This window comes from Parasteatoda tepidariorum, chromosome 5 (assembly GCF_982258835.1).
Source record: "Parasteatoda tepidariorum strain Cologne lab strain chromosome 5, Ptep-v5.0, whole genome shotgun sequence".
Lineage (NCBI taxonomy): Eukaryota > Metazoa > Arthropoda > Arachnida > Araneae > Theridiidae > Parasteatoda > Parasteatoda tepidariorum.
This window is the reverse complement of record NC_141759.1, coordinates 74397408-74541586: the sequence shown is the minus strand read 5'-3', so window position 1 is coordinate 74541586 and position 144179 is coordinate 74397408. Positions and strand designations below refer to the sequence as shown.

General features: G+C 30.9%; 9 protein-coding genes and 1 long non-coding RNA gene across 15 annotated transcripts; 3 read left to right on the top strand and 7 right to left on the bottom strand.

Annotated features, from left to right (window-relative positions):
* Positions 1–326: 326 nt before the first annotated feature.
* On the bottom strand, positions 327–1372 carry LOC107437555 (CD63 antigen). Its single transcript, XM_016049612.4, has one exon. The coding sequence runs from the start codon at positions 1245–1247 to the stop codon at positions 576–578; it is 672 nt and encodes a 223-aa protein (XP_015905098.3). The 5' UTR covers positions 1248–1372; the 3' UTR covers positions 327–575.
* Positions 1373–11284: 9912 nt separating this feature from the next.
* On the bottom strand, positions 11285–12340 carry LOC107437556 (CD63 antigen). Its single transcript, XM_016049613.3, has one exon. The coding sequence runs from the start codon at positions 12188–12190 to the stop codon at positions 11528–11530; it is 663 nt and encodes a 220-aa protein (XP_015905099.1). The 5' UTR covers positions 12191–12340; the 3' UTR covers positions 11285–11527.
* Positions 12341–18087: 5747 nt separating this feature from the next.
* On the bottom strand, positions 18088–18639 carry LOC139426557 (uncharacterized). The gene has a single exon (XM_071185830.2). The coding sequence runs from the start codon at positions 18637–18639 to the stop codon at positions 18088–18090; it is 552 nt and encodes a 183-aa protein (XP_071041931.2).
* A 3582-nt stretch (positions 18640–22221) lies between these two features.
* LOC107437554 (23 kDa integral membrane protein-like) lies at positions 22222–23417 on the top strand. The gene has a single exon (XM_016049611.4). The coding sequence runs from the start codon at positions 22372–22374 to the stop codon at positions 23041–23043; it is 672 nt and encodes a 223-aa protein (XP_015905097.1). The 5' UTR covers positions 22222–22371; the 3' UTR covers positions 23044–23417.
* A 10698-nt stretch (positions 23418–34115) lies between these two features.
* LOC107437550 (3 beta-hydroxysteroid dehydrogenase/Delta 5-->4-isomerase type 3) lies at positions 34116–52129 on the bottom strand. 3 transcript variants are annotated; one of them, XM_016049605.5, is made up of 6 exons: positions 51920–52060; positions 49541–49596; positions 46813–46951; positions 44888–45052; positions 42334–42549; positions 34116–38200 (listed from the first exon to the last, which is right to left on the bottom strand). In XM_016049605.5, the coding sequence occupies exons 3-6, from the start codon at positions 46943–46945 to the stop codon at positions 37641–37643; spliced, it is 1074 nt and encodes a 357-aa protein (XP_015905091.1). In that variant the 5' UTR covers positions 46946–46951; positions 49541–49596; positions 51920–52060; the 3' UTR covers positions 34116–37640. The 3 variants fall into 3 exon arrangements, with proteins under 3 accessions (XP_015905091.1, XP_015905092.1, XP_015905090.3); XM_016049606.5 differs by lacking the exon at positions 49541–49596 and having other exon boundaries at positions 51920–52129; XM_016049604.5 differs by lacking the exons at positions 49541–49596; positions 51920–52060 and adding an exon at positions 47081–47198.
* An 8462-nt stretch (positions 52130–60591) lies between these two features.
* LOC107437545 (CD63 antigen-like) lies at positions 60592–61275 on the top strand. Its single transcript, XM_071185829.1, has one exon. It carries the CDS (start codon positions 60592–60594, stop codon positions 61273–61275), a length of 684 nt encoding a protein of 227 aa, XP_071041930.1.
* Positions 61276–63424: 2149 nt separating this feature from the next.
* LOC107437544 (NPC intracellular cholesterol transporter 2 homolog a) lies at positions 63425–84441 on the bottom strand. 2 transcript variants are annotated; one of them, XM_071185182.2, is made up of 2 exons: positions 84305–84441; positions 63425–63960 (listed from the first exon to the last, which is right to left on the bottom strand). In XM_071185182.2, the coding sequence occupies exons 1-2, from the start codon at positions 84320–84322 to the stop codon at positions 63484–63486; spliced, it is 495 nt and encodes a 164-aa protein (XP_071041283.1). In that variant the 5' UTR covers positions 84323–84441; the 3' UTR covers positions 63425–63483. The 2 variants fall into 2 exon arrangements, with proteins under 2 accessions (XP_071041283.1, XP_087020356.1); XM_087164230.1 differs by lacking the exon at positions 84305–84441 and adding an exon at positions 67409–67544.
* Positions 81869–94159, top strand: LOC107437549 (uncharacterized). 3 transcript variants are annotated; one of them, XM_016049603.4, is made up of 2 exons: positions 81869–82161; positions 92976–94159. In XM_016049603.4, exon 2 carries the CDS (start codon positions 92995–92997, stop codon positions 94024–94026), a length of 1032 nt encoding a protein of 343 aa, XP_015905089.1. In that variant the 5' UTR covers positions 81869–82161; positions 92976–92994; the 3' UTR covers positions 94027–94159. The 3 variants fall into 3 exon arrangements, with proteins under 3 accessions (XP_015905089.1, XP_087020354.1, XP_087020355.1); XM_087164228.1 differs by lacking the exon at positions 81869–82161 and adding an exon at positions 85423–85630; XM_087164229.1 differs by lacking the exon at positions 81869–82161 and adding an exon at positions 90823–90873.
* Positions 94160–112054: 17895 nt separating this feature from the next.
* On the bottom strand, positions 112055–118816 carry LOC147809508 (uncharacterized). Its single transcript, XR_015433787.1, has 2 exons — positions 118627–118816; positions 112055–112447 (listed from the first exon to the last, which is right to left on the bottom strand). It is a non-coding gene; the product is annotated as an uncharacterized LOC147809508 (long non-coding RNA).
* Positions 118817–135391: 16575 nt separating this feature from the next.
* On the bottom strand, positions 135392–142014 carry LOC147809507 (uncharacterized). Its single transcript, XM_087164227.1, has 2 exons — positions 141855–142014; positions 135392–135808 (listed from the first exon to the last, which is right to left on the bottom strand). The coding sequence occupies exon 2, from the start codon at positions 135803–135805 to the stop codon at positions 135485–135487; it is 321 nt and encodes a 106-aa protein (XP_087020353.1). The 5' UTR covers positions 135806–135808; positions 141855–142014; the 3' UTR covers positions 135392–135484.
* Between the last annotated feature and the right edge of the window lie 2165 nt (positions 142015–144179).

The window sequence follows — 144179 nt, the reverse complement described above, 5'->3', positions numbered from 1 at the left end:
GGTGTTAAAATTTAAATAAATTTTATGTAAGAAGGTGAGTTTTTTTCTTCTTATATCAATTCCAAATCCAATTACATTTTTGCTAGAAATAAATTTCCCATTGAAAATTAAAAATAATAATAAAATAAATTCAAATTACATTTTGCACAGTACTGATTTATTATTTTATTTTATTTCACCCAGTACGATAAACGAGTATTCAGCTGGTGAGAAATAAAGCAACATGAAAAATAGAGGCATTTATTGTATTATAAAATTAATAATCACGATAAGTGAAAAATCGCGATGATAATTATCAAAAAAAAAAAAAAAAAAAAAAAAAAAAAAAAAAAAAAAAACAGAATTACTTGATATTGATTATTTATTAACTTATAAGAATGTCTCTGACCAAATATGCAACTATATACAAAAGCACCCACCATTTCAAGTATATTAAGAATTATAGAAAACAAAATTTTGAAAAACAAACATAGCAATATATATGTACTAATAAATTTATGTGTGTATAATAAAATATCGTCCAATTTGGAAAATTTTAAGAACACGTCATGGATTTAAGGCAGCTAAAGCGTAACTTATCGATCTTCGTTATCTTTTTTGATTCTATGTGCTAAGCACAACGCCAGTAGGAATCCCAGAAGCTGAATTGCAGCAATACCAATAGCAACACCAATAATGATTGTTATATTCTTCTTGATTTTATCATGCAATTGTACGAAGCACCCTTTTGAATATGCGTTAGATTCAGAACACTCGGCATTGTCCTTGCAGCAACTGTTCGGAACTTTAAAGTTCATTTTAGTGTAATCATCCGGACCTTCAACACCGCAGCATTCAAATTCATATTGCAATTCATCCCAAATTTCCACAGATCCTTCCTTCTGTTGGATCAGACTTACATACATATTCTTTTTAAGAAAATCTTGAACCTCGTCCTTGTAGTAGTACGCAGCAACTCCTCCAGCAACTTCAAGAATCATAAGGATGAATACGAGCACTGCAAAGGCTATCACCATAAAATGATTATGTCTTATAGCACCGCAACATCCAAGGAATGCTACCACAAACATAACACATCCCACAACAATACAAATGACAGGCGCTGTCAGAAATTTGCTATCCAAGAATTCTGTCATGTGCTTTTTGGTCCCAAGAACTCCAACAGCGATTAACGCAATTCCACATACCACAAATATAAAATTAATTAAGACCAGTATGAATTTGACTTTTCTCATAGTGTTAAACATTTTAGAAGATTTGAATGGAGCAAAAATACAAACGAAATTAAATTAGAGAATCCAAAATCTGAGTTCTCAAGATAACACCGAGAAAAATGCTCAGGTAAAAGAAAATCGTTTAAATTTTTAGAATGTCACGCAAACTTTTTATTTTTATACTAAGCGTTTGCTTTTCTTGTCTGCTTTTGCGTGCCTTTATATTTCATTCCAAGAAACAAAGAAAAAGATTAAGTAAAAAAAAGGGACACTTTTATAAGGGTGCAGTAAGTATAGTAAAACAACAAGAAGAAACTAGACCAAATAACTCTATGTCACTATCATAGCTGGCCACAAAGATTAGGTTGGGGATTCTGATTTAGATTGACTGTAAATGAGCACATGTGTAAAGTCTCCATTTTCGAAAATAGTTTGGATGGTTAGAGTGTTATTTCTATTTTTTTTTAAAATTTTTATTTGTGTTTTTAAAAGTGTTTGCTTTGGTTCTTGCATTGCTCAAAAGGGCTCATTTTCTATTTAAAAAAAATCGATGCTTTAGTTTACGAAGGAAATTTTATTCATTAAATTCCTTGCCAGTGACGTTTACTGAATTTTTTCTCATAAAATCTTATTTTTTAAATTTAAAAAAAAATCATACCGTACTTATGCTTGGTGTCTTATAGGTTTCGCCAAAATGTTTCTCTCCCACCTGAATGATTGATGGAGTAGGCGGAGGATCTCGATTGAAAAAGGATACCTGCTCACGTATACTCGTCAAATCTTTATGACGCCAAAGACGATAAAGGGTCTCAAATGGAAAACTGATTTACCTCGCTTTTGAGCGACATAGTTAATTCTTCCTTTAGTGGGAGACGGAATTTTTCGGAGCCGCAAGGGATTTTTAGGGAGGTAAGCTTTCTTATTCACCTCTTATTCTCTTATGAAAAGGGATAAATCAGTAAAAATTAAAGAAATTTAACTGGACAAAAGTTTAACTGAACTGGAACCCTTATGCTCTATTTATAATTCATTTATAAGACGTTAATTTTGATTAAATATGGTTTGTTCATGTATATGAGAATTTTTCTTTTATTTACTTAATATTATATATTGCATTTTTAAAGAAATATCTATTGTTTTTATAATTAGTTTTCTCTCCATTAAATTGCTCCTTATTTTGTTTGCTTTTGGGGAGATCCGCTATTTTAATTTTGAAAAAAATGTTCCAATTGAAAATTAATTTGATTCGCTTTGTCTTATTTCATAAAAGAATAAGTTTATTTCAAGAAACTTACGATTATGACGAGCATTTTCCTCTTTAAATATATGTAATTAACATTATTACTCTTTAATAAAAACAAAACTTTATTGGAAATGTCTTTTATTTTATTTGAATTTATAATCATTAGAGAATCAAATTGAATACAATTTAAATACTTTTGAAATAATTCTATAAAATATATATTTATTTCTTCCTATTATGTGCCCCTTGTTTGTTTTATTTTATTCACTTTTTTCAATTCCTACCATTAATTCACACTCTCCCTATACCTTGTTCAAAATTTCAATCGTTAATAAAATACTTTTTATTCATCGACTCAAGTTCAAATACATTTTTTTGAACTTGTAGTGGATGACACTTGATGTTAATACAGTTTTTTCAAATATTAATTCACTAATTAAATTTAATTAATTAATTTTAGTATTATATTGGAGAAAATTTTTTAATTATTTATTAAACAAAAATAAAATGTTTCTTTGTTGACCTAAGTAGGAATTGACTTTAAAATTTTTTTTATATTACTAGTTTTAAATTAGTGCAGATTTGAAATCTTCCAGTATTATAACTGAAAAAGAGTGGACAAAATTGAAGTGTTTTTTTTTTGGAATATAAAGGATTATTTAGTAAAATAAAATCTTTACTACATAATGCTATAAATATCCAACTATTACCTTTTAATCATAGTGAATTTATAAAATTTAATAGCTGTAACTCTTATTTTTGTAATACAGATAAGATGAATATATCATGCAATTAAAGACAAGATAATGGTGTTTTGATAAAATGTAAAAATCTTCCAAAACATGAATTCTGTTTAAGAGGGTGCTGAGTTTATTGGTTTAATATTTATAACATATTTTTATTCCAACTGACAAACAAATTTTTTTAAATTTAATTTAGCATTTTAAAAATTCAACAATAGTTTTAATTCGCTAATTGCACCTAAAATTTTAATTTAGGTATCATTTTGAATTCAGCTAATTGTACTTTAAGTTTTAGCCACTAATTATTATAAAAGAACAAATTACAGTTAAAATTGATTAAGAAGAAAAATATTTGAACTATTGTGGAAAAAAAAACTTTTTCTTTAAACATTGTTGGCAATATCCATAATGATTTAAATTACAAAATCATATCACCCTGGAAACCTCATAAAAAAAAACAGACTGCAAAAAAATTTCAAGGGATTTGCTGAAATATAAAAAGAAGTTGTAGCAGATTATAAAAGACGAAATGTTAACTTTTGAAATTTTAAATGTAACTTTTAGGTAAAGTATTCTATTCATAGAACAGAATAAAAATAAAATTTACAACAAAATTCAGAATAAAAAAAGAATTAAAATAATAAAAAGTAAATATTTAAGTTATCTTCAGAAATAGGAAACTATTAATCAATAAAAAGTGGCGTTTAAGAATGGAAACTCCATATTTATCTGTATTGCAACGTAGGAAGAGAGTTGCCTTTCCCCCCGAAATGGCGTGTCGCTACTTAAATTACGTATATAGGGCTTTATGTGGATTATGAGAGAAGCCAGCAGAACGGGCGGCGATTTTCCAATTCAGCGGCCTTTAACAATCCGCTCCACTATTTAGTTTTTCTTTTTCTCTTTTTTTTAAATTAAAAAAAAAATTAAAAAACACTTCATGCTTGACTTTTTTTTTTAGTTCAAGTAACAAATTTTAAAAGAAATAAAAGCTTGCGTAATAATTGAGGCCAACTACAGCCAAGAGAAAATTCTACAAAAAAGAGAGCGAGTCGTTAAAAAACGCTGGATTGTAAATTAGCGAACGGCAGAGGTAGTTAGTATTAATAACTGCTGCCACTAATAAGCTAAAATAGTAAAATAAGCAGAGGGCCTTATGTGCCTCTCAGGCCCCACTAAGCGAAAAAATGAATAAAATTCTACTTGTAAAGAAATCACTATCAACATGAAGTATAATGGCAATTTTTAAACCATAAAACGCTGGAATATTTAAAAATAAAACTCCACCGCTATGGAAAGATTTGAGTGAAGAATTGCACAGAAACAAGACGTGCAAATAAAACAAGCATATTATTTAAAGGACACTAATTTTAAAATAATTATTGTGTAAATAACTCCGCATTCCAATAATTGTATTTATAGCTAGTATATTTCTGTAACTAACACTTTTATTTTATTTACACTTATTAATTTGATAATTATATTGTTCTTATAATTTCCAGCATTTTGAAATAACTAACTTGTACTTAGAATTAATTCTATAATAAATTTGAGCTTATGTCCCTTCTTTCTATTATCAGCTTCTATTAATATTCTTTTCACAATAACGAGAAAAATACGCACGAAATTTTTTACTCAAATTGTCTACGTGTTCAGATAATTTGAAGTATAATCACCATAGGATAGAGGGTATTATCAGTATTCTAAATAAGTAAATTACTTTGATGTAACTTCCAGATATTTTGATAAAATATCTAAAAATTTAAGCAAATATTGATGCATATATACATAAATGAATTAAAAATAAAATTTTTGCACCTATAATTTAAAAAAAAAAAGAGAGAGAGAAAAGGAAAAAAATTCCAGGAACTTTTTACTTTTGTTTTATTAGTAGATATCATTATTGTTCTTTTTTTCTTAATTTTTTTCACGAAAAGCTGACGAAAAATCAAAATTCGAAAAGAATCTTGATTTTTAGATATGCAATAATAACAAATAAGAAGCTGACAGATATGAGAATGGGCGTTTCCACGGCTTTGTCCTACACGCCATGGAAAAAAATAATAATAATAATTTTCCGAAAAAGGTTTTGTAACTATTCCTGAAATATCTTAATACCAAATCTGAATGCATAAAAATGATTTAATAAGAAACTGTTATTAATTAAAAAAATTTTTTTTGCACTCCACCATAGAATAACCCAATGTAATTTTAAAAAAATTCTATGAATTTGTATCCTTCCAAATTGCCATTTTTATTTTATTTTATTATATTTCCTTATAACAATTTATGGATAAAGAAAATTATTTTGAAAATATACATTACAACTCATTCCAGAATGTAGTATAAAACGGATATGATGATGTATTTTTAAATATCAGATTTGTACTTTCTATCTTTACAAATTGCTCTTTCTTTTTTTTAAAAAAAAATCCTATTAAAGTTTACAGATTAAAAAAAAATTTTTGGGAACATATATTTTATAATTAGTGACTGAGTGTATTGTGAAGTAGATATCATTTATAGACATTTTTAGAAATTCAATGTACTTTCTATGTTTATAAATTATCCTTTTAATTTATTTATTTTCCTTATTAACAAGTTTACAGATTAAAAAAGAGTGACTTTGAAAATATATTTTTTTTTATCTCATGCCAGAATCTATCTATAAATATAATTAAATAAAGAGTGTATGTGTGTCTATACCGGATTGCGATAAACGGTAGGCTCTCATCATCATCATCATAGTTGGCCAGACAGCCCAATGTGAGCCAATGCCTTCCTTTGAAGATCTTCCTCGATGATTCTTCCTCGATGACGACTTCCGATTTGTAAACGGTAGGCTCTAAGAATGCGAAATTCAACGTGAAGCTGAATGAGTGCAATTGCAAACTTTTTACGAAGCCCGATTTTTGATTTTTAAATTCAGAGGCATTTAAGAAATGGAATTTTCTTATTTGCTTAGCGGAAGCCCTTTGTTTCAAAATAAGCCATAGACCATTCAGTTTTGTCAAATATTTTAATAACAACACCAGTGGTGTTTGTTAGCTTATAACTCTAGTCAAAAACGCACTAGTATTGCGCGTTATGCAACAATTAATTACTTTTTATTCGTTATGCCAGGTTATCAGAAAGGTCAACGTGATCGTGCTAGCATAAGCAAACAACGTCATCAGGTTAATATTTCTAAGGTTATCTGAAACCGCGTGTTAAATTTGTTTATAGTTATGCTTTGAAAACATTTTACTATAACACTAAATAATTTAAATTCAACTGTAATCAAAGTTTAAAAAAAAGTTTCAAACTGAAAAGCTAAACTAAGGGAAAATGGTACTAATTCGTCAATGATAAATTTTGGTAATAGTTACAAATTGAAGTAAAAAAATTAGATGTGTACTGAAAAGCAAAGTAAATGGAGAAATAATACTTATTCGCTTAAAATAGAGTAAAAAGTCACCTTCATTTATGCTTAATTTTGGTAATATTACTGACATCATGGTATTTGGTGCAGTTTTAATGGGTACCAAATGTACCCTTGTACAGGTACAAAATATTTTCTGAGTTAATTTGATGCCGATTACAGATGCACCGAAAACTGTAAATTTTTACGATTGATTTTTTACACCCCATCCAAGATGTAAGTCCCGGAGAAAATAGCTTGATTGTTTAAAATTTTAAATATCGTGAGTTTCCTAGAGCTACAACATTATGCCAGATAATATCGAATACTGTTAGTCTATATTTTGAGGGTATGAAACACTAGAAAGTGTTTTGGTGTAACGTAAAGCTACCAGAAGGTGCAGCAAATTATCTGTAAATATAATAAAATTAAGAATTTAAGTGCATGTGTCTGTATACTGGATTGGGGTATACTGTAAGTTCTAAAAATACGAGATTCAAAATGAATCTAAATGAATAAAATTGTAAAAAAATTATGAAGCCTATTTTTGTTTTTTAATTATACTTTAAATTCAGAAGCATAGAAAAAATTCTAAAATGGAATTCAATATTTTAATATTTTAAATTCAAAAATGGACGTTTTTCATTGGCTTAGCGGAAGCCAGTGATTTAAAATGAACTATACACGATTTTCAACAAAGACGATTATAGATTTTAAAGATAACATCAGTATAATTTGCTAGCTTATATCTTTAATAAAAAATTATTGCTTATAGTGTGTTTTCTTCTACTTAATTATATTTTGTTTGTTATGCCAGTTTATCTGTTTGATTAATATGGTCGCCTTAGCATAAGCAAACTACATCGCGAAATTATTATCCCTAAGGTTATCTGAAACTACGTGTTTAATTTGTTTATAGCCTTGCTTTTAAAAAGTTTTTTACGTAACTAAATAATTTGAAATGAACTATAATTGAAATTAAAAAAATGAGAAATGCTAATTTGTTAATAAATAATAAAATAATTTGCTATAGTAATAATTAATAAATTTTTATGCTAATTCTTTGAAGAATAAACATAGAACACCAGTATTATTATTGACGCCAATGATATTTAATTTTAGTAAATAACTAATTCAAGTAACATAATAAGCTATGTACTAAAATGCAAAATTAATGGAGTAATGTTACTCAGTTAGTTTAAGAGAGCGCAAAAAATCGGCAAGCACCAATGATGCTTAATTAATTTTGGTAATAAATATTGATTGAAATTAAAAAAAATTTAGTTATGAACTAATAAGAAAAATTATTGAAAAATGTGTACTTATTCATTAAGGGGCGCGATTAAAAATCGCCATATTATTATTGACTCTAATAAATCATAATTTTAGTAATGAGCACTACCGGCATCATGGTACTTGGCGCAGTTTTAATTGGTACCAAATATAACCTTGTATAGGTACAAAATATTTTAGATGCTTATATCAGCTTCTTCAATGCTGTACATTTTCATGATAGATTTATTATATAGAAAGATGAGTACAGGAGAAAGTAGCTTGAATGTGATGAATTTTAAGTATCATGAGTTGCCTTGAGCAACAGCATTATGCAAGATGATACTGAATACAGTTAGTCTTTATTTTGATAGGATGGATTACTAAAAATGCATTTTGCTTAATCTAATAAGGTAAAGCAACCGAGAAGGGTAACAAATAATAATGAATAAATAAAAACATTGTAATTATTGAAACTTTATTATTTGTGTCGGTAATTGTGTGAAAATTTTGTGCACGATTTTGCAATGTTGTTCAGTACAGATTAATTGATGCTTTTTTTCACTCTGTACGAAGAACGGGCATTCAGCTAGTGTAACATAAAACGGGCATTATGATTTTATTAAAAATCAATGTACTTTTCATCTTCACAATCGTTATTTTTTATTATTATTTAAGTTTGTAGAATGAAAAAGATTGACTGCGAAAATATATTTTTTAACTCAAGCTAGAACGTAATATAAAAATAACATAGTGATGTGTTTTTAAAAACTCAAAATAAAATATTGATACCTAATAGTTTTCTTATTGTTCTTTAAATTCTAATGAAGTAAATAGTTGTATTTTTATTTTTCACTCATCATGTTTTGTCATAAATAATTAATAGAAATTATCATTTGTAATTTTTCTTTATATTTTACGTACTTATAAGCATATCTTCGATTTTAAAAAAAATTATGTCATTGTTAGGTAAAATCATATTTGACAAAGATTATTGGCTTTCTTATGATTAAGAAAATAAAAGTTGAGAGTTTATTATAATGTATTTTGATTTCAAAACTTATTTTTTACAATTACTTATGAAATTGGGAAAATATTCAAAATAAAGGAGAAATCAGCAATCTTCAGTCTTAAACATTTTCTAGCACGATTCGATCGCCAGTTATAAAATTTTTGCCAAAAAGATAACTCTTCTATCAGTTCATCTTTGAATAAGTTTTCAGATTCTGAACAATATACTAGCTATCTCTGTCTAAATTTCTTCTCTAGGATTTGGTACTGGCATCTAACAAAACAACCGACGAGTATGCGTACAAGGTGCTCGTTAAATCTCTCGTGGCCCAAAGTCCTCTGGTTGGTTGTGATGTGGAAGTTTGGAGAAAGGCGTACCAGCTCAGCCGCTGTCCACGTCGTTTGACCAAGTTAAAATTATGTGTCACCATAGTCGTTAAAAGATAGAGCCCTAAAAACAAGCCAATGTGCTTGGCCATAGTTGAGTGATGTTTACTCTTGGCGATAACTCATCTTCACTGCACTATAGAGAAATTGTGCCAAATTTGTGGCGTGATACTAAATTGTAACATAAATTGTTATTGATAAAATATATTTACTCATTTTTTTCGATTGAAAATTTTGTCGATACTCAGACATTATTTTTTTCAGTACTAAGTTCAATTTTTATTTATACAGAAACAAAGTAAACTGGGTGAAATGAAATTTGTGAGATAAAAATAGGATTAATATTAAGAGAGCCTATTCCTTAATGTAGCATCAATTAATTCAAAATAATTCGAATGTTTATTAAAAAGTTGCTACTTTGTCTCCAGAAACCGTTAGAAATCGCCAAACTATTATTAACGCCAGTGATGCTTTAGTGATTGTAGTGATATGTGTTACTGGTATTGTGATGATCGACAATAAGTACTGTCATAATAGGCATCTAATCCTCTAATATAGGTACTGTGTTGAGAAGTTTTACACGGCCTCAGAAAAAAGAGTTGCATCATTAAAAGAAAACAAAGGCTTTTAATTTAGACTAGCGTTTAATAAGAAATACGCTGTCCAAAAAATTTAAAAAACTTAAAACTGCTTAAAAACTGAAAAAAAATTATTGTCTACGAATCATGTCTAAGAATTAGTGTTTATTCATTATTTATAATTAAGTATTAATTATTAAAGCAACAAAAAGTTTAAAAGACGTTATGGTGAAATTCTTGTATACTCTACTGCCTTGGCGCAACTTTGAAAACTTGCTGATTCTAAAATAACACGTTATTATTTTAGTTATAACTTCCTATTAAAATGTAGGATTAGACTTTAGTTATGCATGTACAATTCTTAATACAGTACCATAAGACTACTTTTAAATTGGCAGTGTTTGTGATTGTAGTGATATGTGCTACTGATATTGTGGTGATCGACAATAAGTACTGTCGTAATAGGCATCTAATACTCTAATATAGGTATAGTGTTGAGAAGTTTTATACGGCCTCAGAAAAAGGAGTTGCATCATTAAAACAAAACGAAAGATTTTAATTTAGACTAGCGTTTAATAAAAAATACGCAATCTTAAAAAAACTTAAAACTGCTTAAAAAATGAAATAAAAAATGATTGTCTAAGAATCATGTCTAAGAATTAGTGTTTATTCATTATTTATAACTAAATCTTGATTATTCAAGCAATAAAAAATTTAAAAGACGTTATGGTAACATTTTTGTATACTCTACTGCCTTGGCGCAACTTTGAAAACTGCTGCTGACTCTAAAATAACACGTTATTATTTCAGTTATAACTTCTTATTAAAATGTAGGATTAGACCTAAGTTATGCATGTACAATTCTTAATACAGTACCATAAGACTACTTTTAAATTGTTTCGTTACAAAAAACTGTATTTTGCAAAATCCCGTTTACGAAAAAAGTTGGTGCAAAATTCGCCAAATTGGCACTCACTCTTTTTACATCGTAGCCAGTGCATATTTATTGGAACAAAAAGTTAATTAAAAAAAATTGAAATAATGTCTTATATCATGAATATTTGTGGCAGTGTTTATTTTCTAAATTTTTATTTATGAGGATTCCATTTTTTTTCGGTAAAAATCCTCAGATTTTATTTACTATGAAAGTTATTTGGTGTAAGAAAAAATTTAGTATTCTATACAAAACGGAACAGAAATATACAAAATATTCTGAGGTAAATTTTATTAACTTTAAAAAATATTGTAAGTGATGGTAAGGAGTACCTCAAGAACATATATTTTGTTATTGATTAAGAATTCAAGTTAGAATAATATTACAACAAAGCAATTTTTATTATTTATTAGCAAACATGTTATCGACATTTTTACGCAAAAGGAATTTTGGAATAATTAATAAAAAATCAATGTTATAAATAATAAAGTAGAACCATAACTCGTTTTTCCAAGTGAACTATTTATTAATTTTTAATAAGAAAAATGAGCTCAAAAGTCTTTGATCCAAAATATAGCTGAATGCAAAAACATACACTATATTCAGCATTTTAAACATATAAAAGTTTCAGGGTGATTCAACCACATTTGAAAAAATATAATAAGTTTAAGTACACAGTGAAAAATTATATCGATAGACTAATTTAAGTAAACATTGTTCTTAAGGAACTTTTTGAATGCACAATTTATCTATCTTCATTATATTTTTTGATTGATCTTGCTAAGCACAAAGCAAAGAGGCATCCTATAAGCTCAATTGCTGCTATACCAATAGCAACACCACCAATGATTGTAATATTACCCTTTGTTAGTTCAAGCATTTGTGAGAAGCAACCTTTCCAAGACTCTGCTTCGGAGCAATCTTTGTTTGACTTGCAGCAACTGTCTGGGATTTTAAGATTTAGCTTAACATAATCCTCAGGGCCATCTATACCACAGCATTTGAATCGATATTGTACCATATCCCAAATTTTTACAGATTGTGATCTTTGTTGGGCAAGACTTGTATTCATGTTCTTTCTAAGAAAATCTTCCACCTGTCCCTTATAATAATATGCAGCAGCTGCTCCACCAACCTCAATAATCATTATAATGAATACGAGCACAGCAAAGGCCATCACCATAAAATGATTGTATCTCAAAGCACCACAGCATCCTAAGAATGCTACTACAAACATAACACCTCCTATAGCACAAAGAAGGATAGGTGCCGTTAAATATTTGCTATCCATGAAATGTGTCATGTCCTGTTTGGTCCCAAGAGCTCCAACTACGATCAGCGCAATTCCACACAACACAAATATAAAATTGATTGCGATCAGTACATGTCTGACGAATTTTATACCCATTTTGTCAGATTTAACAGCAGCAAAAATCCAAAGTTGAATGAGAGTATTCAAAATCTGATATCGAACGCAATTGATAAGGCGAGAGAAACACACTGACGAAAGCAGGTCGGTTATAATCTTTAGAACGTCACGTGCGTGTTAAACTTTTACGTTGAATTACTTGACTAACTAATTTTTTTTTAACAGTACTGCTTTTGCGCGCCTTGGTAAAAAAAGTTTCATAGATAATAAATTATCTGCCTCAAGTTAAATACAAGCATAGATATATCACATAATTCCTTTTCAATTTAAACAATATTTATATTTATATGATGTTGTTGAAAAATTTATAGTTGATTTAAATTCCTTGAAAGTGATTTGTCTAGTAGGTCTGTGGAGGAATAATTTTTTTATGATCTTTTTAGACATAGAAAATAAGTATGCGCAAATGCAACTCATTTAACTATAACTACAATAAATCCTCCAAATTGATTAACCGAAAAGATAGATTTCACCATGCCAATCTTAGACCACGTGTCACTTTCTCTATTGCTAACGCTTAAGGGAGTTAAAATGGAAAAATCTTCAAGCATCTGTCGTATTCATCTGATATTGTTCTTTTCTGTCTTCTGTCAGCTAAGAAGACAGTTATAGAAATGAAGAGATCATTAATGAACAGAAAAATATGTCTTATTTGATTCATTTGCTTTTAAAACTGGCTCACATTAATGTAATTAATTCAATTTTAAGATGGTTGTAAATTTTCCGGCCACAATCAAGACTGTGTGTAGGGCCATGTATAATCTCTCAAAATCTGTGAGTCAACAGTTTACACTTATATTTTAAAGCTTTCAAATTTTGAAAAATGAGAATTTTTTAAAACACCTGAAATTGAAAATTGATTTACGTTGCAAACGAGATAAATATATCGATAATTTTGAAATTTTAAATGTTTTCTGTTGTAATTGTTTCAGGTTTTATATATTCCATTTTCTTCAAACGTTATTTTAGTTTTAAGTTCTTTTTTTACGAACACTTTTCCTTTTAAAGATGTATTGTATCCGCTTTTTCATATTATTGACTGTAGTAAAATCTAAATCAAATCAAGTTATGGACATTTTTTGACTAGTTAAAGTATTCAAAATTCAACTGGAGCTCTATGCATGATTCCAGTTTGATAGGTTTTTTTCCTTTTTTTTAAAATAGTGCAAGCAAAATTTATTGCCAACTGAAATTTTGTCCGTCCTTTTTCGGCATAAAATCAAACAAGAAAATAGGAAAATAAATATTTAAAAGCAAGCAAAATAAAAAAGATAAAATAATTCTTTATTTTTTTAACGTTTTTATTAACTTGCTTTTATGTCTGTGATAATGGAACTTTGCGAGTAAATTTTTGACAACTTTCTGTGGAGCTCGAGAAATCAAATCTTAACCGAAAGCTCCATTCTCGATGAGAATGTAAGTTTCAATCGTTTCCTCACCTGTCTAAGCAGAATTTAACACAATAATATTGCCAGTCGGCATTTACTGTCAATCGAAATTCTAATTATTTACTGCCTGCAAAAAGCAAATAATTACAATATTATAACCAAAAAGAATATTTCGAAAATCATAATTCTGAAGCCGTGATGGCTCAGGGGATAGAGCGCTCGCAGGACTCGAAAAACGGCCCGTCCGCCTGTCCTCGGCGGTCAAAAATTCCCCGCGGACAACGAATTTCTCGAATCCGACGTCCGCGCGGACGGCCATTCTCCCGTTAATGTTCGTGATACATTCTCAATTTTTGTTATCCTACAAAAGTCTATCTCCTCACTTCTAAAATGACCCTCTAATCTAGATATACAGGAACATACTGCATATGGAGGAATTGATGTTTTCTCTGGCTGGGAGTACTGCAGTGGTTGAAATGGGCTTTTCAGCAATGAACTTACAAAAAAACACATTACGTACCTTAAACAAGTAGAGTTATAAACGCAATTATAAATCTCTACCTAAATGGAAAACCCCTTTCACATTTCTGTGCGGAAACCTCAGTAAATCATAGGCTTGATTGTGGAACTGGCATATGTCATATTTGATTCATTTAATAAACGCAGTACCCTCGGATAAATCGACATTCCAGATAACTTGACCTTTGTCATTTAAACTATTTCATAAAAGAAATAAATTATTTCATAAACGAAATACTAGGTTACTATTAGTAGTATATAATGTAATGCGTATTACTGTATAATGTAATCCTAGTATTTGTAATCCTAGTAACTACTAATTCATTGTGCAATTTATATAAATGTTTTTATTTTTATTTTTATAACCGTCGTTGAACAGCCGACCCAACTTCATGGGTTTACGACTACTAACGTTCAACTCCGTAGCCTTGTAATTTTGAACTAATCCAGAAGACAAGGAAACTCCTGGATCAGTACCCCCAGAGGTTTTGATTTGTTGTGGGAACATGGAGGACTTTGAGACTCAACAGATTTAACGTGCATCAGTCACCATTTACTACACGAGGAGTCTTCGGCCGGCGAGGATCGAACCCACGATCTCTTGGATATGGGCCCAGCGCCCTACCGACCAGGCTATCCCGGCCCATATATATAAATGTTTGTAATAAATAAGAGAAAATTATATTTTTATTTATTTAGAAGCGACGGGTTATTTTCAAAGGACGACGGGTACATTGTTGGACAAGCCGTCCTCGGGAACGGGTAAAATTTCGGAGTTTTTTCGAGCCCTGAGCGTTCGCCTTCCAATGAGGTGAACCGGGTTCGAATCCCAGCGACGGCTGATCGATACAAATTCTACATTCGGCTAGCACAGATAACAGTGCTGACTTAAAATATCCACAGTGGTCAACAGATCATGAGTTAAAGTCTTCTTGTCGTAAGACTAACCGTGAGAAGTTTTCATGGTTTTCCTCTCTATGTAACGCAAGTGCGAGTTAGTTCCATCGATAAATCCTGCACAAAGGCAAATTTCTCCCAATACTTGATACAGGAGTTCCCTTGTCTTCTGGATTGGGGGCTCAAAATTGCAAGGCTATAGAGTTGAGCATTAATAGTAGTAAACCTAAAAAATTGGGTCGGCTGTTCAAGGACAGTTATAAAATATAAAATGAAATAAAATCATAATACCGAGTCATTTCCGAATAGTTGGAACACTCAAATTTTAACTGAAGCTTTGTCCTAGATGATAATAAACGTTGCAATTGTGTTCTGAAGCAGAATGTATTGTGATATCGCAAAAAAGAAAGAAAAGAAAAAATTATAACTACCTGTTAATCAATTAGATTAATTTTGATAAATAATTTATGCATCGCCTATCTGAGCCGACCACTTACCAAACATCTAAAAAACTCTGAACAGCCATATTTTTGGAGCTCCGTATTATTCTGAAGTACAAAAAAGTGTAATTGTTTCTTGACCACTAAAAGCTGAATTTTTGTCTCGAAAACTAATTTAACGTCAATCAAAACTTCGACAATTTTCTGAGTAACTAAAACACTGAAATATCTGCTTAAGCGTTTCCTGATTGTTCTACTTTTTTTTACATATCCGCCGTTAAACAGCCGACCCAATTTTGAGTTTACGATTACTAACGTTCAACTCCGTAGCCTTGTAATTTTGAACCAATCCAGAAGACGAGGAAACTCCTGGATCAGTACCCCCAGAGGTATTTAATTTGTTATAGGAACATGGAGGACTTTGCAACTTGACAGATTTAACGTGCATCAGTCACCATTTACTACACGGGGAGTATTCGACTGGCGGGGATAGAACCCACGAACTCTTGGACATGGGCCCAGTGCCATACCAACCAGGCTATCCCAGCCTTGATAGTTCTATTTTATTTTATTTTATAACCGTCGTTGAACAGCCGACCCAAGTTCATGGGCTTACGACTACTAACGTTCAACTCCGTAGCCTTGTAATTTTGAACCAATCCAGAAGACAAGGAAACTCCTGGATCAGTACCCCCAGAGGTATTGATTTGTTGTGGGAACATGGAGGACTTTGAGACTCGACAGATTTAACGTGCATCAGTCACCATTTACTACACGACTTCGGCCGGCGAGGATCGAACCCACGACCTCTTGGATATGGGCCCAGCGCCCTACCGACCAGGCTATCCCGGCCCTTGATAGTTCTATTGCAATTTTCATGCCAATTTTTTTTTCCATCAACCAAAATTCCAACCCCTTTCCGAATAGCTAAAGCAGTAAAATTTTAAATGTCGCTCTGTTCTGGAAACTCGAAGTTTAAATCGTTTCCATTACAAATGAAATTTATCTCCAAATCCAATGTATCTTAAATTAAAATTTCAACACCTAGAATGCTAAAACTTCCAATACAGCTCTGCTTCGGATGAACATACAAGTTAGTTTCGTGCCCTTGTCAAGAGAGCTGTGAACTTATGTTTATGGGAGGGGGGAGTAATCATTTTGCCGAATAAAATTCCGAATTTGACATAATTCACTGACTTCTATTAAAAAAAAATATTTTTTGCTAATATTTTCCGTATATGCTATGTTCCACCAATATATTACTGATTTAATGATTTTATACTTAATTATTCTAGTAAATGAGCCACGATCGGTCAGTGAGTAAGGCACTAAACTGTTGTGAAGAGCAGGGGTTCGATCTCCAATAACGGCTTGAAGAACTTCAGATTGATAGATATCAGCCTGTTTAGAAAGTAAAGGCGGCTTGTGCTTATGCACAATGATGACCACATTGCCACAGTAAGGCCGTTGGTCGCGAAACTGAGAAGTCTTAGCCTCCATGAACCCTTTCCTTTCATTCTTGTCAATAAATAATGAACTATTTGATAAGTAACCATTAAATAAAGAGAAATAAATGAACTCGCAAAGATAAAGATTTAATTTTTCACTATTCCTCGAATCGAATAAAAATAATTAGGCAATCGGTAAATCTCGTTGAGTACCGAAAAGAAAGATAGTCTGACGTCCAACTCAAAATAAGGCATTTTCCTAACAAGTTAAAAAAAAAAAAAAGGATGAAGTACAGAAAATATTTTACGTGAGACCATAGTTGAGAACGAAAAAATTATAGAATTCTCGATATTAGTATACATAAATATCAACATCAAGCCTACAAATTAAAACGTTCCCAATTATTTTTTCTTTTAAATAAAGTTTTTGTTTCGTATAAAAGTCGGAAAATATACAGCTTTTTTGTTAACTTTTCGGGTTATACAAAAAATAATCAGATGCATATAAAATATCATGGACATCTCACTCATTTACAGACATAAAAGTACTTAGCTGCTAACAAAAAATAAATAAATAAATAAATAAAATATAAAAAAAATAATTCCCCCTGCTTCAGAAAGATTTCAAACTCATGGCGACGTAATTGTTTTTGCTAAAATGAATGACGGGACACAAAAAAGATGTGTTCAATTTTGGCGTAAAATAATTAAATAAATACTAATCGCAACAGTAATCTTTTTATACTTGATTTTCTTTTAATCGATTCTCCAGAAGTCTGTAAAAAATTTCACGATATTTTATTTAATAATTATAGATTTATGACAGTGAGAAACAAGCTCGGTAATAATTTTCTGAAACAGCGGTGATGATGGTATATTAAAATAAATTGTCTTTTATCTTAATATAAATTGATAAGAAAAAGTGTACTTCCTCATGTTAAACATTAAACTTTACTAGGAGGCTCCGCCCCCTGATCGCTAACGCTCGCCAACCCCCGAGAATTGCTACGCAATCCTATGAGGTTCACGCCGTGAACCAGGGCTCGCTGCGCTCGCTCGCCAATGAACACAATGTTCTAGCACAAAGACATAGTATATTATCATCAAAGACATAGTATTTTATCATCAAAGACATAGTATTGTACTTATGTAGAAGAATTCTATCAATGTTCTTATTGGCTTTTTCAAGAGTCTGCAACAGGATAGATGCACAAATCTCGATTAGATGGAGGTTCCCCATTGTCTCCAACGAATATGGCAGCAACTTCTGTCTTTAATGTGGGAGCATTATACCGTCTCATTTCTGAAGAGGGATCTTCCATAAAAACTAATTTTACATCTGTTGCAGGGTTTAATTGAATAAACTGATGCATCTGAATATATGATGCAGAAAAAGGGTTAATTTGCCTCAATGGACCATCTAATTGTTCCATTACAGAGCGTAAACATCCAGTATTGTTTTCAATGCGTCTGTTGGTAGCTTCAGTTGAATCAAAAATATACAGCTGCCCGTATCCAGCATTATTTTGATCATTGCTATACAAAGGTGACACCATATGATGAATTTGACCATGAATCCGAAAACAATATTGTCCATTTCCAGGAGGTGACTTTATGTGTGCTCCAAATGATGCAAAAGCAAGAGTAGAATTATATTCCCGGATATGATTTCGATAATTTTGTGCCTCAATTGAATTATCACTTAATAATTTTTGCAGCAAATCGGGAATGTCCATTAGTGTAGGCAAATTAATTTTTCCATCGTGGCAGCATTTCGTATATTTGCCAGAAGAATTTCTTTTAATTAATTAATTCCTAAATGAGTTTAAATTAAATATTATCACGTTTTTAGGGCATGAATCTGAATTGAACAACCTGATAATGATCACTCAGGTTATTGTTTCCGTTTTTAAAAGCACTATATGTTGAGCCACGGTATGAGATTTGGCATGTGACATTGTTATCAGCAATCATTGGTCGATTTTCTAACGTTGCCATTCGGGTAGTTGTAATGAGGCTTTTTTTTGGGGCCGTGTAAGAGAAATACATATATAGACTAGGAGGCTCCGCCCCCTGCTCGCTAACGCTCGCCAACCCCCGAGAATTGCTACGCAATCCTATGTGGTTCATGCCGTGAACCATGGCTCGCTGCGCTCGCTCGCCAATGAACACAATATTCTAGCACAAAGACATAGTATATTATCATCAAAGACATAGTATTTTATCATCAAAGACATAGTATTGTACTTATGTAGAAGAATTCTATCAATGTTCTAAGTGGCTTTTAAAAAAGTATATTAGCTATTTAGATTGTACATGGTGAAAAAATCAAAACATTAGCTAAATGAGAAACATATTAGCAAAATAAATTATCAAATATTGCAGTTACTTCCCTAAATTAAACTAAATGTGTATAATAAATTAGTTAATGCTAGAAATTCTGAAAGTTTTAGAAAAAAAATTTATTACTTAAAAATATAAACTTCAAACCCTAACTTTTCCTTGTGAGATAATAACCCTCAAAAAGTCTTTCATATTCAAGAACACAAAATTTTTTTTTATCGCCAAATGAAATATTTTTTGGTGATCAGCATTATTGAAATCAATTTCTATATTAATTAACATTTGTGATAAAGTACATAACATTTTAGAACAAAATAAGGATGTTTTACGTACAATAAATTAAAATGCATGGCTGTTAGTATTACCCGAGAAATACCACGTGGAGGTCGCCATGCTGCATTTCTAATCGGGGAGTTTTGATTTTGGCAGTTCCCCTTGCCTACTGCCAATAGAAGTTTCAATTAAATTTTTTTCCAAAAAAACATTTTTTTCTGCAAAGCTCTAAGAAATTAATACTAAGCATTTAGAATTTCTTTGAAAACACAATTATAGATTTGGCATCTTGGAGCAATTACTGAAAAGCTGTCAAATGACTTAACTCTTGACAGGCCAACATAAAGTTATCCATGACTAAAACTTGTTTAGTCAGTACTAAACTGATTTTCTCAAAAGTCTGACCTTGTGACTTATTTATAGTCATGGAGAAAGCCAGCCTAATTAATTCCTAATTGAGTTTAAATTAAATATTATCATGTTTTTAGGGCATGAATCTAAATTGAACAACCTGATAATGCTCACTCTGGTTATTGTTTCCGTTTTTAAAAGCACTATATGTTGAGCCACCTCATGTGACATTTGCCATGTGACATTTTTAGCAGCAATCATTGGTCGATTTTCCAACTTTGCCATTCGGGGAGTTGTAATGAGGCTTTTTTTTGGTGCCGTGTAAGAGAAATATATATATATATATATAGATTGTTTACTCAGTCTTTCAGTCGCAGAAAATTTTCATGCATTCAAAAATTTCTCAAGTATATAACTAATTTACTAACCATTTTTTTAAACTTCGTGCAACATTCGTCTATAAAACTAACCAAACGGTATTTACTTATTTACTGCTGCACCATTTAAATTTTCCCTCTTCATGAAAGAAGGACGTGGGGGTCTTTGAGGATAAGCAAATTGGTCCAACAAAAGATAGGATGTACTTGTGCTATGTAGACTAAAGCAAAAAATAATGAGAATAAAGCACAAATGATTTTTGTTGTTATTGTTAATTTACGTCGCACTAGAGCTGCACAATGGGCTATTGGCGACGGTCTGGGAAACATCCCGGAGGATGATCCGAAGACATGCCATCGCAATTTTGATCCTCTGCGGAGGGGATGGCATCCCCGCTTCGGTAGCCCGACGACCTGCGCGCGAAGTCGAGCACTTTACGGTAGCACAGTTTAACGAGGACTAATACCGCACACCCTCGGTCCCTACGCAGACTGATCCAAGTGGTCACCCACCCGCACACTGACCGTAGCCAGTGATGCTTGACTTCGGTGATCTGCTGGGAACCGTGTCTTAACGATCAGTCCACTGCGGGACTAAAGCACAAATGAAAATGCATAAATGGACATACCATAGTTTCAGTTCTTTCTCGAAGTCTAAACGTCAAATGAAGTTAAAGAAGTATAGAGACAAACACGTGTGAAGTGGTTTAACCAATACGAACAGAGAAATCACTTGATTTCTGATGAAACTGGCACATTTGTATTGGGAAAAAGAAGTTCCATGCTTGGGCTTCAAATGGGCTTTTCATTGGCAAGGAGGAGATTATATTTTCTGAAGAACATATGAGAAATGAATACCTAAAACGATACTTACGTATCCTTTTCTCAGCAAAAAAGTTAAATAAAGGTGTCATAAGATTTCCTTTGGGTTTCCGAAATAAAATGAGAGAAAATTAATTTTCGTAAATATGCCGAATGGTCAAGAAAAGTTTGACAAATAGTGAAAATCTTTAGCTGTAACAACGACCTCTCAGAATCCCAGGGCACCAGGCCCTTGATGTTGCAAGCAAAATTTATCTCCCTTTTACTACCAATCTAAATTTCGACCATTTTTTGACAAAACAAACTAATCAACACAAAATCAAAAAGAAGAAAATAATAAAAAAATAACACAATGTTTTTCAAATGGAAAAAGAAAGAGAAAATAATTCTACTTTAGTCTTCGTCTAAACAAACTTTCATCAATATTGAATATTTCTTTTACTTTCAAAAGCAAAACGTTTTCAGTTTAGATAAGAATATTATCGTTTTCTCCCTTTATAAAAAGTGGTTTATAAAATTTATTTTATAATTTTCTTCCTTTTAGTTGTTTGTCTTTTAGTTTATTTCAGAAATAAGTGGTCGAAATTTGTTTAGAGATAAAAAAGGGAATTAATTTTGCTTGTAATATAATAGAAACAAATATAATTTGAACAAACTGAAAAATATAGTTTTTAAATTTTATAGAGATGTCTAAGCTGAAGTCACTTCACTTATCCCTGTCAACGCAATCCATCACTGATCATTCAGTTAGATAGTAACCAATAGAAATATGTTTCTATTGGGATGGGAATACGTATTATCCAATTGGAATAGTGTAAACAGCTAATTACCATTCCCAACCAAAAAATCACGATAATTGATTGATATATTCCACTCCACTAAAGGATCTTGTTCAGCCTCTAGCTTGGACATCTCAATATTTTATTTTAGGTACCACCTAAAACAAAAAATTTGCAAGTGTTGAAATTCGCACTGATATAAAAGTACACGATACTTTTACCGGAAGTTTAAAATTGGGAAAAGTATTAACTCAAATCTTATTTTTTATTATTATAGGGTATTTTATTTGTTATGACAGTTTACCAGTATATTTTGGCACGCAAAAGCAGAAATTAAGACAAAGGGTTAATATTGCAATATATAAAATAAACTTGCTCGAGTGTTCTAAAGATTATAACCGATCTGTATTTTCTAGTGTTTTTTGCATTTTTCTCAACGTAAGAGAACTGTGTTCTATCTCAGATTTAGAATACTTTAATTTAATTTTGTTTGCATATTTTTGCCTCAGTTAAATCTGCCAAAATGGTGCATGGTTCTATGAAAATCATCAGGAATTTGCTATTCGTAATTAATTTCATATTTGTGATATGTGGCATTGCTCTGATTATTGTTGGAGCTCTAGGGACCAAAAAGGATATGACGCATTTCTTGGATAACAAATATATAACGGTGCCGTACATTTTAATCGTCCTAGGATCTGTTATATTTGTGATATCATTTTTTGGATGCTGGGGTGCTATGCAAGAAAATCATTTTATGGTGATGGTCTTTGCTCTTCTCGTATTTGTTCTGATGATGATTGAGCTTGCTGGTGGAATAGCTGCATACTTTTACAAGGGAGAAGTTGAAGATTTTTTGAGAATGAACATGAATGAAAGTTTGGCCCAACAAAGAGAAGAATCAGTGAAAATTTGGAATTTCATTCAATATCAATTTGAATGCTGTGGTATTGATGGCGCTCGGGATTACATGAAATTAAATCTTAAAATTCCAAACAGTTGCTGCAAAGATAACGCTCCCTGCACTGAAACAGATGCATTTCAAGGCTGCTTTAGTCAAGTACTTGAACTAGTCAAAGGTTCTATTACAATCATTGGCGGTGTTGCTATTGGTATCGCTGTAGTTGAACTTTTAGGGTGTATGTTTGCTTTATGCTTAGCTCATGCAATCAAGAAGGATCAAGAAAGAAGATAGACATAAGGAAAAGGTTGTGTATTTAAAAGTTCTACTAGCTCAATGAATTCTAAAATTTTGATTACAATTGAGATAATTTTTCATCCCATGTACATAATTTCAATTTCAAAATTCTTTTTCTGAAACGTTTATGTTTCTAAGAAGTTATGAAAGAGTAGAAACTTTTATATTAAACTATATTGTAATTTCATGACTTGGACTCTTAGTCTATTTTTATTATTGATTATAAAGTTGTAAATAATCGATCTGAAAATCGAAGTATGCTTAGGTTTATTATTTTTAACATTGTATTTTTATTATTAATTTCAAAATTCTTTTCATTTTTAAAAGATTGTTGACTTAAATACTAAAATAATAAAAGCTAGTTCTGCTGTGATATTTTCTTAGCGTTACCAATGACTCACTAACAATACACGTCAGTATGATATTTCCAAAGTAAGCAAAATTTATGTCATATTTTTCTTTGAAATATTTTAAATAGTAAACTTATGTTTAATTTAGGAAAACCTTTATTAAATAATTAAAAATTTTAACTTTATCTATGTATATCAATCTAATAGTTCATACATACATAACTATACATCTTTCATTATTTTAGTTATATTACGTCAAACGGCCTTATATATAAATAACACTGATTAATACATAACAATTACAAAAATAGATAATTCTGCTGTAATGGTACTAAGGTTTCAAATATTTTTAAAATTTTATTTCCTGATTCATAAACCGTTAACTTACTTAAATAGTTTTTTTTTTTTTTTTTTTTTTTTTTTTTTTTTTTTTTGCATCTGGAAATTACTTTCGCAAGATTTTTACGAATAATAAAGTATTCGTAAAGTTTTTGGCTTTAATAAATTTTCTTGAACTTAAGCGTTTTCTAAATATTTTTGCTTCCTTGTAATAAATATTTAACTTATTTTTTAACTACTGATAATGAGTGTGTGAACTTAAACATAATTTCAATAAATAGGTTTTTTTCTTCTTTTCCTCTTATTCAAGATTATTTGGTTTAATTCGAGGCAGTTTAAAAGGAATATCAACTTGCATTTACAAAATTACCACGGGTGATTAACAGTGCAAAAAGTGGTGTGTACTAAAATTTAAAATTTTAGTTATAGAGATTAAAATTAAAAGCTTTTGATAGCATATTTGTTTTTAGTTTAACATTGAAAACGAATGTAAAGAATGCTTTTGCTTTAAATATGAATAATTTGAAATGTAAATCCTGGTAGTAGTTTAGATTGATTAGTTAAAGAGTAATAATAAATAAATAAATATGAATTGAGTTTCTGCCACTTTTTACATTTTTAGTCGAAGATGGAATCCATTAATTGTAGAAGTTATTCTAAAATTCATCCCCTTTAAGTACGAAACGAAGAAGTTTGTTTTATATTTGGCGACCGAATCACTGAGAGCAAAAAAAACTTTCCCATAATAATTATACTCTAATTAAAACTACTTGACAGAAAGTTAAATAAAAGGAGAAATAAACTGTCACTAATGGTGATTGAAAATTTGCAAACTATATTTCTTCGAGGAATATTACATTTTAGTATGACCTAATGATGCAAGCAACTTAAAACTTACTATAAAACTGGCTTACAGTTCGATGGAATAGTTTTCTGCCCTACGAAAAGTTTTGGCAAAGTATTTAAACTCTGGACTAAACATTCACTCCTTTTAAAGGAGAGAAAAAGTTAGTTTACATAAATATTTTATTTTAACTAAACAATTATAAAAAACAAAATAATTTCGTGTTATCAAAAATAGTTCAGCTGGAACAAATTATTTATTTTCAAAAACAAACAAACTTAAGTAGTCTTATAGCCATTTTTTCCCGTGATTCCCTTGATCCGTTTTATTCTTCATTTTTGATTTCCTTTGATGCTCATATTAAAAACTCAATGTTTTTAAATTCATCATACAATCGAATAATTCATTCAATCAAAATCGCTAAAAATCGATAGAATTTGTTTTTTTAGCATATTATTTATATACTGTAACTTCTATAATGTTAATAATTCTTCTAGACTTACTTAATGCGAAGTAAAAATGTACTCTGTTTCTATACAAGTAAACAAACATATATAAATCTGCGTACTCACAAACTTAAAAGGTGACGAAATCTGTGTTGTAATAAAACTTTCAATATTTAAAGAAATAAAGACTAAAATAACTAATTTTGATGTATAAATAATTAGGAACCTATTTCGGCACCTTTGCGTAATATTTAGTGCAGGTTTTCGAAGGCACTGTGACCATAAAAATATCGTCATTTCTTTGGGTCTGCACTGTATTACTTCCTTAAATCTTAATGATGAATATAAATTTTTTTAATGTAGCATTTTTTTAAGTAATAAGTAAAAACTTTCAATTGATCTGAATAGGGAAATAAGAATGTGTAACAATTAAGAGCATCAAATTTGAATAAACTTATGCTGTAATAGAAAAATATTCTTTTTTCTTTTCTTTTTGGAAAAGGAAATGTTACTTGTATCCATCGACAGTTATTAATTATGAACATAGCCTGAACAACAATCCATGCAATTTTTCTATGTTACGTTGTTACGTAGCTATTTTTCTATGTTACGTAGCTTGATAGCTGAAGCTATCAAGGAAGCTTAGTATCACTCGCCAATCGAATTAAAATTTAGCAAACACAAAGATTTCATAGGAAGGAAATAATAACTGAAATTCTTCTTGTCTAGTTTGAAATAGTCCTACGTTACGAAATAACCATCTTTAATATTATATATTTAAAATACTTGTGAATGGGAAAAAAAGTATGGATATTAGAGGTTGCAAATTAACTTTCAAACGAAGAAAAAAACAAAATAGTCATTGAAATCTAAGAAATCACTAGTAGGATAAGCGGGTTAAAACACATGAAATCCAGTTTAATTACGTAAACAACATAAGCGGAGAGATACACCGGAAGCGGAAGTTTTCAAGATTCCGTTCTGGTTTTAGAATTCATTTGAGAAAATCAGTTTAAAAACAGGAGAAATTTTGCTAAACTCCTTTTTTTTTTGTTGAAATTCGCATTATTCAAACTCTTTAGGTATAACTAAGGCTCCTATACTATGAGAGCTGTCCTATCAAGCAATATTGGAGCAAACAAGTTCGCAAGTTAACGTTATGTTAGTATTAGTTATGTTATGTGCTTATGTTAGCTCTTGCTCCAAAAATGAATGATAAGTCGGCCTGTCTAATTCAGGGGCTCATTTACGGAAAACTGTTTTTTCTTCTTTAAATAAAATTTCCTAATAAATTTTTCTGTTAATAAGGTTAGAACGCAGTTTTTGTGTTCGACGGAATTTTCGCTTTACATTAAAAAGTGTCCCTCCTCATACTTAATTATCTGCAACTGTTCTTTTCAAAAGCATTTCCTTCTTCCTTATAAAATTTTAAATGCCTGAACAACCAAACAAAAACTCAATACAACATTTTAAACAAATAGAAAAATAAGAAAAAAAAAACCACAGAAGAATTCTAGAATAAATCAACCAAAAATTCATTCGTAATGTCCACATTGCAATGATTGTTATATGTATTCTTATTTAAAATTTAATACAATTAGGTTATTGTTTATTCATAACTCGACCTGCCCTATTTAAGGGCATACGAATACAATTAGGTTATGTACTGCATAAAATATAGATTAAAATAGTATTTTTTTTAAAAAAAAGTTGCAGAAAAGAAAGTTTTTAACGTTCGTTCAGTTAATGCAATTAAGAGAATAAAATAACTGACGTATTCTTACCTCAGGTACATCAGCTATTGTTTCGATAGATCGGAACAAAATTTTAATAAATATTGCTTGCAAGTAAAGAATTTTAACAAAATACATTAAACAATACACCCAGACCTTTTATTCAGAAAGAATATAGTAATTCAATAGAAAAGAAATGGCAGACGGTAGGAAAAAAATTAAAAGAATAACTGTAATAATATTAAATTTAAATAATCGTTTAATCACGGCAGTGCAAACGATTTTTATTCTTTGTTATTATAACCAAACTAATATAAAATTTAAACAATGAATTGGGTATAATATAGCCTACGTCACAGGTTGTGTTGTTCCTACTAAATTTAACCCATGAACGGCATTTTCTGCGAGCCTAACTTCAAGCCACAAATAAACAAACGAAGTGTTCGATCGTTTAAATAGCTGCTCGCCAGATTTTATTGCATTATAAAGAAAAGTTATTGAAACTAAATACAACTAAATAAACAACAACAACTAAAACAAATAACAACAACTACTAATAACAATAACTAAATAAACAACAACTAAATTCCATTCGTTTAGCATTGCGTCATATGTTGTTCCTACTAAATCGAAGTAGTTGTGTTTTTTTCATATTATACCCAATTGGGTATAATATAGCCTACGTCACAGGTTGTGTTGTTCCTACTAAATTTAACCCATGAACGGCATTTTCTGCGAGCCTAACTTCAAGCCACAAATAAACAAACGAAGTGTTCGATCGTTTAAATAGCTGCTCGCCAGATTTTATTGCATGATAAAGAAAAGTTATTGAAACTAAATGCAACTAAGTAAACAACAACAACTAACAAATAACAACAACTACTAATAACAATAACTAAATAAACAACAACTAAATTCCATTCGTTTAGCATTGCGTCATATGTTGTTCCTACTAAATCGAAGTAGTTGTGTTTTTTTCATATTATATCCAATTAAACGCTGCAGTGCAAACGATTTTAATTTTTTGCTATTAAAACCAAACTAAGCAGTAATTATACATTTCAATAATAAATAACAACAATCATTCGAAAATTCAATGGAAAAAAAAGTTAACACATCCTTTTACTTTTGAGTGATTTATTTTTTCAGTAGTAGTGAACTAAAGTCGAAAATTTTAAAATTAATCGAGTTTTTATGAAATTTTATCAGAACTTAAAAACATGACCCTTTGTGTACCTGACCTTTTATAATATCTGTTTAATTATTTAGATTTAGTGGGGATATTCGTTAAACTCTCAATATCATCATTATTCTCTCATTATTCAATCATTAACTCTATATATTCGTTGAACTCGTATTTATTAAAATGTTAATATTTTACTTTTCCTATCATTAGGACTTATATTTTTTCCGAGATATATTCCGCAGCAGTAGGAGGATATGAATTACAATAAACACAGGGCACATGATTCCATAATACTGCATATGTTTTTCTACTTTTCCCTGTCAGATTCAGTCGAAAACATCATTTATTTAAATAAGTTACGTAATATGTATAATTTATGTTTGGCGAAAAATAACCCATACTGACGCTTGTCTCTAAATTTCATTCATCTGGTGTTAAAGTTTTATTTAAATATTTGTTTATTAATTAAAGCTTCATATTAATTTTTATCAGCTATCTTTATTGAGCTCAAAAAGATGAGCACTTGGAAAATTACGAACATTATTTTAAAGAACACCTTTCCATTAAATTATTTTAGTAAAAACATTTTTTAAAAATAATTTTTTTAAATTTCTTTCTTATAGTTTCTTGATTGATGTTTAAAGGTACTATAAATATATTAAAGAAATGTACAATCGGAAGATTCAAACAGGAACAATTCAGAAATGTAATAAATGTATGCGTGTAATCTTGAAATCAGGGAAATTTTTGAATCATGCGTGTAATCATTATCTACAAAACTTGAGGGTTCTTTGGCGACCTTTTTTGTTTTTGCTTCAAACTTAGTTTACGTCACTGTTAAATTTCTCAGTCTTGAGTGTATCTGAGTTTGGCGCAATAAAGCCGCATCTGGTTCACCAAATATATTGGTTAAGACGTTTTGTATTTCTTGATACTTTTGTAGAGAGAGGGATTCCGTTCCACTGTTTTCTCCCTGCTCGTAATTATAACCATTCTACTATACCTAGACACCCTTCTATTAAGCCGTAGATTTCGTCGCACTGTAAAATAAAGAGTAGTTGAGTTTTTCAGTAGCCACACTGTACGCTTGCATAAAGAGTGCCAATTTTTCCAAATTTTTCTTTCCAAAGAGTTCCAATTTCTTTTTTTTTCTTTTTTTCAGTATCGAGTGATTAAGGATTAACCTTAAATATGCTAATCAATAAGCGCTATTATGTCTTTTTATTTTGTCATATCTCGGGATAATTTTAAGTAAATTAAAATATTTTTGCACAAAGTAATAACATTCACTTATCCAAAGAAAATTCATTTGTTAAACATAACTTCTATTTATTTTTTCATTTAATAATAATCAAAAAAGTTTTAATTGCAAGGTATGAAATTTTTACTTTATTTTTAGTGGCATAATTTTTAATATCAAAATACAAAATTTAAATGAAATCGGTTGAATTATTTCTGAGTTAGAAATTTCAAAAAAGCCATATTTTGTAAGTTTTTATCTCTCTTGAGCAATTACTACTGATTATTCTAAAATTTTGCACTTTGACAAATAAATTTTAAAAAAATGAAAAAAAAACATATACTATTTTAATTTTTAGACCAACATAAAATAAAAAAATATAATACATAATTATTGAAAATTAATTTCACATTTTAATATCTTACAATAGATGAATGTTATAACTCTGATTTAATTAAGAAGTTCCTGAGTTATGGTGAAATACGCAAAACGTAAAATCAACATTGAAGAAACAAAACTTTTGGCCACTGTCTGTGCTAAATTATTGGGACCATATTTTCCAGATATCTGATCCAAATTTAAGAATTCAAATCTGACGGGAAAAAAAGTACGTTTCTTCCGAGAAAATACCTTTTAAGGTCCCATTTTGTAACCTCATTAATAGTTATCAATAATTAACTAGTAAATTTGAAATCAGTTCCTTGAACCATTAATTTCACCTAGTATGTTGAAATCCGAACTTTAGAATTAAAGTTATTCAGGGTATTAGTTTTTCTTTTAGGCTCATTGTGAGTGTGTGTGTATATACAGTCAAACTTCGATATCTCGAACTTGAAGGGAGAGGAGAAAAAATTCGAGATATCGAAAATTCGAATTATCGAAAATCGCATGTTATCGATGGTAGAATAAAGAAAAATGCTCTTTACCTTATTTACTATTCCATACTTATTCTAAAACACTTTTTACACTTTCACTTAAAAAAAGATTCAATTGTTGTTTGCTTTAGAGATGTGTAAGAAAGTTAGCCTATAACACTTTCTAAGTGAACTATAGCTTTAAATGTCTCCTCTGACATATTCGGCTGCCTCTCAATAAATCTCCTTACAGTGTCCACTGCAGGAAGTGCTTGTTCGTTAGTAACATTGGGCGGTAAATCTTCGATTTCCTCATCATCTTCTTCTTCTGATAGTTCACAAGAAGCTTTCGTTTGAGCGTTGATATCATTGTCATCCCACTGACCACACACTGTTACTGCATGATCTACGTTTACAAAGTCATGAAATTCCATGTCATCAAGCTTCATGAGTCCGGTCAATCTGTTCCAATCAATTTCGGTGTAGTTTTCAGCAGAATTAACGATATTGATTGTTTGACTACTTTTGTGATCTTAAATGAATCCAGACTTCTTGTAGCCATTCATTATCGTAGAGGAAGACACATCATTCCATGCCTTGTCAGCCATTCCTAAGATTTTTTTGGGAATATTTTTTTAATTTTAGAAAAAAAATCTACATTATTTATGGAAAAAAATTCAAGTTATCGAGGGATTAGAAAAAAAATTCGTGAAATCAAGTTTTTTTTAACATTGGACACAAATAGGAAATTTGAAGGTAATTTTTTTTTCTTCGAGATAACGAAAAATTTGTGAAATCGAGGTTCGAGTTAGAGAGGTTCGACTGTATATATATATATATATATATATATATATATATATATATATATATATATATATATATATATATATATATATATATATATATATATATACAAAGGGTTGATTTCAAAGATACGAATTACTTTGTGCAGATCACAGACTAATAATTTAAGTAGACTGCTGTCGCAATGATAAAATCACACTCACTTTAAAACTAGTCTGAATCAGCCACTCAGCGTGACGAAAAAGAAGGAATGGTAAGCAATATTGGCTACTTATTCCTATATTTAGCGATAGTAATGGAAAGAAAAATATGTTTTCTTGATGTCATAAAATGCTGTTAAGAGAAAGCACCTGGAATTTCGCGTTTTCCACATAGCGAACAAAGGTGACTACCTTTAATGACGAAATTACTTTTTTTTTTAAACGATTTAAAATGGAATAATTATCTACAACATTAACTATTAATCTTTCATTCGTATATTTTATCACTAATGTTTAGCAAGTTGGGCCACCTAATGTATAACATGAAAAAAAGAATGAATTATTTATAAATCGAGTCAAATATAAATATATCCATTCCACCATCCAGTTACAAATAGTAATTTATTAGAATAAATCATTTAATCTTAATAATATTTTTTTATCTTTACAATAATATATTTTTAAAATTGATTTATATATTTTAGAATAATTTAATATTGTAGATATTTTAGTGTAGTAATGTTTAATATTTTGATTTAGTAGCGTTACAATTTCTGCTTCATTTATTTATCCTTTACTTTTATCTATTTATATTCTATAATTTATTTAAAGATTTGAGCCGGGTGATTTTGCTTTTGGCATATTGGCTTCAATATTATCTCTAACATCTTTATCACTTTAATGTCGTTTTTTTATATCCTTTTATGTGTGGCCAATCTGCTGGGACCTTTTTCTTCTTGTTATCGCATTCCGCGTCTTTGGAAGCTGGTTGAATTAAAAGAAAATTTTCTTCCGAAAACTTGGTTTTGAATGTAATATTCATAATAAGTCATTTAGGGCTTTGATTTTTTTAAAGGTTTAAAATTTTTTTTATTTGTGTTCTTTGTCAAATTTGCGTCCACTAACTGTGTTCTTTAATATTTTGCACACCGTCCTCCGACCCATCGTCCATCAAAATAAAATTATTCTCATCAAAATTCCGGTCGGAGAATACTCTTTCATCTTGGCCATGTTGGTCAGTATTGTTTTTTATTTCCTCATCTTTGTTTCTAAAGCTTAAGAAAAAAGATTTTATGTAACATTTTACACCTAAAGCTAGCGAAGCTGTTTAATGAAGCAAATTTTTTTTAATTACAAGACTTCAATTGATAAGACAATATTAACTGATAATTTCTAGAACTGATATCTTATTAGCTAGTCTATATATCTTAAAATAATTTACGAAATTTTTCATATCATTAAATTACCTATTATATATAATTATAATTTACCTTTTTTGATAAATAAAGTTAGATTTTTCATGTCAGCAACCAAGAAATCTTGCATGGAACTCTTTAACTAAAATATTGTCTACTAGGAAATTCAAAAATAAATAATTAACTACGCAGTGTTCTATTGTGAGCAAATACAAAATTCCCTTAATTGAAAAAATTTTAAGACTAATTCGATCAACATTTTTATTTGGAGTAGTTTATCATATTTATACTAGATTGGTAAAAGTTAATTCAAATAACTCTATTTTTTTTCTTATTGAATGTTCCCTTAATTAGAATTAAATTAAAACTGTTCTTATAAATTTGTTCTGTTATTCCTTTTAAAATATGTGTTAAATTGCTTTAAAAAATGGTCAAGTTCCGTTATAATGATACGAAAAAAATCATTAATTTACCTTTGCATATTTATGTAAATCGATCACAGTTTAAAAAGAATATTCCATAGAAAAAAAAATTCTTACGGTTAAAAAACCATGATTTTTAATGTATCTTCTCATAAAGTTTATAGTATAGATGTAAGAACGAACTTGTGTTCTATAACATAACTTGTTTTGAATTTATTAATTTGTTTTTGAGTTTTTTCAATTTTAAAACAATATGCATGTATTGAATACTTGACTGTCTGTAACAAAACTGAGAAGAGCTTCGTATTTACAGTTTAGCTTTTTAATTGAAGTAGAATATATCGATTATGCTTCATTAATTAGTAAGTTATTGTTTAGGAACATATTCAATTTTTAGAACTTAATTTGTGAATCAGTTATGTTATATATCTTTCATATCCCTGAATAAACTTTATTGTTTTAAACCAAAAAAAAAAACTAAGTTTTATATAGTTATTTATAAAACCTTGATATTGTTATTGTGCCATCGAATATGAAAAATAAATAATAATAGTTATTGGAAGGGTGAAAAAATATCGACTTACAACATGCATACGACTAAGGGGGAAAAAAAATCAAAAATTAAGTCCTATTTTTTTAAGAGAAATATGAAACACAAAATATGTTTCCCTTCTAAGAAGAAAGAACCTCTCCCCTTTTCTTTTTCATTGGACTGTGAAACCAAGAATCACACCTGCTTATAGAAAAAAAAAATGGCCCAACAGGAGAGTGGGTTACGAAACGCTTTCATTGGAAAAAGTTTGGATTGGAAAATCGTGAAACAGTAAACGAGTCACGTGATGGGGTTGCTCGTTTCCGCATGTAATGCCTCATGAGCAGTTAATCTATATTATAAGTCTGTGGTGCTAAGAATATTAAAAGTTTCAAAATCAATAAAAAAAAAACTAAATTTTTATAAATAAATATACTATTTAACCATTTTGGATATTTGAACCTAATAACATAGAGGGAAGCTCGAAATTTGGAAATATGATCAAAATAGTTCAATTAAGAAAACTGTCAAAGGATTGGATCTATTAATTCTAATTCGGCATACCTCTAGAACTATTTAAGCAAATCAAAAACTCTCTGCACACAAATTATTTATCCACTCAATTTATCGCGCTCATATCTTCAAAGATAATTCAACTGAAAAACATTAAACTATTTATTTTTATTATTTAATTTTTTATACTCTTAAATTGCAAGGTATACTAATTTTTCATAATTTCAAACTATCCCATAATACATACATGTACGTCAAGATTTTTCTGAACTTTCCCTTATAATATAGTGCTTTTTACTGTTGATTATTTTTGGAATATTTGTTTGGCAGATTGTGCACTCTTGTTTTAAGCTCTGGAATAATGCAGTGGAGATGTAGCTGAAAGTTGAATAATCCATCATGACAAACAATACTGTATTAATGCATAACATTTATTGTTAGACGTATCAAAAAGTGCCATACAAAAATATAAGTTGTATAAAATTTGTTAATGAAAATAAGTAAAAATGTGCAGAACAAAAGTGTCAATTATAAATAATTTCAGTTTTGAAACACTTCAAAATATAGCAAGATATAAAGTAAAACAATTAATACCAAACTGTTTATCACATACACACGTGAAAACAGTGCCAAATAATTAACTCCAAAACCCTGTATGTTTTAAAAAACCTATGGTGAATCCCATTACTTAATAAGAATTATTAAAGAAAAATAATAAAATATATATTAAGTTCTTATTAGGGTAAATAAAAATGTTTATAGATTCTTACAAACTCTTAAGATCTTTACAAACTTTTATATGCATGGTGAGTCTGACAAAACTTTACTAGGTGATAACATCTTTTCCCATTCTTGTGTTAATTCTTTAAATGTGATAGTTTAAAATTTTAACTTCTCACTACTTGTGTTTCAATCATACATTCTATGACGATTGCTCCTATAGATGCGTTCTATCAGGCGGTAAAGTTTTGCAGTCTTATTCAGACACACCCTGTGTGTATGTATATATATATTTAGTATTAGTTTTATACACATATATAGTAACAGTTTTAAATATATATAGAAATAGTTTTATAAATGAATAGTAACAGTTTTAAAAATTGGAGAATTACAAAGTTTAATACAGGATAACTATGCAAAGAAAAAATAATACAAAGCCATCTTGTAACAGTCAAAACATAATGTAATTAGTGTATAACAAAATAACATAAAACAGTCATGTATTCTAATTATTTATTCAAAAATTCAGTGAGCTAAGTGGTTAAGCTTTGAAAATATTCTTTCTCCTACTATGAAGTTTATCCTAACCTAAGTTTTGTATATTTCAAATTAATTAACATACGTAAATAAAAAGTCTAAATAATTACTAATTTATTTTCAGTTTTTAAAGTATTAAAAAAATAATAAAATAAATAAAAAGCTATTTAGCTTTGTCACTACATTGTATCAGTATTTACATAAGAAAATAAAATGAAACAGTCTACATTATTAATTTAAAATTTCAGTGGCTGGATAAAATGTGAAAATATTCTTTGTCCCACAATAAAGATTATCTTAAATTAAGTTTGATACATTTTAAATGAAACAATATGCGTAAATTCTAAAATAAGAAAATCATTGAAAAAGAAACATGTAAAATCTATTGATCGAAAAACAAGTAATTTTAAGTAGATTTCAGTTGAACACAGAAACTAATAACATCTATTAACATAATTTTTTTGCTGTTTCTTTTAATTCAATAAAAAGAAATTAGTTTCCTTTTTATATTTTAAGTTACACTATTGTAGTTTTTTCATTAGCATAGCAACATTAAAGGTTGGAGGTATTGTTCACATCAATTATTTACAATGGCACCACCAACTTTACTTCCTTACGAAGATTTTTAGTTTGCGGTCATGTATTTTATATTCAAGTAATTTGGAACAAAAATAACACTTTGATATTAATTAGGTAGTATTTTGTATAGTACTTGCTTTCTAGCAATTCAGTTATAAAAAATAATGAAAAGGTATTTCTTAAATTACAAGATATTGCATTTTATTTCTTAAGTAAGAAGTTTTAAATAATCTTAATAGGAAATAGCTAAAAAAATAAGACTAAATATTTTCATCAGTAATATAATTTTTTGGTCATTTTTAATAGGAAACATTTAAAAAGCTCTTATATATTCAGCTCTTATATCAAGAAGCTCTAATTTTCACAGTAAATAAAATCAAAATGGGTACTCAGTAGATTGCATCAGAGTAGCTGCCAATATAAAAGGAAACAATTCAGTAAATTTACGAAATAATGTAAATTTTATGTTAACTATTGTGCATGTAATACTTTAACTATTTTAGATAAGGCGAATTTTGGGAATTTTTTATAAAACAGCACAAAAACTTTTTTATACTACATAATTACAAAAATCTTAAATCCCCGTGCATAAGTCAACTTAAACACCAATAACAAAGTAGGACATTCATTGGTAGGGAAATATTGATTCACAATAAAGAATTTCTCTGTATAAAATTATGCCTTTCAAAAATTATTTTTAATATATTACATACAATTAGTTTTGCATTTTCTGTCATCATATTTTCTTTATACATAATTTTTTTAGTAACAATATTTAAAATAGCGTTTAAAAAAATTAGATTACAAAAAGTTTATTTATTCAAGAATATTTCAAAAAATATAATACAGTAGAGAACCGACTATCCGGAATGATCGGGACCATCGCGATTCCGGATAACTGATTTTTCCGGTTTTCTGAATTGCTACAAAATGTAGTTTTTTTAATGTTTATAAACCGAAACTAAAAAATTATTTTGAAATAGTTTTAGAAATAATAAAAAATGATAAATGATAATACACTTAAATTTAAATAAGGAAAGAAATTATGAAATAAAAATTATATACAGGCTTATATAATGTTATGTTAATTGTTATTAATGTTATTATTAACATTAACATATATAGGCTATTTGTGCTTATGTGAGATCCGTCCTCTAAATCAGTTCTTTCGTCAACTGGATACGCCGTACGCTCTAAATAACAAAATGGGCTCAAAATCTTGCAGGAAAAAAAAATTTTTTTTAATGGAAGAAAATTAATTTCCGGTTCCGAATTTCATTCCGGTTATTTGGTTTTCTGATTTCCGGATAAGAGGTTCTGCACTGTACAATTAAAACACATTATAAACCTATAAATTTAAAGATTCCAGAGCATCATCTGTACTAGATTCAATATAATTATCTTAAATAATGATAGATATTGTGGAATTTATTTTAAATGGTTATAACAAAAACTTTAAAATAAAAGTGCAGAATTTTGAAAAACAAAAAGAACTGGAAATTTAAGAATATTTAAAAAAGAAAAGTTCAAACTCATCATTGCAAATGAAGCTAACTCCATCATTAGTAGTAATTTATATTTAAATATACAAACAAGCAATAAACAAGGTAATAAAAAAATGTTTCTTTCCTTGACAAGTATTTTTTAACAAATTTCACAGTTAATGGAATTCTCCAAAATACATAAATCCTGGAAAATTCTTTATGAAATCAGATCAGCAGAAATAGTTTAATTCTTGTAGAGTAGGCAGCTACACATCAGCATCTTCCCCACTTCATTAATTATATACTACAATGTGCATAATTACATAAATAGTAATTTAGGAAGAAAAAAAGTAAACATAATTTTTGTGTGCCTTACATAATGCACTTGATTAAAACTAAAATAATCTCTCTCAAAAAAATTCAAGATGCTACCCAAATGTGAGATTTAACACAATATTCATAATTCTAAGTGTAAATGAAACAAAATACTAGAAACTGGAATGCTCACAAATTCGAAAAGAATATAATATACAAAAACCCAAAAACAGTAGATTTGATTGTGTTCAAAGGCAAATACATAAAATAGTATGCATATTAATTTTTATAAAGTTAAATTTACAATGGCACCTTAACATAGTATTCCATGGATTTCTCTTTAGCCTCTTCTGGTGTAAATATTGGCTGGTAATCCAGGCGTAGAGTGGCTTTACTGCGATTGTAGAAAAAAGTAGAGCACATATAATTCAATTGTGAGACTGGAGGTATGTTAGGATTAAATTTCACAAAAACATTAATAACGCTGATCAACAAAATAAGTAGGGAAAGAAGTAGCCAAGCCAACCAATAGGGGAAAATAAAGGTGCTTACGGTGAACCCTCGAGCGTTTAAATATTCAGCTGCATGTTCATGTATATCAATTATAGGTGTGTCATCAGTTATGTAGAATGCTTCACCAGAGATTGTTTCATCAACAACTAATCGGTTCTTGGCATTAATGTGCGCCCATGCTGCATTGCCAACATAACAGATTTGTAATCTCTCATCCAACGATCTGATTCGCTGATAGTAACCATGGTAATTTTTCGTCATTTTCAACATTCTATAAAAAAAGTGCTTGTCTTCTTCACCATAGAAAGGTGTAGGACGTATGGCTGCAGTACGTAATTTGTCCTTACCTATGTAAAAAAATAAATAAATAAATAAAGTAAGATATAGTTGTAATTCTTAAGTCAGATTAGTCCAATCAAATTATGTTGTTTCGAAAATCCAAATTTCTCAATTCTTAAAATTAATTTTAAAATCTGCATTTGAATTTGGTGAAAACAGATGTTCCGAACACCCACAAAAATCACGAATATCATTATAAATAAAGATAAAAATATTTTTCACCATGAATATCAGAACAACTACAACCTTGAATGTAGGTATTCAAAAACCATTTTTATAGCAGAAATAATTCTGAATACTGTTTATAGAACCATATTCATTATAATGTTGACATGTTAACAATAAATCTATTTTTATGTACTTATTTTTGTATATTATGAAGTATTGCAACTTGTGACATAAAATAAATTATAGACAAACATGGTCGTTCTTTTTAAACTTTAAAAATCCTTCATTTTCTCCCCGATAGTATTCAGTAGTAAGATATGATATTACCCCCATCCAGTTATGATTTTTGCTGTATTTGCAAAAGTTTCTGAAAAGTGCATATTTTTCTTTTTCGGAGAATTTTTTTTTAACTGCAATGGTGCCAAGCAGGCAATCAGATGAAACTGCATCAGATTCGGATAATTTAGATGAAAATTGAAAAACTTATGCACTTGCGGTGATATACAAGTGATTACTAAAAAGTGATTAAAGTAAATAAAATGAATAAGGTCAAGAAAATAATATTTTTAAAAATAAAGCATTTTTTATTTCACTGAAATGTCAGAATATAAAAAAATATATTAGAAGTATCTTTAAATTTTCTATTTTCTTTTTAAAGGGAAATATGATTAGTCAGTTAAAAACATATGTGAAGCATAATATTTTATGAAAATATGTATTTGTTTAAACCTACATGAACACATCAGTTTTAAGAATTAAAATCAGCAATAGCAAGATAGTTAAAACACTATTTTCCTTTACAACAGTTAACACTAAAAAAAATAGATTAGTTAATTTCTTCACAATTTTCAATAGTGCACACAACTGAGTTATTATAGAAGTAGAAAATTTTAACTACTAGAAGGTTTAGCCCACAGTTCCCCAAACCCCAGAAAAACTTTTTGTGCTATGCCTTTAACAAAATAAAGTTATGACTTTTTTCTTTCAATTATATAGTAAAAGATAAATTTGTATAAAAGTTAAAAAAAAGGGAGAAAATAATCACAGTTTGACATTCTAGGATCATCTTATAATTTTTAATATTTGTTGTTAAATAAAAGACTTATTCAAGGGTCCTCAGTATAACATAACCTACAGAAACATCACTTGACAAACACATTATCATGTCAAATGATTAATACTAAATGTCATATAAATAAGTGAATAATAAAAAATAATGATAAAGAAATGTAGTAACACAAATCATGTGAAAGAGTATGTTGAAATGAAATAAAATAAATATGAGGAAAAAGGGTAAATAATAAGTAACAAAAATAATGATTATGTGGAAGTCGAATATAAACAAAGCATGCAACATAACATTCAGTTTAAAGTATTAAATTATTCACTTTACACAATTTAAATAAAATGTGAGAATTTAAATAAAAATTAAACAAATTTTAAAGATATGCATGTCAGAAAAAACAATACTTCATCACGGGACACACTGCCATGCCAACATGCTAGAGCCTTTCTGTAGCCAGTGGTTATACTAAAAACAGATTGTGCCCCCGAGGCCCCATATTGGAAAACTCTCTTTCAAAAAATTTGAAAACGAACCAAACTACCAAATAAAAAAAAAACGTTTTAATTAAGTATACTGCCATTTATATTCACTAGGAACAAAAAATCATAATCTTGCCGCATAAGTCTACTTATGCTCCTAAAATGAAAAATATCATTCAAAATTCATAAAAAAATGACTAAAAAAGGGAGAAAGAATCTAAATATAGAAAATTACCAAGAAAAAAAAATTACAATAATAAATTATAATACCATAAAGGGAAAAAATAATAAAAATATATTTTCAACTCCCTAGTCTTGGTAATTGCACACTTGCTAACTTTTGAAAAAAAAATGTGATTACAAAATATACATGCACATACATGCATATGAAGGTTTTCTTTGAACTATTCATAATTTAAATCAAAATGTAAACTTAAATTATAGAAGGAAAGATATGCAACTGCTAAAATGTTATTAAAAAATAAAACAATTCTTTTAAAAAATCTTTCACAACAATTAAAAAAATTAATTCCATAAAGCACTTGTTTCTGGCATCTGAAAATCAAATTTTTTAAAAAATCTTTAAATACCAAGATAAGTCATTTTTTTTGTCAGCCTTTTGTTAGTGTTGTTATGAAGCCTTTTTTTATATATAATTTTTTTTAAATCATCCAGATTGAAATTTGAGCGTAATTTAAAAGTCAGCTTTATTTTTATTTGCCAAACATGAATGTTGAGTTTTCTCACACAGTAATATTAGAAAACTAGAACTTAAAACAATGTTTCAAAGAGAGAGAAATTTTTTTTTCTTCGGAATATCCTTATTAAAATGAAACAATGACTAATTTTATACATAAATTTATCAATAGGGTTGGCAGGTTTTTGACATGTGACAGTTTTTGACAGTTTAAACCATGGTTTAAACCGTCACGTCAAAAACCTCACTGTCAAAAATGTCAAAAACCTATATTTATATGTGAAATTTAATTAATACATAAAATTTATATATTTTTTATAAGGGACAGTGTTTCAAAATATGTTCTAGAAAAAATAAATTTAAAATTTTGAAGAAACACTTATATTTTGAATAGTAACCAAAATCTTGTACTTAAAACTCACATCTTTTGTAATATTATGTATTCATTTTCATGTGTTATTGAAAATCTGCAGAGATATTATTAAGAAATTTATTTATAACCAAATTTAGCGTATAGTATAGATTATACTAAAAATTAGACATTTTTAAAGATAAACATTAGCAGTTTTGTATATTAGACATCTTCTTTTAAAGAAAAATCTTTTTAATGTTCTTTTAAATCTTCTTAATAATCTTTTTAACATAAGACAATACAAATTTAAGTGCTTTCTGTTAAATACACAGAGTAGTTAGTGTCGATTTACAGTATATTCAGCCTATTCATTTACTATATATTATTTTATATAATTTTATAAATTTAGTTTATACAAATACTTGTGAATTTCATTTTGCTGAATACGATATAGTTTTGTTGAATATCTAAATATTCAGCTGTTGAATAATTACTTCTTGCTTTCAAGATATGCATTATTTGTATTCTTAATACAAGTGGAGAAAAAGAAATTAAGAGATAAAAATTGTTTTAAAATGACAAATGTAATAATTATAAATAAATATAATAAACAATATGAATTATATTTATCATTATTCATAAATATAACTACTTTTAAATTCAAATTAACATACTGGATAATAAAGATATTTGATATAACATTAAAAAAAAAATTTATACACTTGTATCAAGTTTGTATTTATACAACATAACTTGTAAGTTTCTTACAAATATTAGTTATATGTTCCTTATATGTCAAAAATGCATAGTAATAAACTTTTAATTTTCTTAAGTATCCAAAAAAAAAAAAATTATTTTTTTTAAATATAAATATAAAAACAATTTTTGTGCAAAATTTTTCTGCACATGCATTTGAATATAAATTTCTGAGATTTAAAATCTGTTATTTTACCTTAATTTTAATTAAAAAATATTTTAAAACCTGCTGATTACCTATAGTATAATTAAATTTCAATCTAATGCTTGGCAACTGTTGGTAGTTTTGAAGTTTATATATTTTCTTGGCAAACTTCAGTTTTTGACATTTTTGACAGTTTAAACCAGTATTATACCCATGTCATGTCAAAAACCACTTTTTGACGTCAAAAACCCAACCCTGTTTATCAACAAAGGGAATGATATCAACATATGAGCTCACAGACAGCAGCTGAAAAACAGAAATGTAAAATTTGGAAACAAATATATTCATATATCGTATCATGAAATTTTAGTGTAATTTCCCTAAAAATTTGAAGATTGTAATTAATTATATATACCAGAAAGGGATAATGAAGTGGAATTGGCATAACTCATTTAGAGAAGTAAGAATTGATATTTACCATTTGATAATGTCTTTCCACTAGCTTCAACCACAAGTTTTTCACTTAGGCATTTAGTTTCCCCATATTTTCCTATCATCCAAGTATTAGGAATGGGAGTTGTACTCTCGGTTCCATAAAATATGTGCTCACTACCACAAACCATGTCTGTCGTGCTGGCAAACACCAGGCGTGGTACATTTGCTTTAATGCAGGCATCAATGACCTTTGCTGTACCTGTGAAAAAGAATAAATTACTGGAATATTTAACAAGTATGAATTTTAACTTTACAGGTATAAAAGAGAGCCTTTTGAAAAAAAAAGGCATTTAAAGATGTATTTGAATAATTACAATGAATAAAGGGAAAATTTTTTAAAAAAAATAAATGATATCTTTTAGATAGTTGAATAGAAAAATATTTTAACAATGGTCTAAGGTAAATACTATACCAGGGATGGCGAACCAGTGGCACGCGTGCCATTTATGGCATGTGACACACTATTCTGGGCACGCCACTAATCACAACGTTCACTATGAAGCATATTAACAATTAAATTAAAATTCACAAAAAACAAGCAAAAAAATAAACAATTATTAACAAAACATTAATATTTAATGCCAAAAAAACAAACAATAACCATAAAAAACAAGCTAACAATAAATATCCAGAAAAAAAAGACGACCTCATTAAAATTTTTTTGAAAAAATGACACGTTGTTGCACAAAGGTTCGCCACCCCTGTACTATACATAATGTTGTTGAAGGAAACCATACTAACAAATTAAAACTTATACTTATTTTAAAATTTATAAATATTTCAATACTTTCAAAAATAGCTAAAAAAAATTACATTTTGGATTATGATATATTTTATTTATTTATTAAATATTGCTTTGATAATGACCAAACTTCCCAGCAAGCTTTAATTACGGGGATAAATTCAAAAACATACTTCATATTAAGTATAGATTACATAAAATTATAGGGAAAATAAGCTTAAAAATGTTCTAACTTCCCCCTCCCCCCAAAAAAGGGCACTTATTGAAAATGTTATTAATTAACCATTAAATAGTCAGAGGAAGGCAAAGGAGGAGAGGGAAAATAACATGAAGATCCCCATTCATAGGGGACACCCAAGTGACAACTCAGGAAATCAACTTATTAACAAAATATTTTATTAAGAATAAAATATGGGATAAATTTAACAGGGCAGTTTTAGATCATACAAATTTAAATATTCTTCACATTTAAGAAAAAAATGAAAAATATTTCTTGGCAAAAACATATTTTTTTACCAGAAAATAATTTTTACCTTAAATTATTTAAAAAGCCGATTTAAAATAAAAATTTTGATTTTTATGGATACATATCTTTCCCACATTTATTTATTCAATTACAACCTCTAATTTAAATTGAAATCCTTAATTGAAACATTACAACCTCTGCATGCCACAGCTGATAGTATACATTTAGTAGTATACAGTTAGTTCCAAAACAATCTTTTTTGAAGATGTTTCTATAGTAGCGTAAAACGTCTTCTTTATTTGCATTTTTTCTTACATTTTTTTTAAACTCCATATAAAAAATAGAATATTTAAGGATGACTTGGCATAATTTAAATGATTAATAAGAAAAATGTTTTAACGCTAAAAATTAGCGGCTTAAAAGAGTAATTCATAATTCTGTCGTGTGACTCTAATTAATTATCACGATAAAATAAAAGTAAAGCTAACAAGAAAATGAGGAAAAGGCTAAATATATTGAACTGAACTCTAACCATTAACAGCAGAATATATCTTAATATAGGTACAGAATTTGTGCTTGATTCAAAGTATATATTCTATCATTTTTTGAGATATTATTCTAAGGGCTAATTGTTCAATCCTTTCAGTGTTTGGTATAGAATTTTTTGTATCAGGTAGCTTTTTTGCATAACAAGTAGGTTTCTTTTTAAATTATTCAATAATTAGGATAAAATATATCTTGCAATATTTTCCAAAAGCTTCATATAAGAGTTTTAAGTAAAATACATAAGTAAGAAATTAAGATTAAATTTAGTAAAAGAATAAGTACAATTTTAAAAAAATTAATGTACAAATTTATATCAATACAATTATGGCTTTTACTCTATAAATTTTAATTTGATAACAGACTTAGATTTCAATAGAATAAGTAATATGAAACAAAAATCAGCTAAGAATTTTATCAAAAGATGTATTTAAAATTTTTCTTTGTTAAGTACAGGTACAAACCAATATTTATACAATTATGTCTTCCACTCTACAATATTTTAAAATGATAACAGACTTAGGGATTTCAACAGAGTGAGGAATATATTAATAAAATGAGCTATAAACTTTATTATAAAACAATGTTACATTGTTTTATAACTTTTACTCATTCAAATTTAAATGAAGAAATTAATTCAAATAAAAAATTTTAGAAAAAAACAGCTATTTCCAAACTGATATATAAACTGCCCAGTTTTTAGATTTAAAAAATTTATTTTGAAACAAAAGAAAGTTGATTACAAGATAAGAACACTTATCATGAATAATAATATAAATATATTACCCTCTACATTTGTGGACATCATTTCTTTAACGTCAGGATTGAGATCAAGATCAATAACGCAGGCAGCGTGTATGACACAGTCTGCTCCCTCAAAAGCTTGGACAAGTGATTGCATGTCTCTAACATCAGCTATGTAGTGCTTCATGGGTTTTGTTTCTGAATGGCCTAATTTAAATAAAATAAAAAACATTTTTAAAATTCCATTTCCTAAAACAACATTCGTTTTCTTTTTTTAAATGAAAGCAATTGAAAAAAAAAAAGACTATTATAGGATGTATTTATGAAGCAAAAAGATTTTCAAAAGTACCCAAGATTTATAATATTTGATGTAAAAAAGCTTATGAAATGCCTATTGGAAAACACTTGTTAAATTATTTACTGTTCAAATTTTTCAACAAAAAAAAAATTAACTTGTAAACAAATTATGTAAAAAAAACCCAAAAAGACAGAGCTTTCTAAGCTTGAATAATTAAAGCTGTATATGTATTGCATTAAATCTTGATGAACAGCAGTTTAGAATTTATACAAAAATGATAAATTTATACATTGATTAATGTAAACTGTTTAGTTAACAACTCAATTAGATAAGTAACTCAATCAGATAAGGTATTTAATAGCATAAAATATTTCACATCTGAAGTGAAACCTGATTTTTATAGCCATGAAAATTGGCTTTTTAATTTATACGAAATAATAAAAAATCAAAAGTTTTCATCATTCATTTTTTCAAATATAATCATGATACATTTATTTAAGAGCATTTTTATTTCCGAAACAAGATTTACATGTTTGTTAGTGAAATATCAACTATTTTTAGAGCTATATCCAATTTACCCCACTCTGGGATAAATAGGATACATCAAAAAATGCTCTTTTAAATGCATTACGGCAAGAAAACATACAGATAAGTTATACTTCATATTTATTCTATATGAATTCAATGTATATAAAATGTGTCAAAATTTTCGGTAAAATTAATTCAATGGTTTGGTTTTAGAGCCTTTTTTTTTTATAAAAAAAAAGCTTGATTTTATACCTACTTTATCCCACCAGATAAGTAAATAATTTAAACAACTTTCAATATACTCAAATATTAAATTTTTGTGATTCTAATAGAAAGAGATTTAGTGGTTAAAAAATGATTGTATTAAGCTATTAATTAGTTGACATTTATCATAATAAATTTTAAGTTTTATATTACGAAAAAAAATAACACATAGTATACAAAAAATATAAATTGTTAAAAATAATTTATTTACCAGCTGCAATTGATTTTTTTCCTCCAAAAAAATGAATGAATACACATAAATAGATGAACCAGCAGCTATTTTAAATTTCTAATCAACATAGAATTAATTGCAGATAGTTAATAAAAAAATTTCCAACTAATGCATTTTAATTATGAAACACATTTTTTAAAAAGTAATATTTTTATTATTATACGGATTAATTAAATAAACACTCAAGACTTTCATTTAAGAATAAATCTTTGTAAAATAAATAGTATATTTTAGTTTTATGTCGATGAAACTAAATCGATACCTAATTAAAAATATCCAATTCAAAATTACAAATATACAAAGCAATAAATTATTTATCTATAAACAGAGTTCAACCTTTATATATGAAAATATATAAATATTTTTTAGGTGATTTCTTTGACAAAAACTAAATAATTTTAATGAAAGAAATGCATCCAACCTAGATAATTTAACAGCAGTGTGAAGCTTTACTAAATAAAAGAACAAGATAGTGTCATTAGATTCTTTTAATATAAAGTTAATGTAATAACATTATTTAATTAAAAGTTTTTAATGATTTAATAATCAAAAAAGTCATTAAATACAAAATATTATAAGAATATTTATTTCCAAAATTAAAAAAAAATTATATATATATATATATATATAAGTTTCAAAATTTACCTAAATTATTTGAATATGGTTTTTTATCAAATAATATTATTTCCCCACAATTATCATCCTTTTCTTGCAACAATTTTACAATATGCTGTCCCAAGCAACCGCTTGATCCTGTGATAACTATTTTTTCAGTCATTCTGGCCTAAAATATGTAAAAAAATTAAATAACAGAAAAATAATATTACAATTATTATATTATAATAATAAACATTAAATTAATGTCCAACCAGGAAAAATAATAGAAATAGATTTAAAAAAACAAAACATGTACCATGAAAAAGGAGACTTTCAATGTCGCAAATTAGAATTTAACTTCTCAACAGCATAATTTATTTTATCCAACCTTGGCAGCATGCCATGAGAATTATCATATTAAATAGATTCATGTGTGTTCAGTTGGAATAGGAAAGCTTATGACAAAGAGTTTTGATAAAAAAGATGACTGGGAGATTAATAAAACTGATATAGAGTCTAAGTACTCTGAGATAAAAGAAAATTCTAAAATAAATACATTTACAGCTTGAAAAATTTGATGCAATGTAGCTGAATCATAAAAAATATGAAACTCTTAGAGCTATATTAGCTTTACTGAAAAATGAAATTTAGTTAAAAACCAGTAAAATAAAAATCAGAATAAAAATTGAATTCAAAATACTTTTTTTAAATCAGTTGGTAAATATCACAGATAAAAATATTCTTTTTTTAAACTTATCAGTAGGGTGCTGACAACTGAAAATATTAGATATGGTTAGAAACATCCACAAAGCTAAAATAAATAAATTTACAGCTTGAAAAATTGATTTAAATATAGCTGAATCACAAATAATATGACCTAGTTTAAGAGTATCAAAATGATTAAAAAAATTTTTTTTTTCTTAATTTCATTTTTTTATCAGAGGATAACTAAATTCAGAGATAAAAATAGTTTTTGAGACATTGCAGGGGGTGTTAACAATTTAAAATAATATTAGATATGATTTAAATCATCCAATGAAATCACTTAATTTAAAGGGAAATAATAATAAATACTATAATATATATATTTTTTTTAAATAAAAAAAAAATAAAAAAAATCATAAATAACAGAAACATAACACCTATCAAGATAATATGATAATTTGCTATCACATTCATATTTGCTTGAAATTTTGCTATGTACTGAGGATATCAGGGGTGATTGTGAGCCCAAGTCAAAATTCCGAAAAATTTCTTAAGTTAAAAAAAACAAAAAAAAAAAAAAAAAACCCATCTAAATTGAAAAAAATTTAAACAATGTTTTTTTTCTTCTTTTTCTCAATATTTCTTAGTTTACTTAAAATATATTTAAAATTTTACACATACCTATACCATTTACACATGCCTATGATGACCTGGAGAAGTAATTAAAATTTACAAAAATGTCTTTCTTGAGTTTATGATTATAACAACTATTTACTAATAAAAAATTAATATTAATCATGAAAGTATCTTTCTGGCTCTCCCTTATAAAAAAATAAAATAAACTGTGTTTTTAAGTTCCACCCTTGAAAATTTGATTTCCAGAAACTTCTGTGATCAAAATTTTTTTTGAAACGTGTGAACCTTCGATCTCCGGAAACTTCCGGATCACTGTTAGCTAAAAATCCGGATTTTTTCCGAAGCACAATCAGCCCTGGGATATTAATCATACTAAAATGGCCTGCATTTTAACCTGACTTGATTCGGATAGAGCATGCTTGGCTGACAAGTTGCAGCCAGACAACCCTCTTCTACATGTGTGTTGAAACTTCGGAAGCAATGTAGCTAAGTAGAGTAATCTTCCTCAAAACCAGCTTCATAATTTGATAGTCAGCATACCTAGGCATCGTACAGATTGTATTTCTTTGTATAGAAGACATACAATGTATTGACCATCCTAGTAACCATGTTATATTTAATGGTTTCAAAGGAGATATTTACACATTTGCTCCAGGGAGAAAAAAAAAATCATACTTTTCATGAATGTTATCATACGTACATCATCCGTTATGTTCTTTAACTCTTGTTTAATAAATGGACTATGAATAAGTCATGTTTGTTTTGTTTTTACAACCTTTATTTGGTGCAACTTAATTTATGTACACGAGTGTATTACAGCCAATATGTTGTGAATCCCATATCATAATAATTCATTGGTGCTTTTAAATGAATAATAGTTAAGAAAATAATAAAAATTGGAAGAATTCTGCTTTACAATACAGAGATGTTATTATATGTTGGTTATTTTCATTTCAGAAAATGGATTTGTAGTAACACGTAGACTCCAAAAATTAATTTTAATACATTGCTTTTCACTGGAAAAACAATCCTAAATTATCCAAATTCCATAAAAAATAAAGAAAAAAATAAAAAAAAATTATTGATGAAAGGGGGAAATTTTAGTGTTAAATACAAAACTATAATTGATATTAAATTCAAACTTGTAAGAGTATGCAAAAAAAGGACTTTCCTTTTTCTTATATATATTACTTTCATTAATAAACAAATATTATAATTCTCCAGTTAGAAACAAAATTAGATTTTAAACAATCTTAGGAGAGGAAGGATAAAAAGACCAATGACCAACACAATTTTATATATTTGCAAATTTCGAATATTTCAAAAATTGACTTCAACTATATCATTTTAAATATCAGACTTAGCATACTTGATTAATACATTATAAGTAATTAACAATGTAGGTTAAACAAAACTTTATGAATATATTATTTACCTTGTATATGTTTAGATTGTAGGTACAATATTTCTTCCAACTACCAGAAATACTGTCTATTACAAGAATAAAAAATAAATAAATATTAATTGAGAAAATTGCTCCAATTTTACTAAAAATAGGTTTTTAAGATACCAGTCAAAAACAGAATTAGTTAATGTACACATCTACCACACTTGCAGAATAATAATTATAGTCAGTTAATTTGTTGAACAATATACAAAGACAATGCGAGATTAGTGTACTCTCTATTTTTAATTAGAGTCTTCATCATAGAGTGCAAAATATAACATTTTTCTTTAATAGAGTATAAAATAAAACACAATATTCTTTAATAAAGAATAAAACTTTATTATTAAGAATTTTATATTTTCCAGATTAATTCTTATGATTTTTTAGAACTTGCTCCAATAACTTATACCTACCTTTTGCGAAGTAACTTTAATTTATTTTAAGAATTGAAACTTTACAGTTGAGTTCTGATAATCAGCCTCCTATGAGAGTTTGATAAAATTCTTTTATTTCTTTATTGCTACCAAACTTGTTCAATAAAGAACCTCTCTAGATCTGGGTATGTTCGCTAACCAATAATTTTAAACAATACTGGTAAATGTTTTGAAAGGAAAAAAGATAAGAGTATTTTACAGATCACCTATAGACCATGTAACCAGGGTTGGCAAGTTTTTGACACATGACGGTTTTTACCGTCATGTCAAAAAAACCCTCTGTCAAAAACCCATAGTTTTGGTAAAACTGTATTTTTGAGTTTAACTGCTTATAATTTAAAATTAATTCATTTTTGGGCAATAAAATTAGAAAAAAAGTTGTTAAAAGATATTTAAGAACAGATTCTTGCATTTTCCCAACATGATTATATCAAAACATACTATTTGAAGTAAAATATTAGGATACTAAACAAAATTTTCAACATTTCTAAACATCATTTTGTTTGGCATATTACATTACTGAAGAATGTCAAGTCATTCTTGACTTAGAGTTTGTTAGTAGTTGCAAGTTTTGAAAGTTTTGTTTAGCTTATTTCTAATATTTAAGAAATGCCAAATTTTAAATTCTTCTTTTTAGTTTTTGAATTTATTAATAGTTCCAAGCTTTTTTGTTTGTTTGTTTATTTCTAACAATTAAGAAGTGCAAAATTTTGAATCCTTTGCAAATCAAGCTATAATGATAAAAGTATGAATGTACTTCTTAACTATATATGAATGTATGAATGTGGAACTATATTAATGTATATCCTTCTATTAGAATACATGTATATCGTTGCAAAATCAACAGCAATCATTTACAACATTCATTTAAAAAGGCAATTATGTGAAAATAATATAAATATTGTCCGCTACATGCCATAAATTAAAGAAAACAGTAGGTTTTTGACGGTTTTTACCGGTAAAAACACGGTTTTTACCACTGTCATGTCAAAAACCAGTTTTTGACGGCAAAAACCCAACCCTGCACGTAACCATAAAATCTATTAAAGTAGGTTAAACAAATTAAAATATTTTACAGTAATAACAGCTCATCATTCAAAGAAGCTGTTAGTTTCTTTTAAATATATAAGTGTCGTGATGAAGAGATGCTAATATGACACTTCAAAACAAAGAAATTGTAACATGAAGTTAATAAAGAAAGACATAAAATAACATTTCTTTTACTTAATTTCATGTTATGTATCACAATGTAGTGAATAAAGTTTCAATGTCATGGTTAGATATTAGTAAGTCAAAGAATAATAATTAATAACAGATTAAATTTAACTCTCGAAATAACAATAGTTAAAAAAAATAAAGGAAAGAGCAAACATAAAATTTCTGCACAAAAAAATTAAAAAGTAAAAACATTAAGTAAAAAATATTAGCATTTTTTAAAAAAAATAATAGTTCTCAGTCTAGGGAGTGACTAGTTTCTTTCTAATATATAAGAGTTAACATCAACAAACAATATTTTGACACTTCATAACAAAGAAATTGAAACATGAAGTTTTTTAAGGAAAACATAAAATATCAAATGTATTTTGCTTAATTTAATCCAATTTAGACCCCAAAAAACTTTTAAGTCATGCTCAATCATTTATAAGTAAGAGAATAAACTTTAATAACTTAAACAATATAAGCTAAACTCTAAAAATAACAATGTTTTGCCTTTTAATACAAAAAAGAATAAAAGTAGTACGGCAAGCAAAGAAAATCAGGAGTCAAAGGCATTCACATTAAGTAATTTTATTAGCAACTTTGAAACCAAACCATTATTAAATTTATAGATATATTTTGAAAAGTATGAAATATAAACAATTGATAGAACAAATTTTAAACGGTATTTAAGAAGAAAACTTAGATAAAACGAAAATTAACACTGAAAACAAACCTTAGAACTTTCAAGGAAGAGACGTCCTGCTGTTCTGCTCTTTCAAAATTTATTCAAGTACATCTTCTTATCTTTAATTAACGACTTCCCATGTTTTCGATTTCATTCAACGTCACGTCTTTTGACTTAAACCGAAACTCATTCGGAATGTCATTATCACATGACCTCAATTACACAATAATGCATTTGATGGAAATTCTATGGAAATAACTATATTATTATTTATGTTTATACATTTTATAGCATTTATTTTGGATTTTCTTTTACCTTTGGATTTTCATTAAATAAAAGGGATTAGTGAATTTAAATATCGTTTGAGACGAAAGCACATTTTCTATTTTAAATCAAAGTTGTAGTGTCTTTAATCTAGCGAATCTCTAAAAGCTGTGCACCGATCTTTCATATGTTTGAGTTTATTCCGTTTTAAGAGAACTGTTAAAACTTTTCACTTTTTACGAACGTTAAAAGGTGTCGAATTTTTAGTGTATTTCATAAGTACTTCAAATTTTAAATCACTCCATTTGTAAACAATGGTAAAGTAAACAAAAGCAAGGTTATCCTTGATATGTCAAGATCAGTATCGTTTATATAGCCCGCGGGTTAGAAAATTGAGTTACAATACAATTCTTTCTTCATAGTAGTTATCTAGTTATGGTTGATGAAATAGTTTTTCTATATAATTAGATGATCAGGTACTTGCTAGTATTGCTGGTTAACAATAAAGCAATGATCCTTTCCTATTGTGTTCACAATTTATTTCGAAATTTTAAATGGATTCTTTAATGTGCATTTGCTTTTTATTATAAAAAAGGAGAATTTCTTTTGTAAAATTAGTTTTCACTTTTTTTATAGTAAGTAAATTACATAACAATTAATAAAATTCTATATTTTTATTTTTTCGAACATTTTTGTTATAGTTATTTAACATAACTCTATTAGCAGGGGTCTGTCTAGGTTTTTTTTTAAAGTACCTATTTTGTGAAAATGTTGACATAATTTGTGAAAAATTAAAAATTATATTAAAAAGTCAACACTAAAACATGGTAAAAATATAGATTTATCGTTTCTTAAGGGAGACAAAAATAAAATTTTAAGAAAAAGTATTTTGTGAAAATACCGTTTTTCCTAAAGTTGAATTTGTGAAACTACCGTTTTACCTAAAATTGAATTTGTGAAGGTACCGCTAAACGGTAGTAAATTCGGCCTGGACAGACCCCTGATTAGTAAAAGTTTTTTTTTTTTTTTAGAAAAAAAAAGTCGTACAATTATTTAAATTTTAATAAATTGGTTGGAGTAGTTATTGCAATAAGTAAAACATTAGAATCATATCTCGTACATTACAATCATATCTCAAAAAGGTTTGTGAACAAATTTTGATAATTTTAATCTCTCATTTTAATCATAAGTTAAATCTCGTACAATGTTTTTTTTATAAATATAGTCCATATTTATTTTAACAAATGAAAAGTAATGAATATTAAAGTTTGCAATTTTGATTATAGTGTATTTTTGCTATTTAAAACATTTAAACAAGAAATAATAAATTGGAATATTCTTATTTAATTTATGAAACGGGAAAATTATCTAATATTAATCTTATTTGTTTCAGTATACAGTTTTTGTAGCAATCGATGCACTTTACTTCTTTTGAAGCCTATTTGTCCCAATCTCATTATTTTATTTTTTATATCTAGACATGTGTTAAATTTAGATTTCCTTTGCAGATATATTTTTACCCTACATTTTTTTTTAGAGTGTTGTCAACTCAATTTTCGCTTTGCTGAACTATTTCCTAGCATTAGCTACATATTGAAAAAATTATGCATTTCTGTTGTATTGATTGTTTTTCTTTCAAACACACTTTAAAGAAATCAAGTTGTGAATTTTTTTTAAGAAATCAAGTTGTTAGAGGACGTTAAAAGTATAGTAGATATAGTGCAGAATTAATAGTCTATGCAGAGCAACTAAATGATTGTTGATTAACAAACTGTAAGTTAATTGCCAGCAACTCACTAATTTTTTCATCAAAAATACACTAGATTATTTTTTTAATGAAAATGAAATAATGAATATTATATAATATTCTGAAAATTACTTTATTTCATGCATGTATCTTAACAATTTTCGTCAATGTACATATGAACCTTGAAATGCTTTCAATATTTTGAGAAATGCTTAAAAAGAAAAGAAATGCCTTACATTATTAATATCAAAAATTTTTTTAATCCTTTAAAAACTTCAATTTTTGAAAAAATAGCCACATGTTTTTTAAAAGCAATTACTTTTAAAAATGCTACAACTGGCCAGTCATTTTTTCCTAATTTTACTCTATAGTAAATATTCATCAGAAAAAAGACGCTTAAATTTATTATTGCGTATTAAAAAGAAACATTTCTGTTCCCCGACAAATGAGTGATAAAGTAAGTTTAAGGAAATTATTATTTTTTCCTCCAAAAACATAAATGCAAACATTTATATCATATCATGAACTCAAGTAAATATTTATTTCTAGCATCTACTTGACCCTACTTTCATTAAATTGAGAAAGTCATTACAACTCTTTATCATTATCTTGTAAATTATTTTAAAATTAATTATATAAATAGCCAAAATGTGTTTTGATTTTTTTCCCTCCTTTTTTTTTGTCAGACTAAAATTTGAAACTAAATATGGCTATATTTGACTTATTATAGCAGTTTCAAATATGAAAACAAAATATTTTAAAATATAATTTTATAGCAAATCACACTCAATTATTTATTTATTACATTTAAAATTCTATCATATTTTGATTTATCAGATTGATTATATTAATATTTGTTTAAATTTTATACAAAATTCATGACATGCAATCCATAATCTCCAAAAATTGAGTATTAAATTTTTTTGTTTCACATTTGAGTGACATATCAAATATTGTCAAAATTAGTCTAAAAGTTTCGCACAGTTAAAAAATTCATTTTTAATTTCAAAAGGAATGCAACATAGCATTTGCATTGAGATAAAATAATACCTAACATAATTTATACCTTAAAAAGTGAAGATGATGCTAAAACTCATATTTTATTTGAATTAAGTAGTCAAATATAAATTTTATTAGGTAAGAAGCTAAGTTACATAGTTGCACTTCTTTCAAATAAATTCGCAGAAGCAAAATAATAGTATTAATTTTATTTTAAACAAAATTTAAAAAGAAACTTTTGAAAAAAAATTTTTTACACCATTTTTATTTCATAATTTTAAAAAATTCCATAAGATTAATTCCAAGAAATACTTTTAAATTAAATTTCGAAGGAACTCTTTTTGAAATTTAATATTTTGAAATTTAGCGAAAATGGAATGTTTAAAAATTAGTACTCAATAATTAGCTACAAGAATTATACATTAAAAAGTTTTAAAGCATAATTTATTTTTCTAAAATTTCTATTTTGTCTTGAAATCTGATAAATTTATGTTTTCTCTTTTAAGTAGTAAAATTTTAAAATATATTTTTCTCAGCTGTTTTCATTCCATTTAAAAAGAATGTGTCTGCTGACCCTTTTAGTCTAGCTTCTGAAAATGGTCAAACTTTCTTGGTTTGTATGATGAATAACTACATTTCCTCCTCTTCAAACTTGGGCTTTTGTACCCAGTACCCTATATGCTAATGTTCCTATTTTTAAATAGCTTCCTTTTTCAAAAAGATAATTTTATGTTGATACTATTTATGTTTGGAAAAAATTCATTTCATTCTAATTTGTTAAAATATATGTACAATACCTTTACTACTATTTGGGGGGGAAAAAAGTTTAGCAAATTCCGCAGGATTTGGAAGTTGTTTCTAAATCCTGCGATTTGATGTTAAATGATTTGGAAGTTAATGTGCTTGTCATCAGATGTTCCCTTTTGTATATTACTGCAACATGTTACTAATATGTAAATAACAGGAAGAAAATATTATTCAAATTAAAAAAAAAAAAAAAAAATTTTTTTGGAAAGTATTTTTTTATTTAAACAATATTTTTGTTTTATTATTTTCCTTGAGCATTACTATAAAAATTAATTGTAAAATCAAAAACATTTTAAGTTAAACAAATATTTTTAAATTTAATATTTGTTAATGATCGATAAATTTTGATGGCTTTTTATTCCTTCCTCTTTGTGAAACCTATTAAATGCGTATTTAAAATTAAATTTCCTCTCTATTATCTTCTTTCTGTCATCAGGACGTGCTTGACGAGAATGAAATTCAACTTCAGAAAAGATATCCAAAACTACGATTTTTATATTTTCTTTCCATTAAAGAGGAACTTGAACCAACAAAACCCTGACCTGTAGCCTTACCATCAACTACAACGGAATTTCTTTAATTTCAGAAAATATTTTTCTTAGTGGAGCAAAGGTAATGAATAAAAAACTACACATTAATAAGTTGAACAGATAGATAAAAGGACATAACGAGAAATGTTTATCTCTTAAGTTTTGATAATAGGCTTCAACTATTTTAAGCTCTTACGAATTTTTTCTTCTTCTTGTGGAAGAGAACTTAAGCAAGATGTTTTAAAACAAACGGAATTAAAAAAAAAAAAAAAAATTAAGAGTTACAGCATTTGTCTGTGTGACTTTACCTGAATCTGTTTAAATTACTTATCCTTAGTGGTGGACAAATTTCTTTTCATTCCAATTTATTAATATATATATATATATATATATATATATATATATATATATATATATATATATATATATATATATATATATATATATATATATACACTCCTCAAAAGTGAAATTGCAACACCACGAAATAATGCACGTAGCTTCATGCAAATTTCAGGAGCGATAGTAGTGAGATGATATGCAAATGATTAAAAAAACAGACTAATAAAATCATTATAAAGCAATTTATTCAATATCTAATGTGGCCACCTTGGGCAGCTATACAGGCCTCAATCCGGCGAGGCATGCTATCACTGACTCCATTGATGGTTGCCTGAGGTAACCTTTGCCAAGCCACATCCACTGCTGTGCGCAGATCATCGATGGTTTGCGCCATTGGTCCTCTGTTCATGCCACGTCCAATGAGATCCCATAGGTGTTCTATGGGATTCAGATCTGGAGATGCTGCCGGCCAGGGAAAGATGTCAAATCCAGTCAGGCTGTTAAGAGTTCGCCGTGCGACATGCGGCCTGGCATTGCTTTGCTGGAATACCGTGTTGGGTGCGCCCTGCAACAAGGGCAGAACAACGGGATACGCAACTTGTGTGACGTAGCGGTCCGCTGTCAAACTGCCGTGAATGTGTACCAGGGGCGTTCTGCGATCAAACATTATGCCACCCCAAACCATGATGCCCGGTGTAGGACCGTTGTGACGCTCGGCGTAATGGGCTGGTTCGTAGCGTTCTCCGGGTCGCCGCCATACCCGTCGACGGCCGTCATTTCTCCACAGACAGAAACGAGATTCATCCGTGAACAATACCCGATGCCATTGGATGGTCCAGGTACGATGACACCACGCCAGGCGTCTAGCTCTGTGTAAAGCGGTCAACGGTACCCCTGTTACTGGTACCTGTGCACGTAACTGTACTTCGTGCAATCTGTTGCATATGGTTTGGGTGGACACAGATCTACCTGCTCCTGAAGGCAACCGGCTTCGGATGGCACGCGCCGTGGAGAAAGGGTCTCGAATAGTCAACTGGTGAATACGCCGGTCTGTGCGCTCTGACGTGCACCACTTCCTCTTCGGCGTGCACGTAGACCTTCCTGAATCCATCGTGTGACACAACGTTGGATGGTACTCACGTTGTGCCCAACACGAGTTGCTATTGCGCGCAGCGACAAACCAAGTTCATGGAGTTCGATAATACGGTCACGTTCCCCGGTCGTTAACTGATGGTATTGAGCTCGCCGACGTCTCAGAGGCATTTTCTACGCTTTTTCGAAAGTCGCAAATGCTACGCGAAACCTCAGATGCCGTTTATGAGAAGGGAAAGTTGCTGGCTTTTATAGCCCGAATGTGCGCACCACGTGATCAGATGCGTGCGCAAGTTTAATCATTTGCATATCCATCTCACTACTATCGCTCCTGAAATTTGCATGACGCTACGTGCATTATTCCTTGGTGTTGCAATTTCACTTTTGAGGAGTGTATATATATATATATATATATATATATATATATATATATATATATATATATATATATATATATATAATTTTTTGTGGAATAGAAAATTTTAATTTGGCAACTGCTACTTCAGACAGATTTGCCTTGGATGCCACTAGCAACTAAAAATATAAGAAGTGGTAGAAACTACAATTTATTTTTATTAATTAATTTATTGAATTATCCAATCGTAACTACCACCCCGGGTGACTAAAAATATAGGAAGTGGTAGAAACCACAAGGCATTTTTATTTATTTAATCTATTGAATTCAATGGTAACGGTCACAACTTACGTTGAAAATTATTAATATTTAAGTTGAAAACATTTTCGATCCACCTTCAATAGTAAGCTGAAAGATACTTATAAAAAATTGCCTATTTTAATCGCTTTTTGAAATATTTTTGCTGATTATCAGTGACCGCTTTTTACATGTTTAGTCTCCTGTGGCATCGTTGTTATTGTAGAGCAGTGTTTCCCAAAGTGTGGTACGCTTACCCCCAGGGGTACGCGTTCTTATGCGGAATATATTGCAACAAATGAAATTAAAAAAAAAATATTTAAATATAAAGCTAGCCGTGAAAATTTTATTTTATTTACGTATTTTTCTATTGGTTATTTTTTGAAGAGTTAACAGTTAATAACTAGTTACAGCAGCCAGTTGTGATTTTTAACTTTCGGGCAATTTTTTATAGCAAAAAATATTTTAATTTTTTTTATTAGTGTTACACAGCGTTACGATAAATTTAGAAAGGGTGCACAAAAGTCATAAGTTTGGGAAACACTGTTGTAGAGGCATGCTTTACCTCTTTTTTGCTTAAAGATTAATGGTAGCTGACTGATACAGTTTCATCGGAGTGCCTATCCTAGGGGGATATCTGCTCCTTCATCTAAGCTATATTTATATGAAGGATAGGAAGGGTGGTGCGGGGGTTAACTAAGTTAAGTCTCAATTGGAAACATTTTACAATTAAAATAAAATCTGGCATAAGTATATGCATGTTAAATCGAATTGGGAAGTAAAAAATTAATTAGAATAACATTAAAAATAAAAAGGGAAAATATTGACAATTATTTTACAAGTGGGGAAGACTCCCTCGCCTCCCCCCTGTAGTGGTAGCTCTCATACTCATATGTGGTAGTTATCTTAGCATCAGTCTCGCGAGCGGCTCTAACTAATTTATCTGAGTGGGAATGTATAATAAAGTTGGGGTTCAGTAACATTTACTGAGAGAAAATTAAAATAAAATAGCGAGATTAAAGAAACAAATTTAAAGGAGAGAGTATAGAGGTTTTTGCGGCTCAGACTGCCTCGCCTCCCCCGGAGGTATTATCCCCGAGCTTCGCAGGTGCACAGTAGCCACATAGCCTCAGAGAAATAGGAAAAAATACATGATAATAACTGCGCAAAAATATATAGGTGAATATCGAGTGAAAAATTATCTGCATCTATTTACAAAATTTACGGGACAGTACCCCATCGGATAGGAAAAGGGCGGTTGCCGGGCTCAAAATAAAAGTTTTTCAAAGTAGTTGCAACTGCACTTATTACAGGAAAGTGCATCTCTGAAGAAATTGGTGAAGGTTCAGAAGCAAATAGTTTTATATTTCTAGTGGTTTGTAACATTTTAGCACCTCACCGTAAAGAATTCAACGCCTTTTAGAGTATAGCTCAAATCTCAGTGCACTGCCCCGAAGCGACATTAACTGATTCGTCGGTTTTTTTAGACGTATAATTGGGGGAATGTGTGATGTGGAAGTAGAGTTTAAACGCCTTATTTCCGTTATGGAACATCACCCTTTTCCAAAAAAAATAATAATAATAATAATTATTATTATTATTTCGTTGTAAGCATTTAATTTGGGTAAAGAAATACTCTTGCGCTCATGCCTCTCGACTCGACTCGATCTGGTTATTGTTGAAGTACTCTCCCGAGCTAGCGGGCACCAAACTTTTAAATCTATACTTTGCCCTAGAGCAACTGTGACTAATGGCATAGGTATTAGGAGGAAATCAAGGCAGTTGGTGGCTGGAGTAGCATGTTGTTGTGTACAGCTTAGGTAATGATAGTAATTAAAGATATAACGTTAGATAAAAATATATAGGTACCTTAATAAAATGATGATTATACATTTAAATTAACATAGTCAGGATGAATATAAATCAAGTTTACCACCACTACAATTTGTTTGGTTGACCATTGGGAGTCCTGTATTTTGCGGCTAGATCATAAAGAAGTCATCATCATCTTCACTCATGTTTAAGACCACCTCATCATTAATAAGTTTTCTCTTTCTTTTGTAGTACGAAACAAAATATCGAGACTAGAAAAAGTAAGAAAAAAAATTGGGAGAGGGAGGTATAATAACTACATAAAGCATTACCTTGCACGTTGTGCGTTTAAAAAATTATAAACAATCTGTTTTCCCATATGCATCTCTATCGCCAAATATACTGTGTTTTACCTCCGATTTCGGGCATTCTGACTTAAACTGATCTTAATTTTGCTTCAATTAAATGTACCAAAATGAACCTAGGAACAAAACTCATAAGATACGCGCTAATTGCAATTAACATTATCTTTGTGATTTGTGGAATAGGAATGATAACAGTTGGAGCTTTGGGTACCAGACAGGATATGACACATTTCTTGGGTATCAAATATATATCGGCGCCTATAATTTGTATTCTTGTAGGATGTATTATATTTGTGGTAGCATTCTTTGGATGCTTTGGTGCTCTCAAATATAACCACGTTATGGTGCTGGTGTTTGCATTGCTCGTATTTGTTATAATAGTTTTGGAGATTGCCGGTGGTATTTGTGCATATTCATATAGGGTAAAGACTGAGGCTTTTCTTAAAAAGAGCATGGAGGAAAGTCTAAGTCGAAATCATAATGACACCTTAAAAATCTGGGATGCGTTGCAATCACATTTGGAATGTTGTGGCACCAATGGTCCAGCAGATTATAGAAAACATAATTTTACAGTTCCAAGAAGTTGCTGCAAGACCAGTGCTAGCAATGCTACGTGCGTTGAAGCAGATGCTTTTCAGGATGGCTGTTATCTTAAAGTAAGTGAAGTATTCAGCAGGCATGTAATCGCCATTTTTGCGGTTGCTATTGGTTTCGCTATAGTTGAGCTTCTGATATTCATGTCTTCTTTGCTCTTAGCTCATGAAATCAAGAAAGAAAATGAAGCACTTAATTAAGCTGTGTGTTTTGTTAGCATGCTTATATTATTCTAATGCGTAAGATTATTTCTTATTTTTCAAATTTCAATTGGCTGTAAATTTACTTATTCGGACAATGAAGTACAGATAAATAAAATAATATTTACTTGAAACTGAATTAATTTCAAATGTTTGCGGGCAGGAGACATCGAAATGTCTTGAAAACTATTTAGAAATATCTCATTCCTAGACTACAAATTTAAGCGTATAAATATTAAAAGACAATAATATAAATATTAAAAGACAATTAACAAAGTCAAGAATAAACAGCTTGCTTTTTGCCGTCAGTAGAACAAATAATAACAATGATGTAGGGTTGTCAACAACTACGCTCTTTGCAGAATATTTTATAGAGGAGTAAACAATTCAAAACTGTAAAGCTTTCAGAATTCCCGGTAATTATGCTTACATTTTAAAAGCCGCATCACAAGATTACAGGAGCAAACTGATGTTTCATATGATTTTTTAAATCCTTTGCATGTAGTGGTGTGGAAAATAACTTTAAATCAAGTTTACGAAACAAAGATTCATACATTAAAATGTAAACTTAGATTTTGGAAAAGTTCAACGGAATACAAACAAATGTCCCTGCTCAACAACAGGACGAAAAATGAAGGGATCTTGCTGTAAGTGTAGTGAAATGACAATCGCAGATTCCGAAAAGCAGCGAAGAAAAATGTGTTGTAAAAATGCCATGTAGATATGATTAATGATGGTTCTCTATCAAATTTTCAAAAACAGATTTTCAATTCTAGAGTTAAATTGTACTTTAGGTTAATATCTGTCTGATCTCTCGATATTTTTGGTTGAAAAAAAAGCACTTGATTCATGCATCAAAACGATCCTTCAGGTACCGTTATAAGAGAAAAGTTGCCAGGCTTCAAGTCAATTTTTGGATTTATAGCTTAATATAATGCAAATCAAACCTCGAACCTTCTCTAGGGTGGATTGTCACCAAGTTCTTGAAATCCTATGATCAATGATAGCGCATTTACTTTGTCAATGAGTTGTTATTGTCTACTGTTAAAATACTTGAAGTGGCTAAGTTAAAATGTGAATTTTTAAAAAAATTATTACGGATTCGTTACTTTCAGTCAAAAATATACAAGAAAATAATATTTTCACCTGAAGGACATTTTTTACTCTAAACAAAGTCATCAGTTTGTAAAATGCACAAGTGCTGGCGTAATTTTATTATTTTTATTGGATATATTTGCTTCTGTTCACAACCAGGAATGCCAGGTTTATTATTTGCAGAAATTCGTTTGAAATAGTTATTACTTTAGGAGACCCATTTCAGGATGATTGGATTGAAGTGGGCTTGAACTTTTGAACTGGAAAGACTGTGGCTTGAACTTTTCAATTATGAAGATGTTGTCGTAAACAACGTAGCTTTAAATCAGATTCAATTAATAAAGAATTTAATGTTAAAATACAAATTTTGCTGTAACCAGTAATTTTTTTTCTCTAATTTGTGCAAGTTGGCATTCATCTACTGCAAAAAAATATTTCTCAAAACTTGAAACTTTATAGAAGCTGATTGTTGTATTTTTTTATTTTACTTCTCTCGAAAATAAGTCCTAGTCCTAGTGTTATGATTTTATTGGGCACCTGGGCCGCGAAGCGACCCCTATCCCATCCATCTGGAATTTTAATACAGTTTTGTTTGAGCATTGAGGTAAGCAGGCAGTGGAGTTGTCTCCCAAAAATAAATTGGAAATGATTTAGTTTTACTATCAGTTTTTTAAAACTTTTTGTGGTAAGTTGTAGCATTTGTTATTCACCATGTATCCTAAAAAAACAAACAAACGCTACCGGAAGTCTTGAGGTCCTCTTCTGACGTCATAACATTAAAGTGACTATTTCTTTTTTTGACGCTCCAGATTTGTTTGTATATACTCGGAATACTTAGTTTTTCTTAATTTCATTTTTGTGAAAAAATGTGTTATCCATATTTTAAAATATCATATAAAGGTAAAAAAAAATACTTTGGGAAATTATCCTAAATTGATATGCAATTACTTAACAGCATATTTAATTGAGGTAATTACGTTTAACAATTAAGCGTGCCTTAACATAGTTTATAATGATCAACATATTCAATACGAAAGAAATATGCAAGTGTGTTTCGCAGCATGTTTAATAATGACAAATACATTCAACACAATTAAGTATATCTCAGCATATTCAATAATGATCAACATATTCAATAGGAACTGTAAAACACACAATATCATCCCCATTGTCATCTTTTAGTATAAATTTAGACAAGTAATCATAGTCTGGTGCAGTCACATTGACCGTATTCTTGTAAGTGTAGGATTGTCCATTCCTTAGTGGACATTTTATACTTTCATTCTTGCAAATGTCAGAATCAGAGTAGGGAATTGTCTCAGGATTTCCTTCCTCTTTTCCATCTTTCGTTCTGTACGCCTGGTATACACCAGTTACAGAATTGGAATCTACGTGAGATACAAATTCGAGTGTTATGGTATCCAGGGTGTTTTTGACAAGTTGACAAACGTCTTTTGTGTCCGGACATCTGGAGAGGGTGAGACTTGTAATCTCCCCTTTTGTTGGCTGGTCACAGTTTTTGTACCCAGTTGATGCGGCGTAGCTAATCATCAAAAGAAGAGTCAAACATGAGAGACACGGCATTTTCATCTACAATATAAAATGGAAACTATTAATTTTAACAATACTTTCTTAAAAGTCGACGGTGGCTCAAGGGATGGAGCGCTCGCCTCCCAATGAGGTGAACCGGGTTCGAATCCTGGTGATGGCTGGTTGATTCGAATTCCACACCCGGCTAGCACAGACCACAGTGCTGACGTAAAAATATCCTCAATGCTAGACGGATGTTGGGTTAGCGTCTCCTAGCTGTCAGGCTAACCATGGGAGGTTTTAGGGGTTTACCACTCGATGTAAAAATGACTCCTTCAAAAAGTCCTCCACGAAGACAAATTTCTCTCAATACTTTATCCAGGAGTTCCCTTGTCTTCTGGATTGGATTCAAAATTACAAGGCTACGGAGTAGAACATTGGTAGTCGTAAACTGAAAATTCGGTCGGCTGTTCAACGACGGTTATAAAATAAAATAATTTCTTAAAATAAAATTAAAAAAATAAGACTTATAATAAAAATATCAACAAAACAAAAATATGCGTTTGATACGCTAGTTCATGCATAGTATTAACTGAAGGGCGTGGTGCAATATAATGATCAGCTTCATTTTCAAATTGTCCAAAACATTGTTTTAATGAAAAACACTTCGATATCGCAGAATAGTGTGCTACAAGGTAATGGTAATTCTGATTCTTGTATGGTGCCTATCAGGAAACAATATAAAGGAACAGTTGGATGTAAAAACGTCACCCGTTGAAAAAAAAAGTTATACTGAGACTGTCCTATGTAAACTAAGATGATGGCATACAGGGTTGCTACGGCGGTGAAAAATCATAAGTGGTTGCTAAGGTTCCTCAAGGCTACTAAAAATATATAAATTAAGCCCTCCTTCAAGGCTGACAGTAAAATTAAAAAGAAAAAACTGGTATTATTAGCTATTAACTATTTCTTTATTAGCTATTTTTTCTGAAATGTAAAATAAGATATTACTGATGTTAATTATACGCTATTCATAACTATCTAAAAAGAAGACAGAGTATTTGTGCTGCGTAAACTAAAGAAAAAACAACGCGAATAAAGTACATAAATGGGCATACTATAGTTTTGGTTCTCTAAACAAGGTTCAATAAATTTGTTTAGAGAACCGAAGCTATAGTATATCAATTTCTGTACTTTATTTCTGTTTTATTCACATTATTTTTTTGCTTTAATCTATTCAACACTATTCACTTTTTCTTGGGTAATAAAAAAAAGCATTATGTTATAACTGTGAGGAAAAAAAATCTGGATAGTCACGTATAAGTTGGGATGAAATCATTTTCTCCCTGTTTTTGTTCATTTTAGACATGGTATCTATAAGCTTTCAGACCATCCTTCATATGAGCATTGCAAAATCATAACTGCATTTTTTCTTTCTTTATGTTTTGGCACCTATTATGCTTTTTTTTAAAATGAAACTTTTTTCGGTTGATACGAATGACCTAAATCATCGATACATTTTTTTAATCGATTTTACTACAATTTTTTTTTTAAAAAAAAGAAGGATCTTAACGTGGCAAAAATGTTCGTCCTCCGGAAAATTAAAAAAAAATCTGGTAATAAAATTAGTTCATATTTACTTTGTCTTCTGGGGAAGTAAAATAACCCTGACAGCCTAAGCTATTACTACAGTTCTAGAATACAAATAGGACTGTTTTTTATCTGTGAAAAGAAAATAGTGGTTTAATCCGTTCAAACGATTCAATCTGATATATTTAATAATTCATAATTTTATCCGGTTTATGTTACACTGAGTGAATTGTAACCACCTCCTAAATTGTACAGTTATGGTACAGTGCACCAATAAAATAAATAAATAAATAATTAAAAAAAAAAAAGCAGACCACCCTGGATAGTTTTTTTTTTTTCTGTCTAATGATCGGTAGGTAGGTAGGAACTTTATTTACATCGCACTAGAGCTGCACTCATCCCTCAATCTTAATGGTTCGAGGGGGTGACCTCAAATATGTTAATTAATTAGTGCAGACGATATTTTAAGTTACGAAATTAGACACAAAAACGCACTTTTTCTGAATGAACTTTTTTTCGGCGGATTCAGATTTTTGACATCCATAATGTAGGGGGTAGCCGCAATCTGGAAAATACGGTCCCCATAGATAAGTCAGGAGAGCGATTCAAAGTATGGACTTTATAATGTTAATTTTATTTTTTATGTAATTCGCCTTATTTCTAGAATTTTTAAACGAATTGAAATTTTTTTGTATATGATTATAAAAATCGTTTATCCAAAGATAATTTCCATGAAAAAAATTAATTTTAGTTAATATTTATTTTTTCATTATTTTATTTGCGAAATACGCAAAAAGTAAAATTAACATTAACATGCGTCCAAACGTCGGATCGCTCTCCTGACCAAACTATGAGAACCAAATTTCTCAGATTGCTATTGTCCCCCTATATTTTTGGGGTCAGAAATCTGAATCCGTCGGAAAAAAATTATTTATTTGATTCAGAGAAAGTGCGTTTTTGTGTCTGATTTCTTAACTCAAAATATCGCCTGAGCTAATTAATTAGCATATTTGAAGTAAACTCCTCGAACCATTAAGATTGAGTCCTAGAACGTGAAGATCCAATCGTTAAACCAAAAGTTATTCCGGGTGATCTGTTTTTTTTTTTTTTTTTTTTTTTTGACGCTCTGTATAATACAAAAAGTATAAGTATTAGGGCAAATATTTAAAATATTAAGTTGCAAATAAATATTGTTATTTTATAGATGTTATTTATAAAATAACAAAAACGCATTCTATATCCAACGAATCTTCCTTGAGTATATGGTGTAATTAAAATTATCATAATCTGTTATGATTCTTGTTCTAATTTTTTCTTGCCTGTAGGAACCAGAAGTTAATAGATAGAAATTGAAAATCGATTCTTCGAAATACTTTTCCGTTTTTTCCAGCAATAAACCAAGTTTTGGCGACTTCCATGTTTATTTCGGCAGATTTTGATATATCGCTTTTGTCTTCGCTTAAATATTAATTTTCGACTCCTGAAAGGTATACTTTTTAGCGTAATTTTTGGCAAGGATTCCGTAATCATCTAACATAATTGTCACTTTACGGTCATTTTTCCTTTAAAAAAAATCAAATAATTGATTAAAATTAAATAAAATAAGTCAGTGGGATACTATAACATCACTACTAGACAACGGGGCAAGAGTTAAAGATCCTATGTTAAGGGTTAAAAAACATGGTTTTGAAAAACGCGATTGGAATTGACTTGTAGTCTTAAACACCGTTCATCATTGAAAGATGCCGCTTTTTAGATTTCGAAAATTCACAATTAACAATAATTAATAGTTAACAAAAAAATCGGTTTTCAAAAAGGACCCTGAAAACTTCAGGAAGCAAAGAAGTTTTTGGGTTTTAAGAAGAAGATTAAAATAGAAAGTGCATAAATTATCCATTGATATAAAAAATATTCTTACTTCTGAAGAAGCTTTGATCTTGCCTAAAAGAGACTTACTTTTCAGGAATAAATACTGAATCGTGTAACAGATAATGTGTTAACATTAATGCATAAATGTTCCTTTTGCAAGTCACGTTGTAGAATTAGTTTTGAATGTGTAATAATGTCTGCGTCGCGTTTTGCTGTGTCATATTGGGTGACTGACATCTTTCTTTTTAACGAATATGTCTGTCTTGTGTTTTGTTATTTAGGTCTGAATAATAAATACACTAAGCATGCAAATTATTTACTTTTTTTTATAAGTATTGGCCACGTAGTTTGCATTATTAGTTCTCATCTGAAATAATTACACAAGGTAGCAAATTTTTCGTGACATACATAAAAGTTCTTGATTTTAAATTCGGGTGGGGAGAATTTAAATTTGAAATTTGTTTTGTTAGGAAAGCTAGGGATTTTTTTAAAATCGGAATTTACAAGTTTGTAAAGATTTATGTACATATACACTTGTCTGCTTCTTCGAAAATAAAGACCACGTATTGCACCTTAAACTGATATGTATTATGGCCCACTTCACACACTAACTACGTAGCGGAGAAGTGAAGACACTTTTTACTATTCACACGAGTGAATTTTATTTTATTTTATAACAGGCAGCGTTGAACTAACTACGTAGCGGAGAAGTGAAGACATTTTAGTATTCACACGAGTGAATTTTATTTTATTTTATAACAGGCAGCGTTGAACACATGATCCAATTCTGAGTTTACGACTATCGATGTACAACTCTGTAGCCTTAAAATTTAAAACCCAATCACAAAGACAAGGTAACTCCTGGATCAAACTATCATTAGGACAAACTTGCATACATGGAGGATTTTTTGATGGAACTAACCAACATTTGCTTTACATGTCGAGGAAAACATCCCACGCTTAGGCCAACGTCAAGGAGACTCTAACTGGTGATCCGTCTATCACAGCAACTATTTTACGTCAACACTGCGGTCAGTGCTAGCCGGAAGCAGAATTCGCATCAAACAGTTATCTCTGGGAGTCGAACCTTGGTCACCTCTTTGGGAGGCGAACACTCTATGCCATGAATCACCACGGTTCTCTCAAGTGAGACTTTCTTTTAAAAAATGTTCTGGTTAGGAATACATTGGTAGACGGAAAAAAGGGTCCCGGTAAAAAAGGTACCTCCATAGGGAAAATCTGTAGAGATATTTCCCCTCTCGCTTTCAGGGCAGCATGAATGCTCCTCGCTGTTTCAATGAATATTCTTTTTATCTGTAATAATTCAGATTAGATCATTGAGGTAAGGAGAAGGGTAAGGGGGGGGACTTATGGGCTGGTTGTATTACGCTTTTGTTTTAAAATTTTATTTCATTTATTTATTCTTCTTTGATTATTTTTTAAAGCGGGAAGATACTATTTAAATTTTTCAATAATGTTTTACTTTATTTTTGTAATTTTTTTTAGTGAAAAATGTGTTATTTTCTATTTTAAATTACATTTTGTGAAGAAGTTGCTAATGTGAGGCTTAAAGTAGCCAATCGGGGAAGTTGGGAGGATTTATGTGTTGGAAGTTTATTCGTGATTGGAGGTGAAAGTATTGGTCCTTTTTAATTAGTTGAAAACGCACGACACGAAAAAAAAAAAAAATAAGCCATGCACGGAACATCAAAAAGCGCTTCAATCTAATCTTCTCATTTCAAATATTTTCCCTTACAGAATTTTCCCTACTCAGGTACCTTTATTTACCGGGACCTTTTTTTCCAGGCACCTTTTTTTCCGGGACTTTTTTTCCGGTACCTTTTTTTCCTAGAATACATTAACAAATTTTATAAAAACTATAGCTTGTAGAATGAAAACGATTGCAGATTTGATCACAGGCGCTAAAGTATTGAAGATCTGTTAAAAAATCTCATGCAACAGGTGAAGCAATTTGCTTCCTAGTGTTATCCCTCCATAATTTTTTTTAAAAATATTATTTTAAACTGAATGAGATTGTTCAACGGTACGTTAAAATATCAGCGGTGGTCCTTTATTAGTCCGCGAAGGCTATTGAGGCATGTAATGTTTCATTTTTGCCTCATATTTTGTTGAGTCACACACATTGTTGAGTGGTTTGACACGGAGAGAGGGTTTTTGCCGGTAATGGCGTATCGAAAGCACTTCAGAGTGGCAAAAACTGAAGGGGTCATTTTCTTGAAAATTTTGCCGTCTGAATGATACGTCATTTAAAGAGCTAAACTTTAAAAAATAAAAAATAAAAATCGAATTTTATGTTTCGTGTTTCTTTTATGTTATGAAAAGAAAAGGAGCAGTATAAAGATGTGACGAGCTTGGTGGAAGAAGCATGTAAGTGACATTTTCAGTGGTACTTAATCATCAGGGAAATCATCAGAGGTACTTAATCATCTGGGTATTGAGGTGACACAAAGTGGTCATCTCAATATATAATTGTTTTTTATTTCATTTTAATTTTGACATAAATAATTCACATTAATTTTGCGCGTGCTTGCATTATTTTATTATTTCAAATGAAGCAGTGACAAATAAAATAAGGCAAGGACTTATTAACCTCGCCTTTCTAATGAATCTGTATTTATTTCATTGGACAGTTGACCCATTTCTGAGTTTACAACTATCAATGTACATCTCCGTAGCCTTGTAATTTTAAATCCAACCCAGAAAACAAAGGAATTCCTGGATCAAGCATTTGAACAAACTAGCTTTAGCAAAGACTTTCGTGATTTTTCTCTTCATGTGAAGAAACCACATTTGCTTTACATGGGGTGGAAAACCACGAAAACTTCCTTAGCCCAAAGGCAATGGGATTTTAACCCAGGATCCGTCTATCACTGATGATATGTTACGTCAGTACTGTGGTCGTTGAAAGCCGGTAGCAGAATTTGTATCAACCAATCACCATTGGGATTCGAACCTGGGTCAACTTATTTTGGGAGGCAAACGCTCGATTTCTGAAGCCACTGCGGCTCTAAAGAATTTTTAAGGAAATAGTTCTATGTCACTATTTTTTTTGATCGGTAATAGCCACCCTTTATTATAGTCACTCTGAATATTTCACATGCCTGGTTCATCAACTTAGCTCTTCATTTAAACGTAAGTAAACTTTAGAGTAAGATAAGATTAATTTCAGAGTTGTTGTTGTTGTTCTTGTTCATTTACGTCGCACTAGAGCTGCGCAATGGGCTATTGGCGACGGTCTGGGAAACATCCCTGAGGATGATCCGAAGACATGCCATCACAATTTTGATCCTCTGCGGAGGGGATGGCACCCCCGCTTCGGTAGTCCGACGACCTGCACGCGAAGTCGAGCACTTTACGGTAGAACAGTTTAACGAGGACCAATACCGCACACCCTCGGTCCCTACGCAGACTGATCCAAGTGGTCACCCACCCGCGCATTGACCGCAGCCAGTGATGCTTGACTTCGGTGATCTGCTGGGAACCGTGTCTTAACGATCAGTCCACTGCGGGACAATTTCAGAGTTAGTATAGTCCTTATAAAATTTAAAAAAGTTATGTTAATATTCTAATAAAGAAGTTTCCAATTAGTAATTTTCATTTGGAAATATTAAGCTTAGAGGTGAATGCTAACTTATTAAAATACATTTTATTTTCTTAATTTAGCTATCAATTTTTAAAAATTTTATATTCTTTTCCGTAAGCACTCTGAGTTCGTATAACTTAAATAAAAATATTACAATTTCAATAAAGATAGGATACAGTGATGCAAATTAGGAAATCCTCTATTATCGACTGTGACTGATTTACTCTGAAAATAATAGATAATGATCTAGGACACGATTACTTTATGTGCTTTCATATCTTAACTAAAATTCTTTTTAACTGGATGATAATATCCTTGTTGAACTTTGTACAGCATAACTACTTTACATTTATCACATGATTAAAAATAGCTTTACTCAATATTTCATTAACTAAGCATTATTTTTGAAGACGCAATTTTGATAAGGGGAGACGGTATAGGGTGTATACCAATAATACTAAAACATACTTTTTTCGATGTACTTTTTCTCAGCATCTAAATAAGGTATTGCTTCAGTTTTTTTTTTCACGGAATATTTACATAAACAAGTTTACACTGTAATAACCGTTAATACATATCTTCGGCAGATTCTTTTTAAAATTATTCACAAGAAACTTTTAATTTTTCAAAAAGTTTTTTTTTTGAGCAAAAATCTTTCATAACTCAAAAAGTATTCCTGTTAACGCTAAGACATTATCACAGCATATAACTGATATAATCTCAAACATCCCCTCCCCTCCAAAAAAAAAAATTTCAAAGTGATATCATAAGTAGTTTCTTTAAGGAAAAAAAGAACATAAAAAAAGGCCAGTTTTAGAATTGTTGATATATGCCATACCGACTTCTCTTAAGGCTAAATATATAATGATTTTCGTGAAATAGATTTACTTTTAATGTGTATCTTAATATGCTGTATCGTTATTCAATAATAATGAATAAGTTGATTTGACAAAAATTGAGAAAACAGCTAAGTTTGATAAAATTTCGTAATTTTTTAGTGCAATAAAATTATTATGCATATTACTGTTACAATAGAATTACATTCATGTTAAAAATTTTCAGCTTTTCGCGTCAAAGTAGCCCAGTGATTAGCGAATCGGACTCCGGTCCGGAAAGACTGAGGTTCGATCCTCGACTCCGTTAAGACCTACTGAATACATTCAATATATTATATATCGTTTATATTATATCGATATATTATATATATGGTACATTCGATTCTCTCGTAAAATCTATGGAATCCTGTAGTCGATCACTGAATAGTACCATGGGTCCATGGATATGGTTTCTTTCAAGTGCTTCTGCAGACAATCAAAATTGTGATGCTCGTCCTCTGATCAACCTCAAGGATGTTTTCCAGACCAATATTATTCTAGTGCCAGTTATACAGTTCTAGTGCCACGTAAATAAAATACTTACCTACCTATCGTCGGATTTTTTTGAAATATACTTGTCCGTGATATAAATCGAGAGTCCCGCAGTGGACTGATCGTTAAGACACGGCTCCCAGCAGATCACTGAAGTCAAGTATCACTGGCTATGGTCAGTGTGCGGGTGGGTGACCACTTGGATCAGTCTGCGTAGGGACCGAGGGTGTGCGGTATTGGTCCTCGTTAAACTGTGCTACCGTAAAGTGCTCGACTTCGCGTGCAGGTCGTCGGGCTACCGAAGCGGGGGTGCCATCCCCTCTGTGGAGGATCAAAATTGTGATGGCATGTCTTCGGATCATCCTCAGGGATGTTTCCCAGACCGTCACCAATAGCCCATTGTGCAGCTCTAGTGCGACGTAAATGAACAAACGAAACATATAAATCGAGCATGCTATCAGCGAGCCTCACGCTATTTTTGTTTATCTTGTAGAGTTGCACTTTCGTAATCTGGCAACTTCTATTTTCTTGTATATTTTGAGTCTATTTTTTCTAATTGTTCTTTTCTTTTTATTTCTAAGTTCATATTAAATACCATTTAAAATAGCTGTCGCTTTTATTTTGCTAATATTTACAACAGTCCGCAGGGGACTGATCGTGAAGAAACTGTTCCCAATAGAACACCGAAGTCGAGCATCACTGGCTAAAGTCAGTAAGCGGATGGGTGACCTCTTTGACCAGTCTGCGTATAGGGACCGAGGGTACGCTGAATCGGTCCTCGTTTAAGTGTTCTGCTGTAAAGTGCTCGACTTCGCGCGCAAGTCGTCTTGCTACTAAAGCAGGGGAGCAGTCCTTTCTGCAGAGGAGCAAAATTGCGATGACATGTCTTCAATTCATCCTCCAGGGATGTTTCCAAGACCAGTGTTTCCCAAAGTGTGGTACGCGTACCCCCAGGGATACGGGAACAGTGTAGCAGTTGCTACTAAAACAGGGGAGCAGTCCTCTCTGCAAAGGAGCAAAATTGCGATGGCATGTCTTCAATTCATCCTCCAGGGATGTTTCCAAGACCAGAGTTTCCCAAAGTGTGGAACGCGTACCCCCAGGGATACGGGAACAGTGTAGCGGGGGTACGCGTTCTTATGCGGAATATCTTGCAACAAATGAAAATTTCAAAAAATTTCATTTAAAAACAAAGCTAGCCATGAAAATTTACGATTGTGTACTTTTCTATTGACTATTTTTTGCAGAGTTAACAGTTAATAATTAGTGGTGTCAACAGCCAGTTGTGATTTTTAACTTTTGTGCATTTTTTTAGTAAAAAATACATTCCTTTTTTTTTATTAGAGGTACACAGTGTTACCTTTTTTTTATTAGAAGTACACAGTGTTACGAAAAATTTAGAAAGGGTACACAAAATTCATAAGTTTGGGAAATACTGTCCTAAACCATCACCAATAGCCCATTGTGCAGCTCTAGTGCGACGTACCTAAAGTACCTACCTACTTATGCATTAAATACAGAACAAGAACCTTGCATAATAAAGAACTTTTATTATTGATACTTTTTTTTGTATTTTTATATCCAAGAACAACGACATGAAGCGAAAAATATTTCATCTTATTTTAAAATTAAATGTCGAAAATTAAATGAAAATTAATAATTGCATAAACCAGGCGGTAAAGGAAAATTTTGATTCGTCATAATTTCTTTTTAATCAATGCATTAATATAATAGAATGACGTCACTGAGGTAAGAGATTAATATCTTTATTACTTCTACGTGAATAATCTTTCAATGATCTATTCTCGAGGTCAAGATTAACGTAATTTCTATACCTTAATGATCGCCTTAAATACACAGTTTAACCGCTTCCCTGGTTGTCCCATTCTCCAGGTACGAATAATTTTCACGAGTATCGTAATTATTTAATGCTGCACATACATATGCATGCTTATAGACTAGACTTGAAAATTTAAATTTTCGGACAGTAACCAGCGGCCGGTAGACTCTAATGACTAGTAGATTTTTTCCTCAAACTTAATGAGTCGGTGACCGATACCGATAGGTCCTTTTTCATTTAATAGCCACTTTTTGTGAAATGTATTTAATAAATACATTATAACTTCGAAATATGTGCATTGTTAAAGAATTATCCTTCCACATAATTCTTCCCATCACAAATTGATAGATTTTAAAAGGTTAATTATTTTTTATATTTTTAACAGCAGACACTTAATTTATCGTTCTTCGTCATAGAAGGTGCTGGAAGAGCTGCTCATTTTGCGTTGCCTGGTGACATGTAGGACCACCTTTAGCCCTCAAAACTGCTAGCACCCGCAGTGGCATTGATACCATAAGGTGCTGATAGGTAGTCTGAGGTATCTGGTACCAAGCGCTCACTCCAGCAATTCCCTCACATAGCGAGGAGGTAGCGTGGTAGCACGAATTTGATTTTCTAAGTAGGACCGCAAATGCTCTATTGGATTAAGGTCAGGTGAATTTGGGGGCCAAGACATGACTTGAAAGTCACTGGAATGTTCCTCGACGATTCGACCCTTATGACTTGGTGCATTATCCCGTTGGTAAACACCATCCCCCGCAGGAAAAACTGTTGCCATGAATGGGTGAACCTGGTCTGTAAATATGTTCAAGTAGCTTACAGACTTCTGAGATTGTCCTATGAGGATTATGGGTCCTAATGTGTCCCATGAAAACATTGTTCCTGGGCGAGAAACCTTGAAAACCTGAGTGAGCACATTGTTATAGATGGAGAGTGGTCATAATGTAATGGCTCTTCGGTGTATATATATACGTTTATATACATAATAAATTATTATGACCTCTCTCTCGATACACTGTTAGACTACCTTTAGCCCCGTAACATTTCTTTAGCCATGTTATGACTTGCTTCATTCTGAGCAATTTGACACCAATTATAAAATATAATAATATTCAAAAATCTTCCAAATGTTACAGCAAAAATACTGTAAGCCACTGTCTGAAATCAGAACATAACACATCCATTTTCTGAACTGGAATCGTCAGCAAACTCAAGAATCATGTCTAATTTATTCACCGTTTCGTCTGGAAATCTGTTTTTCTTAATTTAAACTTTTTCGCCTTGCTCGTAAGATTTCTCGACTTCTAATTATTTTATTAAGCTTGAACTTTGTAATTTATTTGAATATAGCATATTGCTTGAATTCATTCTAGCATTTGAATATCGGTAAATATTTTACATTTTTTTTTAAATTCAAAATAAAGAAAAATAAAAATCCATTATTTAAAAAATATTTTTTTATTTAATTTTAAAAATGTTTTTTTTTTGTTGACATTTTTTTGAGTTAGTATTGTTTTAAAAAAGAGCATGTTTGACTGCCAATGACAAGTTATTTAAAGCCATTAACATGATTCTTGTGACTTTTATCACACACACAAAACGTCACAGTATCAGTTTTTAATTCAGTTATTAAAGTTCTTTAAAATGTTATAAAAAATTATTTGTATTCAAATAATGTTTGCGCTTATGTTAAACTTCTGTAAAAAAATTTAGAATCTTAAGTTAATTTTTAGGTAAGTTATAGAAAGTCAGAAAAAAGTTGTACATCTTGCTTTCTTAATGAAATCAAAACCATCTAGATGACTTGAATGATTTTGTGATTGAATTTGAGAATTCTTTTTTCTGATTTAGCTTAATTTACGCAAAACCAATTTTTTTTTCTCGCCTGGCTTAGTTTAAAGTATCTATGCTTAATGAGAATTATGCGTCAAAAAACTTGATTTGGATAATTTAACTTATGCCTGATAGTTCAAGTATACAGGTTAATTACCAGGTACCGTATTTTTAAGATATTTCACGATATTTGTACCTGGAAATTGATTTCTAAATAAATTATGGTATAATTGCTTGTTAAATGACATGAAAATCTTTTAAGGGTTCAAGGGCTAAAAATATTCCAAAATGATTTTTTTATAATTATAAAATAATAAAATAAAAAATTGAAAACTCAGTGCAAACTCCAGACAAGTACCTGCGCCTGTTTTTTTCACCACTGAAATTTCCTTATAATTTCAGGCTTCTGACTTGCAGAGAAACTCAAAACTTTATTTTACGATTGGAAATTTTTGACAGCAGTCTATGCTAGTTCCTTTATTTTTTATTTTTATAACCATTGTTGAACAGCCGACCCAATTTTTTTGGGCAACTCCGTAACTTTGAAGCCAATCCAGGAGACAATGGAACTCCTGGATCAAGTTTTGAGAGAAATTTACCTTCGTGGGGGACTTTTTGATGGAACTAATCCGTATTTGCGTTATATGAAGAGAAAAATCACGAAAACCTTCCACGGTTAGACTGATGGCAGGAAGAATCTAACCCCTGATCCGTCTACCACTGAGGATATTTAACGTTAGCACTGTGGTCGGTGCAAGCCGGATGCGGTATTCGAATCGACCAGATACTTGTTGTTTGGGAGTTTTGGAGAAAAATAATTTTTTCGAAAAATATGACGCATATTCCTACTTTGGAAACTATTTTCGAATGAATTCCGTGGAGCAAAATTCGTATAAAATTTTGCCAGTTAACCATATGATTTTTTCACCTGACTCTTGATTTTGAGCGCATTGTACGAAATTCTCCTTTAAATATTTCTTGGCAAATAAGGGCATTTTAAAAAAAAAAATATCCGTATTTTTATATGAAGAATAATTTTTCCACACATTCCACGCACGGCAGAATGTTAACTATTTAGTTTACATTCTGCCGTTTCAAAAAGACTCTTTCAAAAATTAAACTCGAAAGTCGGTGAAAAAGCATCTCTACATTATTATGCTAATTCCATCTTAGAAGAATTAACTCTATCTTTGAAATTAAATGCGGTTTTAGAAACTCTATAATGAACAAAAACAGCAGCATAATCTCTCAAAAATTAAAATTTTACGGGCATCAAAACTAGGCATTCAAGTTACAGATACAAATTTAATCACCATATCTTACATAGATAAATTATATCACTTAACCCTTTGCACTCCGTGTTACCGAGTAAAAAACGGACACATACAATAAAACTTTACAAGACAAATTTATATAGTTTGCACTTTTACCATATACATAACTTCAAAATATAGTGGTCACTGTTGAGACTTCCTGTTAACAGATGGCGTTAACTCCCTGGTGAGAAGCTTTTAAAGAATAAGTTTTAAAGAAAGGTTTGAGAGCGTTTTTCGTTTATAACACGTGATACTTGTTATCAATAAAATATTGATAATCAAGTGTGTTGTATTCATAGTATAATTATTTTAGAGTTTCTTCTTGTAACACGAAATATTATAAACAAAACACGTTCTCAAAACAAGAGTGAAATTTTTTCTTTAAAAGCTTCTCAACAGGGAGCTAACGCCATCTATTAACATGAAGACTCAACAGTCACTAAACATGGCGATGTAAAAACTTTAACATTTAGAGTAGTTGGTAATTTAAAAGTGATTGTGCCTTAGAGGCACTCTTGGGGTAATAAGAGTTAAAAACGCATTTCGTTCTAAAAAAAAAAAAAAGTGTAAACAGTGATCGAAACCAGCTTCGTATTGAAAATTATGAAAGTGGACAGGAAAGATTTGTTGTTGTTGTTAATTTACGTCGCACTAGAGCTGCACAATGGGCTATTGGCGACGGTCTGGGAAACATCCCGGAGGATGATCCGAAGACATGCCATCACAATTTTGATCCTCTGCGGAGGGGATGGTACCCCCGCTTTGGTAGCCCGACGACCTGCGCGCGAAGTCGAGCACTTTACGGTAGCACAGTTTAACGAGAACCAATACCACACACCCTCGGTCCCTACGCAGACTGATCCAAGTGGTCACCCACCCGCACACTGACCGCAGCCAGCGATGCTTGACCGTGTCTTAAGGATCAGTCCACTGCGGGACGGACAGGAAAGAATCGCATTCGCTTATTTTATGAACAAAATTTCTTTGTTAACAAAACGGCTTTTTAATTTGCACAATTTGTATAAAGAGCAGAATCTGCGACCTGTTATATTTATAAAATAATGTTATAGCTGAAACTTAAATATTTTGCTATCAACCTAAATTTATCATCTTTTTTTCTTCTTTCTGGAGTTTGTGACTCCTTATAATTGGAGAGCTTGGAGCAGCGAAATGTTAAGTGACAATCTGAAAACACATTTTCAGAGTTTTAAAATAAGTTTCTGAATGTTTAATTAAGGTGATTTTCCATGTGAATGAAGTTTTGAAACTAGCATCCTAAAGTAATATTCAATGGAAAAAAAATTAAAATCGGTCGTAAAAATATTGTTTATGACTATTTTAAAAAACTTTTATTAGCTTAACTTTATTTCTAACATATGTAATTTTTGTAGGTACGCGAAGATAGCCCCCGAGAATGCGGAAAATCAAAAATTCAAACTGCATTTGTTTGACCACAAATAACCACTTTTTAAATTTTTTTGACCACCCTTATTTTGGACATAATTCTGAAAATTTAAATCGGGGGCAATAGTATTCTCATTTTTGCGAAAAATAAATCAAAATCCAATTTTTATATTGTATTTGTTTGACCACAAATGACCATCATCTTTTAGTTTTTTTGACCACCCCTTATTATAGCCGTAATCTTAAAAGTAAGACTTGGGAGAAGTGTCTGGTTAGCCCCCGAACAAAAGAAAAATAAAATTCTTAAACAGCATTCGTTTGACCCCACAACTGACCACTTTTTTTAAAATTATTTTTTTTACAACCCTTATTTTAGCCGTGATAACAAAATTATTTCTATTAATATAATTTATTATTATATTATACCACAAATATTTTTCTGATTGTCGCCAGTATATTATAATTTCCAAGAGGCTTGAAATGGAAAGTAAGTAACCATATATATGAAACAATGATACTTAAATGTTCAAACGAAACAAACTCCTATTAAAGAAATTTTACTTATATTAATCACAATTTACTACTATAGCTTTAAGGCCAAATAGGAACTCTGATATCTGAATAAGTTAAAGTTCAATCTTTAACCGATTCAGCGTAGCACAATCTTATAAGTATTTGATTTGAGTGCCATAGTTTATACAAAGAAAATGAGCCGCGATGGCTCTGAGAATAGAGCGCACCAATGAGGTGAATCGAGTTCGAATCCCAGCGATGGCTGGCCAATACGAATTCCGCATCTGGCTTGCATCGACCACAGTACTGACATGAAATATCCTCAGAGGTAGACGGACCGTGGGTTAGAGTTCCCTTGCCGATAGGCAAAGCGTGGGAGGTTTACTGCATGTAACGCAAATGCGAGTTAGTTCCATCAAAACGGCCTTCACAAAGTCAACTTTCTCCCAATACTTGATCCAGGAATTCCTTTGTCTTCTGGATTGGGTTCAAAATTACAAGGCTACGGAGTTGAACATTAGTAGTTGCAAACCCAAAAATTGGGTCGGCTATTCAACGACGGTTATAAAATAAAAATAAATACATTAGAATATACGCATAGGGGAAGAAAGCTAGCTTCCGTAGACATAATGTAAATCAGTCCCCCAAGGTTTGGTGCGGTTCCTTTGTATAAAGGAAAAAAAAACAACATCTAGGGACACAGCAGCAGAGGTGCAGAACAAACCTCTGCTGTGCAGCAGAGTTTTGTTTTGCACTTTTATCCTATTGAAAAACAGTTAACTATTGCTTAAGAAATTTTTTGTGAATACATTTATATCATCCATGTTGACTAGACCTGCTAACACATTTCGACATAGAAATAAAAGATAAAATGGTGGTTGATAGAAGACAGCGTACCCAAGATCAAAAGCCTTTTCACAAGTGACAATCAGTACATGTAATGTTCTGCTAAATCTGAGTATGTTGCTCACCCTGTAAGTTGTTTTTCTGATATAGCATGCAGCACAGAACAGTTCCTCACGTTAGTTACATACTCGAAGAGCTATACATCTTCTTTCTTTATACTTTGGTTTGTCCAACAGTGATTTAGTTTCATGTTCCTAAAGTGTATCTAAGTAGTTAAGCCGGTTATGGTATACGGATGAGAATTAGTGAGTTTTTGATTGAAGAGGAACAAAATTTCATCCGTACGCTTAACAGTGTATCAACAGGGTATGGCAAAATAACCGAATTTAAAATTTGTATTCTTTTCTCTTGTTTTCAATATTAATTTTTACAATCTAAAGTATCTATTATAGTAAAAACTAATGCGTAATCGCCATATATTTTGTGAGATAATTAGCTTTTGAAAACTGTGATGGTTATACGTAAGAGTTTTGACAAATTATTATTTTTTATAAGCAAAATAAATTAATTAATTAATTTAATTTATCAATAAAACATTAGTTTTCGTACACAAAGCTATTTTCTGCAGAAACCTTTGCTAACGAACTAAAAAAGATGCGATGTTTTTATGTTTAAAGAGATGAATGAAACCTTCAATAATACTGGGAAACATTTTTTTTTCTTCTGTTGCATGAGATTTTTCAACGGTTCTTAAATATTTTCACACTGCTGATTTCAAATCTGCAATCTGTTTCTCTCTACAAGCTACAGTTTTTGTGCATATTTAAAATTCAATCCAGAGAATACTAGGGAGTGTCCCCACTTCTCTGCTACATAGGGACTGGTAGAAAGAAGTCGGTAACGCATTTCCGTTCATGATGTTCGATACGTTAAGAACATTTTTTTTTTTGTTCAAAGTGTTATTTTACTGACGGTTCTGCACGTAAAAAGTCGCATTTTAACCTGCAGTCTTCTCTGCATAGCAAAACCGGTTTTCCCATGTTAACTGATAGGGGAACTGTGTGTAGGGGAGAAACATTCTCCCAATTTTGCCCATTTCCTTAACCGCCAGTGGGTTAAAGCAGTGACGAGTTCTTATGTGCGCATATATACTTATAAGTTCTTTATAAATTTGTATATTCAGGCAAAAAATAAACTAAATTAAAATTACCATTTAAAAAAAGTGCCTGAAGTTTCCGAATAAAACTTATTTTAGATATGAAATCCTCACTCCAAATTTGAAATCCGCACACTAGATTTAAACCCCCTGCCGGTCTTTAGCCAGCCCCTTCTATAAAAATTTGCAAAAATTAAGAATTATTCATCGGTTTTGATCATTTTCATTTAAATGGGGAAATCTCGCCAAATTGGCGCTTTTTTTTTAAAAAAAAAAAGGTTTACAAATTTTAAAAATATTTAAGTTATTTCTCCGTTCTAAAGCCCAGAGAATACATCACGGCAAGATGATATACGCACTTTAAAATTAAAGATTTACTTTAAATGTAAGAAATTAAAACCGTGGCTATTTCCTTTTCTTTTAGGAAAGAACTTGGAAGAAGAAAAAATCAGTTTTAACGTGATTCTGATACTGAGTATGAAAGCGAGATCGCCAAATGCGATAATTTATTCCACTGTTGTTTTCTTTCATGAACTTTCTAAATGATTTTGCAGGTCCTTGCTGTAATTTTGTTTTGATATCGGATTCTATCTTAACCTATCCATAACATTGAAAAATTTCTTATAACAGCATTTCGCAAGTTGAGGAAAATGTCAAAAATTTATTCAACTGGAACCAATCGGACTCTTAACTCTATTTATTTTCTTTCTCAAGAGTTAATAATATTAAGTTGCTGTTGACTGTATTGTTTTTCTTTTGAACTTTTCTGACAAATTCACTAATCTTCTCTTTAAATCTCAAACGTTTGCGAACAAGTTCGCAACAATATCGTACAACCGTGACGAACGCATCTTTCTGAATAGTATCAAAATAGAGCTTTATTCATTAAGACCATGCCGAAATAATATCTTCACGTAACATGGGTAAGTACCTTACTGATATCACCTTACTGATGTAAAAGCTAGAAATATGTAATTCACTTCCTCTCCTCATTTTGGTAGATCCGAATTTTGTATGGGTAAAAATTGCATTATTTCTAAGAGCTTCAAGCATGATCTTTCAAAATTTGCCATGCAAAATCTTCCAAAACACTCATTGGTTCTTTACAAAGTGTTAGTATAAAAAAAATTCGAATTTTTTTTTTAATACTTTCTTATAAAATCTATTGATCCGAAGTTAACTCTAATAAAAAATAATTTTTAATAAATGTTAATTATTTGCCATGTAAAATCTTCCAAAACACTTGTTGATTGCTTACAAAGAATTAGTATAGAAATATTCGTATTTGTTGACCATCAAAATGTGAATCGTTGCCGTTATCTGTCAATTATTTTAGTCGAAGTCTGGGACCCTTTATGTTAGTCTCTTTTTTAAGCATATTTTTACCATGACTCATGAATATTATTATTTTTTTTAAAAAAATCGAATTTTTTTTCTTTTTACTCTTTGAATTTCATAAATTCATTGATCCGAAGTTAACTCTAATAAAAAATAACTTTTAACAATTATTAATTATTTATTATCATATATTTTTTAAATAGTTGAAATAATATTGAATCGCAAAGTACACATCATTTTAAAATATGTACTTTTAAACGAATATATCCTCTTCTGACAAGAGATGCGACGTTGACCTGAAAATTAAAAAAGTGGTGGAAACGTAATTCATTTTAAATTTATTTCATCTATTTAACCTGTTAGCGCCCAGCGTCATATTTGTAGGACAGTTTCTTTTTTCAAAAGCATATATTGTGGTGGGACAATTGTTTTAATTTTGTCTTTTATCTAGGAGAATTAAAAGTTTCCCCTCCACCATAGTTTATTAGTGATTTAAGTTTCTATCACTAGATGTAGGGTAAACCAACCAGTGAAGGAACACTACCCAGTGAAGGAACATTTCATATATATTGATTAAAAATAAGAATTTGAAAGTTTTTCTTTAGATTGATTGGTAATAATAGCTTACTGCCAAACAATAGGAAGTCATCTAGCAATGTTTTGGATTACCTGGTCAATTAGACTTCTCTGGAAAAAATTTTTGAATTTGTTATTATCTCTGTAACACATTGTTTCCTTGAAAAAATTATAAGGTGAGTGTTTATATTTACATGTTTGAAGTGGAATTAATTGCATGTAATAGTTTTATTTTTCTCACTGTGAGAAAGAGAATTCAAAATATAGTTATTGAAGTTACGTATTACTTTTTTTAAGCATCCTAGCATAATAAAGTACTGAGATAAGGGGGTGTTTATTCACTGGATCACCAAACGATGAAAAACCAGTGAAGGAACAAGTGTTCCTTTACTGTGTTTTTTTCTAAGTTAATGAAAATAAAAGATAAACTTTAATTTTCTCGTACCTTTAGTGATGTTCCGCATCAAAAGTATGTTAAAAATACGGAAAACAACTTCTAACCAGTGAGGGAACATGCATGTTTCTTTGCTGGGCATAGATTTCCCAGTGAATGAATAGTATGTGTTAATATGTTGACACTTTAATTTTGCAATTCATGATTACAAAAAAAAAGTCAACATTTTCCAAGTATTTATATGTTATAATTTCAAGAATAGGCTTGTTTTTCAATATTTGTATGGCTTATAAATTCATAAAGAGCATTAAAAAATAACCAAAATTAAGTGTTCCTTTACTGGGAAATTTTGTGTTCCTTCACTGGTAAGAGCTGTTCCTTCACTTGGTCTTCTTACTACTTGTTATTTGAAACTCCAAAACTTTAAAACAATATTATGTAAAGTTCTCTACAATTTTTTTTACATAATTTACAATTAGTAACAAATATGTTGACACTGTCATTTAACTAAAATTACGAATTTTGAAATTAATATGATTTTTTAAAAGGCAAGCGAAGCTTAAGTGTTCCTTCACTGGTCAGTTTACCCTATAATAACTATAAGGTTCAGGGACATTTCGAACAGAAATGGTAACAAATAGTTGATATTAGTTGTATAACGCATTATACCAGTTTTTTCATAAAGCCACTTTTTGCACCATTTCATTATAAAAAGTCAGGATAAAACGGGTTAATTATTCAACTGAATTATAACTTACTGCATAACCCTTCAACATTTGCGGTTAGTGCGAAATATATTTATCAGTGGCAGCAAACTTAGCTGAAATTTTGAAAACAAATAGAATTCTTTTAAGACCTTGACAAGATCTGCGGAGCATGACCATTTCGAACGAATAAGCATCTTTTCTCCTTTAACTTTGCTCAATAATAGAAAGCTTATTTTTTTTCTATGAATGCATATTTTTAATACCAATTAAGCATCATTGTCGTCAATAATAGAATGGCAATTTTTTTATGGTTCCTCTGAACAAATAAACACTTTTACTCCGTTCATTTTGCCTTTTAGTACATAGTTTTATGATATTTTTGTTTTCAATATGCGCATATTTCCTAAATTAATTATGAAGCATTGACGTCATTCTTGTATTCTTGACATTTCCCTAAGCGAATTAATGTCACTTTTCCATTAATTTTGCCTTTGAATACATAACTATTTCTTCTTCATTACAATTACCTATGATTTTAAATTACTTACTTTTATACAAAGGCATTTTAATGGAATTATTATGAACAAAATAAACACGGATATTAGATAATCTTAGAAATATCAATTTAGTGACGTAGTCCACGAATGCTACCATGTTAATGTCGTTTTTTTATCTGACAGGGAATAAAACATTTATCATGTGAAAATATTTATGTATTTTTCTATTACACAGGTATATCACAGGCCACTTAAAACGTAAAAAGTGGTAGAAACTCAATTCACTTTTATTTATTTATTATCTTTTCAATTGCTCAATCATAACTACCACTATGACTTACATTTCAAGTTATTTATACAAAATACAAAAACAATATACTTGCATTTTTTAATGGAAAATATGCTACAAAATGTTACAAATTTAATCTCTTTTAATGAAATATAGAATTGCATTAGTCAGCACTTTTTGCATTATTGGCCTATTAAAACTATAACTAATTGGCCGTTTTTAATTTTTTTATTATTTACTCCTAAAGCTGTAACAGCACTTTTACTTATCCGGTAAAAAAGAAATAACTGGCAGTTATCACAAACGGGTTGGTCGCTATGGCCTCCGGCCCCGCGCCAACCAACCAAAATCACCATAGTGATATTTTTCTTTCACTTGTTGCTGAGAGTGGCAACGGGTGACTGAGATGGATGCCATGTGTTTTAAAAATGTAACCAAGTAGTGTGTTTTTTTAGAAGGGAGATTTAAAAAAAAACGATCTCCTATAATTGTATGATGTATAAATTGTGTTTTAACATTTTTAATAAAGTCTTATAACTGAAGCTTTTAAAAGTGTTATAATGGCGCACCAACTAGAGGCCCGGATCCCCGGTAATCCGATTTTATGTGTGATAGCGTCACCCGAAAGATCGTTCTTCAACGGTCTTTTCTTTTTATTTTGTTTCTTCTTCCTCGCGCTGCAGCTGTGCGTGTGTGTTTTTTGTTTTGTTCGTGTTGTTGACATTGAATAACTATGATTTTTTTTTTCTTTCGCCTTTGGGGAGAGAAAAGTGTTTCTTCGGTGGTTTTAAATAATAACTTTTACAGCTCTTTCAATGATTTAACATAAATATTTTGATTTGTTTTATTGCTCTCAATTTATAAGAATGCTTAATCAGTAATTGTGTTGTTATTTAAGTGTTTTAAGTAATCTATTTTAAAATAATTTTGGTTACTTGCATTACCTATATATGTTTATTAGAAATGTTTTATAACTGGTTAATAATTTAAAAAGTGCTCATGTATTTCATTTATGTGATTAAGGTATTATATTTACCAAAATAATTATGATTAAATTTTGTATTGTAAAAGTTGGTCAAGTATGCTATACAAGTTACCTCTCTAAGATCATTTTACCATAACAATTACAGTATTATTTTAATTCTCTAAGGTGTGCCCTTGTGCAAAAATCGCCCTAGTGTTTACATTAAGTGTTACTAATCTAAAGTATGCCCTTGTGCAAGAATCGCCCCAGTGTTTACATTAAGTGTTACTAATCTAAAGTGTGCCCTTGTGCAAGAATCGTCCTAGTGTTTACATACAAAGTGTGCCCTTGTGCAAGAATCGCCCCTGTATTCACATTTATAATCTGTGCTCTGAATTAGAAACATCTTCTTTTGTTTATTGAAAGATGACATTCTTTGGAAAAGCTCGTAAGGAGGATTTAATTCTCCTTGCTAGTGAGTTGGGTGAAGATGTCACCCCTGATTTAAAAATTATTGATTTGAAGAAAGTTATTACCTCTAGTGATAACTATGAAGAGGAGTTTGTAAAAGAAATGCTAAACACGATCATTTCCCAAAGACAGGATGCTGCTGAGGAGAAAAAGAGAGCTGCTGAGTTAGAAAAGGCCAGCATCGAGAGCAACGAAAGAATCAAGACAGAGCAAATGAAATTGGAACTGGAAAAGATTAGACTCGAGATAGAGGCAAGACAGTGTGGACCCTCCACCAATACTGATGGTTTCCGAAGAAAACCTGTGATTGATTTGTTGTCCTTAATGCCCCGATTTGATCCAAATAATAACGACATAAACCTGTATTTAGTGCTATTTGAGCGCCAAGCTCAACTCAGTGAAGTTCCTAAAGAATTTTGGGCATCCAATCTTATTGGACTGCTGCCCTATGATGTTGCTCAGCTAATTGCAAGAGAGAGTGACGAGGTTGCTAGCGATTATGATTGAGTAAAACTACTACTTCTAAAAAGATTTAAATTGACGGCGGAAAAGTTCCGTCAGCTGTTTGTGAAACATAATAGGACTAACTCATCGTCTTGGCAAGATTTTGCCTATGAACTTAGGAACTTTTTCCAAGGTTGGGTTAGTGGTTTGGAAATAACCACTTTTAGTCAATTAGGAGAATTGATCATATCTGACCAAATTAAACGCAAAGTGACGTCAGATGTAAAAGATCATTTTATTGATGAGTGGTGCCAGTTGAACACTGTGGAAGGGCTCGTCAAACGGCTTGATGACTATGAAGCTGTAAGAGTGAAGAGGGAACCAGCCGCTTCAAGCTCCACTGCCCGAGTTGAATATAAAAGATATTCGAAGCAAAGTAGAAGGGGATACCCTGATACAAGACCAAATTTTCAAGAACGTTCTAGGCCAGAAAATTTTGAACTTCAACCAAAGTTAACATGCTATGGCTGTGGAAGGCCAGGGTACATCAAGGCGAAATGCCCTACCTGCTCTCCAAATGTTTGTGCAAGTGCTATCAATCTGCACGCTTGTCATATTTCTTCCTCTCCCATAGCACTGCTTGATGTTGAGATTTCTGACATCAAGGCCAGAGTTTGTGCTGATACAGGAGCAACCCGCTCCATTGCTGGAGAGACATTGTTTAAGATGCTGAAAGAAAAAGGAGCCCAATTCCAAACTAAAGAGGTAGTCATGACTTTAGCTGATGGAAGTCAGACTACAGTTGAAGCATGCGCCACCCAGGTGCTGGTTAACATTGAAGGTAGAAAATTCAATCATGAACTGTTAGCCCTGCCCGAGGCTACTGGAAATAGAACTCTACTGGGGAATGATTTTCTGGAAAAGACTGGTATCGTCCTAGATATCCAACGTAAAAGATGGCACTTTGGTGATGAACCTCATCATAAAATCTATTTCCGGAAGGATATCCATAAACCTGGTTTATCCATGAGCAACATTGTGGCAAATGAATGCAGCCTACGAGAAAATGAAGGAGAGCCTCTGACCCCAGAGCAAAGACGAAGGATTTCCATACTTCTCAGTGAATTTGAAGATACCTTTAAACCAGGGGGAGACCCTACTCCCTTTGCCGAGCATCGAATTAATACTGAAAATCATGCACCAATATCAGTTCCGCCATACAGACTGTCACCAGCCAAGAAAGAAATTCTTAAACAAGAATTGGATGATTTGTTAAAAAAAGAAATTATAGAAGAGAGTGAATCTCCCTATGCAGCTCCCGTTGTGTTGGTTCCCAAACCAAATGGTAAACACAGACTCTGTGTCGACTATAGAAAGCTTAATGCTGTGACTGTCACAGACTCCTATCCTTTGCCAAGATTGGATGATCTCTTGCATGATGCTAAAAACATAGGCTATATTTCCACTATAGATCTCCAGTCCGGTTATCATCAGGTGAAAATTCATGATGATGATAAAGACAAAACAGCGTTTGTAACTCCTTTGGGTGCTTACCGATTCAAGAGGATGGCATTCGGGTTAAAAAATGCCCCTGCAACGTTTCAGAGACTAATGGACCGTTTTAAAAATGGACTCCCCTCAGTAAAAATTCTCATTTATTTAGATGACATAATCATCATGTCACCTACTTTTGAAGATCATCTAAATGATCTAACTCTTGTGTTCAAAAGACTAGCCCAATTTCAATTGAAAGCTAACCGCCTAAAGTGCAATTTTGCTTGCTCTAAGGTAAAATACTTAGGTCACTACATAACTACCCGAGGACTTGAAGTAGATCCAGAAAAAGTAGAAGCTATAACCAAGCTTCCTGTCCCTAAAGATATAAAGCAGGTTAAATCCTTCCTGCAAACCTGTTCATGGTATCGTAGGTTTATAGAAGGCTTTTCTACCCTGTCGAAACCATTATGTGAACTTACAAAAAAGAACGCTGCTTGGAAGTGGACTGAGCAGGAACAAAAAGCTTTTGCTGCCCTGAAAGAGAAGTTGGTTTCTTCTCCCATTCTGAAACAAGCTGATCCCGACCAACCTTACACAATAAGAACTGACGCCAGTGGTTATGGATTGGGTACTGTTCTCTTACAGGGGAAAAATGAAAATGAACACCCTATAGAATATGCTAGCCGTCTTTTGACATCTGCAGAGCAAAACTACTCGACTACAGAGAGGGAAGCTCTAGCTGTTATTTGGGCTTTGAATAAATTTAGAGGGTACAGTGATGGTGCCCAGGTGACAATATCCTCTGACCATCAACCCTTGAAGTGGTTGTTAAGTATTAAATCTCCATCAGGAAGGTTGGCCCGATGGGCCTTGCAACTACAATCTTACAACCTGAATATACAGTACATCCCAGGAAGAAACAATGTCATTGCGGATATGCTGTCTCGCCCACCTTGTGTTCATGAAGAGAGAAATCCTTGTTGTCTCTGTTTAGTTACAATTGATCTTCCAACTCGATCACCAAGTGATATACGCACTGAACAGCTGAAAGATAATGATTTACGAAAGATTATAGAAGCATTTGAAGATCGCTCAGATGAAGTAGACCTTAATCGATGGACTGAACGAGGATATATCATGAATAGGGGAATTCTCTATAGATATTCCCATGATAGTGACTCGGACGAAGCTCAACTAGTAGTCCCTATGCAAGAAAGAGGTCAAATCCTTAAAGAATTTCATGATGCGCCAACTGCTGGCCATTACGGTATAGAAGGTACCCTGGATCGAATCTCCAAAAGATTCTTTTGGACTGGTATGAGAAGATTTATCACCGAATATATTAAAAACTGTGTCGAATGCAACCGCTATAAAGCTTCCACTCAAAAGCCAGCTGGTCTTCTTCAGACTCCTGTACATAATCAAAGATTTGAAAGCCTATCCATAGACCTATTTGGTCCATTGCCCGAAGGTAAAGATAAAAAGAAATGGATCTTCATCGTTGAGGACTGTTCAACTAGATGGGTTGAGCTATTTGCTTTAGCCCAAGCCACAGCTAAGGAGTGTGCAATCACTCTGTTGGAGGAGGTGATCTTGAGATATGGATTGCCTAGAAGAGTTATCAGCGATAACGGTTCACAATTTGTGAGCAGTGTAATGCAACAGCTTTGTTTTCTGCTTGATATTAAGCAATGTTTGGTGCCGGTATACCATCCCCAAGCAAATCCTGTGGAAAGAAAGAAACCTCGCTTGGCTATTCTTGTTGGCCAAGAGCATAGAAATTGGGTTGATCACCTACCAGTCATCCGATTCGCTATGAACACATCAAAGTGCGAAACGTACCTTCAGTTTGGACGAGGACAGTTCAAGAGGTAGTTCGAACGGTTATCCAAAACGATAACTTTGTCCCTGAGATATCTCAGAAAATTTTCTTCTATCCTCTTGACTGTTAGAGATAATGTTGAAAAATCCCAAGATCGGCATAAAACATATTTCGACTCAAAACCCCACTTATGCTGTAGGTTCGAAAGTGTGGGTGACTCTACATCCACTCAGTAATGCTAAGAAAGGAATTACTGCCAAATTTGTACCTAAAAGAGATGGGCCGTATCTCATACTTCGAAAGAAGTCGCCTACCTCCTATGAACTTGCCCACCCAGATAAGCCACGTGTTCCTGTTGGGACCTACCACACCTCAGCATTGAGCCAATGCAACTCTGATACACAAGCAACAGAACCTATTTTACCTCTCCGAAGGAGAGGCAGACCAAAGATGAATTCTGATTCCTCCCCGGGACGTAACCTCGGAATCAGAGGGGGAGAGTATCACAAACGGGTTGGTCGCTATGGCCTCCGGCCCCGCGCCAACCAACCAAAATCACCATAGTGATATTTTTCTTTCACTTGTTGCTGAGAGTGGCAACGGGTGACTGAGATGGATGCCATGTGTTTTAAAAATGTAATCAAGTAGTGTGTTTTTTTAGAAGGGAGATTTAAAAAAACGATCTCCTATAATTGTATGATGTATAAATTGTGTTTTAACATTTTTAATAAAGTCTTATAACTGAAGCTTTTAAAAGTGTTATACAGTAATATTATTTCGCTTCCCTTACGTTTAAGATAAGAAAAATTTCCACCACTAATTAGATACTCAATGCTACCAATTACTACGCTTTTTGAAAAATATTTTGTAGAGTGGTAATGGCTCATTATTATATAATGTTTATGTTATATATGTGAAGTTATTCACGTTGTTCATGTTATTCATATAACTTCTTATATGCTACTAATCAATTTAAAAACAAATGTAAATAAATTTTTTAATATGGAAAATTTTATTTATCAAATTCTACATGTATCTGAAATAAGATTACTTACTAGAATAAATTATTATTTGTTACCTAAATTTAGCATTAATTTGATTAATTCATATAAATAATACGTAAATATGCAAATTTTGTTGGTGATGTATGCCAGGTATAACAACTAATTTCATACAATACCATTTTATAAGAACACATATGAGATAAGAAAACTAAAAACAATATATTTATTTCAGTATTATAAAATTTATTTTGTTATAGTTACTTTCCCTATATGATACAATATTTATAATAGTTTTCCTATATGATCAACTTTCGAAGGGGCTTAGGTAAGCTTTATAACTATTTTAGAAATTATGTATAATTTTAACGCATCGATGAAATTTTCCTAAAATATTCATGAGTAATAAGTAAAATATTCATCAATTCATGAGTGTTATTAAATTACATTTAATAACACTTGAAGACAAATTTGACTTATTTCAGCAGTTAACAAACCAGATCTTTTATTATGCAGGATACATTTAGTTCTTCATAATAAAGGTCAATTTACAAAGATGATTAACTTAAAAGGTTTAAATACATTATTAAATATGTTAACAAAATATGCTTAGGCTACAAACGCAAATTATGTGTAAAATCAAAGTTTTAAATTTCTCTCGTCGTGCGCTAAAATTAATATTCGTCGTAACTAAAATTAATTTCTTATCAGTTTATGACTTATTCAAATCATAGGAGAAAGATCGACTTTAGTTACGATTATTTTATATTTTTATAAATATTCTATTATTTTATAAGATTCTATGACAACCGTTATTACGATTAATTTTTGATGGTCTTGTTATTGGAGGAAGAAAAATATGAGGAAAGAAATTAAGCGAATCAGTTAAGAAATGTAAACGGGAATAATAAGCGAATCACTCTGCTGTTATTACCGATCATCATCTAATTTTTTTAAATGAATGTATCGCGTATTTCAACAACCGCAAGTATGAATTGCTACAAGGCAATCATTACTTAATTTTTATGTTTTTTTTTAAAAATAAATAGCGCATTGCAATAACAACCGTATTATACATAATTGCGTACTTGCAACTCAAGAAGAAGTGAAGTGATTATATCTTACCATGTAATTTGAATCAGATTTAACTGAATACCTTTAAGCGATATCACTCGTTCGTGTCGAACCTGATAGGCTCCTGGATAGAAAAATGCCACGACTTACTAACAAGGACGCTAATTGCTGGTATCGAATTCTTATTATACATGATTATACTTAACGATGCGATTTAAATCAGATTTAATTGAATACCTTTAAGCGATGTCACGTGTTCGTGTCGTACCTGATTGGCTCCTGGATTGAAAAATGCCACGATCTACTGACAAGGACGTTACTTGCAGGTATCCAATTCTTATTATAGATGTTTATGCTTAACCATGCGATTTAAATCAGATTTAATTGAATACCTTTAAGCGATTTCATGCGTTCGTGTCGAACCTGGATTGAAAAATGCCGCGAGTTACTAACAATGACGTCACTTGCAGGTATTCAATTCTTGATATTAAGTAGGGAGCAGAACGAGGGAGGGAAAAGAAGCGAACCGATGAAAGAATTAATTCACGGATCAGTTTACAAATATATATAAAATTTGATTAACTTATAATTTGTGGTACAACACAAATTTTTAATGTATTTAAAATATCTGTCTTCTTATTATTTATTTATGTTTGTTTTCAGGATACCATAGCTAACTACCATGGCTTACAAACTGTGGAAAGCAGCACTTCTGGTTATTCTCATCAACGAAGCACTTTCGGAAGAATCTTTTTGTGACAATAAATGTTTCGGAGAAGGGGTAGTAACTTCACGCTCTTGTTACTGTGACAAAGCCTGCACCATTTACAAAGATTGCTGCTCGGACTCAAAGCATTTTGATCCCAGTAAAGATTCAGACTCCAGCTCTTCATCTGTAGTGTGCAAGAGAAATACTCTAGTGGTCAACAGCTGCCTGCCTGAATGGAAAGGTCCAGATTTCATCATCAAATCATGCCAGGAATCTCACAATGAAGTTGACCCAGTGGGAAATTCCCCGGTTACCAGCGAGACTACTGGAATATCCTACAGCAACTACTACTGCGCCATTTGCAACGGAGATTCTGAAGAAGCCATTGTATGGACAATCAAAGTATCTTGTCCTCTTTTAAACCCCAGCATAGACTTGGATAAAGAAGAAGCATTCAAATATATATTTTATAACATACCAACGAAAGAATGGGGGTATGTGTCGCGGGAAAATTCGACGCAAAAACTATCATTCCACGCATGCGCAGTTATTTCTGAAGTACCTGAGAAATTTTCTTCCAAAGTGAGGAAATGTTCGAGCGATGAAGTTCGAAGTTGCTCTCCAAACTGGAAAATAAATCTCGTAGAGCGCATGTGTGATGCTTACAGTGATCCAGTTTTCCATAATGTTACCAAATACAAGAATTTATACTGTGCCATTTGCAATAACGTTGATCAGTCCCTTCTCAATTGCGGAGATGGAATTGGCCCAAGAATGAAAGAGGTGCCAGAATCGGAAGAGAAAAATAATCTCAGTTTTTCTTTGCTTTTAGACATTAATTTTTCGGAAGGTAATATTGTAGGTAGGAGACTTTCAGTTATGAATTGTTTACCAGGAGAAATATTTGATCCTTTTGCTAGGAGGTGTCGAAATATTGTGTGCGCTATTCCTGGTTATATACTGCAGAATGGATTATGTATTGCTGGTAGTGCATCGCCAATTTAAATAAGTGTATTGTAAATATTGTGCTTTTAACTCTCCAATTTTATTATTATGTTACCAAATACAAAACTGTGCTATTTGTAACTGTGCATCTCCTATTTAAAACAGTGTATAATAAATGTTGTACTATCTACGATCCAATTTCGTAATGTTACAAGACCTTACTATTTAATTGTTTTGTAAGACAATGATGAATTAGGATTGATAAAAGAATGAGCAGCCTTAAAAGTCGTTAAAAAAATCATTTGATTCATAAAATAGTTGGTTATTATAACTTTAAGTAAGTACAGTTTGCTAATATGTTAATCGAAAAAAGTCCCGCAGTGGACTGATCCTTAAGACACGGTGCACCGAAGTCAAGCATCACTGGCTGCGGTCAGTGTGCGGGTGGGTGACCACTTGGATCAGTCCGCGTAGGGACCGAGGGTGCGCGGTATGGGTCCTCGTTAAACTGTTCTACCGTAAAGTGCTCGACTTCGCGTGCAGGTCGTCGGGCTACCGAAGCGGGGGTGCCATCCCCTCTGCGGAGGATCAAAATTGTGATGGCATGTCTTCGGATCATCCCCAGGGATGTTTCCCAGACAGTCGCCAATAGCCCATTGTGCAGCTCTAGTGCGACGTAAATGAACAAATCAAATCAAATTGATCGAAAAGACAAGAAAGGATACCTGGATTTTAAAAGTAATCAACTATACTTAGAAAAAAAAATACACTTAGAAACTTTTTAATTCTAATTTCCGTTACTCATTTATTAAATTTATTCATTTTTGTATTATTCTCATTCATTTTTTTAATCATATTTATTCATTTTTTAATTACTTTTGACTTTAACTCAAGCACGAACCTATAAAATGTAGATTGTGAGAGAGTTTAGTTTTTCCACAACAATAGACAAATAATTATTATTTAAAGCAAAAAAATTTTGGAAAACTCCTGAGAAAGGCACTTAAAATTTCAATAATTGTCAACTAAAATTGATGACAGTGGTAGCCCAGTAGTTAGAGAATCGGAGTCTGGTCCTGTGAGTCAGGGGCAACGTTACTTTTAAAAAGTAACGAGCAAAAGTACAAGTATTTTCAAAAAAAGTAACGAGTAAAAAGTTCTTATTTTAAAAAGTAACAAGTAAAAAGTACAAGTAAAAGTACAAGTACTGAACAAAAAACGTAACGATTTAAAAGTACATTTCTAGGAAATCGAAAATTCAAAGTAACCTAAAATTTTATTGAATAATATTCTTATGTTCTTTAATGTTTTTTCAAAATTGTTGCTATCTATTTAATTATTTTTAATTTTGAAAGTTATGGATATTAATTTATTTTTAAATTCGGAAGAATATTATAATATAATTTTATAATATAATCGTATAATATAATTTTAAAATCAAATATAATTTTAATATCAAACTTTTTATGGATTTGAACGAAAAAGAAATTTTATCTATTGATTTTAATTTTTAGTTTATTATTTTTATTTATTTAAATTACCATTGATTTAAAATTGTTTTACTCCTTAGAAACGCGTTTTAAAAGCACAAACATAAACAAAGCAAACACGGTTTCAGATAGCTTTGTGATCTTTGAGCTAGTAAAAAATAATTGAATGTGTAGTATAATTTGAAACAGAAAGAATTTAAACATGAAGTTAGCTGTGAATGCATATATATTGCAAATTAATTTTATAAATTGAAAAAACATAAGCATTTTTTTAAATTTTTTTTTTATTTTTTAGAAAGCTTACCGAGTTTTAGGAAAAAGTAACGATTTCATTCGATATTTCCTTTACAAATACTTGTACTTTTTCTCTAAAAAAGTAACGAAAGTACAAGTAAAAGTACTAAATTTAAAAAGTAACGAAGTACAAGTAAAAGTACGTACTTTTTACTTGTACCGGCGGTACAAGGAACGAAAGTAAAAGTACTGCCATATATGGTCAGGGGTTTGATCCTCGACTCCACCAAGACCCACCGAATACATGTGATATATGTGCTAAAAATCAGTAAAATCGAAATTCCGTGGTCGGTAGCTGAGTAGAACTGGTACAGGCACCCGGAGAAAATTTCCTTCCCCTTCAGATCTATGTCTAAATTGAGGAAGTGGCCTCACAAAATTGTGATGGCATATCTTCGGATCATCCTCAGGAATGTTTAATAGACCGTAGCGCAATAGCCCATTGTGCAGCTCTAGTGTAGCGTAAATAAAGTACCTACCTACAAACATATTTGAATTTCGATTAAAACTCTTTTTTATTTCATAAATAAAAGTGATCTTTCAACACTTGGAATTTCACCGTTTTAATTGCATTTCCATGGACTGCTTTCACACGATATTTTTTTTACTTCAAAATTAACAGTTAATTCTCCATGAATTAACTGTAGAATGTTAATTTCTTTTAATCAATTTGTTGTAAATTTTTCTACACGCCTTGGTAATATTAAGTTTCGATGTCTTACAGTTTTTAACAACTAAATGTCCCGCAGTGGACTGATCGTTAAGACACGGTTCCCAGCAGATCACCGAAGTCAAGCATCACTGGCTGCGGTCAGTGTGCGGGTGGGTGACCACTTGGATCAGTCTGCGTAGGGACCGAGGGTGTGCGGTATGGGTCCTCGTTAAACTGTTCTACCGTAAAGTGCTCGACTTCGCGTGCAGGCCGTCGGGCTACCGAAGCGGGGGTGCCATCCCCTCTGCGGAGGATCAAAATTGTGATGGCATGTCTTCGGATCATCCTCAGGGATGTTTCCCAGACCGTCGCCAATAGCCCATTGTGCAGCTTTAGTGCGACGTAAATGAACAAAACAAGCAAACAAATTAACAACTAAATATTGTATCATAAAGCAAAACATTTGAAAACTTTTTCGAAAAAGTACTTACAGTTGTCCTAATTTCTGAACAAATTGTAATTTCTGTTAAGTTCACAAACAAGTAAGGTTCTATCAGCATGTCAAACTTCAGATTTGTAGTTGCATTCCCACGACCTGCAGGTTTGCCCGCACGGTGTTTTTTTTAATTTTTATTTTGCTACAAGTTTACCAATAATTCTGGCTCTAATAATTCGATGTCACATTTTTTTATTTTACGCTTCTCTTTTTAAATGTTTATACATACCTTCCGATTTTCAATTTTCTAAATCTTATAGTTTCAACGTAGTAAAATAAATTGTAACATTAAGCTGAACATCCAAAAAAGTGTCTGTGGCTTTTAAATTTTTTTATATAGAGGAACAAAAACAAAGTATCTTGAACTGAATTTTTCTTTCTTGTAAAGTAAAATATTATATGTTTCATTATTAAGAAACTATGAGGATATTTTTTTATATTAATAAATATTTTAAAGCACTCTTTATATTTTAATATTTGAAAACACTCAATATTTTAAAACACTTTTTTTATATTAATAAATATTTCACTTCACTTAAATTTTTCAAATCTTTTTGTTGTTGACACTATTGGTTTAAAAACCCCTTTTTGTTTTTAAATGACAGAAAACAAAATGAAAAATGCTCAAAATTTTAACATTTATTATTATGTTAAGAAAATTGTGTTAAAAAAATTTGTTTTTGCTACGTAAAAAATTCCTGAATTTTTTGGACTAAAAACTACTTATTTATTTTTTTACTTATCAAAAATAAAAACAAGCCCTCTTATTTTTTTTTCTTTTTTATATTTAAAAATTCTACATCCAACATTACGAGAAAAAAAAATAAAGGTTAACAGACTTTGTTTTTGAGCTATAAAAAAAATCTTGATCTATTTTGTTTAAGCACTATTTTTTGTTTAAAAGTAAAAAACAAAAACACCATTTTGATTTTTAAGTATGATATTTAACATCAGGAGAAGAAAAAATTGAAGTCATAAAAGTTGTTACCACCCAGTAAGACTTGCAATTTGCAAAGAAAAAAAAATCTATAGAAAATTATTTTAACAAAACTTTTCAAAAACTGAAATAAATATGTTCATCATTTTAATAACTTTACATAGTGTTTACTTACATTTTTTTTATGTTTAATGACGCCAAAATTAAAGATAATTGGCTAATTAAGGAAAAAAAAAAGATATCGATATTTTTAACTTATTATCCGTCATCTGCAGTTAAGCCATTTTCTTTCTTTCTTTAAATAAACTGGGCACCTGGGCCGCGAAGCGGCCCCTTCCATTTTCTGAAACCTTTGGATCCTTTTTATTTAAATTCCGAACTAAGAGGAAACAGCCAATTTAAAAAGCCTGGTAGTAATTTTTGTTTAAAAATGTTTTTCTTTGTTAAATAGCTACCATATATAACCTGACTCCTTCACTAAATGCTTTGTCATTTTTAAGATATATGCAGCAGTTAGCAATCAGGGGTGAAAGCGAGACGGAAAAGAGGAAAGGCTGGTAGTAAAACCATTTCAGTTATATCTAGTTTTGGGGAGGAGTTTATTTATTCTTTTTTTAAATTTTTCAACAATATCTACTTTATCTTGGAAAAGAAGCAGTTTTATATATATGCCAGAATTATAAAAGAAATCTTGATAGTTACAGATATTTCATTTTTTTCGAAAAAAATGCTGCAATGAAATGTTTTACGTGCCAGGTTTTTCTCTTTTCCGTCTTGCTATATAAGGGGCAATACATTATTTCTTTCTGAAATAGACAGACAGCAAAATATTTTAGTCACCACTTTTTATTTATTGGTCATAAATCCATGACTAGTCTCACTCGCCAAATGAACCCAAAGAGTTAATGCTTGATAAATTTCATAAATGTTCCCCTAATTGTTGTTTCGGTTCAAAAATTCTGAAAAAATTGTTGTATTTGTTTATTATCAGCAACTTTTCGATAAAAAATTTTCATGAAAATCTGCAACATAACGACGAGATTTCTTCATTTTGGTCTATATTACTTGTAATGGTAAAAAGAACTCCTCTTATATAAGCTCCTTCAAATTGTGCCAACGGTTTTGCTATCAAACAAACGTTCTCAGCGAAAAGAGAGACTGTTTACTTATAAAGTTAGAATAGACAAGTTTCCTTATTTAGCCCAACTCCTAATTTACATGTTTCATTCAAAACACTTTACAAGATTAAAAATAACTAAAATTTCCTAATCCTTGTTTCCTAATCCCTTCGTTCTTTAACACGTTCACGCCGGGTGTTGCGCCTGAAAGCGGGACGGAAAAGACAAAATACTGGTAGAAGAGTTATTTCAATATTAGATAATATTCGGGAGGAGTTAATCTTGACTTGACTTGATAGAAATTGGAGCAAAGTACCTGCCCGCGGAGCGGGCATCTCACTTCTTCATCTGGCTGTTATGATAATAGTTGTGACTTGTGGCATGGGTTGTGAGGTGGTTTGAGTGCTGGCAATGAAGCCTCTGTAAGAAACTTACAGTCATATCTGAAAGGAGGAGTTAATCTAATCTATTCTCAACAATAACAATTCACTGTATGGAAGTTTATCACGACGAAGAAGCGATTCAATATAAAAATTGCATCCGTTAAAAACAATTGGTAGTTACGGATTTTTATTATTCCCGAAAAAAAACTAAAAGAGGAAATTTATTTGTTACCAGCTTTTACTCCATCCAGTGCGCCGCCCGATGACACAATCTAGCGTGACCGACCTGTGGGTCACCCCGGCGAGAACGTGTTAATAATGATACAATTTGCTGCATCCGTCATGTGTTACGCATGCAGACGCAGCTTTAATTATATTTTGGCATTTTTAAAAAGGGTAATATTAGGAAACTTTGAATTATTAAAATATAGAAAACCAAATTATTGCATTTTTATTGGTATTCACCTAAAATGAAGTATTCCAATTTTTTTTCGTGATAATTTTAACAGTCTTTATTCGAACAATTACAAAGCAGACGATTAATATAATATTGGGTTTTAACAATAAATCTCAATGAATAACAAAACACTAAGTCACAGAAAGAGATCATCAAAAACAGAATTAGGCGCTGCTTTTGATATCAAGCAGCCGTTTCAATTTCTCAAATCTAAAGTAACGCCTACTTTTTACTATTGCTTCAGTTGAAGTTAATTGATAACTACCGAATGAGACAGCTGAGAAAATTTTAAAATAATTGACTTAACACGTTCACGCCGGGTGTTGCGCCTGAAAGCGGGACGGAAAAGAGAAAATACAGGTAGAAGAACTAATTCAATATTTGATAATATTCGGGACAAGTTAATCTATTTTCAGCAATTACAATTCACTGTAAGGAAATTTATCACTAGTCCTAGTCCTAGTGTTTTGATTTTATTGGGCACCTGGGCCGCGAAGCTGCCCCTATCCCATTCATCTGGAATTTTAGAACAGTTTTGGTTGAGCAATGAGGTAAGCAGGCAATGGAGTTGCTTTTATGAATGTTTCAAGCTCTTTGCTTGAATAACTAAAAAGGAATCAAAAATAAATTGGGCAGCTTGCTCTAAACTGTGTTTGTTTGATTTTGGAGTTGTTCAGAATTGTATCAGCATGAGTAAACGTTATTTTCAGAAAGGTTGATGAAATTATTTGTTTTGATAGTTATGATATGAGGCGTCGGAGGTGAAATGTGCAGCTATTGGTCTGTAGTTTTTATCTTTGATATAATTTTCAAATTTAAAGATTTCATTAAAATTTGCTGTTTTATATTCTATGGCTTTATCGAAAAAATCTGCGTTTAGCTTGTATATATGCTGTGATAGAGTTGATATTTTGAGGTCTGCATGTATATTGGTATTCCGGATGAACCATCTTGCATTGGTTATTTTTCTAAGGATCTTGTTTTGGCATTGGTTTAATTTCTTCAGTAGATGTTGAGGTATCGTTGTCCAGGCAGGTGAGGCATAGGTAAGTATTGGGCGGATCATTTCTGTATATAGTAGCTTCTTTAGTTTAAGTGACATATTCTGATTATATATTAATGGTTGTATGGCTATTATTGCTGCATTTGCTTTATCTATTGTGCTTTTGATGTGATCATTCCAGGTGAGTTTGCTATTGATTATAAGGCCAAGATAATTTGCTTTTTTAACTATTGGTATTGGTATGTTGAACATTTTTGGTTGAAGTTATGGAAGTATTTTAATTCTTCTTTTTTGTATAATTAATATTTGTGATTTTCCAGCATTTACTGCAGTTTTCCATTTTAAGCACCAGTCTTCTATTTCGTCTATATGGTCTTGTAGTTTTTGAAGAGCATGATTTGGGTTTCTTGATTTAATAATAATACCGGTATCGTCTGCGTAATAGGCTTTTATGCTGTTATAATCGGCTTTGTTTATAGGAAAATCATAAGTGTATAATATGTATAATATCGGTCCCAGAATGCTGCCCTGTGGTACTCCGGCTGTGATGTTTCTCTTTGTGGATTTTTTGTTTTTGATGGTGATTTGAAATGTTCTATTAGAAAGATAGCAGGATAGGAGTTTGATTATGCCGGGTGGAAAATTCAGCTGTATGAGTTTATATATTGTACCAGTGTGCCATACTTTATCAAATGCTTTGGATATGTCGATCATCAGGAAGGCTATTGTTTCTTTATTTATGATTGCTCTACCAGTATAGTCTATTATTCAGAGTAACTGTTTGGTGGTATCTAGTTTTTGTCGGAATCCATACTGTTCGTCGGGGAGGGCTGTAAGAAGTGGTTTTATTCTATTGTAGATGATTTTTTCGTATATTTTTCCAAGTATGTTAAGTAGACTGATTGGGCGATAACTCTCAGGGCAGCTTGGGTTCTTTTTTTTCTTGAGAAATAGAATGACTGATGCGTTTTTCCAGATTTGTGGGTAGTAATTATGAGCAAGGCAGACATTAAAAATATGCGTGATTTTGCAGATGTAGTTGTTTGGTAATAGTTTTATCATCTTATTCTTTATCCCGTCCTCACCTGGAGCTTTATTGTTTTTCAGTTTTTGTATGATGCAGCTAACTTCTTGATTATTGGTTGAATTTATTGTTTCTGGGATGAGGTGTTCAGTTTGAAAATTATTAACTTCTTCTGTGATGATATTGTGATGATTTTGGTCAGAGTTGATATTTGGTGAAAATTGATTTTGAAGTGAATCTGCGAATATTTCGATTTTTTCTGATATTGTGTAAGCTGCGCCTGATGGTCCATTTATTGGTCTGTCTATTTTAGGAGTTGTTTTCAGTTTCTTGGCCATTTTCCATATAGTACATTTTATATAGTATATTTTCCATATAGTATATTTTCCATATAGTTGTTGGTAGTTCAGAGGGAGGCGATTTTTGCCTGCCACAGTTGTTTTTTATATTTTTTACTGTGTTTTTTAATCTGGTTATTGAGTTGTTTTATTGCGTCCAGGTGTGCTGGGTCGTAAGTTCTTTGGTACCATTTCCTGTGCGAGTTCCTTAATCTTATTATATTCTTTATTTCAGGTGGTAATCTGTAATGATGGGCAATATACTTGGTTTCTGTGGAAGCGTTTTTAAAAGCATCTGTTATTTCATTCTGGATTTGCTGTATATAGTTTTCTATTGCAGTTTCGTTTTCCAAGGATGGTAGGTCTGTTCCATTGATTGTAAGAGTATTTTGAAAATGGTTCCAGTCAGTTTTATAATTTGGTTTCTCAGATTGTTCTATGGTTTCCCCAACGAGCAGTTGAACTGGCAGATGATCTGATGACAAATGGTTATGAGAGCAGGCGAGCATAGGAACATGCATGTTTGTTATTGCGAAGTCTAGTATGTCCGGACTATGGTTAATCCGATTTGGAATGTAAGTTGGAGTTGTTGGTGCTACTACTGTTAATTGATATTTGCTAATAAGATCTTTCAATTTTGAACCACTGTGATTGAAGTTGTTGCAGCCCCATATTGGATGTTTGGAATTAAAGTCACCTGCAACTATTGTATCTAGGGTGGCTGGAAATAGGAGGTTCATATCATTATCTGTTAATTTATTTTTTGGAGAATTATAAATTCCTGTGATTTTGATGTTCTTGTTTCTGTAGCTTAATAAAATAGAAATTTGCTCATATCCATTATCATCTTTTGAGTTATATTCTGTTGTTAATAAGTTGGTTTTTGCTAGAAGTGCTACGCCGCCCCCTCTATACCTTCTATCACATCTGTAGATTGTATAGTTGGCTATTTTAAGATTTTGGGTTGCGTTTAGATGAGTTTCTGTTATTATGAATATATCAGGATTATGTTCTATTATAAAGTTTTTTAGTTCATGCTGTTTTTCGATTATACCATTAGCGTTCCAAAAATAAATATTGATGGTTGGTTTCAGTGTTGATCTTAGTATTCTGAATCTATTGCTTCTTGTTCTTCTGAGTAAACTGCTTTTTGGATTTTCTTGAACATGTTAAAGCTTTCGTTGCTTTGTAAAAAGTTCACAAAGAGCTTGAGCTCTGATAGTAGTGATTTTGCTTCCTTGATGATGGTTATGTCTGTTTGTAGATTATTGCTGGTATTTGGTTGATATGCTGATTTTACGATTTTTGCATAGCTGTTTGTGCTGCCAGGAGTAATTCTGTTGTTTTGATTGTTGAAGCTGTTGATCTTGAGAGTCGGATATTTTGGGCAATGTTTGTAGTTGGCCGGATGTGGTCCACCACAGTTGGCACATGTTGCTGGAGTATCTTTGGTTTTCTGACACAGATGAGTTAGGTGCTCCTGACCGCACTTCAAACATTTAGGTGTATGTCTGCAGCTGGCCTGGACGTGGTTATATTGTTGACATCTATGACACTGTGTGAGTCCTCGGCGCCCTTTGTAACTCGTTACTGAGACAACAAGATCCATGAATCGGGTTAGGTAGAAGATATCTTTATTTTGTTCCATTTTGTCTAATGTGATAATATGTAGAGGTAATTTTGTCCTGCCTTGCTCAGTAAATTTTGTCATCTGCGTAACTTTTTTCGGAGTGAATCCATATAATATGAGGTTTTGTTTCACTTGTTCTTCTGTAATTTCTACCGGAATACTTTTAATGACAACTCTGATTGGCTTTTCTTCATTTAATTGGAAAGTATGGTATTTTATCTGTAAGTCATCTAGTATATCTATGGCACGACGTCTCATATCAATTTCGAAAAAATGTAATTTTAAATATTCTCCTGTGTGTTTACCTTCAAAACTGGTTATTTGCTGGTCTTGAAGCTTCTTCTTTAGGTTTAGCCATTGTACGCTGTTATCTTTTATTATTATCGGTGGAATCCTGGGTTTGCTTGCTCTCTGGTATTGAAAATCTGTTGTTTCTTCCATTGCTTCTTCAATGACGTCATTAGGCTGGTTCAGTTGGTTTCTCCTAGGTTCGGATGTAGCGGGCGGTTCCCCATGCTGGCATTCCTTAGAGGTGGTCGCTATTGATGTCTGCCCTATGGTGGCTCCATCTTGAGCTGCTGTGGTGTTGGCTTGTTGTTTTTGAATTGGAATAAAATTGTTTGCATTGGGAAATTTTTTGTTGGGGGGTTCATCTTCCTCCGAACTGGATGATCTGGTTCCTTTTGTAACTGCTTGTTGTTTTCCTTCGTCACTGATTGTTTTTTGTTGGTTGTTATTCGTATTGGCTTTTGTTGATGATTTTCTTCGATTTTTGTTTTTCTTTACTGGAGCCACTCCAGTAAAGAAAAACAAAAATCGAAGGAAATCATCAATCGTGGAATTGCTTGGGAATCATGGTATGGATATCGTGGGATTGCTTGGGATTATTATTTCTGACTCTGCATTCAGTTTGTTGATTTTTTGTAGATGTCTATTTTCTTTTTTTAATTCATCATTTTCAGCTTGGATCTTATCCATACTTTCTTGCAGTGTGGTCATCTTAGTTTCAAAAATTGTTTTGATGTCATTTATTTGCTGAGATAGAGTTTTGTTGAGTTCGGTTTGTTGTTGAAGTTGTTGCTTTAGTATATCTATAGTGTCCATTACCCAGCTGGGAACAGCACTTTCACTGATTTGAATTGTATTAGACATTATAGTGTTATTGTAAGCACAGAAATAATTATAAAGTTTATAAAATAAATTTATCTGCACTTACTTGGAATAAATGCAGCTACCGCTGCTCGAAAATTATAACCTGTAAATAAAATTGTGGTTCAGCATACACTTTATGCTGACAAGAAAACAAAATTGGCTTAGTGCAACTCGCACTATGAAGCTCTATTTGGTGCCGTGACCAGGATAAATAAAAGTTTCAGAATGCACAAATGTTTGCAAATAATCAGCTTTTGTAGTCATAAATCACACTATTAGTTTATTTCAAGTTTTCGTGAGACGCCCACTATAATTGTTGACGTAAGCACTATTGAAACTGAAATTTGCAATCCAAATCGTAAACACAAATTGAAGAAGTTAGCGTGATACGCCCCAATGGCGGTAGTAAACAAATAAGTCTGTTTTCAAATAGGCATCACATTTTGTGGCACAAAACTTTGTCACTGCAATATCTGGACACAACAATCGTTGTTGTAGATCAAATATAACTTTATCAATTCCCTCACTCGCACATCTCAACATCGGCGGTCAAGCAATTCTCGAGGTAATTGTTTTTCCTAGGAACGAAATTTATCACGGTGGAGAAGCAATTCAATATAAAAATTGCATCCGTTAAAAACAATTGGTAGTTATGGATTTTTATTATTCCCGAAAAAAAACTAAAAAAGGAAATTTATTTGTTACCAGCTTTTACTCCATCCGGTGCGCCGCCCTATGAGACAATCTAGCGTGACCAACCGGTGGGTCACCCCGGCGAGAACGTGTTAATAATGATACAATTTGCTGCATCCGTCATGTGTTATGCATGCAGACGCAGCTTTAATTATATTTTGGCATTTTTAGAAAGGGTAATATTAGAAACTCTGAATTATTAAAATATAGAAAACCAAATTATTGCATTTTTATTGGTATTCTCCTAAAATGAAGTATTCCAATTTTTTTTCGTGATAATTTTAACAGTCTTTATTCGAACAATTACAAAAGCAGAATATTAATATTATAATGGGTTTTAACAATAAATCTCAATGAATAATAAAACACTAAGTCACAGAAAGAGATCATCAAAAACAGAATTAGGCGCTGCTTTTGATATCAAGCAGCCGTTTCAATTTCTCAAATCTAAAGTAACGCCTACTTTTTACTATTGCTTCAGTTGAAGTTAACTACCGAACTACTATTCGGTAGTTATTGATAACTACCGAATGAGACAGCTGAGAAAATTTTAAAATAATTGACTTACTGAACACGTTCACGCCGGGTGTTGCGCCTGAAAGCGGGACGGAAAAGAGAAAATACAGGTAGAAGAACTAATTCAATATTTGATAATATTCGGGAGAAGTTAATCTATTTTCAGCAATTACAATTCACTGTAAGGAAATTTATCACGACGAAGAAGCAATTCAATATATAAATTGCATCCGTTAAAAACAATTGGTAGTTATGGATTTTAATTATTCCCGAAAAAAAACTAAAATATTAAATTTATTTGTTACCAGTTTTTACTCCGGTGCGCCGTCCGATGAGACACCCCGGCGTGAACTTGTTAAAATAAAAATAAAGTCATTCTAATCTTCAATGAATATAGGTTGTTTGACTCTTTGTATTCGTTCCAAAAATTTCTTAATGAAAAAAGTGGTAAGAATAATTATGCTTAAATTATTAGGATAATTTTTTTTTAAGATAAAAAAATTTTGATTATTACATATTTTTAATATAATTAATTTTTTTTCGTCGAATGAAAGTTGATCATTTAGAGTTCCACAGCCGCAAAAATTGGGAACCGCTGGTTCAGGATTCCATAGACGAAAGAAATTGTATATTATATGTAGCGATTTGCTTTATCTAAACATATTTATAAATAAAAAATGGTTGATTGAAAGCCCTGCTGTTTAAGGGATAAAAAAACTATTAAAATTTTTGAAGTTTAAATTATTGTCAAAACCAGTATTGTTTCGGGACCACCGGCTCTGAGTTAAGGTAATAATGCTTGCTTTTCTGCTATCTTACATGCAGGGTTGTAAACTACTTAGAGTTTTGGCAAAATATTATATAGAAGTAAAAACTAATGTAAAACTTCGTAATTTACAAATGAAAGATAAATTTCAGTTCTGTTTTGAAAGTCTTGAAAAATCTTAGATATTATTTATTTAATTTTTCCAGGTCGTCGGGATCCTGTGAAATAAAATTTTTTATGAACTTTTGATTCTTTCACACGTAGTGGCGTGAAAAGTAACTTAAAGTCAAATTTACGAAACCCATATCATACATTAACCGGTTAACGCCCAGCGTCATATATTTAGGACAGTTCCTTTTTTCAAAGACGTTCAGAGATGCAAACTGCTTCGGACACGCTAAAATAATTAAAAAAAAAAAAAACGGTAAATAGTTATTAAGTAAAATTTGCAAATATTTGACTAATTTTGCATGCTATTTAAGAGGTATGGCATGACATAAATCTTTACTTACTTTTATTTACAAAAATTGGTCACCTGGGCCTCTTAGCGGCCCCTATCCCATACATCTAGAAATTTACAGAAAATTTATAGTAATAACATTTTGAATTTAGCAGTCGATGTGGTAGCTAATAGAAAAACAACCACTTTGCTTGAGTAAATATAACATTTGAATATCTGATTCATCGAATCTAAGTTGACATATATAAATATAAACATAATTTGACATATATATACGCAAGTTGACATAAATAAATATTAACATAAATTGATACATATTTCACTAATTAAATTTCTATATTTTAACTAGCACATATTTAATTATGACATACATTGAAGTTCATTCGAATACATTGTGGTAGCCATAAAAAAAATCAGGCTGTTCGCTTGTGAAATAATAAAACAATGAAAAATTCAATATGACAAATTGACGTTTTTACATAACATTAGAAATATTGATTGTAGACTTTAATTTAAAATAAAGATATAACATGATTTGATATGTAGAATAATTGATTTTAGAAAAATGAAGAACATAATTGATGAATATAGATAAATTATACCTTGATTCATGATAAAATAACATATTTGGAGAAGACATAAGTCTAGTCCTAGTCCTAGTGTTTAGATTTTACTGGGCACCTGGGCCGCGAAGCGGCCCCTATCCCATTCATCTGGAATTTTTGAACAGTTTTGGTTGAGTAATGAGGTAAGCAGGCAATGGAGTTGCTTTTATGAATGTTTCAAGCTCTTTGCTTGAATAACTAAAAAGGAATCAAAAATAAATTGAGCAGCTTGCTCTAAACTGTGTTTGTTTGATTTTGGAGTTGTTCAGAATTGTATCAGCATGAGTAAACGTTATTTTCAGAAAGGTTGATGAAATTATTTGTTTTGATAGTTATGATATGAGGCGTCGGAGGTGAAATGTACAGCTATTGGTCTGTAGTTTTTATCTTTGATATAATTTTCAAATTTAAAGATTTCATTAAAATTTGCTGTTTTACATTCAATAGCTTTATCGAAAAAATCTGCGTTTAGCTTGTATATATGCTGTGATATGACATAAGTCTATGAAAGTGGTGAATTATATAAGACTACGAATTATTTAGAAACAATGGTGGATAAAAATCTACTAAATTGAATTTATTAAACCAAGAATCACAATTGATAAACTACCACTTTAAAATGTATATTTGCTGTCCGGAGCAAGTTGGTATCTCTGGACATTTATTGTGATGGGAAACTTTTTTTAGCATTTTCATTTATCTGGGTGAATTAAAAAAGATTCTCAGATACCATAATGATTTAGTTATTTCTGATTAGATCTGGAATTACAAGGATCAAGTACTTTTTGAATGCCCTAACAGTAGAAAAACCTATTAATTTCGATAATATATAATACCACTTTTTCCATAAAACTACTTTTTTGTATCATTTAAATATATAAATGCGGGACAAAACGGGTTAAACCACTAACTTAGCTAACACTGGAAGAAATTTTCTCAAATTGTGTGGGATGTTGGCATCCTTATGTATGTATCGTTTAATTATTTAAAGATTGTGGCGGCCAAAATATTAAATCAAATGTTAAAACGAAAATTCAACTATTAAATATTTAGGGGAAATTCTCAGGCTAAAAGTAGAAGTTTTCAACTTTGTAAATGAAAGTATTTCTTATTTTAGATCATTAATCTAAATTTTCACATTATTCACAGTAACGGCAGTAGTGTTTTAGTAGTAGTAGTAGTAGAGAGAGAGACGCTTTAATTCTAAAACTGTTCTTCTGTTATCTTATTATTTTTACTAAGCTTTCATTAATTCATTTTCATGCTCGTAACAAAAATTTTTCTTGCAGTCGAAATTGCAATCTCTTTCCATGACCTTGCAAGCTTCAGAAATTTAATGGGGGATTCCATCAGAAATTCCATCCGAAATTATTTTATAATTTATTAACCGGTATAACAGCCGACCCATTTCTGTGATTACGACTATCATTGTTCAATTCCGTTGTCTTGTAATTTTGGACTCAACTCAGAAGACAATGAACCAGCTGGATCAAGTTTGTGAAATAGAATTTTAAAAATGTCGTATTTTAAGAATTCGATTTCAGACGAACAATTCGACTGTTTTCACTCAAATTTTATATTTTGCAGTGTAAAGCTATATATTTTTAAAATTTATGTAAAAAAAATACAATTCAACAACTACCGTACAATTCAACAAATACCGTACAATTCAACAACTTTTCTATTAGTATTAAATAATATAACAAAAAATTATAAATATTTACTAAAAGTTATTTTTTGTTACATTAAGTTGTAAAGTTAACATTTAGGACTATCCAATATTTTACTTCCTACATTGCGACTACCCCCTATACTTTAGGGGTCAGAAGACCAAATCTGCCAAAATAAGGTATGTTTATTCAGAGCAATAGCTAGTTTTGGAGACAGATTTCGCATTCTAAAATATCGTCTGCATTAATTAATTAGCGTATTTGAAGTCAACTCCTTGAATACATTGAAATTGAGTCCTAAAACGAGAAGATCCGATGTGATCAAAAGCTATTCAGGGTAGTGCTTTATTTATTTTGCGCACTAAAGATTCAATATTTTCTCTGAATAAACATGCATCTTAATTTGTCGCATTTTGATTTTTTAAACTCAAAACATAGAGGGGGTGGAGGTATAGTAGCTATATGGAAAATATTATCCCAAAAGTTTAAACAGAAGAACGGTCTAAAATTTGAACACCTTTCTTGGTAATTTTGCGATTTATTTACAAGTACAAATTTGTAAATTGAAACTAATGAAATGTGATGGAGGTGTGTAAAAAAATATTTTTTGCAAGCGAATTTTACATATACGCTAGGCTTATATGTAAAATTGCCACTTATTGTTTTGTGGGAAGGCCTCGCATATGTCTACTATCAAACAATATAGCATAAAAATAAAATAAAAGGTTTAGATTAAATTTTAGGGTTTTCTAAATTTCTAGATCGTTTTTACTCAATCGTTTCAATCAATCAGTTTCAGATCGTTTTAACTCAATCAGTTCAATCGTTTAGGACTCAAAAGATGAAAATTATATTAACTCTTTGAGCTGAGATACTGGCAGTTGCTACTTCTGGCAGTTGACATAGGTGAGAATAACCAGTAAAAATAACCAGAATAAACAGTATAAAGCTTCAAATTTTAATAATTAAAAACCACATTATTTTTTGAATTTTTTAAATTATTTAAAAATATTGTATTATGTATTTTAAATGATTGAGTGCTTACATTTGTTCAAGGAGAGCATTTAACTCTAGAAAGACTGAAAAATCTATGTTGCCCAACAGCAGTCAAAATGACTGCAAAGTGAAAGAATAACTAATGTATAAAGAAATTTGTTTAAAATTAATTTTTAATATTTTTTCATATTATTTTCGGTTATATAACAAGTTATAAGTAAATATCAACAATAAAAATAATTATAAAAGTCACAAAATTCTAAGAAATTGTGTCATTATATACTTCATTGTTTTTCTGACTGGAATTAAAAAGCAGTCAAAATGGGTGTCTGATAAGTCTCTCCAAAACATTTCTCCCCTATCTGAATGGATTGATGGAGTAGGCGGAGGATCTCTATAGGATCCCATATCATACATTAACCGGTTAATGCCCAGCGTCATATATTTAGGACAGCTCCTTTTTTCAAAGACGTTCAGAGATGCCAACTGCTCCGGACACGCCAAAATAATTAAAAGAAACGGTAAGTAGTTATTAAGTAAAATTTGCAAATATTTGACTATTTTTGCTTGATTTTTAAGAGGTATGGCATGACATACGTCTACGAAAGTGGTGAATTATATAAGACTACGAATTATTTAGAAATAGTGGTGAATAAAAATCTACTAAATTGAATTTATTAAACCAAGAATCACAATTGATAAACTGCCACTTTAAAATGTATATTTGCTGTCCGGAGAAAGTAGGCATCTCTGGACATTCTTTGTGATTGGAAACTTTTTTCAGCATTTTCATTTATCTGGGTGAATTAAAAGATTCTCAGATACCATAATGATTTAGTTATTTCTGATTAGATCTAGAATTATAAGGAGCAAGTTCTTTTTGATCTATCAAAGACTTTTTTAAATGCCCTATGAATGAGAAACCATTTAATTTCGATAATATATTATACCACTTTTTGTATAACTTCAATATATAAATTCAAGACAAACCAGGTTAAACCACTAACTTAGCTTACACTGGAGGAAATTTTCTCAAATGATGTGGGATGTTGGCATCCTTATCTATGGTATCGTTTAATTATTTAAAGATTGTGGTGGCCAAATATTAAATCAAATGTTAAAACAAAAATTCAACTATTAAATATTTAGGGAAAAATCTCAGACTGAAAGTAGAAGTTTTCAACTTTGTAAATCAAAGTATTTCTCATTTTAGATCATTAATCTAAATTTTTACATTATTCACAGTAACAGTAGTAGTGTTTTCACTTTGTTAACAGTAGTAAAGATAATTAATAATTGAAAATATCTTGAGCTACCACTTTTTGGGGGGGGGGGGAGGGGAGGAAATGACTGAAGGATAGTAGAATTTAAACTCTTCAGTTCTAAACATCCATATAAAAACAAAACATAACTTTTCTTCAATTTAATTTTTTTCAAACGTGCATTGTTTACAAAATGCGAAGAACTATCGCCATCGCTTTCCTCGTCATTAGCATTTCTTTTAAAGAATTACTTTACATTTTCTGCTATATCTGTCGTATCTGTATCCTTTGCAACATCTGGCCTTGGGGCGTGGAGTGCAGCCACAACCGTAAATAGTGCACAATCTTCTGGGATAGCCATATGGTGTGGCGACTACTTGCCTCTCGTATCTTCGCAAAGCCTCTCTTCTGCCATAATCATGAGGATGTTGTAAAATATTGCCTAGTGCATTTGAAATAGATTTGCAGTGAATCTCATAGGGCAAGACGATGCTGAGAAGAAAAATAATTGCAATCAAACAGACTTTTTTCATCATTTCCTAAAGTAAACAAAAAGTTAATTAATGTAAAAGTAGTTATTAAATTGTATGCATGAACAGTGTGCTGAAAGAAAAAAAAAGAAAAGAAATAGCGAATTTTTGATCTAATGGTCGGAATTTCAAGTTCCAAGGCTGCAAACTACTACGCATTTTGCAAGCATTTTATGTCTTTTGCTAAATGGTACAGTGTAGAATGATATGGTGAAAAGGCCTTATTTAATAACAATCAAATTTAAGAACGTAAGCAATAAAAACCAATACATATGATGGTGTGACACTTGTTAGACAACCCTATCAACCTTCCATTTCAACCCGTTGTCTGCCACAGAAGTTGTACATAATCATAAATATTGTGCATGATCACAGTGCCCTCAGTTGGTCAAGCGCAGATACATAATAATGTCTAAACACTGTTTGGTGTTTACTGTTTTGACATTGAGGTAGGTCCATTTCTGTACTTGTTCTTTGGAACAGAATTTATTTAATTAGCGCAAGCGGTTTTTTTTTTAAAGTAGGCGACCCGAGACAATGGAACTAGGAAAAATTGGGCTTGGAGTATAGTACAAAATGCAACATGTGCAGAGGTGCCACATATCTGACAAGCTCAAGCAAGAAGAAGAAGAAGAAGAAGAAGAAGAAGCGGTATTTTTAGGTTTGAAATCAGATTTAAAAACATACTTTAACTAAATAAACCTACCTCTTTTTTGGCAGATTTTGATTTTTGACCGTAGAATAATTGGAACATATTGTCGAATTAGTTTGTACAGGAGAGTGGTTGAAAGCCTGGTTCCCTCAATGTTAGTCTCCCTTTTTGCGAATTTCGCCATATCAAAGAAGTTTCTATATTTTACTAATTCCCTACTCTTTTTTTTTATTCAACAGGTTTCCTTCAAATGTCATATTTTCCATTTAAAATTATGCAGATTAAATTAATGTAAAATTTTATATTTTACTATTCAAAATTTTTCAACTGTAAGCAAATTAACAACACAAAAACAATACAAAAAATAGTTGTTGTTGTTGACGTATGCCTGTTTAGACAGAGGGGGTGCGATTGTTCTTGTTTTCCGGTGGCGCCATCTATGGCCAAGAATTCGACTTCTGCCACACGATACGTCACACCCGTTGATAGGGCGGACCCATTCATTCATCCACAGATCGTAATTTTGACCTGAATCAGAGAACGATCGATCTCCAATGCAGTACCCCCAGAGTTTTTGATTTCTTATGGGAACATGGCAAAGGTGTACAATAGCCTATGAAAAAATATTTCTTCATAAACTGTAGCACATCTTAGTTTTATGGTAAAAATTTGCGATATAAAAAAATGCCATAGGATATTCCTATGGGGTTTTGCCTATGGTAAAATTTTGCCATATACGTATGGCAAAATCTTTCCATACATGTATGGCAAACCTATGGCAAATTATCCTAAGGGTACCCCCAGAGGTACTGATTTGTTATGGGAATATGGAGGACTTTTGCGACTCGATCGACAGATTTAACGTGCATCCGCCTGTTTACTTCACGGGAAGTCTTCGTCCAGTGGGGTTCGAACCCACTAACTCTCGGACATGGATTCAGCGCCCTTCCGACCAGGCTATCCCAGCGTACAAAAAATAGTGATTATAAGAAATAGTTTTTAACACGGAATTATCTTCAAATAAACAAACTTTATGATTGAGTAAAAATATTTTTTGACAGATTTGCTTTATGAGAACGGTAGATGGCGAATTAAACAAAAATAAACAGCAAAAGGCTAAAATTTCGGCCTCTTTCCTTCATAAACTTTTAAGACAGTATTCTCCAGATTGCCGGTATGTTTATTTTATTTTATAACCATCGTTGAACAGCCGTCCCAATATTTTGAGTTTCCACTATCAATGTTCAACTTCGTCGAAACCTTGCAATTCAGAACCCAATCCAAATGACAAGAGAACTCCTAGATCAAGTATTAGGAGAATTCTGCATTCGTGGAGGACTTTTTGATGGAACTATCCCGCAATTGCGTTACATGGAGAGGAAAATTACGAAAACCTAATCATGGTTAGTCTGGCGGCAAAGGAACTTTAACCCATGTTCCGTCTACCACTGAGGATATTTTACGTCAGCATTGTGGTGCCTTGCATTATTGCATGAACATATTGGTTTCAAATGCGGCATGGTATTTGAACAAAAAATTTTTTAAAGCTCTACTTTTATATTTGGAGGTTTAAGAGGGCAGAGAATTCACAAAGATTACATTCTTTACAAAACAACATACAAAAATGGTGACACTCGTATTATAAATTACCCATTTTTGTCTCTTATTCTTTACCGCTATTAAGTTTTCCTATGTCAACACCCAGATTAAGTTTTCTGTGATATACTGCAATTAGAAATAAATAGAATATTTATCCGACCGTAGGTGATTATACTGTAAATATCATTAGTGATACTGTAAATATACTGTAAATATATTTTCTCCTTTGAGCTGGGCACCTGGGCCGCGCAGAGGCCCCTATCCCATCCATCATGTTTGCTTTGACAGCTGTTGTAGAAATTTTTAAGGTCTATGTGGTGGCTGGTTAGCGATACTGTAAATATTAAACTGAACTGAACTGTATAAAATATCAGGACCCCAGAGGCCGCTTGTGGCCCGTTTCCCATACATCTTGAGCTTAATATGTGTGGTGCTTCGATGAGGTTGAGGAATGCAAATGAAGTAAAGGGGTATTCATGTGGATCATTGAGGTTCTGACTATGCAATTATATGCAGTAGGGTGATAAGACTATATTGTAAAATTATGAACTTGAGATACGCTGGTATTGTGAAAATGAGGTTATGTATATGCTAGTGATGTCGGGAATATGTTGCATCACTGCAATAGTGTGCTGTTATTAGTCTGATGTCTTCAGTCAAATTTTAAAATAGGAATATTTCATTGAAATATACTGTAAATATCATCACATTACAAATGGCATATTACACAGTAAATATCATCGAGAGTGGAAATCCATTAAGATAAAAAAGTTAAATTTCTTATATAGTTTTTAAATTTTACATTAAGTTTAGATCAAAAAACAGTAGGTATTATTGTCATGAGAAAACGTCATATTTTCAGGAAAAATAATTGGATGATAATCTGCATCTTGCCAAAATATTTGATCTGTTTTATTGACACAAACTGTAGGGAAGAATTTTGTCTCGTGGTAAACAACGAAATTTTTCTTAAGGATTGGTTTTCTAAAATAATTAATTTAAAAAATCTTCTTTTTATTATATTCATTTAGTTATTATATTAAGAAAAAATTTGTAAAATTAATCATTCACAATTTTTTATTTTATTTTTAAGTGCAGCATGTTGATTACCGATGGAATTTTATTATTTTTACAGAAGTTTAAAAGTAGAACTTCCAATATTCTATTAATGCCTTTGCTTTTAACCCTTTGCCCTCCGATGATTTATCTTAGAAGACATCAAAAGACACCAATGTAAAATTAAAAATTTCTATACCTTAATAATTACTAACCAGATTATTTCAAGAATTTTAAAAATTGCATAAAAAAAGACTGTATTATGTGTTTTAAATGTAGTAGTGCTTAAATTAGTTCAAGCACCATTTTAAAATACTCGAAGTGCAGAAAGGTTAAGCTGACATATTATTAAATTTGTTAATAAAATATTTTTTTCTATTAAAAAATATTAAAAATACTTACTGAAGGTAGTAATTTGTCTTCTAAACAGTATTTTTTAAATATAGTTGGAATATAATAATTATAAACCAGCGAGTATTAATTGTAAACAAATATCAGTCAACTCAGAAGTTGCACATTCACTTAATATTCAAAGCAACTGTATAAAAATAATTTAAAAGCTTTGTGGAAGAGCCAGGCAAGTGACATTTTCAGAGATACTATAATCAGGACAATAAAAAAAAGAGATTTCCGAACTATTTTATTAAAGTCTTATTAAAAGACGAGGATAATATATCTTTTTCGTATTTTATTTGTAACAGCCTAACTTGCAGTAAAAATCAAGCAAACATATTCAAAATTAATATGGATCAGTTATGTTGAAATTAAAGTGAAAGTAAAAACAGTTCTGTTACATTAAACATGCCCATATTGATGCAATCACTTTCTTTTATTTTCTCTGATTCATAAAGATCCTTAAAAGTAGCATTTACTTTATTTTATTACTTCTTCCACTAAACTTTTCAAAAAAGCAAAGTTTGTGTAGTTTTGTCAGCACTTAAAAATTTTATCACGCGATTATTAGGTCTTACATACTTTTTTTTAATTGTTTATGCAACATAAATATCTATGTAACGTAAAGGCGGGTTAATTCCATCAAAAAATCCTCGACGAAGGCAAATTTCTCCCAATACTTGATAAAGGAGTTCCCTTGTCTTCTGAATCGGGTTCGAAGTTTCAAGGAACATAGTTGAGCATTAGTAGTCATAAACCCAAAACATTGGGTCGGCTTTTCAACGACGGTTATAAAATAAAGTACTTGATCTTGCCTTATTTAGATGTGCTGATTTTAGATCTGAAATCAGTTCTTCTCCTGAAGCTATAGATTTAAAAGTGTTATATATAAAAAGGGTCTGCGTAAATGTCGTGAAAAACTTCTAGGTCATTTCTGGTACATCATCAGGATTAAAATTCCATAGGAACTTGTTCCCAGAAATGTCGTCGCAAGCGGCTAGGGGCGCTTTCATATTATGATCTATTCAAATGGACACGAAGAAACTGTTACTAATAGGGAAGTGCTCCTCGCGGTGTACGAGGACATTTCCGTAAATGGGCTCCTATGTCTTTTTTATAATGATAAAGTGTCCAAACTCCTCTAAAAGTTTGGCACTCCCTCTGCTGCATGTAACATTTTTAAACTTGCACATTTCGACAAAAAAATAGACCAAAACTGTTGCTTTAAAAGTAACTGTTGCTTGGATAGGGAAACCAATAGCATATTTAAAATCAGCGAAGAGAAAACTATTCGGGATCCTTAAAAAAAATCAAGCAACAGAAAACAAACAGTAATGTTATTTATCTAATATTAAGTGTTATTTATTCCACTGCGTATACTTTGTACTTGATATATCTGAGACTATGTGTACTTAATATTTCTAAGTACTTAGCACTCGAAATAAATAAATATTGATGATAACAAATACATTTTGTATCAATTCATTTTAAGCATCTAAAATGTAAAACCACCAAAACAAATAAAAAATAGCTTTTAAATCTTAGGAATTTCTCATCTAGATGGTAGCCGCATTTTAAATTTTGTATCGAAGCCTAGGTAGGTAATTACTTTATTTACGTCACACTAGAGTTGCACAATGGTGATTGGTTACAGTCTGGGAAAGAAATATACAATTTTTGAATAAAATTAAACGTAATTATAAAATTGTTGTTTTAAAATTTTAAAAATATTCGTTAAAAACTGCGCAAGATATATGTAGTTAAACTAGTTCTTTTAAACTGCGCAAGCAAAAAAATTTCAAAACATTTTCTCATAATTTTGTAGAGATTCGTATTTGGCAACTTCCGATAAATGCTTTAGTTGAATATCTTAAAAATTTAAAAAATTTCAAACACTTTTCTAAGTAGTTTTTATACTTTTCAAAGAAAGCTCAAAACAACAAATGGTTTATCCACAGATATTATCTTGTACTATTAAACCAGATTTATTGAAATTCTCGATTATTGTAAAGAATTATGATTTGCTTTTAAATTTTGTCTTATGATACAAAATAAAATTTGTGAATAATGCTTTTAGCTTTCTTTTGAAAAGTTCAAAAATTACTTAGAAAATTGTTCGAAACTTTTTAAATTTTTAAGAAATTCAAACCAACTTTTTTTTTATTAGTTGCCAAATACGATTCACTACAAAATTTTGAAAAAGTTTTTAACACTTCTTCAGTGCATGCTCAGTATAAAAGAACTAGCTTAAATACTCATAACTTACGCAGTTTTTAACGAATTTTTTGAAAATTTGCAATTAATCTTAAATTCTTCCAAAAAGTTTGTTTGATTCAATTGAATATCTATAAAATTATTACAAAAAAGCGTAAGGTGAAAAAATTATTATAAAGAGAGAGAGAGAGAGAGATTAGTTTAATATTTTGTCAACACTGTTATGAAGTTTTGAAAATGTTTGAAATGAAATGTTTAAAATGAAAGTAATTACCTTCGAATTTATGACGAATCTTTCTTGAATGTCGGAATGAGTAGTCTGAAACCTTCGCTTTGAGTTAGGGTGATATTTATTCAGGTTAACTCTTCCTCTGACTTAGATAGTAATTATTTCAAGCTTCAAAACACTGGGGCAAAACCGGAAAATCCTTTCAATATTCAGTAAACGCTTTCATTCTAAAACTACTCCTCTGTTATCTTATTATTTTTACTAAGCTTTCATTAATTCATTTTCATGCTCGTAACAAAAATTTTTCTTGCAGTCGAAATTGCAATCTCTTTCTGATTAGAATATTAAAATATTAATTGTAGCTCCATGACCTTGTCAGCTTCAGAAATTTAATGGGGGATTCCATCAGAAATTATTTTATAATTTATAAAAAACCGGTGTCCTAAGCCGACCCAATTCAGAGATTACGACTATCATTGTTCAATTCCGTTGTATTGTAATTTTGGACTCAACTCAGAAGACAATGAACCAGCTGGATCAAGTCTGCGAAATCGAATTTTAAAAATTCGATTTCTGACGAACAATTCGACTGTTTTCACTCAAATTTTATATTTTGCCGTGTAAAGCTATATATTTTTAAAATTTATGTAAAAAAATTCATGCCGTACAATTCAACAACTTTTCTATTTGTATTGAATAATATAACAAAAAATTATAAATATTTACTAAAAGTTATTTTTTGCTACATTAAGTGGTAAAATTAACATTTAGGACTATCCAATATTTTACTTCCTACATTGCGACTACCCCCTATACTTTAGGGGTCAGAAGACCAAATCTGCCAAAATAAGGTTTGTTTATTCAGAGCAATAGCTAGTTTTGGAGTCAGATTTCGCATTCTAAAATATCGTCTGCATTAATTAATTAGCATATTTGAAGTCAACCCCGTGAATACATTGAAATTGAGTCCTAATATGAGAAGATCCAATGTGATCAAAAGCTATTCAGGGTAGTGCTTTATTTATTTTGCGCACTAAAGATTCAATATTTTCTCTGAATAAACATGCATCTTAATTTGTCGCATTTTGATTTTTAAAACTCAAAACATAGAGGGGGTGGAGGTATAGTAGCTATATGGAAAATATTATCCCAAAAGTTTAGGCAGAAGAACTGTCTAAAATTTGAACACCTTTCTTGCTAATTTTGCGATTTATTTACAAGTACAAATTTGTAAATTGAAACTAATGAAATGTGAAGGAGGTATTTAAAAAAATATTTTTTGCAAGCGAATTTTACATTTACGCGTGGCAAAGTATACAGCGATATATCTTACTTTAATTTACATAAATTTTAACTTATTGTTTTGTGGGAAGGCCTCGCATATGTCTACTATCAAACAATATAGCATAAAAATAAAATAAAAGATTTAGATTAAATTTTAAGGTTTTCTAAATTTCTAGATCGTTTTAACTCAATCGTTTCAATCAATCAGTTTCAGATCATTTTAACTCAATCGTTTAGGACTCAAAAGATGAAAATTATATTAACTCTTTGAGCTGAGATACTGGCAGTTGCTACTTCTGGCAATTGACATAGATGAGAATAACCAGTAAAAATAACCAGAATAAACAGTCTAAAGCTTCAAATTTTAATAATTAAAAACCGCATTATTTTTTGAATTTTTTAAATTATTTAAAAATATTGTATTATGTCTTTTAAATGATTGAGTGCTTACATTTGTTCAAGGAGCACATTTAGCTCTAGAAAGACTGAAAAATCTATGTTGCCCAAAAGCAGTCAAAATGACTGCAAGTGAAAGAATAACTAATGTATAAAGAAATTTGTTTAAAATTAATTTGTAATATTTTTTCATATTGTTTTCGGTTATATAATAAGTTATGAGTAAATATCAACAATAAAAATAATTATAAAAGTGACAAAATTCTAAGAAATTGTGTCATTATATACTTCATTGTTTTTCTAACTGGAATTAAAAAGCAGTTAAAATGGGTGTCTAATAGGTCTCTCCAAAAAATATCTCCCATACCTGAATGATTGATGGAGTAGGCGGAGGATCTCTATAGGATCCCATATCATACATTAACCGGTTAATGCCCAGCGTCATATATTTAGAACAGTTCCCTTTTTCAAAGACGTTCAGAGATGCCAACTGCTCCGAACACGCCAAAATAGTTTTAAAAAAAAGCGGTAAGTAGTTATTAAGTAAATTTTGCAAATATTTGACTATTTTTGCTTGCTTTTTAAGAGGTATGGCATGACATATGTCTGCGAAAGTGGTGAATTATATAAGACTACGAATTATTTAGAAATAGTGGTGGATAAAAATCTGCTAAATTGAATTTATTAAACCAAGAATCACAATTGATAAGCTACCTCTTAAAAATGTATATTTGCTGTCCGGAGCAAGTAGGCATCTCTGGACATTCATTGTGATTGGAAACTTTTTTCAGCATTTTCATTTATCTGGGTGAATTAAAAGATTCTCAGATACCATAATGATTTAGTTATTTCTGATTAGATCTAGAATTATAAGGAGCAAGTTCTTTTTGATCTATCAAAGACTTTTTTAAATGCCCTATGAATGAGAAACCAATTAATTTCGATAATATATTATACCACTTTTTGTATAATTTCTATATATAAATTCAGGACAAAACAGGTTAAACCACTAAATTAGCTAACACTGGAGGAAATTTTCTCAAATGGAGTGGGATGTTGACATCCTTATCTAAGTATCGTTTAATTATTTAAAGATTGTGGTAGCCAAATATTAAATCAAATGTTAAAACAAAAACTCAGCTATTAAATATTTAGAGAAAAATCTCAGACTGAAAGTAGAAGTTTTCAACTTTGTAAATGAAAGTATTTCTTATTTTAGATCATTAATCTAAATTTTTACATTATTCACAGTAACAGTAGTAGTGTTTTCACTTTGTTAACAGTAGTAAAGATAAATAACAATTGAAAATATTTTGAGCTACCACTTTTTTTTTGGGGGGGGGGAGGAAATGATTGAAGGATAGTAGAATTTAAACTCTTCAGTTCTAAAGATCCATATAAAAACAAAACACAACTTTTCTTCAATTTAATTTTTTTCAAGCGTGAATAGTTTACAAAATGCGAAAAACTATCGTCATCGCTTTCCTCATTATTAGCATTTCTTTTAATGAACTTTTCTACATTTTTTGCTATATTTGTCGTATCTGTATCCTTTGCAACATCTGGCTCCAGGGGGAGGAGTGCAGCCACATCCGTACATAGTGCACAATCTTCTGGCATATCCATGATCCTTTGACCCTTCTGACTCAAACATAGCTTGCCTCTCGTATCGTCGTAAAGCCTTTCTTCTGCCATAATCATAAGGATGCAGTAAAATATTGCCTCGTGCATTTGAAAGAGATGCGCAGTGAATCTCATAGGGCAAGACGATGTTCAGAAAAAAAATAATTGCAATCAAACGGACTTTTTTCATCATTTCCTAAAGTAAACAAAAAGTTAATTAATACAAAAGTAGTTATTAAATTGTATGCATGAACAGTATGCTGAGAAAAAAGAAATAGCGAATTTTTGATGTAATGGTGGGATTTTCAAATGCCAAGACTGTAAACTACTACGCATTTTGCAATGCAAAATGGTCTAGTGTAGAATGCTATGGTGAAAAGGCCTTATTTAATAACAATCAAATTTAAGAACGTAAACAGTAAAAACAAAGACATATGATGGTGTGACATTTGTTAGACAACCCTATCAACCTACCATTTCAACCCGTTGCCTGCCACTTAAGTTGTACATAATTATAAATATTGTATATGATCACAGTGCCCTCTGTTGGTCGAGCGGAGATACATAACATTATCTAAACACTATTTAGTGTTTAGACATTGAGGTATGTTCATTTCTGTACTTGTGTTTTGGAACAGGATTATTCAATTAGCGCAAGCGGTATTTTAGGTTTGAAATCAGATTCAAAAACATACTTTAACGAAATAAACATACCTTTTTTTAAACAGATTTTGAATCTTGACCGTAGAATAATTGCTATATGGAACATATTGTCTAATTAGTTTGGGCAGGAGAGCGGTTGAAAGCCTGGGTCCCTCAATGTTAATCTCCCTTTCTGCGAATTTCGCCATATCAAAGAAGTTTCTATATTTCAACCAATTCCCTACTCTTTTTTTTTATTCAGCAGATTTCCTTCAAATGTCAGATTTACCATTTAAAATTATGCAGATTAAATTAATGTAAATTTTTATACCTTACAACTCAAAATTTTTCAACTGTAAGCAAATTAACAACACAAAAACAATACAAAAAATAGTTGTTGTTGTTGAAGTATGCCTGCTTAGGCAGAGAGGGTGCGATTGTTCTTGTTTTCCAGTGGCGCCTTCTATGACCAAGAATTCGACTTCAGCCACACCGTACGTCACACCCGTTTATAGGGTGGAACCATTCATACATCCATTCATTCATCCACTGATGGTAATTTTGACCTGAATCAGGAAACGATCGATCTTCAATCCAGTAACCTTAGGAAAATTTGCGATAGAGAAGAAGCCTATGGTAATCTATGGCAACCTATGGCTACCATAGAAATTTGTATGGCAAGATACCATACGCCTATGGTTACCATAGAGATTTATATGGCACAACCCCATAAGCCTATGGCTACCATAGAAATTTATATGGCAAGATACCATACGCCTATGGTTACCATAGAGATTTGTATGGCAAAACTCCAAAAGCCAATGGCTACCATAGAAATTTGTATGGCAAGATACCACAGACCAATGGTAACCATAAAGAGCTGTATGGCAATATACCATAGACCAATGGTAACCATAAGAATTTGTATGGCACGTCACCATTGGCCGATGGCAACCATAGAAATTCGTATGGCAGTATAACATAGGCCAATGGTAACCATAAAGATTTGTATGGCAGTATACCATAGAGAAAAGCTGATCTAGATCCCCACCAACGAAACAACAACTTCTATGGAGTCCTCAAAAACATGTTCTAAAGGAAATAAATATCCATTTTTTTCACCCCGAAGTTAATTAAATTCAACATGTAATCCCACAAGGCATTCATTCCTGGTGAGTCTTTTCCGGCTTCCGTGGGTGGCCAATTTCCCCATTTTTGAGTGTTTGAAATTCGATGTTTCATTCTTTTAGGCTTAGAGTATCAGACCGCCATATTAACGTGTCATCCATTACAAGTCGAATCTTTCGCTAACTTTGGCAACTTATTTTAATATTTTTTCGATCTCATTCTTGGTCGAAAATCATTTTAATTGCAAACGCTTATGCGATTATCTATCTGAATTTATTAAGTTTTTAATTTCCGGCGGTCTGGTACTTTTATTATCTGTAACTTTTTAAAATATGTCGCGATTGGGTATAGGTTTTCTCTACGTTAAATTTTGTCATTTGTTAAGGCAGACTTTGTACACTTTAATTAATATCTTGCTGTTTATATTTTTATTTAAAATTTTAATATTTCTTTCTCCCAACTGTTTCTGATTAAACGATCTCTTTCTTTTTATTTCATCCCCTCCCTCTGATTTTATATAAATTTTTAAAGTCACATCACTTTTCAATTAAAATGATGTTCTATTCCCCATAGCAATTTGTAAACAATCTTCATGATGAAAAACGCAGTTAAGTGCTTATGATCAAGCCAGATCATCATTTCTTTAATAATTAAAATTTTTTAATTCCTTTAACTTGTTCGGTGATAATTTCATTTTATTGCTGTCATGTATCAATATCAAAGTCAGTGTTTACATTTTCATTAGTTTTTGATTTTAATTCCACTTAGGTTCTTGCAATGCTTTTTTTTACATTATCTTACATATGTTAGGGTTTTATTTTTTTATTTTGTGTTTAACTTTGGCTTGCCATTAATTTTTTTTATCATGTCTCTGCGTTTTACTATCTTACAACTAATATTTCTTAAGTATCCACATATATTTGTACAATGTTCTGCTACATATTTATGCACAGCTTAGGGTCATCACTTAACTAGATTAGCTGGATTACTGGTTAACAATTACTTTGCTTCAATATCATCAACGGGACAGTCCCTGGCCAAATCATCTGCTGCTGTTACCAAAAATGCTTTTAACAATTTAATCTTTCCTTAAGTTTACAACTTTTTCGTCATAGCGATGCCCTATACCCAATTAATTTTTATTTACTATCCCTGACCAAGTGTCAATAGCAATTATTAATTTTACCAATTTTAATCATGTCTTAAACATGTTTCGTATTTACCAATGTTTCTATATTGCGTTCTCTTTTTTAACTGTGCTTAATACAACTTAACATAAATTTTCTGAGTTTTTTATTCCTCACTAGTAGGGGATCAACTAATTTAGCCTGTTTTCTATTCTTAGCTTTTCATAGTCTAATACCATCCTTTTTATAGATAAAATTTTGTTCACATGCCACCACTGGTTGCAACGTTACATATTCGGCTTTTGTACCGTTTGGTCTATTTTAAACTAATTCCGCTTCGACCACCGGCCCCACTCTTTATCTTTTTAGTTTTCATAGTATTTTATTGTTTTAGTAGTCTGTTTAATTTTTACACATCAAAATTTAAAAATTTTTCATCCTCGCTTCGACCATCGGACCATTATTTTACTTCACTTTCCTTTAGGTTCCTTTAATATCTGCTGCTTATCTAACTAATTATGATACCAATCAATCAAATTAACATTTTTTATACTCGCTCCGACCTCCGAACCCACTTTCTATTTTCTTGTTTTTTACAGCTTTAACAAATATTGGTTGCCTCTACTCAATATATTTTGTTCCTAATCAATATAACCAATATTTTGCCCACTCGCTCTGACCACCGGACCCATTTTCTAACTGTTAGTACTAACCGTTTAAAATTTATTTGAATAAGCACAGCATTCAGAAAGGATTCGGCAAGTAAAACAGGGGAAGTTTATTAAAGAAATTTTAAAAAAAAGCTTTCTCGATATATATTTATTCTACAATTATTAAGTTTTGCAATTTTAATATCCATTGCGAAAGATTTTTGCAAGTAATTATTTTTTGATGTATGGTAAAATATCAACGAGAAATGTTGCCATATGCTGTATGGCAAAGGTGTACCATAGCCTATGAAAAAATATTTCTTCATAAACTGTAGCACATCTTAGTTTTATGGCAAAAATTTGAGATATAAAAAAAATGCCATAGGATATTCCTATGGGGTTTTGCCTATGGTAAAATTTTGCCATATACGTATGGCAAAATCTTGCCATACATGTATGGCAAACCTATGGCAAATTATCCTAAGGGTACCCCCAGAGGTATTGATTTCTTATGGGGATATGGAGGACTTTTGCGACTCGATCGACAGATTTAACGTGCATCCGCCTGTTTACTTCACGGGAAGTCTTCGTTCAGTGGGGTTCGAACCCACGCACTCTCGGATATGGATCCAGCGCCCTACCGACCAGGCTATCCCGGCGTAAAAAAATAGTGATTATAAGAAATAGTTTTTAACACGGAATTATCTTCAAATAAACAAACTTTATGATTGTGTAAAAATAATTTTTGACAGATTTGCTTTATGAGAACGGTAGATGGCTAATGAAACAAAAATAAACAGCGAAAGGCCCAAATTTCGGCTTCTTTTCTTCATAAACTTTTAAGACCGTATTCTCCAGATTGCCGGTATGCTTATTTTATTTTATAACCATCGTTGAACAGCCGTCCCAATATTTTGAGTTTCCACTATCGTCGTAACCTTGTAATTTTGAACCCAATCCAAATGACAAGAGAACTCCTAGATCAAGTATTAGAAGAATTTTGCACTCGTGGAGGACTTTTTGATGGAACCAACCCGCATTTGCTTTAGATGGAGAGGAAAATCACGAAAACCTAATCATGGTTAGTCTGTCGGAGAAAGGATTTTAACCCATGTTCCGTCCACCACTGAGGATATTTTACGTCAGCATTGTGGTGCCTTGCATTATTGCATGAACATATTGGTTTCAAATGCGGCATGGTATTTGAACAAAATTTTTTTTAAAGCTCTACTTTTATATTTGGAGGTTTAAGAAGGCAGAGAATTCACAAACATTACACTCTTTACAAAACAACGTATAAAAATGGTGACAATTGTATTATAAATTATCCATTTTTGTCTCTTATTCTTTACCGCTATTAAGTTTTCTGTGATATACTGCAATTAGAAATAAATAGAGTACTTATCCGACCGTAGGTGGTTATACTGTAAATATCATTAGTGATACTGTAAATATACTGTAAATATCTTTTCTTCTTTTATTCTTTGAGCTGGGCCTCGCAGTGTCCCATATCCCATCCATCATGTTTGTTTTGATAGTTGTGGTAGAAATTTTTAAGGTCAGCCGTCCATGTGGTGACTGGTTAGAGATACTGTAAATGTTAAACTGAACTGAACTGTATAAAATATCTGGGCACCTGAGAGCCTTTTCCCATACATCTTGAGCTTAATATATGCGTGGTGCTTCGATGAGGTTGTGGAATGCAAATGAAGTAAAGGAGTATTCATGTGGACAGAGCCGGATTATACCTTTCGTAGGCCCTAGGCATAACCGATTTTGGGCCCTCCCCTCTTTTCAAAATATATGCTAAAATTTTCTTGCATATTTTTTTTTACATTTTTATTAATATGGATTTTAATTTACAAATTTTCAACAATGAATCAAGATCGTTTGGCATCACTCGCACTTATGTCTATTGAATACGACATTTTGCGTAGTTTGGAATTCGACAGCATAATACAAGATTTCGTTGAATCCAAAAATCGCAGAAAAGTAATATATTAGATCATAAGATTCTGTAAAAGGATTTATTACCGAAAAATATTATATTTTTATTTGTATCTTCATAATTTTGTGCAAAATACACTTGTTTTTTTTTAAAGCTAAATTATTTTTGTCAAGAAATTTTTTCTCACACGTTTTTCGTAGGCCCCTGAATTTCGTAGGCCCTAGGCACGTGCCTAGTGTGCCTATAGGTTAATCCGGTCCTGCATGCGGATCATTGAGGTTCTGACTACGTAATTATATGCAGCAGGGTGATAAGACTATATTGTAAAGGTATGAACTTGAGATAAGCTGGTATTGTGAAAATGAGGTTATGTATATGCTATTGATGTCGGGAATATGATGCATCACTGCAATAGTATGCTGTTATTGGTCTGATGTCCTCAGTCAAATTTTCAAATAGGAATATTTCATTTAAATATAATGTAAATATCATTACATTATAAATGACATATTACACTGTAAATATCATCGAGAGTGGTAATCCATTAGGATAAAAAAAGTTAAATTTCTTATATAGTTTTTAAATTATACATTAAGTTTAGATCAAAAAACAGTATGTATTATTGTCATGAGAAAACGTCATATTTTCAGCAAAAGTAATTGGATGATAATATGCATCTTGCCAAAATATTTGATCTGTTTTATTGACACAAACTGTAGGGAAGAATTTTGTCTCGTGGTAAACAATGAAATTTTTCTTTAGGATTAGTTTTCTAAAATAATTAATTTCAAAGCTATTTTTTGTTTATTATATTCGCTTAGTTATTATATCAAGAAAAATTGTATAAAACTAATGATTCACTATTTTTTTATTTCTTTTTTAAGTACAGCATGTTAATTGCCGATGGAATTTTATTATTTTTATAGAAGTTTTAAATGAGAACTCTTCCAATATTCTATTAATGCCTTTGCTTTTAACCCCTTGCCCTCCGATGTTTTATCTCAGACGACATCGACTGCCATCAACCTAAAATTAAAAATTTCTATACCGTAATAATTACCAACCAGATTATTTCAAGAATTCTAAAAATTTAAAAAAAAAATACTGTGTATTATGCGTTTTAAATGTATTAGTGCTTAGATAAGTTCGAACACTATTTTAAAATACTTGAAATGCAGAAAGGTTAAGCGGACATTTTATTACATTTATTAATAAAATATTTCCTTCTAGTAAATAAATATTAAAAATATTTACTGAAGGTAGTCAGTTGTCTTTGAAACAGTATTTTTTAAATATAGTTGGAATATAATAATTATAAACTATCGAGTATTAATTATAAACTAAGTTCCAGTATTAATTGTAAACTAATATTAGCTAACCCAGTTGTAGACTCACCCAATATTTAAAGAAATTGTATAAAAATAATTTAAATGCTTTGTGGAAGAGTCAGGCAAGTGACATTTTCAGAGATACTATAATCAGGGCAAGAAAAAAAAGTGATCTCCGAACTATTTTATTAAAGACTTTTAAAAGACGAGGGTAATAATTTTTTTCTTATTTTATTTGCAACAGCTTTGCAGTAAAATTCAAGCAAACATACTCAAAATTAATATGGATCAGTTATGTTAAAATTAAAGTGAAAGTAGAAACAGTTCTGTTACATTAAACACGCCCATATTGATGCAATCACTTTATTTTATTTTCTCTGATTCATAAATATCCTTAAAGTAGCATTTACTTTATTTTATTACTTCTTCCACTAAACTTTTCAAAAAAGCAAAGTTTGTGTAGTTTTGTCAGCACTAAAAAATTTTATCACGCGATGATTAGGTCTTACATACTTTTTTTAAAATTGTTTATGCAACGTAAATATGTAAATATGATAAGTTATAATAAATCATATTTACTAATTGAAAAAACAAGAGGTAAAATATTGCAACGATCTTAAATATTTAACACAAGATCTTCTGTTAAAATGGTAAAAATCTGCGTTTGTATATATTAGATTTAAACATAATTAAAATAAACATTGTTATGATTACACAGGGGAATAAATTTTTTGTAGCATTTATACAAAGAACTTGATCTTGAGCCGCGATGGCTCAGGGGATAGAGCGTTCGCCTCCCAATGAGGTGAACCGGGTTCGAATCCCACTGATAGCTGGTCGATACGAATCCGCATCCGGCTCGCATCGACCACAGTGCTGACGTGAAATACCCTAAGTGATAGACGGATCATGGGCTAGAGTCACATTGCCGTCAGGCTAACCGTAAGAAGTTCTCGTGGTCTTCCTCGCCTCGAAGGCAAATTTCTCCCAATACTTAATGCTGGAGTTCCCTTGTCTTCTGAATTGGATTCAAAATTTCAAGGCTACATAGTTGAATATTAGTGGTCGTAAAGCCAAAACATTGGATCGGCTGCTCACAGACGGTTACAAAAAAAAATTACTTGATCTTGCCTTATTTAGATGCGCTGATTTTAAATCTGAAATTAGTTTTGCTCCTGAAGCTATAGATTTAAAAGTGTTATACATAAAAGGGGTTTGCGTAAATGTTGTGAAAAACTTCTAAGTCATTTCTGGTACATCATCAGGATTTAAAATTCCATAGGAACTAGTTCCCAGAAATGTCGTCGCAAGCGGCTAGGGGTGCTTTCATATTATGATCTATTCAAATGCACTCGAAGAAACTGTTCCTAATAATGATGCGCTCCTCGCGTTGTATGAGGACATCTCCTTAAATGGGCTCCTATGATTTTTTATAATGATAAAGTGTCCAAACTCCTCTAGAAGTTTGGCACAACCTTTATGCCACTCCCTCTGTTGTACGTAACATTTTTAGACTTGTTCATTTCGACAAAAAATAGACCAAAACTGTCGTTTTAAAAGTAACTGTTGCTTGGATAGGGAAACCAATAGCATATTTAAAATTTAGCGATGAGAAAAATATTCGGGATCCTTAAAAAATATCAAGCAACAGAAATCAAATAAAAATGTTATCTAATATTAAGTGTTATTTATTCCATTTCGTATACTTTGTACTTAATATATCTGAGACTTTGTGTACTTAATATTTCTAAGTACCTAGCACTCGAAATCAATAAATATTGATGTTAACAAATACATTTTGAATCAATTCATTTTAAACATGTAAAATGGAAAACCACCAAAACAAATAAAGAATAGGTTTTAAATCTTAGGAATTTCTCATCCAGATGGCAGTCGCATTTTAAATTTTGTATCGATGCCTAGGTTGGTAAGTACTTTATTTACGTCACACTAGAGTTGCCCAATGGCGATAGGCAATGGTCTGGGAATGAAATTAAACATAATATTTATTTGGAGAAAATTAAAAGCAATTATAAAATAGTTGATTTAAAATATTAAAAATATTCGTTACAAACTGCGCAAGATATAAATATTTAAACTAGTTCTTTTACGCTGCGCATGCACAGAAAATTTCTATAAGTTTTCTCATAATTTTGTAGGGATTCGTATTTGACAACTTCCGATAAATGCTTTATTTGAATATCTTAAAAATTTAAAAAAGTTCAAACACTTTTCTAAGTAGTTTTTATACTTTTCAAAGAAAGCTCAAAACAGCAAAGGGTTTATCCACAGATATTATCTTGTACTATTAAACAAAATTTATTAAAAATGAGACCCGATTATCGTAAAGAATTATGATTTGCTTTCATATTTTGTCGTATGATACAAAATAAAATTTGTAAATAACCCCTGATCGCTTTTAGCTTTCTTTTGAAAAGTACGAAAACTACTTAGAAAATTTTTTAAAACTTTTTAAATTTTTAAGAAATTCTAATCAAATATTTTTATCTTAGTTTCCAAATACGATTCACTACAAAATTATGAAAAAATTTTTAAATTTTTTTCAGTGCATGCGCAGAATAAACGAACTAGCTTAACTACTCATAACTTACTCAGTTTTTAACGAATTTATTGAAAATTTGCAATTAATCTTAAATTCCACCAAAAAGTTTGTTTGATTCAATTGAAGATCTACACAGTTATAACGAAAAAACGTAAAATGAAAAAATTATTACAAAGAAAGAGAGAGATTAGTTTAATATTTTTTCAACACTGACTGGCGTATGATACATATGCGCATGTATAAAAGAACTAGATTAAATACTCATAACTTACGCAGTTTTTAACGAATTTTTTGAAAATTTGCAATTAATCTCAAATTCCTCCAAAACGTTTGTTTGATTCAATTGAAGATCTATAAAGTTATAACGAAAAAACGTAAAGTAAAAAAATTATTACAAAGAAAGAGAGAGATTAGTTTAATATTTAATCAACACTGACTGGCGTATGATACATATGCGCATGTATAAAAGAACTAGCTTAAATACTCATAACTTACGCAGTTTTTAACGAATTTTTTGAAAATTTGCAATTAATCTCAAATTCCTCCAAAACGTTTGTTTGATTCAATTGAAGATCTATAAAGTTATAACGAAAAAACGTAAAGTAAAAAAATTATTACAAAGAAAGAGAGAGATTAGTTTAATATTTAATCAACACTGACTGGCGTATGATACATATGCGCATGTATAAAAGAACTAGCTTAAATACTCATAACTTACGCAGTTTTTAACGAATTTTTTGAAAATTTGCAATTAATCTCAAATTCCTCCAAAACGTTTGTTTGATTCAATTGAAGATCTATAAAGTTATAACGAAAAAACGTAAAGTAAAAAAATTATTACAAAGAAAGAGAGAGATTAGTTTAATATTTAATCAACACTGACTGGCGTATGATACATATGCGCATGTATAAAAGAACTAGCTTAAATGCTCATAACTTACGCAGTTTTCAACTAATTTTTTGAAAATTTGCAACTAATCTCAAATTCCTCCAAAAAAATTGTTTGATTCAATTAATTATCTATAAAAATATAACGAAAAAACGTAAGATGAACAAATTATTACAAAGAGAGAGAGAGATTAGTTTAATATTTTGTCAACACTGTTATGAAAATTTGAAAATGTTTGAAATGAAATGTTTAAAATGAAAATAATTACCTTCAAATTTTAGAAGAATCTTTCTTGAATGTCGGAATGAGTTGTCTGAAACCTTCTCTTTGAGTTAGCGTGATATTTTTTCATGTTAACTCTTCCTCTGACTTTGATAGTAATTATTTCAAGCTTCAAAACAATGGGGCAAAACCGGAAAATCCTTTCAATATTCAGAAAACCCTTTCATTATAAAACTGCTCTTCTATCTTATTATTTTTTTTTACTAAGCTTTCATTAATTCATTTTCATGCTCGTGACAAAATTTTTTCTTGTAGTCGAAATTGCAATCTCTTTCCGATTAGAATATTAAAATATTAATTGTAGCTCAATGACCTTGCAAGCGTCAGAAATTTAATGGGGGATTCCATCAGAAATTATTTTATAATTTATTAACCGGTGTGGTACAGCCAACGCAATTCTGCTATTACGACTATCATTGTTCAATTCCGTTGTCTTGTAATTTTGGACTCAACTCAGAAGACAATAAACCAGCTGGATCAAGTCTGTGAAATAGAATTTTAAAAATGTCGTATTTAAAAAATTCGAAAAACTTTAGGGGTCAGAAGACCAAATCTGCCAAAATAAGGTATGTTTACAAACTAAGGTAGACAACGTTAAAGAGCACACTCGTTTGTGCTCTTTAACGTTGTCTACCTTAGTTTGTATTTTAGCACAAAGGTCGCCCACTTGTGTATTTATTTAAGGTATGTTTATTCAGAGCAATAGCTAGTTTTGGAGTCGGATTTCGCATTCTAAAATATCGTCTGCATTAATTAATTAGCATATTTGAAGTCACCCCCTTGAATACATTGAAATTGAGTCCTAAAATGAGAAGATCCGATGTGATCAAAAGCTATTCAGGGTAGTGCTTTATTTATTTTGCGCACTAAAGATTCATTATTTTCTCTGAATAAACATGCATCTCAATTTGTCGCAATTTGATTTTTTAATCTCAAAACATAGAGGGGGTGGAGGTATAGTAGCTATATGGAAAATATTATCCCAAAAGTTTAGGCAGAAGAACGGTCTAAAATTTGAACACCTTTCTTGTCAATTTTGCGATTTATTTACAAGTACAAATTTTTAAATTGAAACTAATGAAATGTGAAGGAGATGTTTAAAAAAAATTTTTTTACAAGCGAATTTTACGTTTACGCGCAGCAAAGTATACGGCGATGTATCTTACTTTAAGTTACATAAATTTTAATTTATTGTTTTGTGGAACGGCCTCGCATATGTCTACTATCAAACAATATAGCATAAAAATAAAATGAAAGATTTAGATTAAATTTTAAGGTTTTCTAAATTTCTAGATCGTTTTAACTCAATCGTGTCAATCAATCAGTTTCAGATCGTTTTAACTCAATCAGTTCAATCGTTTAGGACTCAAAAGATGAAAATTATATTAACTCTTTGAGCTGAGATACTGGCAGTTGCTACTTCTGGCAGTTGACATAGGTGAGAATAACCAGTAAAAATAACCAGAATAAACAGTCTAAAGCTTCAAATTTTAATAATTAAAAACCACGTAATTTTTTGAATTTTTGAAATTATTTAAAAATATTGTATTATGTATTTTAAATGATTGAGTGCTTACATTTGTTCAAGGAGCACATTTAACTCTAGAAAGACTGAAAAATCTATGTTGCCCAACAGCAGTCAAAATGACTGCAAAGTGAAAGAATAACTAATGTATAAAGAATGTTGTTTAAAATTAATTTTTAATATTTTTTTAATATTATTTTCGGTTATATGACAAGTTATGAGTAAATATCAACAATACAAATAATTATAAAAGTCACAAAATTCTAAGAAATTGTGTCATTATATACTTCATTGTTTTTCTGACTGGAACTAAAAAGCAGTCAAAATGGGTGTCTGATAGGTCTCTCCAAAACATTTCTCCCCTATTTGAATGATTGATGGAGTAGGCGAAGGATCTCTATAGGATCCCATATCATACATTAACCGGTTAATGCCCAGCGTCATATATTTAGGACAGCTCCTTTTTTCAAAGACGTTCAGAGATGCCAACTGCTCCGGACACGCCAAAATAATTAAAAAAAACGGTAAGTAGTTATTAAGTAAAATTTGCAAATATTTGACTATTTTTGCTTGCTTTTTAAGAGGCATGGCATGACATACGTCTACGAAAGTGGTGAATTATATAAGACTACGAATTATTTAGAAATAGTGGTGAATAAAAATCTACTAAATTGAATTTATTAAACCAAGAATCACAATTGATAAACTACCACTTTAAAATGTATATTTGCTGTCCGGAGCAAGTAGGCATCTCTGAACATTCTTTGTGATTGGAAACTTTTTTCAGCATTTTCATTTATCTGGGTGAATTAAAAGATTCTCAGATACCATAATGATTTAGTTATTTCTGATTAGATCTAGAATTATAAGGAGCAAGTACTTTTTGACCTATCAAAGATTTTTTGAATGCCCTATGAATGAAAAACCAATGAATTTCGATAATATATTATACCAATTTTTCCTTAAAACCACTTTTTGTATAACTTCAATATATAAATTCAAGACAAACCAGGTTAAACCACTAACTTAGCTTACACTGGAGGAAATTTTCTCAAATGATGTGGGATGTTGGCATCCTTATCTATGGTATCGTTTAATTATTTAAAGATTGTGGTGGCCAAATATTAAATCAAATGTTAAAACAAAAACTCAGCTATTAAATATTTAGAGAAAAATCTCAGACTGAAAGTAGAAGTTTTCAACTTTGTAAATGAAAGTATTTCTTATTTTAGATCATTAATCTAAATTTTTACATTATTCACAGTAACAGTAATAGTTTTTTCACTTTGTTAACAGTAGTAAAGATAAATAATAATTGAAAATATCTTGAGCTACCCCCTTTTTTTTGGGGGGGGGGAAGGAAATAACTGAAGGATAGTAGAATTTTAACTCTTCAGTTCTAAAGATCCATATAAAAACAAAACATAACTTTTCTTCAATTTAATTTTTTTCAAACGTGAATTGTTTACAAAATGCGAAGAACTATCGCCATCGCTTTCCTCATCATTAGCAATTCTTTTAAAGAATATTTCTACATTTCTTGCTATATTTGTCGTATCTGTATCCTTTGCAACATATGGCATTAGGGGGGGGAGTGCAGTCACATCCGTAAATAGTGCACAATCTTTTGGCACGTCCATGTGACCCGCCTGGCCTTCTGCGATAGCCATTTGATGAGACTTGCTTCTCATATCTTCGTAAAGTCTCTCTTCTACCATGATCATGAGCATGCTGTAAAATATTGCCTAGTGCATTTGAAATAGATGTGCAGTGAATCTCATGGGGCAAGACGATGCTCAGAAGAAAAATAATTGCAATCAAACGGACTTTTTTCATCATTTCCTAAAGTAAACAAAAAAATTAATTAATATAAAAGTAGTTATTAAATTGTATGCATGAACAGTGTGCTGAAAGAAAAGAAATAGCGAATTTTTGATGTAATGGTCGGATTTTCAAATGCCAAGGCTGCAAACTACTACGCATTTTGCAAGTATTTTATGTCTTTTGCAAAATGGTCCAGTGTAGAATGCTATGTTGAAAAGGCCTTATTTAATAACACTCAAATTTAAGAACGTAAACAGTAAAAACAAACGCATATGATGGTGTGACATTTCTTAGACAACCCTATCAACCTTCAATTTCAACCTGTTGCCTGCCACATAAGTTGTACATAATTATAAATTTTGTGCATGATCACAGTGCCCTCTGTTGGTCGAGCGGAGATGCATAACATTATCTAAACACTATTTAGTGTTTAGACATTGAGGTATGTTCATTTCTGTACTTGTGTTTTGGAACAGGATTATTTAATTAGCGCAAGCGGTATTGTTAGGTTCGAAATCAGATTCAAAAACATACTTTAACTGAATAAACATACCTTTTTTTTGGACAGATTTTAATTCTGGACCGTAGAATAATTGCTATCTGGATCATATTGTCTAATTAGTTAGGGCAGGAGAGCGGTTGAAAGGTCCCTTTCTGCGAGTTTCGCCATATCAAAGAAGTTTCTATATTTCAACCAATTCACTACTCTTTTTTTTAAGTTTTTATTCGACCGATTTCCTTCAAATGTCAGATTTACCCTTAAAAATTAAGTAGATTAAATTAATGTAAAATTTTATACCTTACAATTCAAAATTTTTCAACTGTAAGCAGATTAACAAAACAAAAACAATACAAAAATAGTTGTTGCTGACGTATGCTTGTTTAGGCTGAGGGGGTGCGATTGTTCTTATGTTCCAGTGCCGCCATCTATGACCAAGAATTCGACTTCTGCCACACCATACGTCACATTCGTTTATAGGGTGGAACCAGTCATACATCCATTCATTCATCCACAGATCGTAATTTTGACCTGAATCAGGGAACGATCAATCTTCAATCCAGTACCCTCAGAGGTTTTGATTTGTTATGGCAGTGTTTCCCAAAGTGTAGTACGCGTACCCCCAGGGGTACGGGAACAGTTTAGCTGGGGTACTCGTTCTTATGCGAAATATCTTACAGCAAACGAAAATTTCACAAATTTTATTTAAAAACAAAGCTTGCCATAAAAATTTACGATGACGTATTTTTCTATTGGCTATTTTTTTCAGAGTAAACAGTTAATAATTACTGGTGTCAACAGCCAGTTGTGATTTTTAACTTTTGTGCAATTTTTTTTAGTAAAAAACACATTAATATCTTTATTAGTGATACACAGAGTTACGAAAATTTTAGAAAGGGTACACAAAAGTAATAAGTTTGGGAAACACTGTGTTATGGGAACGTGGAGGACTTTTGCGACTAAACAGATTTAACGTGCATCAGTCACTTTACTACACGGGAAGTCTTCGTCCGGCGGGGTTCGAACCCACGCCCTACCGACCAGGCTACAAAAAATAGTGATTGTAAGAAATAGTTCTTAACACGGAATTATATTCAAATAAACAAACTTTACGATTGTGTAAAAAAATTTTTTTGACAGATTTGCTTTATGAGAACAGTAGATGGCGAATTAAATAAAAATAAACAGCAAATGGTCCAAATTTAGGCCTTTTTTTCATAAACTTTTAGGATCATATTCTCCAGATTGCCAGTATGTTTATTTTATTTTATAACCATCGTTGAACAGCCGTCCCAATATTTTTAGTTTCCATTATCAATGTTCAACTTCGTCGAAACCTTGCAATTCAGAACCCAATCCAAATGACAAGAGAACTCCTAGATCAAGTATTAGGAGAATTTTGCATTCGTGGAGGACTTTTTGATGGAACTAATCCGCATTTGCGTCACATGGAGAGGAAAATCACGAGAACCTAATCATGGTTAGTCAGACGGCAAAGGGACTTTAAACCATGTTCCGTCTACCACTGGGGATATTTTACGTCAGCATTGGGGTGTCTTGCCTTATTGCATGAACATATTGGTTTCAAATGTGGCATAGTATTTGAACGAAAAAAATTTTTAAAGCTCTACTTTTATATTTGGAGGTTTAAGAGGGCAGAGAATTCACAAAGATTACATTCTTTACAAAACAACATAAAAAAATGGTGACACTTGTATTATAAATTGTCCATTTTTATCTCTTATTCTTTACCGCTATTAAGTTTTCCTAAGTCAACACCAAGATTAAGTTTTCTGTGATATACTGCAATTAGAAATAAATAGAATATTTATCCGACAGTTGGGTGGTTAGACTGTAAATATCATTAGTGATACTGTAAATATCTTTTCTTCTTTGAGCTGGGCACCTGGGCTGCGCAGAAGCCCCTATCCCATCCATCATGTTTGCTTTGATAGTTTTGTTGTAGAAATTTTTAAGGTCCATGTGGTGGCTGGTTAGCGATACTGCAAATAATTAACTGAACTGAACTGTATGAAATATCTGGGCACCTGAGGCCGCTTCTGGCCCTTTTCCTTACCATCTTGAGGTTAATGAGGTTGGAGCTTCGATGAGGTTGTGGAATGCAAATGAAGTAAAGGAGTATTCATGTGGATCATTGAGGTTCTGACTATGCAATTATATGCAGCAAGGTGATAAGACTATATTGTAAAGGTATGAACTTGAGATACGCTGGTATTGTGAAAATGAGGTTATGTATATGCTAGTGATGTCGGTAATATGTTGCATCACTGCAATAGTGTGCTGTTATTAGTCTGATGTGTTCAGTCAAATTTTAAAATAGAAATATTTCATTGAAATATACTGTAAATATCATCACATTATAAATGGCATATTACACTTGTAATCCAATAAGATAAAAAAAGTTAAATTTCTTATATAGTTTTTAAATTTTACATTAAGTTTAGATCAAAAAACAGTATGTATTATTGTCATGAGAAAACTCATATTTTCAGCAAAAATAGTTGGATGATAATATGCATCTTGACAAAATATTTGATCTGTTTTTAATAAATAATTAATAATTTAATTGCAAGGTTCGCATAAGTTTACATTTTTTAAAGTGGAGAAAAGTTTAACTTTTGTCTGCAGCAGAACTGGATATGAAGGCAAAATTGCAGGACAGGAACACTTTAATGGTCCACTAATCTTCAGATTTTTTAAATATAGATGGAATATAATAATTATAAACTAGCGAGTATTAATTGTAAACAAATATCAGCCAACCCAGAAGTTGTAGATTTAATCAATATTTAAAGCAACTGTCTAAAAATAATTTAAAAACTTTGTGGAAGAGCCAGGCAAGTAACATTTTCAGAGATACTATAATCAGGGCAAGAAAAAAAAGTGATCTCCGAACTATTTTATTAAGGATTTATTACAGACGAGGGTAATAATTCTTGTTCTTATTTTATTTGCAACAGCCTAACTTGCAGTAAAAATCAAGCAAGCATACTCAAAATTAATATGGAGATCTGTTATGTTGAAATTAAAGTGAAAGTAAAAGCAGTTCTGTTACATTAAACATGCCCATACTGATGCAATCACTTTCTTTTCTTTTCTTTGATTTATAAATACCCTTAAAAATAGCACTTACCTGGTTCTTCCACTAAACTTTTCAAATAAAGCAAAGTTCGTGTAGTTTTGTCAGCACTTAAAAATTTCATCACACGATTATTATGTCTTACATATTTTTATTTAAATGTTTATGCAACGTAGTGGTGAAAGTTATTGTAAATCATATTTACTAATTCAAAAAACAAACGGTAAATTTTGCAACGACTTTAATTAATTAATACAATATCTTCTGTTAAAATGGGAAAAATCGGCGGTTTATATATTTGGTTTAAACATTAATTAAAATAAACATTGTTATGTTTACACTGGGGAAATTTTTTTTAGTTGCATTTATACAAAGAACTTGATCTTGAGCCGCGATGGCTCAGGGGATAGAACGTTCGCCTTGCAATAAGGTGGACCGAGTTCGAATCCCACCGATGGCTGGTCGATACGAATCCGCATCCGGCTCGCAACGTCCACAATGCAAACGTGAAATATCCTCAGTGGTAGACGGATCATGCGTTAGAGTCCCCTTACCGTCAGGCAAACCGTGGGAAGTTCTCGTGGTCTTCCTCTCTATATAACGAAAATGCGGGTTAGTTTCATCAAAAAGTCCTCTACGAAGGCAAATTTCTCCCAATACTTGATCCAGGAGTTCCCTTGTTTTCTGAATCGGGTTCAGAATTTCAAGGAACATAGTTGAACAATAGTAGTCATAAACCCAAAACATTGGGTCGGCTGCTCACCAACGGTTATAAAAAAAAGTACGGTTATAAAACGGTTATAAAATCAGCTCAGCTGATTTTATATCTGAAAATAATTTTGCTCCTAAATCTATTAAAATAATTAAAAGTGTTATATATAAAAGGGTGAATGTTGTGAAAAACTTCTAGGTCATTTCAGGTACATCATCAGGATTAAAATTCCATAGGAACTTGTTCCCAGAAATGTCGTCGCAAACGGCTAGGGGCGCTTTCATACTGTTATTAATAGGGAAGCGCCCCTCGCGGTGTACGAGAATATTTCCGTAAATGGGCTTCTATGACATTCTCATAATGATGAAGTGTCCAAACTCCTCTAGAAGTTTGGCACATCATTTATGCCACTCCCTCTGTTGTATGTAACATTTTCAAACTTGCACATTTCGACAAAAAATAGACCAAAACTGTCGTTTCAAAAGTAACTGTTGCTTGGATAGGGAAACCAATAGCATATTTAAAATTTAGCGATGAGAAAAATATTCGGGATCCTTAAAAAATATCAAGCAACAGAAATCAAATAAAAATGTTATCTAATATTAAGTGTTATTTATTCCATTTCGTATACTTTGTACTTAATATATCTGAGACTTTGTGTACTTAATATTTCTAAGTACCTAGCACTCGAAATCAATAAATATTGATGTTAACAAATACATTTTGTATCAATTCATTTTAAACATGTAAAATGTAAAACCACCAAAACAAATAAAGAATAGGTTTTAAATCTTAGGAATTTCTCATCCAGATGGCAGTCGCATTTTAAATTTTTTATCGATGCCTAGGTTGGTAAGTACTTTATTTACGTCACACTAGAGTTGCCCAATGGCGATAGGCAACGGTCTGGGAATGAAATTAAACATAATATTTATTTGGAGAAAATTAAAAGCAATTATAAAATAGTTGATTTAAAATATTAAAAATATTAGTTAAAAACTGCGCAAGATATAAATATTTAAACTAGTTCTTTAACGCTGCGCATGCACAGAAAATTTCTAACAGTTTTCTCATAATTTTGTAGGGATTCGTATTTGGCAACTTCCAAAAAATGCTTTATTTGAATATCTTAAAAATTTAAAAAATTTCAAACACATTTCTAAGTAGTTTTTATACTTTTCAAAGAAAGCTCAAAACAGCAAAGGGTTTATCCACAGATATTATCTTGTACTATTAAACAAAATTTATTAAAAATGAGACCCGATTATCGTAAAGAATTATGATTTGCTTTCATATTTTGTCGTATGATACAAAATAAAATTTGTAAATAACCCCTGATCGCTTTTAGCTTTCTTTAGAAAAGTACGAAAACTACTTAGAAAATTTTTTAAAACTTTTTAAATTTTTAAGAAATTCTAATCAAATTTTTTTATCTTAGTTTCCAAATACGATTCACTACAAAATTATGAAAAAATTTTTAAATTTTTTTCAGTGCATGCGCAGAATAAACGAACTAGCTTAACTACTCATAACTTACTCAGTTTTTAACGAATTTATTGAAAATTTGCAACTAATCTTAAATTCCTCCAAAAAGTTTGTTTGATTCAATTGAAGATCTATAAAGTTATACTGAAAAAACGTAAAGTGAAAAAATTATTACAAAGAGAGAGAGAGATTAGTTTAATATTTTGTCAACACTGTTATGAAGTTTTGAAAATGTTTGAAATGAAATGTTTAAAATAAAAATAATTACCTTCAAATTTATGACGAATCTTTCTTGAATGTCGGAATGAGTTGTCTGAAACCTTCTCTTTGAGTTAGCGTGATATTTATTCAAGTTAGCTCTTCCTCTGACTTTGATAGTAATTATTTCAAGCGTGAAAGCACTGGGGCAAAACCGGAAAAACCTTTCAATATTCAGAAAACGCTTTCATTCTAAATCATTCCTCTGTTATCTTATTATTTTTACTAAGCTTTCATTAATTCATTTTCATGCTCGTGAAAAAAAATTTTCTTGCAGTCGAAATTGCAATCTCTTTCCGATTAGAATATTAAAATATTTAATTGTAGCTCAATGACCTTGCAAGCGTCTGAAATTTAATGGGGGATTCCATCAGAAATTATTTTATAATTTATTAACCGGTGTGGTACAGCCAAACCAATTCTGCTACTACGACTATCATTGTTCAATTCCGTTGTCTTGTAATTTTGGACTCAACTCAGAAGACAATAAACCAGCTGGATCAAGTCTGTGAAATAGAATTTTAAAAATGTCGTATTTAAAAAATTCGAAAAACTTTAGCGGTCAGAAGACCAAATCTGCCAAAATAAGGTATGTTTATTCAGAGCAATAGCTAGTTTTGGACTCAACTCAGAAGACAATAAACCAGCTGGATCAAGTCTGTGAAATAGAATTTTAAAAATGTCGTATTTAAAAAATTCGAAAAACTTTAGCGGTCAGAAGACCAAATCTGCCAAAATAAGGTATGTTTATTCAGAGCAATAGCTAGTTTTGGAGTCAGATTTCGCATTCTAAGATATCGTCTGCATTAATTAATTAGCATGTTTGAAGTCACCCCCTTGAATACATTGAAATTGAGTCCTAAAATGAGAAGATCCGATGTAATCAAAAGCTATTCAGGGTAGTGCTTTATTTATTTTGAGCACTAAAGATTCATTATTTTCTCTGAATAAACATGCATCTCAATTTGTCACAATTTGATTTTTTAATCTCAAAACATAGAGGGGGTGGAGGTATAGTAGCTATATGGAAAATATTATCCCAAAAGTTTAGGCAGAAGAACGGTCTAAAATTTGAACACCTTTCTTGTCAATTTTGCGATTTATTTACAAGTACAAATTTTTAAATTGAAACTAATGAAATGGTGAAGGAGATGTTTAAAAAAAAATTTTTTTACAAGCGAATTTTACGTATACGCGTAGCAAAGTATACAGCGATGTATCTTACTTTAATTTACATAAATTTTAACTTATTGTTTTGTGGAACGGCCTCGCATATGTCTACTATCAAACAATATAGCATAAAAATAAAATGAAAGATTTAGATTAAATTTTAAGGTTTTCTAAATTTCTAGATCGTTTTAACTCAATCGTTTCAATCAATCAGTTTCAGATCGTTTTAACTCAATCAGTTCAATCGTTTAGGACTCAAAAGATGAAAATTATATTAACTCTTTGAGCTGAGATACTGGCAGTTGCTACTTCTGGTAGTTGACATAGGTGAGAATAACCAGTAAATATAACCAGAATAAACAGTCTAAGGCTTCAAATTTTAATAATTAAAAACCACGTTATTTTTTGAATTTTTGAAATTATTTAAAAATATTGTATTATGTATTTTAAATGATTGAGTGCTTACATTTGTTCAAGGAGCACATTTAACTCTAGAAAGACTGAAAAATCTATGTTGCCCAACAGCAGTCAAAATGACTGCAAAGTGAAAGAATAACTAATATATAAAGAAATTTGCTTAAAATTAATTTTTAATATTTTTTCATATTATTTTCGGTTATATAACAAGTTATGAGTAAATATCAACAATAAAAATAATTATAAAAGTCACAAAATTCTAAGAAATTGCGTCATTATATACTTCATTTTTTTTCTAATTGGAATTAAAAAGCAGTCAAAATGGGTATCTAATAGGTCTCTCCAAAACATTTCTCCCCTATCTGAATGATTGATGGAGTAGGCGGAGGATCTCTATTGGATCCCATATCATACATTAACCGGTTTATGCCCAGCGTCATATATTTGGAACAGCTCCTTTTTTCAAAGACGTTCAGAGATGCCAACTGCTCCGGACACGCCAAAATAATTAAAAAAAACGGTAAGTAGTTATTAAGTAAAATTTGCAAATATTTGACTATTTTTGCTTGCTTTTTAAGAGGCATGGCATGACATACGTCTACGAAAGTGGTGAATTATATAAGACTACGAATTATTTAGAAATAGTGGTGAATAAAAATCTACTAAATTGAATTTATTAAACCAAGAATCACAATTGATAAACTACCACTTTAAAATGTATATTTGCTGTCCGGAGCAAGTAGGCATC

Bases quoted from the DNA above. Each gene is read 5' to 3' on its own strand.
- LOC107437555 (XM_016049612.4), bottom strand. From the start codon at position 1,247: ATGTTTAACACTATGAGAAAAGTCAAATTCATACTGGTCTTAATTAAT.
- LOC107437556 (XM_016049613.3), bottom strand. From the start codon at position 12,190: ATGGGTATAAAATTCGTCAGACATGTACTGATCGCAATCAATTTTATA.
- LOC139426557 (XM_071185830.2), bottom strand. From the start codon at position 18,639: ATGGACATTCCCGATTTGCTGCAAAAATTATTAAGTGATAATTCAATT.
- LOC107437554 (XM_016049611.4), top strand. From the start codon at position 22,372: ATGGTGCATGGTTCTATGAAAATCATCAGGAATTTGCTATTCGTAATT.
- LOC107437550 (XM_016049604.5), bottom strand. The intron at 45,053-46,812 runs GTAAATTTTGAA...TATTTAAATTAG, and splicing joins ACCATATTCAAATAATTTAG to GCCATTCAGAAACAAAACCC. The intron at 42,550-44,887 runs GTAATATATTTA...TCTTTTTCACAG, and splicing joins GATGTCCACAAATGTAGAGG to GTACAGCAAAGGTCATTGAT.
- LOC107437545 (XM_071185829.1), top strand. From the start codon at position 60,592: ATGAACCTAGGAACAAAACTCATAAGATACGCGCTAATTGCAATTAAC.
- LOC107437549 (XM_016049603.4), top strand. From the start codon at position 92,995: ATGGCTTACAAACTGTGGAAAGCAGCACTTCTGGTTATTCTCATCAAC.
- LOC147809507 (XM_087164227.1), bottom strand. From the start codon at position 135,805: ATGATGAAAAAAGTCCGTTTGATTGCAATTATTTTTCTTCTGAGCATC.